Source organism: Hyalella azteca, unplaced genomic scaffold (assembly GCF_000764305.2).
Source record: "Hyalella azteca isolate HAZT.00-mixed unplaced genomic scaffold, Hazt_2.0.2 contig8314, whole genome shotgun sequence".
Lineage (NCBI taxonomy): Eukaryota > Metazoa > Arthropoda > Malacostraca > Amphipoda > Hyalellidae > Hyalella > Hyalella azteca.
The window spans coordinates 502,301-641,013 of record NW_025938411.1 but is presented as its reverse complement, the minus strand read 5'-3'; the positions used below and the strand labels follow the sequence as shown (position 1 = coordinate 641,013).

Genomic DNA, 138,713 nt, shown 5'->3' with positions numbered 1-138,713 from the left:
TATGATTTAGCTACATATTCATATTGTGAGCACCGACCTAGGATATTACAACGTCCAGTAACGCCAGTTGTCATAATCATTAGCATATCTGTAATCCTGTTCTTAATCTGGCCTCCCTACCTTGACCCAGTTAATTAGGAGAAGTTCAACTATGTTTCATTCTGTAATACGAAATAAAATTGCTAGACGTAAGCGCAGTCTGGTCTCTGATTTACACGCCTTAGCTGAACCACAGGGTGCTTGGTAGAAGCACACGTTTGGCACAAGTCACAGACCTTAAGGGACTCATACCGCGCTGCTAACATTCCCACGTCTTACAAGATCATTTACTTTATTTCAATGGGACTTACATTGAAATTTAATGTTGTACCGGTGAAGGATAGACGAATGTGAGGAAGATTCTTTTAAAAATTATGGAAGGTAAAATGAATATTTTTACTTGTCTGTTCCATTTCACTTAACCGCAACGTTTGAATCGCAACATTTTTGTAAGTTATTTCATCAGGAAAGTTACAAATCTAACTGAAATAACGAGTTTGCTATGCGCAACTTAATAGAAAAATATTTGTCTGCCTACTTTGATAAGATTACGATGATTGCTTTGGAAACAAGGTTACCCAGCACAAATTATCCCTAACAAAATTCGGGGTATGCTTCAGCTTTCGCCCCAGAGTTGCTATGCTCGCGTAAGAGTTATTCTGGGTCAGTTGGCCAACTGATCGCAATCAGCGTCTAGTCAGAACCTCCTTGCCGACTTTATGATCTGAGAGTAGGGCATGAGGTGGCGGAATAACTACCAGGCGCTTGTAGCTGTCTGATTCGGGGACCGGAATGTAGGCCGAAAAGCGGACATATACATGTATATAGAAAAAGCTGGTGGACTATATGCGCCCCGAGTCCTATAGGCGTTCCTCAATCCAGAGCCGCCGTCGGCTCTAAATTTTGTTAAGGATGTAGGGATTTTCCCAGAATATTCCGGATGATTAAGATCACTAAATGAAGAAAAATATCAGAGTAACCGACGTGTTGAATGTAGAAGTGCGCGAGCGGGTTGACGATCCTGAAGCAGTGAGCGAATTCGATGCAGACTTGCCTATGGGTTACCTGCGTAATTTGTGTGCGTATTACAGCGACTGCAGAGGTACGGATAATGTTCTAGTGTCACGTTTAGATTCTACTGTATATGTTGATACTGTATTTGCTGTCTCGTGTTTCTTAGGGTTGTATTAATATTATGTTTGTTGATATTTAATGCTTAATTTTATTTTGATATAGGTGTAAAGTTACTTATCTAATTAAATGTAAATTAGACTTTGTTCTTTGTAGGGAGTCACCGTAGAACAAGCCGATACCTACGCCTTGCCGCTCCTGTGCTCTGAGTAACATTATTCTAATATCCTTATTTTTGTGCGATTCTGGGTATGTCAACATTAATTAATATGATTGTTCCTTACAGCTAATTTTATTTGAACCTCGGCACGCAAGATCATTACACGTAACTAATGATATATATATTCTTATTTTCATGATAATATTTTTAAGCCTACATTTATAGCATATGGTTCCTGAGCTAAATTGAATAATGAGGTCCTTATGCTCACTTTGATAACTAGGTTTCAAGGTTAACTTTCATGGAAGGATTTCCTATTATCCCAAATGGATATTCTTTCCCTTTCTACAGCAGCAAAAAGTCTTTCATGCCCAGCTCGATCCGAGGGTTTGAGTATTAAAATGGAATGAGTTCTACATATGTTTTCCAAACTATGAGAGTTACGCTATGAGAGGGTTCCAAAATCTATGACTTGATTTTCCTATAAGCCAAAAGTTCACATTTGAAAATAATATGTAAGGTATAACTATTTTCCACTGACCTGAAATTTGACGCACAAACTTCCCGAGAGTGCTAGAGTGCTATGGCAAGCAAGACATATCACATTCATTGATAATACGAATTTTTTTTATTGAAACTGGTTAAGATGTAAACTTAAGATGAATTTACCATGAGAAAAAAGTCACAATTCATAAGTTTTATAAGCTTAAGTCTTTTATTTAATTCTCTCGTCGATAATATTTTCAGATTTATTCATATTCTGGCAAAGCCTCCCCTAACTGCAGAATTGTTAATCTAACAAATTATTTGCTCCTTGTTGTGCTGGTGGTATAAATAATATTGATTCGAAATAATACAATTGCATGTACAAGCCCCCACATGAGGCCAGCTACTAATTCTATACGATCACATTAGACCAGCGATCTTAGTCAGAAAATATCGCGTTTTATTCACACTAGAAATTCAAAAGTTAACGAAACATAGTGACCGTTTCCCGTAGAGTTTCCGCGAATTATCAAATCTTATCAAACGTGTAATTTACGGACACGAGGCGATCTTGTGGTGTTTCGTGACTACTTATTATATTATTTAATTTTATACAAATGAAAGACATTTATTTTGCTCTCAAAGTTCTGAAAAGGCAACATGAGCGACCATTTTAGCATTTATTAATAAAATGATCTCTTCAAATTACATTGTAAATAGGTTCAACTGATACTTAGGTGCAATCACCACCAAGAAGTTCGACTGCTTTATAAAAAAATGTCTTCAAAAATTAAAGAGGCTCAATTACAATCTAAATCTATTTTCTAAGGCCAACTGTTGATAGCAGGACGAGCACAACAATTGACTCGATTGATAATTTCTAGAGAACTGCTTCCTGGTGCAATGGAGTGAAATAATATAAAATATAACTCAGTACTCACTGCAGCAAGTGACAGAGAGCGCATTTTCTAGTCGTCAAAAACGTGAAGTCACGGACGGACAGACAGACGGACAGATGGATGGACATGACGAGCACAATAGGGCATTTTTTTCATAAATGAGAAAATGCGCTAAAAATGTGTACTGAATTTACTAAAAATTTTTATAGGTCACGGGGTGCTTGACGTTGTTGGAATTCCGTATATTATTATCTATTTCCGCCAATATTTTCTAATATACGTCTTTCAGGTTTCACAAGAAATTTGGAAGATTTACTGATTTTTTTAACGTGAAATCAGAATGGCAGTTTGAGAGTAGAGATGCTGTTCAAAAGTCAAAAACACCATTCGCATTCTCATGTTCAAAATTGCACTTTTAAGATTGTGCTAAGACCATCAATGTATTCTTTTATGTTTTCTGTTGTTGATTATTTTTTTTACAACACCAATGAGTTTTTAAGAATCCACCTCTTATTAGCATTCTGTCTCTGCATCCAAGTGAACTCAGGGCAGTTACCTTCTAAACGTTGGAGCGGAAGGTTGTGCGCTGCAGGCTCCAGTGTTTCATATGTCGGTACAAAAACGCAGCTCTCACCCACAGTGCCTTTGTCAGAGCCGGCAACTACGTAAACTGGCTTGTGATATAACTAGCTTTTATCTCTTGACATGCGTAAATCTTAATTATTCCTGGAAATTTATATCTGAAGAGGAAACAAAAAGTTTGGTGTAATGACAGGGTGCATTTCCTCAGCGTACGTTCCAGAGTGTTCTGTGGTGTGATGAGTGTGGTGTGATGAGTGTGGTGTGATGAGTGTGGTGTGATGAGTGTGGTGTGATGAGTGTGGTGTGATGAGTATGGTGTGATGAGTGTGGTGTGATGAGTGTGGTGTAATGAGTGTGGTGTGATGAGTGTGGTGTGATGAGTGTGGTGTGATGAGTGTGATGTGATGAGTGTGGTGTGATGAGTAAAAGAGTCGGATGCGGTAAGATGAGTGAGAGTATTCAGGTCATCTCATCCCCTGAATTTCCAGCACTTATCGCTATCATGTTTATTCAGCTTGTGAGGCAGATGCATCTAAGTTCATTGTTTCATCGTTCTCCTTGTTATTTTGGACGGTGGCTTCAGTTAATTAGGTTTACCTGGTTTGCTTTGTTATTTCGGGAACTAATATACGGTTTTTACTAAACTTACTCTGTAGTATTTCCCTATGGTTGATTCGTGCATCATTCTTTTCTGACTTCGTTATCCCAGTTTGTTGTTGCATTTTCGTTAGCGACAATTATAGCTTGTAGGCGCTACAAAACACTTAATGCTGATAAGGGGATGTTGAGGCTGAATTCCCTTCAAGACATACCATTACATCACAAATGTCACACATGAAATTACGAATTGAATCATAAGTTGCGGAACCAATTTCCTTCAGCAGTGGCCAGAATTCACGAACAAGTACATTCTGGCAACATGCTGGAGTCTAATATCAGATGAAACTTCTGGGCTATTTGGAAGCTATTTTCTTGAATATCAATGAAAATTAGACTTCTAGTCTTAAATACTAAAAGATTTTCTGATAGTACAAAGGCTTACATGTTGGGTGCGCAATTATTTGAATGAATGAATAAATGACGAAAATTTTCTCATTTTCGTTGGGATGTATATAATGTAATGATCGCAAAACACTCAAAATGTTTAAATATTAGCTATTATTCTCAGGACAAATAACACCAGAGATGATAAGGCGACAAGATCTTGTCATAAAGAGTGGACGAAAAGTTAAAAAAAAGTATCACTTGTCTTCTGCTTTTTACTTCTCTATTAAAAAACTGTGTGCGCATTTCATATCAATGGACGGTGCATGGATGTTCGATGTCCCGATCGACTAGAACGCACGTAGATTGCGCAGTGCGTGATGCGCGGTTGAGCAGGTCAAGCACGCCGGAGGGTCGACGGAGACAAATAAGGATCGATGAAGGTGCATCAGCCCTGTCTGAGACAGCGCTGTTGGACTGCTCATGTTTGCGGTCTGGAGAACAGCAGCGAGGGAGGGCCTAGCTTGTGATGTCGGGGGCATTGTGCGCGGCCATCCATCGTTGAAGAGTGTCTCGGCTTGCGTGGCCATCGTTGAAGAGTGTCTCGGCTTGCGCGGCCATCGTTGAAGAGTGTCTCGGCTTGCGTAGCCATCGTTGAAGAGTGTCTCGGCTTGCGTGGCCATCGTTGAAGAGTGTCTCGGCTTGCGCGGCCATCGTTGAAGAGTGTCTCGGCTTGCGTAGCCATCGTTGAAGAGTGTCTCGGCTTGCGTGGCCATCTTTGAAGAGTGTCTCGGCTTGCGTGGCCATCGCTGAAGTGTGTCTCGGCTTGCATGGTTTTCGTTGAAGTGTGTCTCGGCTTGCGCGGCCATCGTTGAAGAGTGTCTCGGCATGCGCGGCCATCGTTTAAGAGTATCTCGGCTTGCGTGACATCTTTAACGTGCGTCTCGGAAGTGGCAATCGACTTGGCTGTGTCCACTTCCCTGTATTCCCTCCCTCCCACCGACTTGCCTGTGTCACCCTGTACTCCCTCCCTCCCACCGACTTGACTGTGTCACTTCCCTGTGCTCTTCCTTCCCACCGACTTAGCTGAGTTCACTTCCCTGTACTCCCTCCCTCCCACCGACTTGGCTGTGTCCACTTCCCTGTACTCCCTCCCTCCCACCGACTTTCTTGACTGTGTCACTTCCCTGTACTCCTTCCCTCCCACCGACTTGACTGTGTCACTTCCCTGTACTCCTTCCCTCCCACCGACTTGACTGTGTCATTTCTCTGTACTCCTCCCTCCCTCCTGCAGACTTGCCTGCGGCCTAGAAACCAAGCAGAAAATAATTTAACATTTTCCACAGCATATCTGCATATCTCTTTTCCCCACTGCATATCTGATCCCTTTGCATCTGCTGAATGATGGTGGTCGGTTATGGAAGAAACTATTTGTCCGGATTTATTTTTCGTTCCGTTTATCGCAATGTTCCAAGACCATTTGTGGGATGAGGACGCCGCTTCTTTGCGGAAATAATTTCCTTCCGTTTTGCCTTTTGTTTGCTCTGCTGAATGTATGTATGTTGTTTGCAGGAATATTACCTGATTGATGGAGGAAACATTAATAATACAGAAAACAGCTCTCCATAATTTACAATTCCCATTCTTAAGCTTGTGCAGTGAGTACTTAAAGCAAATACAAGTGTTAACTTCAAGTTAATTTCTATTATAACCAAGCTTTACACGAAACTTGAAATTGAGAGCGTATCGTGAGAGACATAAATGACAGTCCTTAGATCTCTGTTGTGTGCACCTAAGCTTCTTACGAAAGACGCATTATTACTAATTTTCCATGCTGTAGCCACCCTTCATGAGTCACTATTTTTGTACCCGCAATTTTCATAGTCATTTTTGTGCTTTTTCAAATGGTTATTTCTTATATGCGTTCGGTTGAATTTGTACTAATTTTATCATAAAATTTTTAATTTCCGTTATTATCATCTACAGTTAGAGAAAAAGCCTTTTCACACACACCGTTCGAGCTTAGTCATTTCCACCAAATTCGTCGTGCAGCATATTGCACTTCACTAGTGGTGTAACTGTCGATTAACAGTCGTTATTGTAACAGTCGAAATTTGTGTTCGTGATGCTTGTGAACTGTTTGTTGATTATGTTACATGAAGTTTTAATAGCTAAGGCTATGCGCAAGTACTTTTAATTTGCGTTAATAATTTTTTGATTTTAGAACCTAACTCTGTTTCGATATTTTATTTCAGTACAAACCTTTCAATGGGAATTCATTCTTCCGTTGTTTATTTCATATTACTTATTCCTCATGATTTTCATCAGTGCCTCTGGTTTCAATAAAGTATGGATAATACAAAGCTCACTTCCCATGCTGGGTAAATGTTCGCTTGGTTTGGCCGGCGCGGATACCACCGCCTTACTTACACTGCGGTGTCATGCCAAGTGCGGGAACACTGAAAATATTCTTCAGAATATAACTTTTTCCGCATTAAATACTCATTTCTTGAGAAAATTCTTGGGAAAATCGTAATCTGTTGGTAAATTATTTATTATATGGGCATGATACTTGTTGCAACGTTTTTATTTTTCTGTTCACTGCACTTATACTTTCAATTTGGCGTTAAAAAATTACATTTACTGACTATTTATTTAAAATGTATTCCCATAAAAAATTTCTAAGAATATTATCATAGCCTTCGAACAATTATACCCCTATCATTAATTGCAATTGCATTTCTTATTGCATAATTACATAATTTTAATTTTAGAAATTATTACATAATTTCTTATTGCACTTTCCTTGAAATTTTCTAAAAATTTTCAACTTTATCTTTTTAATCTGCAGTTAATTACGAAATTACTAGAAGCGAGTGTAGTATACCAATAAGTTTCCGTCAAATGTAGTGCTTTCATGAACGTATCCTCCAGCGCTTTAATTTATTGTGGTTTCTTTGCTTTAAAATATTATCGTAGCTCATGGTCAGGTGATGTGATACTCGATAATCAGATTCAAAATATTCTTCCAAGTTTTGGTCGCTAGAAAAAAAATTTTGTTCTTTTACAAGTTTTCGTCGACATTATAACTTAGACGAAACTTTGTGTTTATTTCAAAAGAGAAGAAATGAATCTCCTAGAAAAGCACTCAGCATGAACTTTGTGCTTCAGAGATGTTATCAAAGTTATTGGACCAGAATTGAAGAAAATCGTGCGCTTAAGATAAGAAGCTTATCTCCAATAACTGCTCCTGAAACACAAAGAGATTGCTAAAAAGTTATTAGTGCACAGATTTTGCATGCTTCTAAGACTAGTCGCCCCGCCATGATACCTTACAGCGCCTGCATATGTTTCAAGCCTCGACACGTCCAGCGATGGAAGGTCCTCAGTCCGCCCTGCAAGGTGAGTACAGGCTTAATTAATTCTTGAGATATTTCCTTCCGGATCTGTTCGAGTTAAATTAAAATAATACAAATAAATAACTATATGTTTGTGTATGTCGTTAACGAGATAATCATCGCATTTATCATGTGTTGCTTTTGGTATTTCCAACATCCGCATTGGTGCACCAAATGAGACGAGGCTTATGGCACATGTTATTTGGGCTCTACAATTTATGACTAATAAAAAAACGGTTGAAGGCATGCGAAAAAATTTTCAGACGACTGAATGCGTCTTGCGCGCTTCCAAAAACATTTTAGGCCAGCGATCAAATTAGGAAGATTTTTGCTCGTCTCTTCTCGACTCAAGGTCGGTGCAAAATGTGATGACCAAGCATTCTTCTTTTATAGTCATTTTATTGTATAATTTAATGAACTTTTTGAACAATTGCTGGCAAAATGTTTGTCTGATTTCAAATTGCCGACCCGAAGAGTTTCTTTATGCCGCGTCAGATATGACAACAAAGGCAAGGCTGTCAGTTTTATTGTCATTTGTACACAGAAGAACAGTGCACCGTAGGAGACAAAGACTACTGATCGATCATGTGAGCGTAATGAAAGGCCTGGCCAGCGCTATCATGCCAATCAAACATGATTCTGCGTTTGCATTGAATAAAAAAGGACACTTTCAACGGCTATCACAAAATTCAGGTTATCATATAAACATTTCGTCCTTGATTTTCTTCTTCCGTAATTTTCTGACACTTTTTCAATTTTCAGCGAATTTTGTCTCAACGCATAACGATTATTTTAGTTAATGTCGCCAGAGTCAGATGACTTATTGAAATATACTTTCCGTCATCGTAATTTCTTTGTGATGTTATTTTAAAATGCTTTCATTGAACGCAAGTTCATTAATTGGTACTCTTGTCAGGCTTGGTCATTTGCTATGAGCGCACGCGTGCGAAGTCTGTACAGTGCATTATAGCGTGTTTACGACGTCTGTACAGTGCATTATAGCGTGCACATGCCGGCATGCAATCAACGCTATATACGTCGCTGCTGACGTTCACTTCAGCCGACCCCGGTTAATGCCTAAGCGGTGAATAGATGAACTCTGCCTCACTCTGACATGAAAAAAGATTTGCAGAAATAAAACGGGTAAAATGTTCTTCCGCATTGTTTATTCGATTGAGTGCATTCACAACCCTGGGTGTATGTTGTATCTGTGGTGGCGTGGATAGAAATAGGTACATTATGGCGGTAAGGTAACAATTTGTATGGTATGATGCATAAGAAAAAAAAACACTATTTCTGATTTTCATGCCTTTATTTTATTAATGATTGATTATTAATTAACAATAACTTTTTACCGTGGTTAGTTTTAACTTCTACTTAACAAATGATGCGGTGCACGTAAGTTCTGCATGAAAGTTTTACAAAATTTATACAGGTCTTTTTCACGCTGGCAGTCTCCTGACAAATTTATGACCTGCGCTGAAACGTTTTTTCATAGTTCTCATAGTTCGTTTCATAGTTCTTAAAGACCATACAACGTTGAATATGTTAATATCTGTGATTTTTTTCTATTTGAGTGTTCGATTTATATGAATACGCCATTTTTAAGGTATACAGTAAAATAGAAGGTATACAATAAATAGAGAAATATCCTGAGACGTTTGCCTTAGATGCACCCAATATTGCGCAAGTTTTTGAATTGATGAATCCAGACCAGATGTGTTATATTATTTTTCCTTAACCTATATAACCTATTATATTATTTTTCTTTGATCTAGAGGCTGGTCGATAGAAACGAGCGATCGATATCACTAAAGACGCACGGCCAGACGCCACGATGACGTCAGCATGTGTGGTCGATGCGACACGCGTGCTGCACGCAGCTGCATACTTATTAAACTCAACTCATTATTAAACTTATTCTGTTTTAAATAAACCTATTATAAATATAAATATATATAAATATAAACCTATATATCAATATAAATATAAACCTATTATAAATATAAATTAAACTGAGCACGAAATTTCGGATCAAAGAACCTACTCAAATATTTCTATTTCAATTCTGATTTCAATAATTTTGTAGAACGTAAATCAAGATATATTTTGGAATTAAATTGGTGAAACAATAGGATTGTCTAGAAAGTTTATAAATTGTAAAATATAAACCAACAAGCTGTTTTTGCTGAACTAACTAAATTTTATTTCAATTGTAAATTGAACACGTATAATATCACGCTGAATGCGTGCCAACTATAGAGTTCTACCAAATATCATTCCTAACGCATTATTTCTTTTTCATATATATAATGCAAGGGTTATTGATAGTAAAAGCTTGACAGAAATCTTTTACTAAAACAACTAAGTTTAAAAGTGCTTCCGTGTCCGTCTGCATTTGGCAAACATTTTAATTGGAAAGATCGGCGAGTTGAAAAAAACATGGTTGCAGGAAAAAAATATATTTTTACTTGAATTTTATGCATGACTACAAGTTTTTAGTACATTTTGATAACAAACCATCCAGGTAGACATGTCATCTGCATTTTTCCAAGTGCTACAATTCTCGATCAAGTTTAAATTTCGTTATTCGCGGATTTAGTTTGTTTTATAACAGGTGCTTGGAGACCAACGTTTATTTATGGTAAAATATCAAACATGAAAGCAACATAAACTTGATACTCTCAAATATAAAATTAAATCTAGCAATTTAGAATCGCTTGTGATTTAAATACGATGCACAGAAATTAAAAAATACGATACTTTTAATTTTTAGTCTAAATCAATTCATTTACGTGATATAATCTAACTTCGACTCATTTTGAGTCTAGATTATTGTCATCTGCATTAAATCAATTCATGGAGAAATATCAGGAGAGAGATGGCTTTGAATGATAGATTATAGTTCCGGCCAATGACCTGGGCTTTCACACCTGTGCAGTGAGTGCAATTATCATAACACTTGTCATGACACGTATCATGACACGAGACTCATAGTGAGACACATATTCTGAAACAAGACTCATAATAAGACTCCTATTAATACAGAAGACTCATACTAAGAGACACATATTAATGCACAAGACTTATAATGAGACACATATCATGACAAAAGACTCATAATATGACACATATTAATACACAAGACTTATAATAAGACACATATTACGACACAAGTCTACGAATTGTGACAAGTATTATTTCACAAGACTTGTATAAGGAAACATAATTCTGGAATGTCCGACATGACACGAGTTGTGTAAGGGAGCAAATATAATGAGTTTTTAACAAACATCCTAATTGCACTATTGACACGAAATTTTTCTGTTGGTAATACTTGGGAAATATAATAGCAGTATAATATGACCTTTGTAATTTCACGAGTTGCTCGAGCTTGCATTTGCGTGACTTAATGAACGTATGAACGCCACACAAATTCGAATTGAAATTATCAATAGAGATTTAAGGCTTGTTTTATCGTTTGTAATGATTCGAATTAATATTAAATGAGGTTTAAAAAAGTTGCCCAATGTAATGTTCAGAGAGCGCATGCACGATAAAATGGCTCTTCAAGTTAAATGATACATGGCATGTCAAAAGCGTTAAATTCATTAAAACCTTCAATGATCTGTTAATTGTAACTATGAAGCACATGTCAGGATCATCATTGTGTTTGTTCAGGGAATTTTTATGTATGCATTTTATGTTATGTAGCTTGAAGGATGTCGCGATATCGTGAAACTATAATCCTAAGAATCTAACCTCGAACTTTCATAGTATCCACAAACTAAATAACTCTGACGTCGAATTTTCAAAGCATGTTCAATAAGCCGCGTATAGAATTGATGCCTTTAATTAAGCCTGTTGATTTCTGGGAGTATTCATGTCCTAGTTGATTATGATATCCAGAGTTAATAGCGATGTAGATAATTCATCAGCCAATCACTGCAGTTGGCTTCTAAAATTCCACCCAATCACAGATGTTCACGAACAGCGACGATCATCGTTAACTCGTCCTGGAAAACTTTCGAAATATTAGAAAAGTTTCGAAATATTTTCGAAATGTTAGCCACTGACTTGTAACTTCCATATGAAGCCCTGAAAAAAGTTTTTTTTTGATAAAAATTCTATCAATGATGCGTATAATATAATTTTTGAATTAATTCTAGGAATAGATATGTATACATTAAGTTCGTATTTTGAATTAAGCTTTATTAATGACAGAGTGATGGCGTGAAACTTGAATAGAAAATGATGTCTGTGGCAAAGCAATTTATGAGAGTGCTGTTGCCAGGGCCTGACATGCAGTATGACAAATGATGGTGGCATCATACAGGCAAGTGGCAAGATGGACCAGCGTAGAGCAGGTCATTGCGGGTGGCTGTACTGATGATATTACTCGCAATATATTTTACTAGTTATTTCGGAAGTCTATTTACCGATCGTTTATCAGATTATTGGGTACAGAGGTTTTAATGCAGCATTTTTATCTGAAAATAATCACGAATTACAATTTTTATGAAGGATTTTAAGTTGTGTGCGTCTTGTTTCTATGCCGAGTTACTTATGCCAATTACTCGAAAAAGTTGATCTGCTGCCTAATTACTAGATATCTCTTATAATAAACATCACTTTTTGTAACAAGGGTATATCTGATTAATCATTTTTTATATTATTTTACATGTAATAGCAAAAAAACAGAACAAGCATTTATTAAAACTAAGTCAGTGAATTGAAATCACAGTTCCAGAAAACGTTATTAACTCATTAAGAAAACAATGCTTTGCTCTTCTTACGAAGTAAGAGTTGAATGCACGCCAGTGGTGACGTATGAATGTTTTTCTCTGATGAAGCAAAACAAGAGATTGGCCTCAATTACTCACGTGTGTTTGCTTACAATCAAGCTGATTTCAGCAAGAATGAACGAAGGAAATTACTTTTTGCAAAAAAAAAACCTAACTTACACGACGTCGTGCACACGGTGGGGAAAATCGGCATGAAGAAAATTAAATATCGACCCTTCCCACGTGTGGAGAAAAATTTCTAAGAATTTGCATGCTGCATTGTTTGGTGAAGGCGCATCTTGTAAAGTGGGATATTTTTAGGGGCCATTGAACTTTATCGCCGGCGTGCGCCTAAAGAAACGACGCCTACTATAATTTGGGGCATAGTTTTTTGGTCTTTTGAGGCACGAACGATTTATTATCGTAATAAAAGTGAAAGATTCTATATAAACGACCACACGTGTCCGTTCATGTTAAACATGAAGCCAGGACATGAATTTCCTAAATTTATTGAACAAACCTGAAAATTGTTTTTATTGCTGCATAATTTCAACATTTTTCTCCGCTATATTACCTTTAATTCATTAATTCATTGATGTCAAATGACTAAAAGTGAATAGAATGTAGAATTGGAATAGACACAAATTATTCGTAAAATTCAAAGTTAGTCAAAATTTGGAGCACGAAGTTGTTCAGTCATAAATTTAGTATTCATCTCAACGATGCAATTCATAATTTTGTCATAATATCTAGATAGAATAGAATAGAAGTGTCGGCACTGAAGAAATAGGCCCATGGCCTGTTGCCGATTCTTGAATTTTTCGTGACTTGATTCACAAGGAATCCGGATATTAAAATGAAACAGTGTATACCGGGACGCATCTTTCAGTGCTCCACACTGTTAGAAAAATTCCCGTTAACGGTATTATACCGGCGTTTCAGTGGCCGGTTGGCACGTGAAAAGAAACACCGTGTCGCCGTTATTATGCTAATTTAACACTAGAAATCCGTAAAACATCTGATAAAAACGGCGAAACAGTTTATTTTCACGGGGCGATCGGCCACTAGAATGCCAGTGTGACCGTTTTTTCACCGTTTTTTCTAACAGTGCATGACACATTTTATGGCAAGCAATGCATTGAAGAATGGAAAGTTTACGATGATGTCGCTACATGCCCGTCATGAGGCGCACCCGTCTTGGTGTTGTCTATGAACTGATGACTATTTCTTTGTTTTTATTGTTGATTTTAGTTTATACGTTACTTCAAATACGTTAGGTTCATGTTATGCCCTCTATGATCTTGTTTTAAAGTTGAGTAATGCATACTTAACGGAACTTTTTATGGTGATAAATGCTTGAAAATTTTTTCTATCCATTCTTATTTCCAATAAATACTCCTTTTTTGTACGCACGATATTTCCAGTGAACAAGCCGCTGAAGATACCAGACCTTTGTACTCCAGCTTTGGCTTGGATGCGCCTAACACTACAATCATCACGATTTAATTTATTTCTATCATTATTGATTGCTGAGTGATTCGAATGATTTTATTAATGAGACCAATGTTCTCAATAATGTCGGAGGAATCACTGGGTGGTAGAATCGACTGTAGGGTAACGGGGTAACACCGGGTTAAAGGGGTAACAGAGGGGCAAAAGAATGGCAAATGTAGAATAAAAAATGGGTTACGGGGTATCAGCGAGGCAACAGCTATGCATTAATAGGGCAACGGTGGGGCGAATGATGTCGATGAGATTGCGATGAGGAAGAGAATCGTCTCTATAAATGTGGATACGTCATCCCAGAAATTGCTCCGGGAGGTTAGTGACGTCATTGGACGGAGGTCGCGGGAATAACTTTTGCCTCTGGAGGTCATCTTACAGAACTGTGTATGATATTTGAAGTTTATTTTCCTGATTTTTAGCACATTTTCTCATTTATGGAAAAAATGCACTATTGTGCTCGCCATGTTCGTCTGTCTGTCCGTCCGTCCGTCAGTCCGTGACCTCAAGTTTTCGTCGACGAGAAAATGCGCTCTCTGTCACTCACTGCAGTGAGTACTGAGTTATATTTTTTAGAAATTAGAAATACATGTACCCACGGACCGGTAGGTAACAATTATCAACGAAAGCTCCTCAATAGTAAAAAATAGAGTCCTGAAGGTCCTGTGTGAAAGTAACCTGGAATTTTAAAGGTGTTCAGTGAGAAGAAATAGGGTTCAAACGGGCTCAGTGAGAAGAAAAAGGGTTCAAACGGGCTCAGTGAGAGGAAATAGGGCCTCGAATGGTCCCCATTGTAAGTAAATAGGGGGCCCAAATGGTCCTCAGTGAGAGCAGATAAGGCTCCGAAATGGACGAACGTGTGAGGGGCGTGTCGCAAGTCGCTTCTGGCTGGTCGATAACGCACACCTCCCCTCACTTCTTTCCCCTCACCAACCCTCACTTCCGTCACCCGCCCTTCTCACTTTCCTTTTGTCATACATATACGTCTTTGCAATTCTTCCATAACCTCCTCCCTGTTTCTCATTTATTTTCTCCATCTTATGCGTACACTTCTCGTCACTCTTCCCTCACTCCCTATTCCCGTACCCAGGCCTCCCCTCACTTACTCCTTATCATACGCACAACTCCAGCACTTCTCCAAACTCCCCTCCCCATGCGGCCGCCCTCACCAGGCGCTTCCTTGTAATGCTCTCTTTCTTACCGACCAACTCGTGTGATGTTGTACGTGGTATTCGAGTCTCATAGTGAGTCTCATAGCTTGCTTTTGATAAAAAAGATATTATACGATTTCGACTGTATGGATACATTAGATCACATTGATATTGTGATCGAATCCCAAGTAAACATTTTCGTTTGAATAATTTGAAAAGTTTTAAATATTAATTTTGGATTTGATGTAATAACTGATCGAATGAAAGTTAGTAAACTGATATGAAAAAACTAGCTAATTGAAAAATTATTGCCATGAAAAATAAGACTTTGCTAAAGAAATGAATTTGAAAAAAGAATGATAATATGGAATGGTATGCGGGATTGCCAAATTGATTGAGAACTGAGAATGGATTCTAATGAAATGATGGTTTTGAAGAAATCAATCGGCAGAAAAAACGGTTGTTGATTGAGAAACAAGTTTTTTGGAAAGTGGGTCGAAGCTGGATGAACTGACCAAATTTTCACAAAAATATGATATCCCCTACACATCATGTAATAAAATTCGTTACCGGATCTTACAGTTGGGCTTGAGACCAATATCACATGGCGTGAATGCTAGATAAAGTGATTTTACCAAAAATTTTACGGTACTGGGTCATGGATATATATTTAGGTTGCTTCTGTTCATTATTCTACGCGGGCTCTTACGATTTGTCTGGAAATGGTAAGAGCCCGCGGATGGTTGGGTGCCAGGATGGGAAGGCGGCAGAGGAACTGAGGGAGCATATGCAGCGACCATGCAAGACCGAACTCTCAGGAACACAGAAGCGTCATAGAAAGAAAGGAACGTACTCGTAATTTATATCCAAGCTAATCCCCGCGAATCAACAATAATTCTTGAAGTCAGAAGAGATTGCAATCTAACAGATTGAAGGAGCAACTGAGCAGACTAACATTTTCCGAATATGCATTGTTAATTAACACTTCTGCATGAACTTCAGCATCGTGTGCGTACATATTACGAATTAAATTTAAATATTTGGTATATCTTTGTAATAATTTCATGTAATATCACCTGATCTAGCCAAAACTGTTTTAACCTTGATGTTTTAGCAAAAATTAATATCGTTTCTAGCTCGCCGGAAGTGATGTTGACTTTATGAACGAGTCTGATCCTCGATGACTGCAGCTCCGACGATCTTTTCTCTATTCAAGCCCCTATTTTAGGATCGATTTGACCTTTCCTTTTACAATCCCTGCTGCTCTCGTCTATTTTGCCTGTTTTTCCAGGAAGATAATTTCTTCCGATCGATATCTGAAGAAGATCTAAATGAAACTCCGTACTTTTTATAGGTATATCAATATATTATTTTTATTTATTTATCACTTATGCAACTTTTGATTGATTCTGACCCAGAAAATTAGCTTTCGAGTTACATTTTCAGCACGTATATAAATTTGTTGTAATGGGTTAACAAGGACCATCTATTTTGACGGCTCTTGTATCGTAACCTCGAGTAATTACGACATAATTTCGGTTTAAATGTTTTCATTTTATTTATTTTATTTTATTCACGTTTGTTTTCCAAAACTTAATAAATTAATGAAGAATCATATCTCTCTTTTACTATGTTATTGAATAACAAAACAATAATCGATGCAGTTATTGTAGACTCTAAAATGATTCATATAATAATTTACAGCTGAGTTTAACAAACAATGTTCGTTGTCATCCGCGTATATTTGATGAGCTCAATTGAAGCAGCATCGAGGACCGAAGTGGATGACACGTGACATTTAGAGGAGCTATTCTTGGTCATTGGAAAGATTCTGCTAAACTTTCATTTTTAGCGAATTTTCTCATTTATGGAAAGAATGCACTATTGCGCTCGCCATGTTCGTCTGTCTGTCTATCTGTCTATCTGTCTGTCCGTCTGTCCGTCCGTCCGTGACCTCAAGTTTCCGTCGACGAGAAAATGAGCTCTCTGTCACTCACTGCAGTGAGTACTGAGTTATATTTTTTATAGCCTTGGGCTGAGATCTATTTTATTCTCTTGTGCATCATCATATTTATATTTCTGCACGATCGTGATGGAAGGTAAGAAATTGCGTGCACAACCGTCCATACATGAGGTGATAGTGTTGCTTTTTAACTTGGTTGTTAGTTGAAAATTAGAAAATTTCTGTATTTTTACATCATTCTCTTGATGAATCTAGTAATGATTCACGCACAATTATAAAAAACCAATAATTTGTTTTGATCTCATTCGTTCATAAGTAAATGGACATTTGCCAACTAAGCTTGCTTTATAACAATGGGAGGCAGAGCTTTGAAACTTATCTATTATAATTGATAACTATATATATTAATAGTAAAATAGTACTAAAAATATTGATACTATAGAAATGAACTAATATTATTAGTAATAATAGTTTATTTACTTCAATAACCTATAATTAGGCGAGAGAAACACGCCGTGTCGTCGGGTTCAGGCGTCCGTTAAACTAATGCTGGCCTCAACGCTGAAGCCAAACTAAAAGACAGTTTGCCCCCTGCCATCTTCCTTTCAGACCGAGTGCCATCAAAAGAACACTTCAACAAACTCTGATAAAATGAAAAGCTGGCCTTCAGCTTCGTTGGTGACCTTGTGCAGAGGCAGGCAAAGGCGAAATTGAGCGAGAAAAAAGGCTTGCAAAGGCTGGGAGTCCCTGACAAATAAAGAAAGTTCTGTGCCGATTAAATTTTTCCAGGCTATAATTAACTGATAGATCAGTATTCGTAAATTAAATGTAGTAATTACAAAATTACATACATTATGAATACAGGAGTTAGACACATAATGCTCGCGAACACGTTACTGGCAAAACTGTTCGAAACAAGCTTTTAATTATTGTCGATCTAACAATACCGTACACGCAATCGTTCTTTGTGAGCGAATATTTAATCAATATATAACTCAATCGAATGTTTAATCAATATAATCAATATATCAATATATTTTTTCTAAACTGTCATTTAAAAACGGTTAATCAGACTCTCTTCTATTATATTACTTTTATTGAGAAAAGCTTCGACAAATTAATTGAAGCTTTCTGACAAATATTTTAATATCAATCATTACCGTAGATTACAGTAAGTGTACTGTTTTTATCTCGTTTTTGAGCAATAAATGTGGATTTCGGATAGATGCGTATTTACCATTATTTAAGTTCTTGTTATTTATGTTAACAGCGCGAACTTAGCAGCTTATTTTACGCCACGATTTCTTGTTATCGCATCTTGTGATGTATCTGCTCTATATATCAAGTCAAGCTCGCTGAGGGGTACATTTTACATGATATAATAAAAATAATATTTAATGAGACATGCTTATTACACTTAATTCTGGAATTTGGATTAGAAAAAAACTTTAAATGTAGCAACGATAACGCATGCTATGATGTGAACGCTAAAATGGTAGCAAAAATTATTGAGTAAGTAACGTCGGTTCAAAGTTAATCATCCAGAAAAAAAGCTATCCTAATGCAATAGTAATCAACTATTTATCCTATGGATACATGTAGAAATCTATGTACTTGACGACTGGAGCAGTAAATAACATGCGTTTAAAAATTATTTTTTTAAAGACAAACCTTTTAAAGAATCCAGTATCTCCGATGTTTCACATGTACAGTGAATTTCTATTTTATTATCAAATAGTAAAAAACTAATTTTTAAATTTTACTTCTAAAGTTAAAAAAATTTAAATTTTGAAAAATTATTTATTCTGTCAATTGAATCATGCATCGCCGCCAACTTTACGCAAGTGTGCAAAATTTCAGAACAATTGGAAAGGTAGAAGTGTGTTAAATATCGATTTTAAGATATGTTGCAGACGAAATTATTTGTTCAAATTTTTTACACTAAAATTTTTTTTCTTTACTTTTTAAAATTATATATTCTTTCAATTGATTCATGCATTGTCTCCAACTTTATGCAAGTGTGCAAAATTTCAGATCGACTGGAAAGGTAGAAGTGTGTTAAATATCGAATATAGGGTTTGTAACAGACAGACAACAAGAAGTGAAGTTAATTAAAGAGAAGTGTTGTAATGAAAGGGGGCTGTTTCTGCGCGTATCCATGATACTTATCGAATCGTAATATTACATGGGAATTTTATACTTAAAGATGGAATCTCATGACTTTGAAAAATATGGGAATGAAATTAGAAATTAAAATGTGATTTTTAATTTGGTTAATGTGTAAATTTTACTCTAAAATGTTGAAGTTTCCTTGAAATTTCACAGTAAAGCTCAAGAGGCAGTTTCATCGTCAATGTGGGCATAAATGGACGTCTGCGACTGCAGAGCTTAAGCTTCAAAATTATAAATCGGGTTCATTTTGATAGGCTCCGGATGATCGTTTTAGGAATTATGGTGTTTCAAAATCCGGATTCTCGAATTTTGAGGATTATTGATACTGAGCGATGCCGATTTATTCTGATATAAGAGGATAGCCTCGTACATTTTATACTAATAGCAGGTTATCTCGGAGTTCTCTGTGGATAGATTATGACTGTAATTCGAGCACCCCTTCATCCTAAATCCAGTTTATAACTGAGAAACGTAAGTGAGTTATTTAGGAAAAGACTTCTTGCAAACTATTATTAGCCAGAACTCCTAGTGAATTCCTGTTTTGAAATGTTATGGTAACGTAAACTTTTAATTTTTTGCATGAAATAATTTACAAATGTTCATTTATTTTAAATTGAATGTTTGTATCAAAATTCATATCTACTTTAATTTTTATCCGAATTTCTCAAGATTCTGCTATTAAAAATTATTTAGTTTTTGCCAGGAAATCGCCTGAGGGTTTATAGACATGCAAATAAAATTCTGCACAAATGCCCTGCTATTATTGATTGATATCAACTACTTTTGTTGACACTTATAATTTTTATGAGAAAATTAGAATTCGCAAAACCGTCAATTGTTTGAGACGTTTAGAAATCAATAAAAAATTTAATTGAAATTATTTTCGAAGCGATCTTGTTACTGGTTTCATGACTCATTAGGTCATTCATCTTCTGGGACCTATTTTTTTTCATTCTGAACTCACTGCCAGACCCTCGCCAGAGCGAACAAAAATCTTGTCCCGCTGAAGATAAACTATGTTCCATGCATCAGAGACTTCTGTCCGATATATCGGTTATCCGGAAAACTATTTTTTCCTCTCCGATTACACTTTTGATTTCCGGGTTATCAGCCAAAATAAGCTTTAGCTTTCGTAAGCGTGAAATTATTTTTCCAAAATAAAATCTCATTGCCACGTTCTTGCTAAATGAACATTTTAAATTGTTCACATTGGAATGTCTACGATTATAAATTCATTGCTTTGAATTATTATTCCACAAGGCCTCACCTGTCGACATTCGGAAGTTTGATCTCTTTTTTATTCGCAAAAAATTCTTGCCAACCTTACTTCATGTTACCTCTACGTTCATTCTGGTCAATATTGATAGAGAACGCAGTATCATCATTATCGGTGATCGTTCAATCTATTTGTGCAATCCCATCAATTAAAACCATAGGCATATAAGGAATGATAGAAAACGAATTCAATTTTGAAGAATATAAGCAAGATATTATAGGCCATATTTCAACCAAAATCTTAGGCCAAGCAATGAAGAACACCAAGTTTTACCGCCGAAGTAGAAAAAAATTTATCTTCTAGGATCGCGTGTGCGTGTAGCTAACTAGGACACACTAGGGTCAAAATTGATTACACGACATTAATATAACATGATTACACACTTATTATATAATTCATGTGCAATTGGTGTCGATGATGGTCATTAATTACCCATTAACCATTCGTCTGCCACCAGTCCAGATGTCATTTGTTCAGTCCTGCCATATCTGGAGCAGCATCAGGTTCTTTCATGAAGTCCATAAACAATTATTTCTAGCCTATATAATTATTTAATTATGTATTTCCGAGTAACGACAGATGCCAAACGGTATCCAGCTCAAAATTTACAGTTTTGTTACGCCTTGACTGATGTGTTGGTCGAAATTCCCGATTGTATTTGCTGATCAGTGGCAAATTCAGGTGTATAATTTCGACTGAAATTAAAGCTTATGTTCCAAAGTGTAATCAATCAGCGGCTCGGTCTATAGTGACAACTGCAGACGCAAAGCCAATCACGACTTATTGAAAAGGTTCAATCCCATAACGAAGTGCCACTTCAAAGCACAGACTAGCACAAGAATTATTGATTAATACTGCCACGGAGGACCAAAATGGCAATAATCGAGACGGAGATGGAGATGACATTTTTATGTGTATCATGTTTCTTCTTCTGTTGATAACCAGCAGATCAAACATTATCTCTATTAGACGGTGATTATTTGTGTTAATTTAATTAATCTAGTTCTATCCTGCATAATGTGACCATAATCTTTCGTTTATGATATATAAATTTATGCTTGTTACAATATTATAAATTGTTTATTGTCAACCTCGTATGGTTGCGCCCGCAGGCAGAAGCTAATGAGCCAGCATTAATGTAGCTCAGTTTTCGCGCGACACAGAGAAGATTTAGTTATTGATCTTTCATAGTGAAATATCTGTAAACACGCCATTGGAGCAAACCATTTTCAGCTTATAGCATTGAAAACTCCACACAATTATGTTCTATGGGGTGAAATTGACTGTATTTTTAATGTGACGTGGCACGAAATATGAAGTAAAACATCCTAAACTTGGTGCACTCCCATTGGATGTTTTTAACTTGTTCTCAAGAACCAAGATTTCTGACGTTTCTGGAATCATTCGCTATAATATATATTTAATTCTTTAGAATCACTATGGTTCTGGTAGCCATTTTGGAGCTCAAACCGGTATCGTATACTCACTACTTACAGAATCATCGTAACGACGATCCTTCTACCCACAGCGCTTAGATTAGATTGACATGAGGTCATACTAACAAATTGAATGAAATCGAGTTTCAGCTCGAATTACTTCAACGCAATGAATATCCTAGAGTTATTTTCAAAAATTTACGCCATTTTTTGGAAACTTAGAATGGAATGCGAGAATCGATTTTTGGGAATTCAAGGGAATCTTGAAAAAGTGATAAAACGATGGACAAGTAGGCCTCCAGAGCTTCCTGAGCTGGACGCAACTGACCTCAATACAATCAAATGAAATAAAATAATAAAATTAATCAAATGAAAATAAATCAATCAAATTTGCGCTGTGTTGATTGAAATTACCTAATCATAAACTAAACATCATATTAACATTAAAAGATGAAAAAATAAGCAAAAAGTGCTGCAAGTTTTACTAATGATCTTCTGATTTTTTTTGCTGTCTCTTAGGTTATATTATACGATGTTAAATTTGTGGCCCATTAATGGAATCTATTTAGCTTTTTACGAAGGATGATCATTTAGTTTGGCCTGGATGACAATGTCCTTGTAATCTGCAAGCACATTTGAAAGAATTATAAACTGTACAAGCAATTCTAACTGAATTTTTACAACACTTCTCTTTAACTTCACTTCTTGTTTGTTTGTTTGTCTGTCTGCTACAAATATTGTAATCGAAATTTAATACACTGCTACTTATCCTATCGATCTGAAATTTTGCACTTGCGTAAAGTTGGAGACAATGCATCAATCAAATGACAATAAATAATTTTAGGAATAATTTTTTTTCCAATATTAAAAAAGTAAAAAAATAAAAAATAAAAAAATATATATACTTGTCCAATTGATCTGAAATTTTGCACACTTGTGTGAAGTCGGCGGCTATGCATGAATCAACTGACAGAATAAATAATTTTGAAAAAAATTATATATTAAAAGAAATTGAAAAATTATTTTTTTTATTATTCGAAAATAAAATGAGAAATCCATTGTACATCTTTAACATTAGAGACACTGGATTCTTTAAAAGTGTTGTCTTTAAAAACTAATTTTTAAATGTATATTATTTTATTCGCATTTCATATAAATATATGCAATGCGTCGTCTATCGAATGCACTTATTTGGCACAAAAAAGAAGCGAAGAAGTCATGACTCCCTGTTTGTTGGTGTGTTGCACGGCTGACGATTTGCAATGCATGGAATTTATTTTTTATTGCTGCAAAATATGCAGAAAAATAAAAGTATTTGATTTCAAGGCACAAGTAGTGAAGTAGGAATTAGCTAATAATAATAATAGTAATAAATATAACAAAAGAATAATGATAGTAATGATATTATTATTACTTATAACAATAATAATAATTTTGTGAATTGATCATTAATTAATTTACTCTAAGTATATCATGCATAAATTCTTTAACCAAAACAGAAGCACGTAGTCGTGTCAGTGCAGTTCCCCCGCAAAATCGTTTTCTTTCGTCACACTTCACGCATTTTCTGTTTGGAGCTCATCCTCACATAGAAAAATGTTCAACAGCAACATGGATGGCAAACTTAATCGACTCGTATGTATTAAAATTCTCAGGTGTACGTATTCTTTTCATTTTAATCATTAAAAAGCAACTTGAACTCAAGCAGCAGGATAAATGAACTTCGAAGTGAATGTAAAAACTTAAACCTTGAAGTCGCTAACAAAAAAGTATCAAGTGAATAGAATCAGACTTTCCATATAATATTTTCATTGCGTGCATTACAGCAATAACGCCGCCAACATTCACTACAGCACTGACCTGCATAACGTAATGATGTCCATCATGTCCCAAGCTAACGACTTACGTTGTCCAATGAACTTGGGACAGTTCGGAAAGAGCGCTATAGAAGCAAAGGCGAAACGACCAACTTACTACGCTTTTGGCGTACTTCAGAACTTCAGATATGAAGGTTACATGAATGGACGATTATGGTGCTGTTGCCAGGTTGTTGTATGATGTACAACACAAGCACTATTAAAGCGTATCAGTAGACTAATAAGAAAATTCTATGTCCTACTCAGTGCAACATTATGTAACGGGAACCCGAGTGTAACAAAATGAAGTGATGTACCGCCGGTAATGACGATGCAGAGATGTGGACTAGTTGTGCCTCTCTTGGTGGATGAGTTTTACCGCTGCATCGTCTTGACTTACTTATCTTGACTCATAACAAGCAGCCGAAGTTTTAAATTTGTAATAAAAATGTTTACCGAACACCAATACGTACCTCAGTGGATCAATGTGACTTTCAGAGTAAAAAAAAACAGTAACAAAGAATTTTAAAAAATGAGACATAGATACTCAACGAGAATTCAGATTCTTATCACAAATTGGGAGAAACGAGCAGGAGGAATATAAAATATGTTAAGTTCCACCCTGGGAAATTCAGCGGTTGGAGCTGAAGACTGGAATTTTTGAGGCGGGATGCCGGCAAAAGCGGACCCCAAAGAACGCGAACAAAGACGCCGGCGCTCAGGAATATGGCCCAGTTTTGGGGCCATTGATGACGTCATGACCCCGGGCCTAACGTTCCTCACGAACCCAACAACCTCTGTAGATTGTGCCGTAGATCTACTTGCAGGATGAGATGGACTGGGTAGATCGATGCAAACCACACACAAATATACCTCCAAGGAGCAACAGGGACAGTAAATGTTTGGCCTAGATTCTGGAGAGACCAGGGCGATGATTTTGGAGACAAGATACGGACAGAGCACAACATGCACATAACCGAACGTAGCTGCACAAATCTAAAACTGGCATGCAGCCGTTCGTTATTTATGGCTAAACTTAGTTGAAGAAATGAGACGATCAGTAACACGGGTTTCAAACATACACAGGAACCTGAATGCAAGGCCGATGTTTTTGCTGAGAAAACGCATGTAAACGCCACAATTTTTTTTCTTCCGCTTGGTCTGCTCGGTAATACTGAAATGCTATTGACATTTCTACTTCTTGTATTTCCTTTCTTAAAAGTAATCCCGTTCCCCGTGCACCATGAGCATTTCATGATCACTCACCTCTCTCAATTAATACTGTAAGTGCGCTGATCATGTGGCGCCATTTTACTCACGGTAAGAGCCCCTCCATACTAACCATCATGATGAATTTTTCAGACGTTGCTAATTGCAGCGATTCAGGTACGAGAAGCAACTCCGGGAGCTGCTACTGCTGCAGATTAATTAGTTGAACTTCCCTATGGATTTCTAAAAAACTATCGTGACCGCTATAGACTTTTCGTCGTTGTACTTCTCTCAATGGAACTGAGACCCCCAGTTTGTGGTGGTCTGTGTGGTATCACCACATGGATCCGCACTCCAGCTACCGGTCAACGCAGTCAGCCAACTCTGCTAACAGATCTGTATACAAAGTAGTTATGTCTCTATGTTGTAAAATAAAATCGAACTATGAAAATGCTATAAGTAAATATAATTAAAATTCACGCAAGAATTCCTGCAAAGTAACAATTATGACCCGGAAAAAAGAACAACTATGACAAGCGATGTGAACAAACACAATGTAAATAGAAAACACATACGAGAAAACAGAGCCATATCACGAGTATGGATTTATAACATGAATGACTGAAAATTGAATAGCGTAAAAATTTCCTAGAAAACTATGCTTCGATTTCTATAAAGCAAGGAATCGAATTAATGAAATGCCTTACAAATTAAGAATATTGATATCTAACGGAATTATCATTTATTGCAATATAGACAATTTTTGAGGTCATTTTAATACAAATATTTCCATAGTGTTTTAATATTTGTCTTAATATACTTCTATATAGCATTCTATAAAATCTCAGTTGGAATTCAATCTCGTCCTAAACTACTTTGAATAAGTTTTTCAATGAAAGCGTAAATTATGAAAAAAGTCATAAAAGTTTTAAACGGCTTTGGCGTAACAGTTTACTGTGAGTTGGAAGAATCATTTTTAGCGCATTTTCTCATTTGTGGAAAAAAAGTGCTATAATTGTGCTCATCATGTCCGTCCGTCCGTGACGGACGGACGGACGTGAGAAAATGCGCTTTCTGCCACTCACTGCAGTGAGTACTGATCTAATTTTTTTCTCTTTTGTCGATTAAGTTATTTTTGTATTGGCAGCTATGGTTGCGTACATGTTATTCTTGTATTACCGAAAAACTGAGGCCTACAGCTTCTCTGTTCGTTGTATAGTTGTTTATCTCTGCTGTCAATTGAAGAAACACTTCCTCTTTACTGATGAACGTTTATAAACATTTCCGCATAGGCCTGATTTACTAAGTACAGCTATCTTATTGACGTCGATACCGGTATATAAACTTTATGTTAAGATCATCCCAGTTATTATGGGGCTGAGTATCAGCAGCAACAAAACCGTATTAAAAATAATGAGCTTACAGTTATTATATTCTTTCGAGCGTCATGCTGCGGAATAGGATATTATAAAATGATGTGACTAAATAAATGGAAGTGGATTGAAATTTTGAGATTGTATTAAGTCAGGAGCGGTGGCTGCGAATTATTTATCGCCATTTCCTCATATTCTAAGTCAGATGTCCAACTCAGTAAAAAAATAACAGAATAAAAAACTATGAGGTAGCATTTAATGTTGATTCCACCGTCAATTAATAAGATCTTTTTATTGCAACGTTCAAAATGAAACGATGGATTTACGGATGTTGTCAAAATATTCATGTTTCTCCGAACAAGCTTCATTTCTTGACTTTGGATGATAGATGCATACCAAAAAATTACCATGAGACATTTTCGATATTATAGGTCAACTATGGAGAGATGATTGATCAATTGTTAAAGATAAAGCAAAACTTTGAGTAGTCGCACAATCATCAAAATAAACTCTTCATTCTAAGCAGCCATTTTTCATAACTCATACCTTTAGCTAATAAAATAATCTATCAAAGAAGTTAATAGCAAAACGAATTACAATCTGATAAACCAAATTAACTACTTAATTTTGAATGTCTGTGATCAACTCTCACGTCAGCATTTTCGAGACTGCAATCTGTTGCTGAAGCGTAAGCGTATATGTTGGTGTTGGGACATAGTCGTATTCAAAACATTACCCTGCAATACGAGTCATGTTCACATCATGACTCGTCGTCTGCAGGGTAGTTTTCAAAACACTGCACTGTAGTCTGCAGGGTTGTATTAAATTAATAAAAATGCTGAGCGGGATACCATAATAATCAGAAAGAATTATGATACTTTTGACAGCATATAAATTTAGTAAAAAGCATATTGCATTGCGAGCCAAAATATAACGTGATATGTTTGGCGTAAGAGCCTGCGCTTGTTTGTCTCTTTTTCTGCCTCTGGTGTGACTGGTATCTCGGCTCTGTTGGCTTCCCGTTTTACATCTCTTTCCTGAGGGCAAAGAAGTTTTTCTTTGGCGATATATTGAGCCCGTTTACTGGCAGTGCATTTGTCAACAACTGCTACGTCTCGCAAACAACTCCGCGTTACTCCCGTCAACTAAAATGTTTTTCTTTTCATGTTATTTTTTATAAAGTTGTTGGGGCTGTCCTACTAGCTCAAACTCTAGTGTCTGTTATTTTTTTGTTTGTAATTGTATTTGGTTATTGTTTTTCGCTTGATCCTTCATTGAATTATTGTGCTTGACTTTGTGCACGTTCAATTTATGTATTCCATTGTTAAATTCCGTCTTGCTCCGTCAATATCTCCTACTTCAATATAATTATTTATTGCTGGCCTGCTTTGGCGCTAAACATGTGGCTCAGCATAGAACTTTTAGCGGCGTAACTCTGCTACACCTGACACTGATGAGTAGAACATTGCTGCGTACTTTTCTATGTGTAATTAAGGCGAAAAATAAAATATTATTATTTCGTGTATTAAGTTCACCAAAAGTCAATAAATTAAAATATTTTCATGCAATCTCCGTTTTGTAATACGGGATTATATTACAATAATGTTTTATAATGAGCAACCTATTACTACGTACTATGAAAAATGCTCGGAAATTGGCCAGCGAAAAATATATACGAGCATTCTCTGAATTTCGATGATATAAATAAATACATAGCTGCATAAATATTTTATTTATAGCTGCAATGAATTAAATACAGAACGTCGCTCTTTTGCACGGTTACATGTGTCCTGCGATATTCATTAAAAGCGTCAACATGAACGATTGATATGCCTTCAATCATGTTTGTGCATAGAACATTTCCGCGGTGCAAATATATGTTGGTCAAATGTCTTGGGTCCATCGCTCTGCTGATGGCCAACTGGGAAGTTTCCAGCCTCTCAGAATGATTATATTTGAAGCATTCATGAAATTTTATTGAGATAGAATTTCCTAGAAATTCCTGAGTACTTTGAGCCATTATGTAAACATTGTCGTTCGCTGATTGTCGTTAGCGCGTTTCCACGGGGCGGCAGTGAATATCCTTCGGTGTAGACTTCTAAGAAGTAAATTAGTTTCCTTCACGTGAGATTTTACTGCTCTTCATACAAATCACCTCCCGGGCTGGGATGCCAAAGGTAACACATCAGTGTAGTAATTATAGGATGCAGCGTCGGCCCCGCTCTTTTTCATTGAAACTAAAGATGACGTCGTTCAGTTACTTAGGGAATCTAGTGCCGTACTTTCATATCAGTTCATCAAGAGGTGTTGCTTCTCGATTGCGAGCGACTGCGTGTAGATTGGTGTTTGCTAAAGGTGAGGGCAGTAACATTTATAACAATATATTCTATAACTAAAACTATACTTCCTGAAATATACCTTTCGATCTACCAACGTAATCTGAAGAATTGTCCGACTCACTGATAATTTAAAATTTAAATCAACGAATACTCTGGTCATTAATTGCACGCGTATAACATATATACGTATACATACTTGTGAGTAGCTAGATTGTATGAGAGTTGCACAACTTCAAGGCGTCACGATTGCGCTTGATAGCGTAGTATTTAATCAATTGTTCAATTGTCGGTCATTGATTATAATGAAATTTTGAGCGTGTTTTATGCTTACTGTACGCTCACTTATGCGAGCCGCGTTGAAGTAGGCACTGGTAAGTATCTAATTTTACTACGCATGGCAACGTGGCTGTTGCGCGACCACTCACTCTATGACATTCATTGCTATCAGCGATGATTAGTACTGCTGATTACTGCTATATCAGTACTGCTGGAGATTAGATGTTGTTGCTTACTAGGTGAATGTTTTCCAACCACTTAATGTAGTATGAGATTATATGTGTATTGCTTTGAATTACACGGTTGTTTCAAAATGATGTAAAGTGAGTGTTAGGCGGACATCGAACCACAACTCCCAAAATCGACACCGGCGGTCCCGCGGTCTCCTGAGAATCTAGGCCAGACGCCTGCCGCTGCAGCTGCTTAACAGAGGTAGATGACCGGGCCGGCTTTGTGTGTGGCTTGCATCGATCTACCCGACCAATCTACCCCTTTAAGCAGATCTACGGCACGATCTATAGGGGTTGCTGGGTACGCCAGTGACGTCAAGCCCTGGGCCATGACGTCATCAATGACCCCAAAACTGGGCCATATTCCTGAGCGCCGGCGTCTTTGTTCGCGTTCTTCGGGGTCCGCTTTTGCCGGCATCCCGCCACAAAAATTCCAGTCTTCAGCTCCCACTGCTGAATTTCCCAGGGTGGAAGTTAAGATTCTTTATATTCCTTCTTCTCGTCTGTCCAAATTTGTAGTATGAATCTGGATTCTCATCGAGCATTTTCATCTCGTTTTCTAAAATTTACGTGATTATTTTTCATGTTTTAGGAAGTTCGACTGGCACATGGATACTGAATTGGGACGTCGGCGCAAAATCGAAATGTAAAATCTGACAGAGATGTTGCTGCACTTCCTCCGCTGGGACGGAAAAATCTTAATCCATTTCTCGATCTATTATTTAGCATCCATCTATAATTCTTCTAACTCTTTTTCCTATTTTTTATTTACATATTAATTTTTTATTTGGAAAACTTTTGCTGCCAGAAAATTACCTATGGCTCTCAGAGGAATCTTTTCAATCGGCATAAAAAATGAACTCGCAAATCACGGAAAGTTGATGTTGAAGTTGAACACGCAGATTTTGCGTGGCCACTGTGTTGATGGGGTTTGAACAAGGTGAACACGCAGATTCTGCGTGGCCACTGCGTTGATGCGGTTTGAACAAGTTGAACACGCAGATTCTGCGTGGCCACTGTGTTGATGGGGTTTGAACACTGCGGGACTCTGAAAACATTGCGAGAGCTTCGCGTGGGCTCTGTGAGAACTCTGCGTGGGATTACCGGAAAAACCTGCGTGAAAAGCGAGTTGCAACGAATTGAAAATTGCGTAAGCCCTGCGTGACCGCAAATTGCGTAAGCCCTGATGTAATTAGAGCTCTGGATGAATCTCATATGTTAACCCTCTTATGATAACCCTTAAGGGCACCTAGAACCAAATATTGTGAATTTTTAGAGATCGAAATTATCGCACATGAGTGAAGAAAATATTTTAATTTACAGTCGTTGCCCTTATAATTGTCATTTTAATTGAAATATTGTGCCAAATTCAATAGAGTGTAATATAATCGATTAAAATAAAACTCCTGCATTTTATTTTATCTCTGGCATCATTTTGGTAATAGTTATTCTATATATGTATTATTCAATCCAGGGCTGCCAGTTGAAGACGTTAAATTAAAAATAAAGATTACCGCTGAACTTGCAACAACTGCGATCATTAATTACTGTAAGCGTCATCGTAGAGCGCGAGCTCCATAATTGTCTTAGGTATAGTATTCACATGTGTGATTATTATCAGTTCCAGTTTGATTCTGAATCGTGATTGCCCATTAAACTTGCACATATTGCATGTATTTTAGATGATGCTGCTTTGGTCTGGCTGAAGATACGCTAGTCGTTCACATTGAGTATTTTTTAACGTTCGGTCCTAGGTCACTCGGTATGATTCCGTGCTCCTAAGTCTGTAAAATTGGGCAGAAATAACCCATTTTTACAGTCCATTCGTTTTTTGGGTACAGTCTGGTTTTGGCCAGCAGCCAACTGTGCTAACCAGACTCAAAATAGAACGAAATAAAGTGAAAATGAACTGAATGTAGAGCCGTCATAGCGCCGGCATTTTGAAGGTTTTGCTTCGGAAACCTCAACCGCGTGTGGTTTTCAATATAATATTTGGTAGAGATCGTATTGAAACAAATGGTTAGGATGGAATAAAAGTGAATAGAGAGAAAAAATTAATCGTGCAAATATAGATAACATAAATTTTAGAATTATCATTTTATTCTACAGTATATTTTACTTGTATCATACATTCGTGTTGTACATATGATCAGCAGCAAATCAGTGAGATTTAATTAGCAATCATTACCATGGGCTGTCAATATGTCGTGCATCGTGACGGAGGTTCGGACGCAACTAAACTCGCTTGCTACTTCTGTCATAAGAGAGATTGACAACCATCAGATATTTAACGGGTAAAATCGGGAATTTCGAGAATGCCTCCCCAAGAGATAGAATGGCCAACATAAGGCAATTAAATTCTTGGTAAATATTTAAAATTTTAATTAATAACGCTTGCAAATAATTTTTTTTAGCTCGTTATTCAGTCCTTCACTGATAGTGCGGAGTTTTTCATTAAATGATTTGAACTTATGTTATATATTATCTTGTTAACTTATACTGACTTAGCTTGATGCATATCTGAACCTACTTATGAAATGATTCTTTCTTTATTCTCTCTCCCAAAACGTTTAAATTGCGACAGTTTGAAAAGAGGGAGTAATTCCTTGACTTTCATGCGTCAAGGAATCATGCTAATTATTATTTTAAATAAAATTGGATCTCACTGGTAAATTAGTTTCCAAGTTTATTAAATATTTTATTTTAATTCATTATTCGCTGCTTTGTTCCCTATTGTGTTATCACTTTAGATTATGCTTTACCCAATTGTGGTGTCGCTTGTGGTAGAGTATCTATGTATATATCTATGGTAGTAACAATCAATTTCCTATGTTTGAGTATCACATGAGTGGCACAGTTCATATTACACTAGTAGAAATCTGTGTAATAGTACAATGACTCTGTCATATTACACTAGTACAGCTCAGTTTTCTCGACCATATGACACTTGGGAATCGGCATCTTATGTCAAATGACGCTGAAAACTCAGCTCCTGTCAAATGACACTTATGACTTCGTTCTTTGGTAATATGACACTTGTGACTATTTCCTCAGCCATATAGCACTTTTCATTCCGTTTCTTTGGTCATATGATATTTTTTTTATTTGCAGCGTTATTCGAAATGATGGACCCAATTTAATAAATTTGTATTCATTTAAGTAAAAATTCAAAATGAATAGTTTATACAACAATGGAAAGAAAAAGATTCAAATTTTTACCTATTTAAGCGCGGAATTAGCATGTTAATTTATGTCCGAAATTTTTTGAATTAGTCACATCCTGAGCGTTGGGTAGTACGCATAGGAAATGAAGATCTGGCTCTACACTTAGGTAGATTTGCTTTCTCGTGTGTGGGACGAGTTTGGCTTCCCTTCAGATGTTTGTCGTGCAGCACATTAATATTATTGTACATTTATAGATATGCAAAAATTGAATCTTCATCTTTGAATTTTTGCAGAAATATTTATTTGAATTGAAATTTAAAGAAAAAACGATTCATTGAATTGGGTCCATAAATTGGAATGACCATGTAGTTTTTTTCCTGGTAGTGATTTAAATTTTGACTCGATATCCACATTTGTGAGTTCACTTGTAGTTTACAGTATTTGTGTCATTCGTGATGTTATTGGGATTGAAGTTGTGACATTTTGTGAGTAAGCACGTCAGGTCAAGCAGGGCTTGACATTTCTTTTTGTTTCGAGCAAGTTTCCTCCGTACGTGTCGCTTCTCAATTGGTACCTGCATCTTTCATGATGGGAATCCCATTCTTGAGCACGTTTCGCATTGACAGACGTTGAAAATAACTGAATTTAATCGGAAAATCCTGGATTTACATCCTGGATTCATCCCGCGCATTCACACGTCAATGCGCAGCTTTAAGACAATACACTAAGAGAAATGAGTAAGAATTTGTCCAAGTAGCGAGTCTTTTTTCGCCTCTGCGTGGGTCATCCTGACCCAATTTGGACCCGCAAAAAGAGCGTATCAGTTCTACGTCGTCTGAGCTCTGCTCGTTTTATGGGTTAGGAAGATTGTCACCATTTGGACGATGTATCTCATTCACTTATCTGAGTGTAAATGCATGGTCGTGGTGAGTCATGGTCATATTCGGGACATTTCGGAACTATTTTAGGGGCTGGACCACTACTCCCAACAAAATTTGCCTGCGAGCCGACTCTTAACCCTTCTACCGCCGTATGTGACTCTTCGGGAACATAACTTTCAACTTAAATTATACGTAAACTATTGAGTGTAGCAACCTGAGGACGTTTGTACGCAGCAGGGAACATTTTAAAGTTAAACTTTCAACTTAAATTATACGTAAACTATTGAGTGTAGCAACCTGATTACGTTTGTACGCAACAGAGAACATTTTAAAGTTGTCGTACGTGGCGGCAACCATCAGTGCAAGTCATTTTGCGCTCACTAGAATGTATCCTCTTTTGGAAAGTAGGCTTGTGACAATATTGCTCCTGTCACTCATGTCAGGTGGTAGAGGGTTAAATAGGTGCCGCCCACGACTCGGTCAGAACGTAAATCAGCTGCTCCATGTCTGTTAAGGCTCAGGACGTGAAGGGCAGCCTCCCGGCAGCTTGCAAGTTCGGTCTGACTTGGCTCGGCCAACCCGTTTTATACTCCCAGGCGATTATAAAGTTAGAAAGCGGATTCTGGCCATGCATGAGCTGATTTCGATCGGGTGAGCAAGCGGATATTCTATAACATAAGCAAGCGCTATAATTTAATCCGACTTTAAGGGCGACTGGTGGGCTGAAAAATAGCTGAAATTATTTCTGCATGAATTAGAAGTGAGTCAATAATCAGTCTCATTTAAGAAAATTTGTGCATCAAACGTAACGATCATTAAATAAATACAGCAGCGAACACTTTGCACCATCAATCATGGAGTAAGTTTTAAAAATGGATGCTGAATAGGTATTTGATTATAATAGACTCACAAGACTGGGTTATTTATTTTGAAGTCAACCTTGATGAAAGTCAGGAATCTATTTTGAATTGCATAAAAAATATAAAAGTTTATTAGCCTACGTGTTTGTTTACCAATTTTGGGATAGACACCATAGTGATAATGAACCATTTTCGAATCAATGAATGGTGATGGGTTATGAAATTGTGTGGTGATATTAATTCAAGCCCCCATAGCGCCACAACATTGCCGAACACCGATAAACAAATATTCACATATATTTAAAATCTGATATTTGTAATTGAGAATTGAAGCAGGATATGAAGTAGTGATGAAGTTAAAATATATTTACTACATTTAACTTTTGTTGCACCATGATTATTACAGCAGTTATAAATGAGCATCATTCTAAATGAGCATCATTCTTTTAGTGCATCAAAACATAAAAATTTGAAACAAATATGCACTGATTTGACACAGTTAGCCCTAAATATTCGGTGCAACATCGGCGCCTCGGCTGCGGCTGACAGTTGTCAGTGTGACGAAGCTGTTGGCAACCCACAGACTCCCATGGGCGCCTTGTCTCATATGTATGGCATTTAAAATTTCTAATATTGCCGGCAATATCAATGTATAATATTAATGTATGTTGCAAATCAATAAATAGAATTCAATTGCTGCGCAATTTAATCGCATAGGCAATTCATTCGGAATGTAAAAACACGCATTTGCTTCATATGATAGTTTTCGTCGAAAATTTCACTTATGACTAGTTTAAAATCTTTAACTTTGCGCTAAAATTACTTAAAATTCCTTTTATATTTTAATTTTTATCAGTGCATAGAATTTTACAATTCACTGCCGTCTGGAATGATCTTTTTCACATTCTTGCTTGCGAAGTTAATTTTTATCATCATCATCATCTGATATATCTGTCTAGATATTTAAATTGGATTTGAATAAATATGTTTTATGTTGTCCCGTGTCAGCCGCGGGGTTCAACTCGTAATTGTGATGTTGTTCCCGTGTCAGCCGCGGGATTCAACTCGTAATTGTGATGTTGTCCCGTGTCAGCCGCGGGGTTCAACTCGTAAATGTGATGTTGTTCCCGCGTCAGCCGCGGGGTTCAACTCGTAATTGTGATGTTGTTCCCGTGTCAACCGCGAGGACTTCAATTTTATGCACTTTAGGCTCGCAGTTTAGCTATTGTAGTTGTAATGTAAATAACCTCTTTTAATTTAGTGACAGAATTAAACTCATTCCCAAAAAGCACGTTAGAATCGATAATATATATTTTGTGCACCAATTATGAAATCGAATATTGTCAATTAACAGATTAGTCCAGCATTATTCGGTCTATACAAGCTATTATATTTGTTAATAATTCTGTTATTCCTAACCCTGTCTCACCGAAATTGTTAAATAATTTCGAAACGAAAGCATGTCAACTAAAAACGGACTTAATGCCTACATTTAGCTTGAAACCCCGTTAAAGTCACATTCTGAAAATTTCTAATGAATTAAGCTTAACTATTATAGAACAAGATTGGCACTTATCAAATCAAAAGTGAATGTTAAAGAAAAAAAGAATAAAAAGAGTGAATAACAATTTTTTCGGTCTTACCTTAATGCAATTTTCACCACTCAATTTTCACCATTTTTCACTTCATTTTACCACTTAAAGAAACAATATGCGTTTAAAAATTACTTTTTAAAGACAACACATCCAAACAGGCCATTGACTCTGATGTTACACAAGTACAATGAATTTCTAATTTTATTTGTGAATATTAAAACTTTGCCATTTTTTAATATATGAAACTTAATTTATCTTTTAAAACTATTTATTCTGTCAATTGATTCAAGCATTGTTTACGACATTACGCGGGAACGCAGCCGTGCACCACCAATTTCGTGCACCAATAAGCCCTGAATCGAACGCCTTGGATCTCACCGGACATCCACCAATCAGCCGTGAACCACTCGGCTTTGCCTTCCTCCGGCCTCGCATAGAACCTGCCGTGCACCACTAGGCCGCGGATCGAATCTGACTTCCGGGCATCGTTAAATTACGTAATTTTACGTTCACCGCATCTGAGGTTAGGTTTCAGATAGCAGTTCTGTTCCAAAATTTATCGTCCTTCGACAAGTGGCCGTTCGACCGAGGGCTGGTTCGACCCACGGCCTAGATACGGACGGCTTGATGTGTTAAGGGCTACGTCCCAGAAGGCAGGAATCATGATGGTCCATTACATCCAGGGCAGGGGTGGTCTTCGGCAGGCGACCCGAAGTGAAGTTAAAGAAAAGTGTTGTAAAAATTCAATCCAAAGGTATCGTGGATACGCGCTCTAACTGATCCTATATATTTGCGTAGCCAGACATTCAATTACACAAACAAATCTACAGACTTTCACTTAATTGTAATATATAATATCTTCATTTAATTCTATTTTTGATAACAATTCAAATTCTTGATAACATAAACTGTAACAATCTTGCTCGTGACATCTTGCATAACCTATATAACCTTTGCCTCCAAATTTCACTGTATTGGAGACATTTCAGCAAAAATGGCGGGACTTGCTGAAATATTCAGCTGTTGCATCATGAAGTGCAACTTGTATGTTGAACAGCTGGTGCAGCTACTGCAACAGCAGCAGCAACATCTGCATCAGGGACATCAGCACCAGCAAAGCAGGGTGTCATCGTCAGCAGCGGCAGCAATAGCACGGGTATCAGCAGCAGCAGCAGCAGCAGAGGTATCAGTAGCAGCAGGGGTATCAGCAGCAGCAACTGCAGCAACCGGGGTATCAGCAGCAGCACCGTTGGCGTTCTTAAAGTTGTGGGCCGAGGGTATCGGAGGTGAACGCTTGGCAGCGCTGACGCTCCGGCTACGCGTACCTGCCATCATCGAGCGTCATCATTATGATGACCGCCACTGCAATCTTGCTGTAACAAAATAAAAAATATTTCTCACGTATTCCTATAACTTGACTTCCGTGGTTGTAAGAAACACGAGCATCCATATTGTGAGGGCTCGAGGGCACGGCTGGTGTCAGGACGCCTGCAGATGTTGTTGCTCTTCGTCGTCTGTCTCATGTACGTCTGGCTGCTGCTCACTTGTCTGGCTTTTAGTTGCCCGTCAGCACTCGGCGAGGGAGGGTGACGGCCTCGCGGTGCTCGTAGTGCGCTCTGTCGTGCTCTTGTGCCTGAAGGGAATCTTTTTTCTCGTCAGTTGTGGCCTTCATCTCCAATGAAACTTGAACTTTATCATGTGTTTGGCTACTTTAAAGTCGACAAACGTGATGTGAATGTGATAAATTACTGATTTTATAGTTAATGTTTCACATAAACCTGCTTTCAAGTCGGTGTTGCCGACCAAAGGAGCGTTGAAAACCTTGAACGAGCGAGCAGCAGAGTCGGTGACCAAAGCTGCGTGGTCCAGTCGCCGCTAACTGCCTAAATTATAATAAATTCATATTGATGTGACGCACCAACATTGTCGTTTAGTTGTTAAACATTTCTTATATTTTTGATGCTTGATTCTGTTGAGTGTCTCAAAAATGAACGGTTCAGGCATAGTATTTTTTCTCTCGGCTTTTTTGTCTCGAAGAATTTTCCTAATTTATTAATTGACTTCCCCTCTTTAAATCTCAGGATTAATTCTAAGAATTTTCGCCGTCTTACTGTCTTTTTCGTTTATTTCAGCCGTATAGAAGAGTGGCTAACGAGAGCAGTAACACTTGTTCCAGTGAATAAATTATCAAGCATTCGTATATTTAGACCTCGAATGTAGAAGAAATTAATCCTGCTGTTCGAGATGCCGCTGAACAACATTTACCGATATTTTGTGTCGTGGGGACTGCAATTGTAGAAATAAAACAAAAATGAAGTACTCATGATTAAAGATGTTGTGGAAATCGATAAATTTGATGTATATAGCTGATCTTCAAAGTAGCGAATTTTGGATGACAGTCAATAAATTCACAATTTTTATTAGTTTCAATTTAGCTAAAGTACATAATAGTCGTATATTATCTTGTTTTCCAGAAAAAACAGTCGTTTGGTTTCCCCGTTTGTGTACCATGAAAAACCATTGATTTTTGATCCGTTTCAATTCATCATTAGAACAAACAATCTATCATGTATCTAGAGGGCGATATACAAGGTTACACCAGGATAGGTTATCAAGGTTATATACATAGCAGAGATGTGTTATACATAGTGATATACAAGGCAAAGATGCAATACTCAAAGTGATATACGGGGAAAAGATGTGATATAAGAGGTGATATACAAGGGGAGGATTTGATATACATGGTTATATATACAAGGCTAGATTTGACCGGCGGTAACCCTATATGAAGCCTATTAGTTGTCTATATGTAGGCAATATTATTAACGATACATAATCTATTACAGAGTCAGGCAACAAATGAACACCGGTATGCGCTCGAGATAACACACTAAAAAATTAAGAAGCTTTACGCCGTTGCTGAGCTGTGGTAATCCGCTATATTTGATCATTCTATACTATTGAATTGTCACTGTTGTAATAAATAGCGAACAAGAGAAATATTTATTTAAAGGCGGATCAGTTGAAATCCTTAGGTAAATAATAGCCGCATTTATCATTTTCTGAATTGCACAGAAACATTAATTATTTCTTGAATCTAAATTTTGAGGCCTTAAACTAATGCCTTAATTAAATTAAACTAAATCAAAACTTGCACAAAAATTCCAATTACCCAAATTGGTCGCTGCGTGTGCTTAGACGAGTTTTGATAGTGCATACAATTAATATACTCTGACGCTCAGTTTCATCTGCTCTATGTCGGGATTATTTTCTTACCATCATATACACGGGCAAAGCGCAGTTATGCTTTCTCTCTCTTTTTTCGAGCTATATAAGAATTATATTTTCACGTGTATATGGAGACGTGAGTCATCGTAGATTACATTTTTGTTGATTTTATCTAACGGAAAACGCTTCAACGGACCCAGATTTGTTGGGCACAGACTCCCTCACATTATTGGTAGTGATAGGAGCTTGGGAATTTCCCACGCTTATTCTCACAACCAATTAAGAAATAAATCAGAAATATTTGTAGCGAAATTCGCGTTGTTTTAATTAATTTATTTAATTTTGATTAATTTATTTATTTGTTGAACAGACATCGCTTGCTGGTTTGAGAATAATTCACAATAACGACAACCGCTTATTGGTGTGTAAAAATTATTGAAATATATAAATAATATATTTTGGTCAAAATTATAACGCGTTATTGATTGAATATAAACACAATCTTATCTTAATCATCTATGATTTATTCCAATGAATGAAGCTGTCATGATATTCGTTCGCTCTTATTCTTTTCAAGTCTACAAGTTTATTTCACCTGGCAAATATGAACAACAAGTAGGACGAACTGCCAGGATTAGAGTTTCGCCAGAACAATGCATGGCGTACAGAATACGCATGATTCTCTCATTGCGCGTAGCTGACGGAAACGATGTGACTTGACATGAAGTCATACATGCGTCATGTTGTTGTAGCATGAGATGGAGATTTGTATCATGATGTTGGAGCATGAGATGGAGATTTGTATCATGATGTTGGAGCATGAGATGGAGATTTGTATCATGCTGCTGGAGCATTAGATGGAGATTTGTATCATGATGTTGTAGCATGAGTTCGATTAATATTCATTACTCAGGAATGACGCACCCGTGCTGCTTATTATTCATGGTTCTGAATTACGCGCTTGATGAATCAGCGCTGCTTGATTACTGGATTTACATCGGCTCGAGCAAAACAATGAATTTCCAATTCGAATGAAGAATTCTGAGTCATTTTTCAAATTTCTATGTAGTTGTTTCGAATTGACTTCGCGCAAGCAACTAAAATTGAATTAGTTGCTGGCTAATCGGGGAATGGAAATCAAAATTGGAGGGAAACATTCCTTCCTTTGTTTTCCCATTTACCTGTTCCAGTAAAAGTCGAGGAACAAGTTGGGGAAAAATTGTCTCACGAACACGTCGAGGATTTATTATCCCTTAATGAGTTAGGAACCTCATCCCAAAACAATTAATTGGGGATATATTATCCATGAATGAGTTTTAGATAATTAGTCCTTGATTGAAATGGGGGATAATTTATCCCCGAATTAGTTAGAGATAATTAGTCCTCGATTGCAATGGGAGAAATTTATCTGAACTGCATGGCCGTGACTTTGACTCTCTGATTATTGAGCTCTTTTATAAAATAATTCCATATTAATTTATAATTATAGAATATGGTTTCTAAATGCATGTATGTAAACATAAAGAAATATATCGTCGTAGTTTCCTTTTCAACAATGGAAAACTGTAGAAATTTAAATAAAAATAGGGAAAAGCCTTCGGTTTCGGTAGTGATAATGAATTTTCGGCGGCGAAACTAAAAGTTATATTATGGTCATATTACCACGTAATTTATTATATTTAGGAAAATACAATCTTATCAAACGCATCCATCTTAACCTAATAGCAAGCGAAACGCTTAGACCCAAAAAAGTTATGCATATGTTAAAAAGAATAAATTTTGTGAATCGAGTTTTATATTCTGCTAAAAACAATTTAGTGTAATCTTCATAAACCAACGTTGCAGTTCGATTATCAGCGTTTCAATGTTTCAGTTGTATATCTAAGACGATTGCTATCGGTAAATGCAGGAGAAAAAACAGTCATTAGTACTCATGCAAACACAAATAGTATTTGAATCTTGGAAATACTCTGTTTCTATAAGTCTAAATTGAATGGTGCTCCTTTAATGATTTTTGAGCGTTTTTTGTTGATATGCTGTCGATTGGGGTTCGTGTATAAATTATATGAGATTATTTCCATGACCCCTGTTTATGAATGATATGCACATGTTTGTGAATGATACACACATGTTTGTGAATGATACACACATGTTTGTGATGTACCTGACCCATTTTGGCCTGACAAAAGGCGTGTCCGCTCTGCTCGTGCTCTGTGTAAGAGAGTGTCACTATCTGGACACTAGCTGCGACGCATAAATATTTTTCAGTGTGTGAGTTAATGTTTTTTCGATATTTGTATGCAGACGAAATAGTTTTGGCTAACAGATTCATGCTCACAATGCTGTAACACTTTCAAAACCCTTGTTAGCACATGACAGGGTTACGAGAGAGTGTAATTCGGACGTCTGTCGTGCGCCCTCCACATATAGTTGTTCGCGTGACTCCGGATTAATGTGGTGTCTGGTCTATTTTCGTACAAAATTGTTTTGATACTATGACGAAAATAAGACTTTTCTGTTTAATTTTTTTTTGTTCTCAAGTTTCCTTGTCATCTGTTTTCGCTTTTTTGCTCGAATTTTAATACTTTATTGGCGGGAGCAACAGAGGTGCAAAAATTATGATTTGTCGAAATTAATGAACATGTTGCTTAGAAATACTAAATCTTTAAATGACGTAACATTACAGTCAGTTTTTTAAAAACAATTCGATTATTCTGTATGCTATTTACTACTAGTTCTTATATTTTTTCTTTTTATTCATAGAAATATGCACTTAAGGTTCGCAGAATTATTACGGCGTTGTCGCGGTATTCACGTACACGAGTAGTGAATAATTTCATGATATTTTTTTAATATTTTTATTATAACTAAAAAGCTTTGTGCAAATCCACGATCTAATTAGATTTTATTTCAATTAAATAATTTTTAACCATATTTTTTTAACCAAAAGTGAGTTTTTGCTCAGTGAAAATAAGTAGAACACATTTGGATAAAAAACATCTTCTATATCAAAGTTTTGCACTGAAGAGCAGTATCGGTAATTATGACTGCTGAATATATAATAATATTCCAGAGGTATTTCGGCGAATTTTTTGACCCAGAAAGAAGCTTGGATTCTGACTTAAATCATTCTAAAGAATGTCAATAATTTTTTCACTAACGTATCTAATTTATTTTTGGTTTTTGTTATTAATCTCATGAATGTCAATAATTTTGTCTCTAATATTGAACTTATATTGAAAATTGAACTTAATACAGTAGATATCTAGTTTATTTATTGCTTTTTTTTTTGTTATTCCTATGAGAATACACCTCATTGAATATGGACCAAGTATAGTACATACATGTATGTATGGTGAGGGTACGGTACACCCATGAAGGTATATAATATACTAATATACAGTGGAGGAAAAAATTATCCTACACAAAGGAAAAACTTTGTGGAAAGAATATCTAAACTTTTACAAAAGTACAATTATCAAGTCATTATTGAATGATATTGCTGTTTTCATATGATATTTGTATTCCCCATGTAAATTTACAGAAGAATAATCTTTTTATGTTATTGTGTTGTATAAGACTGATTTAAATAAAGTTTTTCCTTTGTACAAGATATTTTTTGCACCCACTGTAGAAGTTATTTGACCTGCAACTACATATATATAAATAAATATATGTATATGGAGAGTTTCAGTTTAATTTTTGGCTAAGTTGCCACACGAGATTATCTACGATCAATTGCTTTTGGAATTTCGCTATGAATTTATTTGGTCCCTATAATTCGTGTTGAACTTCGGCTCAAACTTACCCAAACAATATCGCTGCGATCAGAATGAAAAACGATACTCGAAACAAATTCTAATGAAGGCTGAAGGCTATGATGAAACATTTTAGTTTTTGCTAGAATCCAAGAGGAGAAAATATCAGAATTATCGACGATAACACGGCGATGTTTACGTAAACAACGGCAGCGCAGTGTTAATTATAGTCTTATTTTTATGGTCGCAATTATTAAAGAGTTTGCATGCTGAATAAAATAAATCGTTGAGACCAACACCTGTGCCATTACAAGAGGTTAATTAATCAAAGGTCTGCAGTAGTGGCCATCAATCTAATTAACATTCCTGACTTCATTAAGTATTCTTGGTTCATTTGAATTTTATTGGCTTAAATAAATATTCGTGGTTCGAATGAAAATTATTGAGGCAAATAAATATTATAAGTTTGAACAGGTTCATCGTGACATGCTTTGTGTGAGGAGAAAATTTGATTGAAAACAAGTTAGACGATACATTAACAAATATACTTTAGTAAACATTAATATATAGGAAATTAGTACTAACTCATTCAATTATAAACATTTATATGCATATAATATATAAATTAATAATTAAAATATTTTGAAGGAGAATTGACTATACATTTAGAAGGTTTTACATAGAGTATATTTTACAAAGTGCGAATGCTGACTGCTATATACGTAAGGCAGCTATTATCTCGGTTACCACACATGGCCTCAAATTAAATGTCAAATTATAATTCATTTAAACTCTCAAGGTCTGCCAATTAATGTAGTCTGTATTCATGAATTAAAGGTTCATTCGTTTCGCCTTAGACGAACATCGCTCTAGTAGCGGCCTAACGAACTCTCATTGCCAGCTCCGCCTTCACCGCGAGGCGCCGACGCTATTTTTCACTCTCCAGTTCTAGGCATTCGTCTCCTGCTATTGACGGCGGCTTGCAGAAAGGCTTCATTTAATTACCATGTAATCATATTCACGCGGTCAAAGTATTACGTAATAAAGTTGATTAAACCGTGCATAATTAAGGACAATATAATATATTTCTGAAATATAATTAATTGGTATAATCATGTCATTCAAGCATGCTGTTCTCATGACTAAGTAATAGGATTCAGTTCAGTTGATCTTAGTGTAGTTTCAGAGGTAGAATTTGCATGAAGAGCATTCTTGAAAATTCTTGTTGATCATTTTGCCCATATGTCATCGCTAAAGGCTGGGGTATGTGCATTGGAACATAATCAAAATATGGATGACGAAAAGAACGATGGTCAAACAGACGTGCTACTTATTGTTATGAACTATCACGGTATGGAATAAATCTGAAGCTGAATATGTTGAGAAAACGCTGTAATTATTAAAAGACTGGGTAATGCTTTTTGGTGGACAGATCATATATGTACATTTGTACAGTCTTTGCGAGCAACAAAAGCACGCACGTAGAATTTTTTCAGCATTAGATGCGGCCCATTTGATTACTTTCAACCAAACAGCAGAGCTCATAAAGCAATTTCATCACTGGCATTCATCAGATTGTAGAGAGCTTGGGATGCCATAAAAAAACTCGAATACAGTTTTCACTGCCCTAAGACTTGTTTTCAGCAAGAGTGTTTTCAGCAAGAAATTGAGAGCACGAAGACTGTACCCAAGCTAAGACAGCACGTGGACGTAGCCGAACACGTAGTTCGTCGCGTCTGCAGAGCGCGACAGGTGCGTCGACCGAGGCTCTTCGGTCCGGCGGCTTTAAAGTTCTGCGTAACAACGGCGCAGGAGTGGGGGACGAACGGGATGCTGGTGGGGTAAAACGGCCGGTAGGGGACGAATGTATGCCGGTGGGGGGCGAATGGGATGCTAGTGGGGTAAAACGGCCGGTAGGGGATGAATGTATGCCGGTGGGGGGCGAATGGGATGCTGGTGGGGTAAAACGGCCGGTGGGGGACGAATGGATGCCGGTGAGGGACGAACGTGAGGCCGATGGAGATGAACTGGAAGCAGGGACGAACGGGATGCCAGGCGGGGGTAAAACGGAATACCGTTGTGGGGACAACTGCATGCTGGCGGGGCCGAACGGGATGTCGGTGGGGGAGGAACTGGAAACCGGTGGGAGTAAAACCGAAGAAGGGGGCGAGAAAAAGCTGTGGGTGAGGTGCGAGTGGAGGGGAAATTACAGGCGAGGGCAACGAAGAAGCTAAAATTTGATTTGTATCGAACTTCTGGGAGCAGAGATGAAAGATCGGACGATCCGCTACGCGCCCGCTGAGGAATTCAGCGAAAGATTTTGAATTGCGTTGCTGGAGGTCTGGTCGTATGGCCGTGAATTTGATCTTAAAATGCACAGCGAGAGATATTTTTGGTGTGCTGCACAGCACGAGGTCAGTTTTACGCCCTGCTAATTTAATTGAAAATAGAATTTATTCATTTAATCCTGTTAAAAAATGATCCCTGACCAAGTTGAATCTGCTAGAAGTTAAGTCAAATTTTTCTCATCACTTGGAGCCTTGTTGGCGAACAGGCGGAGATTGAATGGACATAAAGTTCTAGCCTTGACGTACGGGCATGTAATCTGTAGAGTAGAAGTGTACCGTTGACTTATCAGAACGCATCTCTATCAATTTATTTTTGGTTGGAATTTGTTCGTTGGTGATTTGTGAAGGGAATATAATCGATAAATTTTTTTTATCTCTAAAGAAATTCACAGAGTGATCACATCTGGCTGAGCATTTAGTGATTAAGCAGCCATTGGCGATTAGGTGAATACTAGCCGTAAAATTGCCCCACCAGATAGAGTTGAAGTTTGTAATTCGGTCAAAATAAGTTTTAATATCAAAAATATATTAGCAGAGATTATTAGGGTCTTAAAATGGACCATGGACGTCATTTTTTTAAATAAATAATCCAAACGCGATGTTGAAGCGTTTCAAAAATTGCGCAGGCGTTGATTCAGCCTTCGAGGATGCGAAGGAGTTTCAGTTTTATTTTTTACACCGGTTCAGCGACCAGGATGGCTAAATGAGCCCCATACATGTCGGGCCGTTGCTGATTGGTGATGACTTTTCCCTACAACTGGCGCGTCTTGTGGTGAAATGAGCGAGCGTATGTTGTCCATATGCGGTCTCGTGTTTAGTTGAACGCTTATCAGGGGATGAATCTTGCGAGTCGTGCATGCAGGGACTGCATTTTGCTCATCTGGTAAAAACTCGTTAACGTACAGAACCAAATAAAATAGAGAGCCTTGTGAGTCGTCCGCGCTGCAGTTTCTACAGATTCAGGGGCTAAATTTTTACCTTCATATTCGTTGTTTTCCTTGGTTCTGCACGGGTTTTAAATTCTCGTTACATTCTACAATTTCTAACTGTGCAGATTTTGTAAGTGGTCCTTAGAGTATGTGATTTTCCGAGCTTTACCTGGCAGCGTTTCGGAGGCTTTTTCTCCTGGCGCTGCTAACGTTTTATACCATATTAATACTTAAGATGGGTTACGGATACAGTGATGGTCAGTGTTGTGATGGTGATGCAGGTGACGGAGATTCAGTTGAGAATAGTGCTCGGACAGCCTTGCTATTTAGAAGTCAAGATGGAGAGATGACGCAAATGTTGATCAATAACTCTGATAATAATTTGCGAGGACGGAAAGTCACACTAGTCCGAAATACTTCTTCTGCTGACGGCAATATTTCCTTCGTCTGCCAAAGCGGCTTGTCCGGAAAAGAGCCTCCAACGCACGTTTGTCGACCTGTGAGTTTCACCTCAGTGCAAAGAGACGGGGACGATCCATTTAGGTTTATTGATGAAAGCGCGAGAACTTCCAGCGAAGATTTGCCTAGTAAACAGGGGCTCGCAGACAGCGATTTTTTTAAGAGTGGAACTCAGCGGACTCGAATGCCTTTGAGCAGCGGCGGTCCAACCTGTAAAGCCGGAGTTCCAGGCCGAAGTTGCGATGATGACGTAGAGATTGCGGTGAGTGTTGATGCTCAAGACGAAGGAGATCATCAAGTGAAGTGTGATGTGATTAGGAAACATTCTTCTGATACTGAAGGTGATAATGATGAAGGGGAATCGGGAACACGCAAAACCAGCGCAGGAATATCGTCGGAAGTTTCTGATAATGCCACGAACGCCGCTGAGGATGAGACGTTCTGCGGTGCTGGTAGAACTTATCTATGCCGTCTCGTCAGAACCGTCAGTCGCATCCTGTTCTGCTGGTCTAGCCGCTCCGGAAAGGTGAGTTATTAGACAATGATTACCTAGAGCTGAGTTGGCTATGTATCTTCCTCTACTTCATTTAACACATTTAATTATAAATTGCCGGATTGATAACCTATTGATAGCCAAATAATTTGGCTGACAATAGTATATGGTATCTATGTGCCGGGGATCGACATGAGCAAAAATTTTTTTAGAAAACATCAAAACGCTTTAATTAGACATAGGTTACTGGGGTCAGATTGTTGTTATTTTAGCAACAAATCATTCAGTTGCTACCCATATTACGTCAAAATTCACAATCATCCGCCGTAATAGCATCATTTAATCATTTATTTCAGTGATGAATGTTAGGCGCGCGAATCCTGATATGAGTTTTCCCAAAAAAAGGCGAAATGCGCTACAATTAAGGAAAATAAACAGAATTCGATTCGTGACTGCAACTTCAAATAATGCTCTCAAACACAAACTGATTCTCCAAACGCGGAATTCGAAAGTTACTATGCAAGTTGAAACGTCATGATTGAAACATCAACAATTATTGCTTCCAGCTTGAAGCTTAGTCCATAACTAGGAAATTATTGGCTTATCTAGCAATCATGCAGCTTAAAAGTGGTCGTACCACTCAAATGTTGTTAAGGAGCCTCACGTACTAGCCAGTCTTCAGTGTATGTAACATTCACTCACCTTAAAAAAAGATCGTACGACTGAATGTGGTTAATTTAGGACTCTCAGCGGTGCATCGAGTGGCGCTAATAGGAATGAATTACGATCCTGAATTGCGTTGTCCTGGGACAATAATAGTGATATTCAGGGGTCACTAGCGAGTTAGGGGATATTGAGTTCTTATGCAGAAGGCTGGTGAAATATAATTTCTTTTATTTCCATATAACTATGACTTCTAAGTTAAAAATATTCCTTCAACTTAAGTGAGGGACGAATGAATCAAGTTAATTTATAAGCCATACACTAACCTGTATTCAATTTGGGGTGCTATAGCAAAAAATTAATTTTGGACGATACGGATACGGATATTAACGCTAAAAAAATTTATAATAAAGAATCGTCTTTTGTGCATATTGTGCCCAACGATGAAGAAATATTTAGAAAAGTTTATTTCCCTCTAAATGCATTTTCTTAGTTGAACATAGGAATTATTTGCAAACTATCTACGTGTCTAACATGTCTATTGAAAATGAAATTGCATCTAATCTTCATATTTATAAAGAAGAAAAGTGCCAAGAAGTTTTTTCGCTGGTCTAAGGAAGGCTGGTGAAGCCTGTCAAGCTCTTGTTTGTTTGCTTCTAACTGGAACCTGCAGTTGTGACAGTTGCTAGACTGGCGTATCATAGCAACTAGATGCCCTAGTTAACATCCAACTCTAGTTAAGTCATAATAACTCATAGCAACTAGATGCCCTAGTTAACTGCCAACTCTAGTAAAGTCTTAATAACTCATAGCAACTAGATGCCCTATGTTAACTTGCAGCTCTAGTAAAGTCATAATAACTCATGGCAACTAGATGCCCTAGTTAACTACCAACTCTAGTAAAGTCATAATGACTCACAGCAACTAGATGCCATAGTTAACTCCTAACTCTAGTAAAGTCATAACAACTCATAGCAACTAGATGCCCTAGTTAACTACAAACTCTAGTGAAGTCGTCCCTGAAACAACCTGGATTGGTATAATTGTTCATAATTGTCCTATCAAACTCGGGACAGTTTTTGAATCAAGCTCGATTCATAATCATTCATACCATCGTGTTGATAAAATTCATTCGTGTTTCATTAATTGTTTTCAATTCGTGTTTCGTGATTCGTGAACGAGTATTCGTGATTTATTAATCGTGTTTAATTCGTGTTATTTATGTATATTCTAGTGCCAACGTAAGCAAATGCTAGTATATGAAGAACTGCGAGGGTCTCAACTGTGTTTTATAAATATTTGAAGACCCTATACTATGCAACACTGAAATACAGTGTCCGAACTCAGCTTTCTTAGTAAATAGAGACTTTAAAAATATAACTCAGTTCTCACTGCAGTGAGTGACAGAGAGCGCATTTTCTCATCGATGAAAACATGAGGTCACGGACGGACAGACAGACGGACGGACGGACAGACGGACATGGCAAGCACAATAGCGCCTTTTTTCCATAAATGAGAAAATGCGCTAAAAATGAACTGCAATCATTCGAACTCTGCTCCTTAAACAGATAAAAATACTGACCAATGAACTGCAATCGTCCAAACTCTGCTCTTTAATTAAACAGTTAAATTTCCTGACAAATGAATTGTAATCGTCCAAACTCTGCTCTTTACTTAAACAGTTAAAATTCCTGAAAAATGAACTGCAATCATCCGAACTCTGTTCTTTAATTAGACAGATAAAAATTCTGACAAGTGAACTGCAATCGTCCGAACTCTGCTCTTTAAAAGATAAAAATCTTGACAAATGAACTGCAAACATCCGAACTCTCTTCTTTAATTAAACAGATAAAAATTCTGACAAATGAACTGCAATCGTCCGAACTCTGTTCTTTAAAAGATAAAAATCTTGACAAATGAACTGCAGTCATCCGAACTCTGCTCTTTAATTACACTGAGCAAAATACTGACAAGTGAACTGCAGTCATCCGAACTCTGTTCTTTAATTAAAAAGATAAAAATCCTGACAAATGAACTGCAATCATCTGAACTCCGCTCTCAAAATAAACACAAACTCTAACCTATGCTACGCTGAGCTGCAGTTATCCGAACTCTGCAATACAGCGAACTAGTCTGCCGCGGCCGGTCGCCCCGACCAAGTACTCCACTCTTATCACGAAGTGTTTGCTTCTCAAACACACCGAGCCGTGCTCTCGAATCTCTGCTCAATCAGCAACCCAGTCACATTTTTGACGTAGGTTCGGGAGAGAAGAATCTGCATTGATTTCTACGCTTTTGATTTCAGCACGATAGATGTTTCGGGATCAAAAGATATATTAGGATTATTTGAATGACGGGAAGAATTTCTGGAGTTAGAAATAAGTCTTCTATGATTTTGACTCGAACGCGTTAGAAATTGATGGGATGTCTGAACCTCTTATTGGATGCAAAAAAATGCTATGCATTATCATAACTTTTTAATAAAAGATTTGGCACTACATTTTTCTCCATTTCTTATCTGGGAAGCTATATGGTATAGATTCAAATCGTGTGTTGCCTTTCGTTTGCAACCTGAACTGTGTTGCAAAATTTTAAATCTGTTATAAATCCTACGAACGAGTTTTTACAATTTCTGATTGCAATCTGTTGTTTGTACAGATTTTTAACTGTAAAACCAATGTGTTAAAATTCTGAGATAGTTCAAAGAACTTTTTTAGACACACTTATTTAATTTAGCAAAATTTTTCATTTACATGCATAATTTTTTACATTGCATTTGCTTTTGAACTCCTTATACGTACGTTAATTACGACTATATTTATTATGACTGGAAAAAATCTATTTATAAGCATCCTACAGCCGTGTTAATCTCTAATGAGGAGAGTATATATAATGAGTAGGGTAATGAGCTTAGCACCCAACATGAGATCTGCACCTGTCGCTGCAGCTGATGGTGAAACCAGATATTGCATTTTTCATCTCTCAAAATCAGTGCTCAGGTGCACAATTATTTAAGTTTCATTCTAGTTAATTGCGCTATAGTAGATGAGGCAATACCTACTGCTTGCATAGCCATTGAAAAGAAGCTATAGGTACTCATGATGATGCTACTCAACGTCTCCTGCATGGCCTCAATGTCGTTTAATAGTTACCGTGATAATATTGTTAAAATGGCTGCCAGAGCTGAATAATATTGCTGAATTGGTTGCCAGTGCAGAATAATATTGCTAAACTGGTTGTCAGTGCAGAATAATATTGCTAAACTGGTTGTCAGTGCAGAATAATATTGCTAAACTGGTTGCCACTGAAGAATAATATTGCTAAACTGGTTGCCAATGCAGGAGAATATTGCTAAACTGTTTGCCAATGCAGAAGAATATTGCTAAACTGTTTGCCAATGCAGAAGAATATTGCTAAACTGTTTGCCAATGCAGAAGAATATTGCTAAACAGTTGCCATATCTGAATATTATTGCTGAATTGGTTGAAAGAGCTGAATATTATTGCTGAATTTGTTGCCAGAGCTGAATAATATTGCTAAACTGGTTGCCAGAGCTGAATAATATTGCTGAATTTGTTGCCAGAGCTGAATAATATTGCTAAACTGGTTGCCAGAGCTGAATAATATTGCTGAATTTGTTGCCGGAGTTGTCAGGGCAATACCGTGCTCAAGGCACTCATTAATCAAGTCATGTGAGCGCGTAGTGGCAGCATATCTGGCAAGTATTCAGCCATGGTATATTTGACCTGACGTGTTCCTCGTTGACTTAATACTCAATCACGACTCTGCGCGCTAAACTTGAAGTCTTCACAGGTTTTTTTAATTCAAATACTGATATAAATTTAACTAATTATTATCTCTCAAAATATTTTCCTGTTTGGATAAACTTTTCTTGCGTATTTTTTTTCAATGAGCATCATTTTTGTTCAACCGACGCTATAGTTGACCATGTTTATACTTTTTCATTTGAATTTCTCTCTATTATTCTCATAGTATTTTATTTTCCATTTTTGACGCTATCCTATGTGATTGAAATTATTTCCATTTCCTTAACAATGAAATTAAATGATTGAACGTTTACCAGCCACTTTTTTGAACACGTTAGAGACGAATGGCGGTGGACATGACGAACATATAACAAGATTATATTTATAAGGAAACCTCGCAGTTTGACTGATGATTCATCAGTTATTATTTCTAGTTCAGGGACTACACCTTTTGTAATGTTTTGCAACCACTATTTCAAATTATATTTCAAGGTGTGAAGTTTAATTTGAAATTTCACTAAAATGAATGCTTTGGATATTTAAAAGATACCCTTAACGGAGTTTACATTATTTTTTTGTATAGAATGAACGGAGTTTGCAATGCCCTATTAATTAGAATTATCAGACTTTGCGTTGCATTTTTAAACAAAATATTGGGTACACATTACCGAATTAAATAAATTAACTGACTTCACATTGCTTTATTAACTGGAATTATTTTTCAAGTGCGTGGCTTAAGCTGGATGTGAGTGCGCCAAGTTATTTTTAATTCGTGTTTTTCGAGCATTAAGTTATTCATTTTCTCAATGATATTAATTTTCTTGCATCAATAAGTTTATCAATTTGACTTACTTTGAATTTACTTGCTTTCACTGGACTTCTTTATTTAACAGTTACATGATTTTTGCGCCCAAGAATTTCCAACTAAGATTTTTGTAGCATTTTAGTGTGTTAATTTCATTTGAGCTTTGCTTTCTCTTCTTAATTTATTTCTTGTGTTCAATTAAAAATCCCCATGGATCTAGGATTTGTTTCATGAAACGAGATTTAGATTTCTAATTTTGGCAGAAGCTTAGTCTCTAAAGCTCTTGAAACCTGTACCCTTTGAAGTCTTTGTTCTTCATTTGAAAAAAAAAAATTCAGCAGAATCATCTGTCTTTGTTCAAACATACAAGATCGTTTTAGAACGAATTTTTGCTGTATACATGACGTCAGCAAAGATCAGAATGCAGTTTGTATAGAAATTTATTATTTCATCCAACGATTAATTGGTGTCCAAATATACTCGGAGCGGAATTTTTTTCGAGTAAATCTTGCTTTGATGTCAAAAATATCTTTTAGAAGGCGTCCTAATTCACTACAAAATCTTTCAATTCTGTCAATGTAGGAATAATCGAAGTTATTTTTAACTGGCAAACGAAATCTATAAAAAAAACTTATGAGAATTCCATGATTTTGCGACCAACGATTCAATTCCATTCTTGTATCCAGTGTATGTGTTGATATTTTAAATGGAAAAGGAAATTCATGAGTCTGCATATATTTATCAATATAGTTTTCTAAAAGAGCTTCACTACTTCTAACGCTTTTAAATCATAAAATAATAAGGAATTGGGTGCCATTAGCTTACGAGACTTGCCTAAATATTTACTTAAAATTCTTCGCTTTACTTGAAAATTCGATCGAATGAACCAAATGCATATTAAATTAAAATTCCCTAATTCAGGTTATCGAAATTCAAATTCCTATGCCCACTTTTTTCAAAACTATTGTCATAAGTATGCATCTCGTGAATCTTATGCCTGCTTACAGCGTATAGCTTTCGTAACCTGAGCACCAACTAGTTTCTTCGAAACTGGAGATGAGGATGCATGTTTTTTTTGGGATGTTGTTTGGAGGATGGAGATGCGGGTGCCTGTTTCTGGATGTTTTTTGGAGGTTGGAGATGCTGGTGCATGTTTCTGGATGTTTGATGCGGGTGCATGTTTCTGGATGTTTTTGGAGGTTGGAGATGTGGATGCATGTTTTTTTGGATGTTGTTTGGAGGATGGAGATGCTGGTGCATGTTTCTGGGTGTTTTTTGGAGGTTGGAGATGCTGGTGCATGTTTCTGGATGTTTTTTGGAGGTTGGAGTTGCGGGTTTGGAGATGCTGGTGCATGTTTCTGGATGTTTTTTTGGAGGATGGAGATGCTGGTGCATGTTTCTGGATGTTTTTTTGGAGGATGGAGATGCTGGTGCATGTTTCTGGATGTTGTGGTCGCCCAGTAATGTTAAACGTGACGTTGCATATACACTAATGGCGATGCATCTAAGTCTTGCCATTTACATGCTAAGCGCGGTAACTTTATACATGATAGGATAGCATTGTTAAGGCGAGATTAACATGATTTAATATGGACGGTTCTTGATGCCCTTTGTTCGTTGGTGATTAATATTCAGTTTCTTAATTAAAGTCAGCTATAGAAGAACCGGTATTGCTATTATAAGTCTAGATTAATTTTTAAATATAATTATCTGGTTTCAGTTTAATTTAAGTCACGTTTATTCGATTGTGCATTAGTAATTAGATGGTGATTTTCTTTATCGAATTCCTGTCCATAATGTAAAGTGTTTTCATCAACCGGGGGCGAAAGTTTTAAAAAAATTTCTCTTATCGAGTTAATTAAATGGCCGAGTTAAGGCGATTTCTGTTATTAATGTAAATGTGAACTATTAATTGAACACAAACCATCAGGTCTAACAACACACATCACCTGGTCTAATAACACACATCACCTGGTCTAATAACACACATCACCAGGTCTAATAACACACATCACCTGGTCTAATAACACACATCACCAGGTCTAATAACACACATCACCAGGTCTAATAACACACATCACCAGTCATCGGGTGTATACGATGACGTCATGCAGCTGTAATGGTCACTACGAAGGTCACATCATGAGTCATTACAACGGTCGCTTCGAATGATTAGACTTTTAATTACGACAAGCGTACTGACTGCATTAATTAATTGCTTCAGTTGTATTGAGCCCGCGACTGTCGTCGTGATGAAAGATGTCTGCGTTTTGAACAATACATCGATCTTAATTTATGATAAATTATAATTATAATTAATAAATATAATTATAAAATTATGATAAATTTAAATTTTAAATAAATTAAATCATATTATAAGAAAAAATTAAAAATCAAATTAAAAAAATAATAATATATTTTAAGTGATCCAAATTATAATATAATAAATATTAATTAATGTATATATTTTGTTAATTCTTACATGTATATACGTACGTCGTTTGTCGGTACGTTAAGAACACTCAAAGAAATTAATAAGACTTGGCCAAATAACGATGCAAATTTTCGCTCATAAGTGTGTCATTCTGACCCGGTTTGGCCAGGCAACAAAGAGTTTCAGTGCTAGTTTCGTTACCTGATTGAGGCGTGGATAAAAAAGTCTCACTATTCGGACAACATGACTCATCAATTTTTATGAATGCATGATTGCATACTCTACAGGTGGTTCGTTATTCGTGTCAATATTAATTTCGTGAACCCTTGCTATTTATTAATATTAAAAGGGAAATATTTATTTCGTGAACCCTTGCTATTTATTAATATTAATAGGGACATATTTATTTCGTGAACCCTTGCTATTTATTAATATTAATTTGGGACATATTTATTTCGTGAACCCTTGCTATTTATTAATATTAAAAGGGAAATATTTATTTCGTGAACCCTTGCTATTTATTAATATTAATAGGGACGTACTTATTTCGTGAACCCTTAATTTTATTAATATTAATAGGGAAATATTTATTTCGTGAATCCTTGATATTTATTAATATTAATAGGGACGTATTTATTTCGTGAACCCTTAATTTTATTAATATTAATAGGGAAATATTTATTTCGTGAATCCTTGATATTTATTAATATTAATAGGGACATCTTTATTTCGTAAACCCTTGATATTTATTAATATTATTAGGGACATCTTTATTTCTTGAACCGTTGATATTTATTAATATTAATAGGGAAATATTTATTTCGTGAACCTTTAATTTTGGTTCACGAAATCTTAATAGGGAAATATATTTCGATTCGTGAAGCCTTAATAGGACACAGAAGGATCTATTTGCCCACTTCCTACGATGCTGTGTCTACCTAAACTTTTTTGTTCACTACAACAATGTTCATTTTATTTCCATTTACTGCGATGTTGTGTCTACCTTAATTTTTTATTTGGAACGGATGCTTTCAACAAAGGCCCTAGCATTCAAAATGTTTTCTTTGTTCTGTATATTATTAATAATATTGTTATGAATACATTTCAGCTAATGGCATATACAGTACTTTAGATGTACATTTTCCATCCTGTTTAGTTCACATCGTTAATTAGATCGCATGCAGGTGTTTACTGTATCTCATCAATGAGATTACACTATCAATAAGGTTTTCAGTTAGGCCTTCAATGAGGTCTTCAATGAGGTCTTCAATGAGGTCTTCAATGAGGTCTTCAATGAGGTCTTCAATGAGGTCTTCAATGAGGTCTTCAATGAGGTCTTCAACGAGGTCTTCAATGAGGTCTTCAGTGAGGTCTTCAATGAGGCCTTCAATGAGGTCTTCAACGAGGTCTTCAATGAGGTCTTCAGTGAGGTCTTCAGTGAGGTCTTCAATGAGGTCTTCAATGAAGTCTGCAGATGACTTCAACTTTATTTCTATTTCAATTAGATTTATTCAACACAATTAATGGTGGCGGGACTGGCAGTTACAACAGACCGGTCTTTAGATTACAAAGAGAAACGCTGATTTATTATTTTCATTCACACACTAAATATTGGTTGGTGTATACATTGCTCCATGGAGGATAGAGCGTCGGTTGGCTTCAATAGAAAGTAATTCTTCAGGCTTGTTTGTTTCATCTGCGTTATATCAATCAAGAAAATGAATAGGCCATATTGTCCAAATTGTGACTCACTTTCTTAACCACATCACGAACAGAGAACGCACTGATACGCCATTTTGTGAGCCAAGTTTGGTCAGGATGACACACACACAAGGACATAAAGTGCATCGCTATTTGGACGAAGTTTCATTCATTTCTTTGAGTGATAATTGTGCAAGTGTGTATCTCGATGCGTGTACGTGGTACCTCATGTACGCGTGTATCTCAATGCGTGTACGTGGTACCTCATGTACGCGTGTATCTCGATGCGTGTACTACAATAGTTAATAACATGTCACATCTCCCCTCGCTTTTAAAGAAACGTCTTGTGAGAGGCGTAAAAAGCAACTAAAAACACAGCGCTGTATTCAGGATACGTTGATTGAGCTGTTATACCAAATCAAAATAATAATCAATTGCCCATTATTAGTTCCTTGTAAATTCGATTTCTGGTCATTATTTTTTTGATATTCTGCCATGCATAGCTACGTAAGATTGAGAAGCTAATCCTGCTTGTTTTCCGATACGGAAACAGGCTCTTCATTTTAGTTTCAATTTAAATATGCCGCAGTATTATGAATAATTTATATAAATATTGAATGTCTTATGTAAAACTATAGTGATGTTGGGACAAGCCATGATGAGTGCAAGAGCTTGCAAAGCAACGGCAACGCGACCGGCGATACGCACGCTTGTTGTGGTTGTGCTCTATTTTGTTCAACACAACAGCAGTGACCAGCAGACTTGGCAAGTGAGAGGACGACGCAACTTTCTCTCTCATATTCCTTGCATTTTATGACAAACTTTATTTAAATTTCATATGACCGATCTAGGTCATTCATTTCTATTTATGGTTCACAGTTCACTAGCGCTATTTTGTGCCAAGATCTGCTATCTGTGTGTGTGTGTGGAGGATGTTTACTCGGAGTTCATACATGCAAAACAAGGCCGTCTTTGATGGTTTCTCTGGCGTGGAGAACGCAGGATACATGTATAAACATACGCGCCTTTCCCCAGCCTTATTCGCACAAGATCTAATCTCCGTTTACTTGCCGATCTTTGGCGCCTGCTAAAGTTTCCTATTTTGAACTCAGAGTATGAGGACTGATTGTATATAACTTTATATATATTGCATAATCTGATAGATATTGTATAATCTGTGCAGTGTGCACACTGCATTAACTGATGATGCAATGCATAATCTGTGCTCAAAAACTCCAATTCCGAAATGGCTCCTGTTGTTGTGGTTCACTAAATTTATTTATCACAATGATTCAATTAGTTTATATGAAAGTTTTTTTGTGGCTTCTTGATTTTCAGTGGCGACATTATTAAGATTTGAATTTCAAGATCAACTTCAACATTTAATTGTTATGAATTTTGATGAAAGCAGAAAAATTGAAACCATTGTGTGGAATTATTAATTTATATAAGTTTAACCGTTCGGTGGAGACACAATTGTTGTATCTGCTGCGCTTGCATGATAAGATTGAATCTAGTTTCATTGCCTAAGTTTCAACTGCACGTAAAATATGTAATTTCGGTCAGCCGTTGGTAATTAACTATTGTCTTATGTCTTCGAAATTACTCCTCAGGTCATGTTGAAAGCCATACAAGATAGCTAGAACTGAATTGGTTTTCAGTTCAAAATGTTTTTTTCTTTCTAGAAAACGTGTAAAATAAAAATTTGAGTGATTCCCAATAATTATAAATGCTACCAAATTATAAAACTCAATTAGTTTACTGGTAAAAAGTTACCTAAGACTTCTTACTTGTCTGTAAGTTCATCAAGTGAGAAGTGTTAACCAACCTCAGGATGACATCTTCATCAGCTGAAACGGTAAAAACTTGTCAGAAAATATACAACTTATATTTGCTCGTGATATCTTTCAGTGAATTGATGTTGCTAATAGCTGAATGATAAAGTTTACCTCTTTTTCCGATATAATGCTTACCTTTTATCGCAGGTAGGAATAACCTAACTATCAATTTTCCCCAAATTAAAGGGTACGCGGCGAGAAAATTGCCTTGAATGTTCAGAGTTTTCTCTCCACCAGTTTCAAGTGAATTTATTTGAAATTGTTATTTTCAGGAAAAAACTTCGTTGACTATCGTGCGATCTGGAATTGGTTGAATCCAGGCTACGGTTTACTGTCGGTTTGAACTGCCTGGCAGTAAAAGTTGCCTGAAATATCCGAAATGGGGTTTTAATTCCCAATCATGGATTGGAATTTAATATTCTTAAATTTAAATGCAATTTATTGCTGAAAGAAATGATTTTGTTATAACTTACAAAACGCTTCACTTACATATTTCGCAAAAAATATAGCCTACAATAGGCGTGAACTCTATTTAATAAATTATTTTATCCTTTTAAATTCAACAGATGAAAATTCACAATTATAGCCTCGTATTTTTTAAGAATTATTTAGCTCATTGGAATAAAGAGATCGTAAAAATTATCGACTGCAAATTTTAATAGCAAATAATTCATTAAAATTTGTTGATCTGCGTCTGTAAGGATCTACGATGCACGACTGTTTGTGATAATCCTTTGCTATTGGTACATTCAAGGCAATTCAAAGACAGCAGGCCTCATGACTCCCCCACTCCTCAACTTCCTTATAAGCTCCCCAAACCCCATTCATGCTTACTCAACTCCTCCATAACCCCAACTGCCTGTGTTCCGCAACTTACACCCAAATACTTTAGTATATCCATAGTATGTGTTTCGGACGTAGCAGTCCCAGTCGCAGTCAGATTCTTCAGTTTCGCAACACCGCAGCTTCAGTTGCTCCTTCTGTTCCTGATATTTATTGTCGTATTTACTGAATATTCACAAACTTCGGTATAATAATTTTGTCGGTAATTTTTAATAATATTTTTTGATGCTGATTAATTTAACCTCATACTTAAATGAGAAAATTAACGAGCTGCTTGTATTCCGACCAGGCCACATCTTATAAAAAGTAATTAATGGCAAAATTTGCGTTCAAATGAAATTGTCCTGCGATCAGAACATTGCAAACTCAAATTACAAGTAAAAAACTCAACTCAGCACATTTAAACATTGAATAAAAGTGTTTTCAAGTTGTTATTTTAATTGGATAATTGTTAGTCGGTTAGGCGGTTACTCAGGAAAAAATCCAACCTCCTTGGACCTACGAAAATCGTGTCGAACATTTGGGCTGAGAAATTTCACATCGTTTGAGTCATTGACCAATTTATGTATGGCAGGGGATATAATAATAAGAACATAATTACCTGCGCTATTATTTATGGCGGAATTTTCGACGGGATATGCTGTTGTCCTCAATACTTTTCAAGCGTTACACGCTCCAAGAATTTGTTGCTTGAGAATCGATATGAAAAATTTACTTAATTTTCTTGTATTCTGGAAATGAAGACCAATCATATAATTATAACGAAGACCGAAATTGTGGGTACAGAGAATATGAAGTCCGACCACCCAAAACATGGAAAAGATTCATATTCATTATTTTACAATTAGTTCAGTTTCCATAGTATATTAATTGTTCTGTTGCTTTAAGATTCATGAGTAAGTCCTCTTATTCCCACATACCTGTGGACGCTGAATATGGGTAATAAGATTCATTCAACGTTAGAATTTTCTACTCGCTATGTTTTATTTAAATATTATTATTGTTAACATTGATCTGTTTACTTCTTGTTGAAGACTTCGTGGGTATTTACAGAGGCCGACCGATGGCCGTTTATAGTACGGGTAATGTCAGGAGGTAAATTGCTGATTAATTGCCACGTAACGCTGGCGATGTTCGCTCTGGCTAAATATTCACTAGGCAATATAGAGAAAAAAGCCGATAAAAACATATATGCGGCAGTTTATGTCATGTCAACACGTGGATCAACTTGAAAATGTGACCAACTGCAACAGTTACTTCCATGCCCACATATGGTGCAACACGCGTCAATACGCAGCAACACGCGTCAATACGCAGCAACACGCGTCAATACGCAGCAACACGCGTCAATACGCAGCAACACGCGTCAATACGCAGCAACACGCGTCAATACACAGCAACACGCGTCAATACGCAGCAACACAACTCAACATATTTGTGTTTTTATGTAAGCTACATCATTGTTTTGATCTATTTACGGACATGCCAGTTTCTGGTTAGAGTAGTTTTATCGTTTTGAAATTGCGTTTCTAGTTGGTTACTCTAACATTAAAAGGATATCGTATAATTCTGAAAGAATTTGCTATTTGAAGTCGAGAACCAGTTCGTTGGTTTTCTGCGCACGATTATTATTTTGTTGGCATTTCTGCTGTCGATTTGAATATTATAAATGAAAATTACTCTTTTTTCCGCATCCGCGAGGCTGTTTCTCGTGAATCTTCAGACATTTTTAAACTAACTTATTATTTTATTTATCTCTCGGAGCTTCTAGTTTGGCCAGCTATTCAATGCTCTTCACATTCTTTCCGTTTTGTTCTAAGAACTGCCACGGAAAAACATGCGTCGGCTGCCTCTGTTGATGAGAGCTGTGCTCAACATTTCTGCGTATTCCCACATGATATTTTTGGACACTTGGCTTCCTTCGAATCATATTAAAGTTTCTGAAACGAACCTAATTTGCCATTCAAAAGAAACCCTGACCTATTCTTCAACAAGCAGATCAAGAAATTACTAAAATTGAGTTTGGCTTTATTTAAAACGCTGCGACTCATAATCGAGAGAATTTAATCAAGAGTTTTCAGTACATCATTATAGATGATTAGTACGGTTCAAGATTATTGTACCATTATAATATACATTTAGGTAAATTTGGAAAGAATTTGTAATTTTTTTATGAGTGGCTTTCATTTCTCATGTGTGAATGAAATGTTCTGAAGAAAAAATTGAAAGCTTCAATTTCAGGCAAAATAATTTTTTTTTACTTAGAGCCTTTTCTTCAATGGCTTGGTGATAACGTTTGAAAAATTATTGTTCCGATATATGCTGTTAGAAATTATATAACTTGTTCTTTTCATTGTGGATTTGAATTCAAATGATTAACAAGATTATAAACATGGCGCTGCACATCTTTTTCATCTTGACGAGATTTAATAATCTTTTATAATGTACAATTGTCATATAAGGACTGAACATCTGATATTTCTCATATATAGTTAGAAGTTAGTCCGCCGTTGCACAAGATCAATAAATCCTTACAATTTTAGGATCCTGCTTATACGAATTAATTTCATGTATGCTAATTGAAGAATGACATTGCTCTAATTTCTTCGTCATTAATATTAAATGATTTTGAAATTTGTATTAAATGTCATTTATATTAAATGAGTTTGAACCTAGAGTAGTTTGAAAATTCAACTTTAGCTTGCTATAATGAACTCTCTTCTAGTTTGGCAAAGTTTTTTAAGCATTAAAGAATAAATTTCAAGGTGCTGGTAATATCGTGATGCGATAAGTATGATGGATCCTCGTCTGAACATCCCATGCACATGTGGTGCGAGGCTTCACAATCAACGCGCACACAGGCACACAACTAACACACTCTCACACACAGGCACACAACTAACACACTCTCACACACAGGCACACAGCTAACACACTCACATAGACACGCGACTAACACACCCACACACAAAAGCACACAGCTAACACACTCACATAGACACACGACTAACACACTCACACACACAGGCACAGGCACACAACTAACACACTCACGCACACAGGCACACACACACACACACACTCTCACACGCACACACAGGCACACTTTAACCAATTTAAATGAGACCAGAGAGCCATAAATTTTTTTGCAGCAGTTAACTACCGACTATTTTACAGCTATGACGATTAATATCCTGTCACCGAGGATCAAGCTAAGATTTACAATTTAAGAATAGAGACGATGCAATGATTTTCTGGAGATTGGTGCAAGAATCAGTATGTGATTCTCATAATCAGAGATTTTCTTTAATAAAATCTGACATCAGGGTGTCCGTCAATAACATTGCAATAATTTGTCAAATGAATATTTCATATATTCGTATATGTGATTCTGACCCGCACAATTCTGCGAACCTTATCTACATTTTTAGCTATCGCTAGAACACCTGTCGAATCACCTGCATTAACGTCATTTACGTACGTCAGCTCCCCTGAAATTGCGTGTAAAAATTGAATGCAGGAGCCTGATTCTGCATCATCGATTGCTGAAACATTTGGTCAGCCAATCAGAAGAAGGAACAATTATAATCAGAGTACCTAGTAATTTGTGTTTGAATTGATTGAATTTTGATCCGGTGCCTCTAATGTAATTTGAAAAATGGTAAATTTTTATATTTTGTAACGTTTTTCTTCCAATAAGAAAGAAAAAACTGTCATTCAATCAAGTTTATTAAAATTTTACCAGATGATGATCAAGTTTCAAAAACAGAGACGAAATAAACTTGAGCCAGCTTGAGCCGATACTGGGTTTTATATTATATTGATTAAACGTAGGAAAAAATTACTTTGACATATTATCAATAATTTGAATCTCTTCGAATTGGAATGTATATCCACCTCTAAATGTATCCACATCTGAATGTATCCATATGGATAAAATTCAGATGGATACATGTAAAAAAACAAAAATGTATCCACATCTGAATAAAATTCAAGTAATTTTTGGAAGTTCAGTGAAATTTATCAAATTATATTCAGACGTAAAATTTCATCGATCGCAATGAGTCATTAGACACAAGTCGCTTCTGAGTGCAAGTTTACATAAGTCGAATAATTTATTGTGAGGCCTTAAATATCGATCTACGTGTGTTATTCGAAAGAAATCGTGATCGCGTTGTTTGAAGAAATTTATTGCAATTCAATGTATTAATACGTGTTTTAGATAAATTAATGAATATTCAATTCGCAAGCCCAAAGGTGAAATTTTTGAAAATCAATATGTTTTTTCACTATGTGAAAGTGAATATTGTGACAATGTACATAATAATGGACTTAAAGAAATGATTTATGGAAAATATTTTTGAAATTTAATTAATTGAGAAAAATGTTTTCGGCGTTGGGTGACTTTAAGATGGCAGTATATTTTCTATTTGATTTAGGTTTTCTTATTCATTTAAAATGATTGTAACGTCTTGAAAATGATTTAGTTCCAGCGGCATTTACACCCGCCTCTTTAGATGCGCGGAGTAAAGTAAGTCAAAACAAAACAAAATTCATATGAAAATTAATATGGCAGAGCTGATTAAAGTAATTTACTTATGATCGAATTAAAATTTATTGGGTTAAAAATTGTGTGATTAAAAGCGGTCTTCACTTCGTTCACAGTTAAAAGTTACTGTTCGTTTATGCCACTGAAATAACTTGATGCCAAAAACAATAATCTTGAGTTCTATGTCCTACTTATAAATAAAAGCGGCAAGAATATCACGAGCTACGTAAAAGCTGTGCGGTATTCTGGCTCAGGCTATTTCAATCTTCGATTTTAACAGCAAAGTAATCTCGATCAGATGCAAATGGCGCTGCTGCCAAATATGTGGCCGCGCAGCATCTTTTTCAACCGAATTCTCTCCTGCGAAGAGATGAGGTTAGTCAGTAATATGTTTAACTTTATGATACTTGTCAAGCAGCCCTCAGATGGCGAAGCATGTGCCAAGTGTCAGAATGGCAATTTCGGAGGAAAATTGTGATTCTTTTCATGAAAGTTTGCCAAGTTTTAGTAGAAAGAAAGTTTTTTTTAAAGGAAAATAACCCAACTTGTCATGAATGTTTGCTTATTTATTCGTCAGATTATGAAACGAGCACATAAAAATTAATTGAAGTTCTTTATACTACTGGAGCCAAGAGTTGAGTTCACGAGTAGTTTTCATGCACGAGTGAAAATGCAATGGCATGCATCAAGCAATATAACATAATTTTACGCACTAGTTCTGTGAAATTTCTTCTCATAACTCATGTAGTCAAAACTCCACTCAATGTTCGCCGGTATTCGAAAAATATTTGTATCTATCCAAAAATGAGAATCTTATATGGTGTATATTAACACTGAATTTGAAGTTCACATTTTGAGTGACGCTGTTGTCGTAGAGTTCCCAAAATCAAATGTGGCCGCACTTGAATGCCGACTGCTTGTTTTGTTATATTGCCCTTCTTATAAATATTACTAACATTATTGTTTATTAATAAGAATTACGGATGAATTCTTTCATCTAGAAAAAAACAGTACAACCAAAAAGATATCACGGCGTTAGCGTGACAATCACAAGCCATTGCAGTTTTGCGATTCGTTGTAAAAAATAGAATTTTTATATTGGAGTGCTAATAGATGTCTTCGCTAAAAGAAGTTTCATTTAATGGTGAAATTAGGTACCCCAAAGATTGTTTTGAATTGTATAAGTTTTCTGTATTGTTTCAAATTTATGATCTATGTTTGAAATCCTGTAATTTCTAAATATTGGGTAATTGTATTTCCCAGGTGCGTGCTGAGGCTCCGAAATATGGAAGCCAATTATAACTGAAATCGCGAGTGTGTTTAAAATCTATTCATTAAATTTTATAATATAATCCACGAATAAAAAAAGAGCAAGAAGACATCTTGCTCTTAATAGTGAAAAGATAAAATATGCATGTTTATATGAAAGATTTCTTTCAATTTAGTCTCACATTAGAAGTGCGAAGGGAATTCACCGCGGACTACTATACACGATTAGTAGCCTCGCAAATTCTACGAGAAACCTTACGTTTTCGCTCATCATCTTCTACCATTCGCATTTTGAAGTTAAAACAATATGAGGTCGAAAATTAATTCCTAAAGACAACACTTCCAAAGAAGCCATTGTCTTCGATGTTACACATGTACTATGAATTTCTAATTTTATTTGTAAATATTAAAGATTTTAATTTTTATTTTTTAATATAATTTTTTTCATATTTAAAATTACTTATTTCGTCAATTGATTCAGCATTTTCAAGCACTTTACGCAAATGTGCAAAATTTCAGATCGATTGGAAAATTAGAAGTGTGTTAAATAATATCAATTATAAGATTTGTAGCAGACAACAAGAAGTGAAGTTAAAGAAAAGTGATGTAAAATTGTGAGCATTCACCGTAGACTTTTGTGTACACTCTATCACCAGCTCCTACTTCACGACTGCGACTGTGAACCCACCGACCCCCATCGACTCTCATGCGCTCGATAGATTCAGCCTCTTAGGCGCTTCACTTAATTAAAACAACAACAATAATAAACTATATTAATGCCAGTGTAACAGCTTTGTAATTCTTCGAAAATTAATATCGAAATAATTCCATGTAATTCAGTTCAATAAGTTTCAATAATTAATTATTCAAGTTTTAATTTTTTACCGTGCAATCATGTATACCATCAACAGGGGCTTTATGAAACCTCGTGAGCATAAGAAAAAATTTTAAAATTTGAATATTATCGCTAGTAATTTCTTCATCAAAAATAAGACCCTATAAGGGTCTACGTTTCTAAAATTTTCACGCATTAAAATTCTAAGCGCTTGAATACATTAAGACAATACATCTCAACATAAGAATTTTGTTTCTTTAGATGCTTCTCAACAACTAAAAGATGCAGCTTCGCGTGCGGTAATCGCTTCCAATTTTGGGTAATTTTTACATCCGAGACACGCAAGTCATCACGGTAATTTGTTATTTCTTGATGCAACGTGGAAAGAATAATGAGTCCTCAAATAGTTGGTATCAAAATTATTATTATTATTATTTTTATTATTATTATCATTATTATTATTAAGATTATTATTATTAGACCGCTGGGCAATGGGATGCTATGAAGGTATGAAGAGCTCCGCAGAACTGTCTCCTTGTTACTGCCGGCCATGTGACCGTGTTACTGCCGGCCATGTGACCGTGTTACTGCCGGCCGTGTGGCCGTGTTACTGCCGGCCTTGTAACCGTGTTACTGCCGGCCTTGTGGCCGGGTTACTGCCGGCCTTGTGACCGTGTTACTGCCGGCAATGTGACCGTGTTACTGCCGGCCTCGTGACCGTGTTACTGCCGGCCGTGTGGCCGTGTTGCTGCCGGCCTTGTGACCGTGTTACTGCCGGCCTTGTGACCGTGTTACTGCCGGCCTTGTGGCCGTGTTACTGCCGGCAATGTGACCGCGTTACTGCCGGCCTTGTGGCCGTGTTACTACCGGCAATGTGACCCTGTTACTGCCGGCCTTGTGGCCGTGTTACTGCCGGCCATGTGACCGTGTTACTGCCGGCAATGTGACCGTGTTACTGCCAGCCTTGTGGCCGTGTTACTGCCGGCAATGTGACCCTGTTACTGCCGGCCATATGACCGTGTTACTGCCGGCCATGTGACCGTGTTACTGCCGGCAATGTGACCGTGTTACTGCCGGCCTTGTTGCCGTGTTACTGCCGGCAATGTGACCGTGTTACTGCCGGCCTTGTGGCCGTGTTACTGCCGGCCTTGTGGCCGTGTTACTGCCGGCCTTGTGGCCGTGTTACTGCCGGCCTTGTGGCCGTGTTACTGCCGGCCATGTGACCGTGTTACTGCCGGCCCTGTAATCGTGTTACTGCCGGCAATGTGATCGTGACCACACTGCTAGTAACCTTGGTTAAGCTCATGGTTTTAAGAACGCTTCTGTTAATAACTTTTTTCGCTGGAATATTTTATCATACTTTTTTTACTAAGATGCTATTGTATAATTAATAATCTTCTGCTTCTCACGTCAATCAAAACGACATGCACGTCGGTCATAAACTTGAGCTTTAAAAGCTGTCCGCGCCATGTATTTGGTTTGTTGACTTGTGAGCTGTTGACCACTTGTGGACGATGTAGTGGAAGCCTTGAGGCTGTTGCTAGGTGGACTGCTAAACAACTTGAAAAGTCTAATTTTTACGAGGCAAATGACGATAAACCAACGTTGAATTTAACTTAGATTTAATGTCAGATGTTCGGTGTGAGCTAACCTTAACACGATGTTGAATTTGAATATACGGGTGCCGAAGAGGCAAACATTGCTTATTTCTCTGTGTTCTTTATAACTATTTAATCAGTCTGGAATGTAGCTCCTAAGCTTTCCCATATGAGCTATTTTGAATTAAACTCAATTTTTTATTTAACTCCTCCAAGCAGGACTAATTTTTATTATATTCTAATAAATGAATTACTTGAATTCCAATTTGATATTGAATATAGTTATAGACAGTATTAAATTTCAATGTGTTCTGCTTGACAACAATAATATGATACGAAGTACGGAGTAAACCATATCAGCTGTGCGTTTAGCCTACGTACCGCTGAGTGCGGCTTTGTTTCGTTGTGCTGTGCAGGGTTGCTGTGCATTGCTTTTAGCTGCAACTGAATGCGACTGTACGAAGTTGCTTAGCTTGGAGCTTACAAGCCACTGACCGCGGCTACGTTTTGCACGGCTGTGCAGAAGTGCTGTGCATTGAGCCTGCGAACTATTGGGTACGGCTGTGTTTTGTACGGCTGTGCATTGAGCCTGCGAGCTATTGGGTACGGCTGTGTTTTGTACGGCTGTGCATTGAGCCTGCGAGCTATTGGGTACGGCTGTGTTTTGTACGGCTGTGCTGAAGTACAGCCAGCAAATGTAAGATGTAGAGTGCAGCAGCGTGACGCTGGGATCAACACGTCAGGCGTGTTATGACAAGCTCTCTCTCACGTCACCGCCTCTGCCACAATCTTTCTGCTCTGCCGCGGTCTCTGAGTCTCTGACACCTCGCGCTATCATAATACGGCGGATTAAAAATACATCACCATTTGCATAAAGAATTTTTACGTGTTTTTATTTCCATGTTTTATGTTGAAATAAAAAAGTAGGGAAAAATTCTTCATACGTGCTGAGAATTCCACCATATTTTTATTTCAACTGTAATATGTTGTGAAAAGAAATTTATTGTGTTTTTTTTAAATAAAAATATAGTAATATTCATAGTACATATTGAGATGTATGAAGAATTTTTCTATATTTTTATTTCGATAAAAAAATTCACTGGTTCAGTGAGCCTGAAATATATATATAATCATTTGTGCTTAAATGCGTTTTTTTCTTTGGTTTTGCGTTTAATTCTTTTATTGAAAGAACTTTGTTTAATGTGTGCTCAAATTACCTATTAATATTATTAGGATATATTCGCGGCAAAAACTGAAGATTAAAGGAAGGTAATCAATGAGCATCTCAATAACCGTGCATGATGGTAGCCCTAAGATTATGCAATTTTTTTCATTATGTAGACCAATGATTCATATTAAATTTATCTTCGCGTATTCATTACCTCGGGACTTCAAAATTTGCCTTAAATAAATTTACATCACTATACTATATATGCATTGCATTATATTTTCTCAGTTGGACTATCACTATCACTACGAGGAAGAATGTATCCGTGTAACGTTATATATGATCGAAAATATGCATGCCCTCGTTCAAGAGATTCTTATTAATTGTTTGAAATTAATTGTTCATTAATTGTCCGAAATACCCCCGATCTGTAAAAACCGAAACTCACATTAACGACCGTCATATAACTTACATAAAATTATATTTGCCCTGCGTGGACATGATGGTTAATGCTATGGATAATAGCTTGTGATCCCTTATTTTTGTTGGTTGCTTGTCAAGCCGCATAATTTATTCCCTTTAATCAGGCATCCATTTGCGCAGTATTTTTTGCAAATAAATTCGTTGATTAATTTCCTCAAGTCAAGAAATTTCATTTACCGGTTCAACAAGTTTCGATATTAATAATTTCATATTCTGGGTCTGGACTTTGGGTAACAAGACTATCAAAAAATCTAATATAGAATCATCACGGGAAACATTTTTTGTATCGTTTATTACCTAAAGACAGCCTGAACATCTTTCAAATCTCTTAACATAATATTCTTATACCCTGCAACCACACTTCACTGGCTCGTTTTAATAATTTCTTAAATATTACAATTTTATTATTTAAAGTTTGGTTTTGAAAAGCTTTTCATTTTTCATCTCATAAGTTTGTTATATTGATGCTGTTTCATAGATGCGTGAGAGAAGAGATGAATAGTGACTGTTTACTTTTACTACAAGAAATCTTTACAGCCGTACCATCGAGCTGTCAGACAATCATGACACTCAAGCCTGCAGGGCATACCACTTTAATCCTGTTTGTTTCCTCACCCGCATCATGGTGAGTTCTAACACTCATCATCGCGATATTATTCAACAATATTCGTACGAATATAATTTAGAAGTTACACAGATTAACTTAAGCTTTGAAAAGTGACTTAAAAGATTGTATCATTAGTGACATGAAATATGGTAAGGCTTCATAACAAAAAACGTTTCGTTTTTGTTAGACACATCTATTTATTTTTTGACTTTGTGGAATCTGTAATTTTTCAATTTTTTACTCATATCCAAAAATGAGATGTTTATTCGCACGTTGAAACTTATTATTGGGCTAAATTCCTGATTAATTGGGTGGCTACAAGTTTATTATACATAAAAATTGCAACCTCAATTCACGGAAAAGTTCATGTACCAACACAAGAATTTTTAATTTCAAAAAGCTATCTAACCACACAAAGAATTGATGCTGCAAATTGGAGAGAAGCCAACACTATTAATATGGTCGGAAAATCGATCATGGAAATGAACGCTCTAGATTTTATATGGGGTTTCTAATGTAACCCTAATACAAAGCTGGTCTTCTCACCTGCCAAGAAGCTTACATCGCCATAATTACTGCTTTTTATTAAGATATAATTGCTGCGATTTCTCGCTTATGGTTTTGAATATTGAAGGGCAGAGCACGAACATAAATTAAGATCTAAGAAGCTCCAATCATATGTCCATCAATAAAAAACAGTCGTCTCTGGCGAGGTAAATATTCTGCACTCAAATTCAAATATTTTGGTTCACTCACTCATGAATCAGCGTTCTGTAGCAATTCTATAAACATTATGACTCCGATTTCAAGGATACGATTTACGTTCAAGAAAGAGTAAGTGAGAGCGTAAGTGACCGGAATCATATCAACAGGTTCGCTTATCAGATTGAGAATAGGTCAGTATGATTCATCACCTTATCTTTTATGTCAAACATGCATATAAAATCATGTCATATTCCCGAGTAAATTCGCAATATTCTGAAATTCTGCACTTCACAGAGAAACTGTTCGCAGTTTCTTGATTGAAAAATTTATATCAGTTGACAGCTTTCAATTAAGTGACACTCTTCTAAGTGCTGGGCTAGTGATGACGATGAGCGTTTACGTTCCGAGAACATTAGAAATTAACTATAAAAGTAATAAATATTCACAGAGAAACTAATGACTAAATAAATAATCTTGTTAAAAATAAGAATCTTTTTACCACTGATATTCTGCCCTGCTACGCCTCAGTTCTCAAACAATGATTAATTACATTGAAACATACACTGAAAAATATAAGACAAATCCTTTTATTCGGAAGACTTTCGCGCTGTAAATTTAATTACACCGGCCTCTAAATCGCTCAGGAATACTGAAGATGACTCACATGAGTGTAAAGAAACGCCTTAAATTTTCGGGTGACGCGTCTGAAGCAGACACAAGCTTCAACGAACAATAAATTTTGTCTCAAAAAAATGTTGTGCCATGAATTTATTTCTGCCGCAATAATGAGAGTTCTGAGTGAGTTACGGCATTCTATGAACATCATTTCATTGGGGAGATTATGTGCTGCAGGTTATTCGTCTATAGTAAACTTATTTTTTTAATTGAGTGTTTTGTTTTGCACAATTTCAAAGTAAAAGTTACTTGTGATAGAAATTCAATTTTTCAAGGAGGTTGAGTATCATTCATTAAATCGTGTAGAAACCCGTTTGTTTTAACTTTTTATTGCACATATTCCAGCATAACGCAACGTATTTGCTTAACAATCGAAAGATTAAATATGAACTTTACAAATCAATTACGTGCTGAGCATTGAAAACTTCGCTCTGCAGGCCATTAATTCATTAACAAAAAATTCAGCTCACATTAGGACTCGCATCTTGAATACAAATGGGAATTCATTATGCAGTTTCTTGCGTAAACTCTTGCGAAAGACTCCAGTCGCTATATATCGAGTTCTATCAGACACTTTCACTCACCTAATAAGTGCATTATTCTTCTTTGACATTGATAGATAATGAAAGATTATTCGGTAAGTTCTGAAGAATTTGACGAAAAGTGGACCTGAAGGCCTTTCGTTTGATCTGTCTATCAGAGTTTGTCGATACCCCTCCGAGGACAAAGTTCGTCTAAAGTCTTTTGGTTACAGTGAAGCAATGTAGGACTCGTTGACCTCAACTCTTTTTTCATGAGAAGTCCTAACTATTTTTCTCAACTATTGCATGTCATTGAGTGCAATTTGTATATATGTGCTAACGCCCAGGCTAATTATAGCTAAAATTTCACAACTGCGAAGCTGGTTTATTATCGAACATTGAACTGTAACTCAAAACGAAGGTCGAGGCTGTCACGTAACAGCTGATAAGACTGACGGATGGAAACTCTTTGACGGACGTATGACAGCGGTGTCGTGGACAGATCCTTCTTTCATTTTATGCCAACATATTTTTTACGGCAAGAATGCAATTACACTTGAGCTCTAGAATGCTAACGAGTCGACACAAACCGAGGGCTCGAATGAATTATCAGTAATGCAAATATATATTTTTTAATTCAAGTCTTAGCCCGGATTACCAGAAAGTTTATTTCAAATTCACTAAGTGGTTTCGTGCGGACAGATTTATATAAAAATTTTAGCTTCCATTCGGTAATTTTGCGATCCTGCCGGCTTTGGACATATCATTTACTTGCAGAAGCGTTCGCATCTGAGCGGAATCGCCTGTTTACTGATGTCAAGCCATGCCACTGATAGCGAAATTCGGCTGCAATTGAAGAGAGAGATGTCAACTGATTGGAAACTCGATCCTTCGCTGGCTACATTGATGTGCTGAAATGGCAAGTTTTGTTTATGAAATATGATACAGCTATTCTAAAAGTAGCTGCAGGTGTTTATGCTTAATGACGCTTTTGACGATCTTCGGATTTGTGTACAGTAGAATATAGCAATATTCACTAATGATAAAATTATTCATCGAGATTTGGGCATGTGTATATATCTGCGCTGCTAAAAGTAGTTGCAGTATGATTGTTTACGGTGAGTTTTGATGACCAATAAATAAAATATGTTATAAAAGAATTTAATAATTTCAATGTGGCCGTACAGGATAACAGCAGGTGCGTCAGAGACGTAGCCGAAATTTATGTGGCTAGACTGTTCAACTAGTTAAAATAGTCTAGTTTATTGCGAGGAGTTTAATGCGCAAATAAACTTTATTTATTGCGGTTGTCCTAAATTCAGGCACAGAGTTGTAGAAACAGGATGTTTCGATAATGTTTACATGTTTCGATCGGTAACAAACATGAGCGAATGCTTAATCGATATAATTTATTGTTTGGCATAAATTCACAAAATTAATTGCTAATCTGTGTTTTTAAATCTCTACTTCGATTCCAGACATTTTAGAAGTGCTAAGGAAATTTATCAGTCTCTATTAGTTCAATTGATTTATTGATATGCGAAAACATCCAATTATTACATTCAATGCAATATTTTTGCGAATTGTAAAATATGTCAGTGAATTACAAGTTGCTTTCCAGATTCTCGCAAAACTTGAAAAGTTACTCACCAAGAAAAGAATTCTAGGAACTTGTCTCAAGAAACATCGTATCTTAATTAGTGATCAGGCATGTGCATCATCAAGATTCCATATCTGAAACTCTGAGTTAAGTGATACAGTTTTGTTAAGAATTTTTCATTGAAATTGAGCGTGGGAGACTTGATCATAGGACAGTAACCTAAACACTGCGTCATCGCAATAGAATGCAGATGCTAGGCGCGATGCAGTTCCCTCATTCTTGTATTTCTTGCAATACGAATAAAGGTTTTCAGAATCCGACAAATTATTGCAGAATAATTAAGCTTCGGCTCATTTGATCGCCAGAAAAGTCGTTTGCTGAAGGAAAACATTGGCTGTTGTTAATACAATGAATTTCCATTCATCGACTGCTAGAGTAAACTCTTTTATTTATTAGTAATCTATATAATTTCATCAGCTTTCATCGTTATTGGGTTTGGCGTATGCGGAAACAGTAAGAGGATTAACGCTCAGGAATCGCTTCCAAATGGTTTGGGGCACGCAATTTATTTTTATTGACACGGTGAAATGAAAGTTTTTCCATGCTGTCATGCCGTATCACTGATGGCCAAATTTGGCAATGATCAAGCGAGAGGGAAGATGTCAACTGATTAGATTGACTTTTTATTCATGAAAGCAGATATATAATATTATGGAACGAGCTGCAGATATTTGCGTTTGACGGTGACATCAAACACAAACATCTGCAAGCATTACCAACAGTCCGAAACACACATTAGAATAATGTCATGTTAAGTTTATTATATCTTAATTCTTTATTCTTAAATTAACATTTAATGAATTTGACTTCCTGCGCAGTTTGTGCCCAAATAAAAACTATTTCGCAAATTTGAGTTTTTCTCGTGGAAAATTCTCGAGTACTTCGCTATTATAGGTTACTCTTCGCCGAGTTACTTTGAGTAACCACTACGCTTTTGATGATTTAGAACATAATAAATATACTAAACGACATACATATTGTTCCTTTTAACTGAATATATATTAATATAACTTCTTCAAATGATATAATTACAAGTTTCAATGCTTTACTGGTACAGTATCACCTATATACGATTACTTGATGTAGTAAGTTATTGAAAATTTTGTGATTTATGGAACGCGTAATTGATCGTTAAATTAACTTCTGATAAAATTTTTGCTCTGATAAATTTAGAAGACGATGAATATTCTAGACATATTAATTAGTCAACAGCGTTGAGACTATCGTTTCTAAATCCGCATTAAATTATCAATTTATTTTAGCCTAGAAATGAGCTTCAAAATGTCTGCCTCAATTTTATAAATTTTAATTAATTCTATTGTTTAATGAATTTTAATGTAATTTGGAGTATTATTTTATAACAATATTTTAAGATAATTAATTTCCCACTTTTATTTCCTTCTCTCATCATTCTGCAGGCTTTCTAGATTAATGGGCATGCGTCGAAGTTGTTATCCCTCTGATAATTGAGTTATTTCTTCAACACCACTTCTAAAATGCACAATCATGTCCATTTAGTTGCTTTAATATCAGTTATTGAATTTCAAACTTCATCGGACTGTGAAAGAGTCTAAAGTATAATGACCTGCGAATGTATGTTGTGTGTGGATGCCTCATTTGGTCGATGCGTTCATTCCAAGCGAATTCTCCGTTAATTTCCGTCTTGGTCGAAAAACAATCATCTCTCCATTAATCATAAGTGCTCAGCAATACTCGATCTAGAATACCTGTCTGCTTACAAATGATGATCCTCGTACCCGAGTTTATTCGCACGAGTGCAGGTTATGCTGATGCAGTTCTTAGTTACAAATATTTTAATTATTTCGAAGATTTCCTTACCGGAGGGCATCGCACTCGTGCTTATACGGATGAAGTTATAACCTCGATTTTAATTCTCTTCACGTGCGAATGTTGACACCAGTAAGCCCTTTTAAAACTATTGAATTAAAACTATTGATTAAAACTATTGAAAACCTTCATGCAAGCATTTATGTTACAGAGAACGCATGTAATGATAAAAAAGCGACGTGAGAAAATGCTTTCACGATAAAAGTTTGGTATTTATAGCTTTCATTAGTTTAGTACAAATTGCATGAGAAATATTATTGTTCAATTAGCTTAAAATAGATGAAACCCAATTATTTTGTCATAAAATCAAATTAATTATCAGAAATGACTCGTAAAATTGACAATTTTTGCCTGATAGCCAACATTATTTTGCAAGCGCAGCAGCTTCAATTTTTTACACTCGTCATTCAAATTCCTGTTACATAACCGCATTCTATCAACACCACATTCCCTGAGAAACTTGAGAGCTTGTTTCTTTTTTTAAATCACTTACGAAAAATTTATGACTACCACCATGGCACGTGTAGGCAAAATACACTCTAATTTTCCCATAATTATTTCAGAGGACTAATCACTCAGGTGAAACATAATTAGTTCAAGCATTGTTCTTCTGCTTAACTTGTGTACGTGTTTGGTTCATCGTTCATCTGCTGAAGAATGGAAAACTACGTGTGGGAGGATATACCTGCTGAGCGCGGTTCATTTGCAAACAATACGCACGCTCGCTCTGCCTACCCAGCCTAGCACATTTGCGGCTACGAGTCGTTGAACTCTGGGACGTGTTCCATAATGGATATTAGAAACTTTTCCTGCTAATGGTAACTTTGTGACGAGGGATGCATGTTACAGGGAACACTTATTATGACTTTTATTTCACCTCATTTATTCACGCATAATGCACATGAACAATCTTCATATGCAATTTTTACCACGTTTCACCCTCAATGCAAAGTTGTATCTAAGGAAAGTCTATATTTTACGTTCCAGTTTGAATTGGAAATGAAGCGATCTTATATTTTTAACACGTTTTTCTTAGCTTAGCTTCGCGTTTGTTTGTTTGTTTGTTTGTTTGTTTGTTGTTAACATTGACAACAAAAATTAGCCCACTTCTGATTGCTCTCGATTCAACCTGCGGTGATCAACTGGGCTATTCATCGCATTAATCGCATCGTATTGAACTGCGATTCAACCTGCGGTGATCAACTGGGCGATTTATCGCATTAATCGCATCGCATCGAACAACGATTCAACCTGCGGTGATCAACTGGGTGATTCATCGCATTAAGCGCATCGTGTTTAAATGCAATTGCAACTGTTCAACTGAGGGATTCATTGCATTATTAATAGCATCGTATTAAACATCGATTCAACGTGCACTGATCAACTGGGCTATTCATTGGATTCCGTCCATTCCGCAGATGCGTCTGTGGTGTCAGGATTCGTCGATCCGACCGTTGAAGGTTTATTCGTTAGCGGAATCTATTTTAAATTTTACAAACAATTTATAGTCATCAATAATATGGCAAATTAATTAAAAATGCAGTGAAAATTTTTCAGTTAGAAGTTGAGGCCGAACTGTTCCCCATTCAAGAAAACGTGAAATTATTTTGATATGAAGTTCTGCATGGAATTTTTAGTACGACACGAGACGTTTGCTGCCAATTGAAAATTCACCCACTATTAACTTCATAATCATGTTAGAGAGCAAACTTATTGAAATAATCAATTAATGTGTAAAGTTGCAATTCTGTACGACTTACATTGTGAATATTATGATACATAGTTGATGGTTTGGGACGTTAAACATGCCATTTCGGGTAGCATAATAATTTGGGGATCGATTGTATGACCGAGGAAATAGTTTAGATGAAGATCATTAGATTTTTCAATTGTTGATCTTCCTGTCAATATTTTTGAACAATCACACAGTCTGCTGAAGGTATGATCGCTCATATTATCGGCTAAGTGTTCGATATAGGAAAATATGAAGACAATTGGAAGGGAATCATATTTTAACTTTGAGCAGAATGATAGATGATTTGTAGCTCTATGGTTGAGCTACGGTTGATGGAAAATGTCGGATACAATAGCACATCAAAATAGATTTGGTAAGCTGAGGATGGAAGAAGAAGTTGAATTATCAAATAAAGAAACTATGACGTCACACAAATTCATCCATTAGTTTTCTAATGAAAAATATGCCCGCCAATCAAATAGAATTGACACCCAAAACGATTATCGAATCGCAACACATTATATTCTAGGTACTGCGATGCTGTGAGAACAAATATTTGAAGTATTGCAATGTCGGAAGAAAAGAATATACTCGGTGCATTACGATGTCGTAGGAACAAATATTTGAAGTATTCCGATGTCGTAATACTTGCGATGATTAATGCGAGGTACTAAAATGACCAATGCGAGGTCATTAGTACAAATGTGCGAGGTATGACAATGGCGTAGAAGTAAATTCTCCAGAGGCTGCGATAATGTGGCAACAAATTCTGGGATATAGAAAAAATAAGCACTCGAGCTATTGCAACTCAATAACTTGCTCCTCTAATTTAAGGCACTATTTTAAACCCGCCTAAAACCCGCCACTCGAGTTTCTGCAACTTAATGACCTGCTCCTCTAATTTAAGGCACTATTTTAAACCCGCCTAAAACCCGCCACTCGAGTTTCTGCAGCTTAATGACCTGCTCCTGTAATTTAAGGCACTATTTTAAACCCGCCTAAAACCCGCCACTCGAGTTTCTGCAGCTTAATGACCTGCTCCTGTAATTTAAGGCACTATTTTAAACCCGCCTAAAACCCGCCACTCGAGTTTCTGCAACTTAATGACCTGCTCCTGTAATTTAAGGCACTATTTTAAACCCGCCTAAAACCCGCCACTCGAGTTTCTGCAGCTTAATGACCTGCTCCTGTAATTTAAGGCACTATTTTAAACCCGCCAGAAACCCGCCACTCAAGTTTCTGCTACTTAATAACCTGCTCCTGTAATTTTAAACCCGCCAGAAATGCAACAAGGATAAAAAGTTATTGTAATGACCAACGATGGCGCGAGTGTACACTCATAATAATTATTTGCTCATATTGTCCTAATATTGACACTTTTTCTGCACTTGGTGCCAAAACGCCGCCCTCACAGGGTCAGCATGACTTACATGAGGCAAAGAATGCATGACTAGTTGGACCAAGTCTCACGCATTTGTCTCAGTGTAGCCGCTGTTAGCTGTCGGTTGCTACGTGGCGTCCGCGCATGCGTATCTGCGCAGGTCTTCTTTTCGCTCAACAGAGGGCTGCCTGAACGCGCTTCGTAGAAGTAAAAGTAATAATAATAAATAAAAATACAAATGAAGATATAAATTAAAAAAGAAAATAAGAAATGACATAAAAATAACTTATAATAAATAAAAAATAATAATAATGAAAAAATAATAATAATGAAAAAATAAATAAAAAAGGTATTCAAACGGATTTTTATTATTATATAGTTATCACTGTCAGAGAATTTATTATTTGAGGAAGGAATTATTGATGAATGTGTTTCCCATCCTTTATAGCGTAATATATACTGTCATTAGCAGCACACGAGATCCGCAGGATTAGGATTAAATTCCATTTAGTGACTTATTTGTAGGGTTAAATTGTAATTGAACGAAAAGACTCTGAATAAAGCTATGTATTAATCACAGGAACGTTTTTGATTTGATTCCATTAGTCTGGAATATTATAATGAACACGGTTTAATAAGATTTTTAACTTTCAATATTGCAAATTGTTTTAAAATTACATCGCTGAAAATTTAGATTCATGTACACACATTGAACGATGTAGCGACGATATGACTTCACTGGATGATTACCTCTTTCAACTTCATTACTCTCTAATTTGCAAAAGTTTTTCAGAATAATGATTGCAATTACCAAGAATAATGTTTCTTGGAACGGCAAAATATGCTTTTAAATTATGGGAAAAGAATGATCGGTTTCTGTTTCTCGAAAATCCACTGAAATAGCATGCTCCCACCGCGTGTTTGGTAGGTTTCAAGAATATCTGATACTTGCTAGTTATTTTCCTTCTTCTGAGGAAAATTCAAGATGTCTGAGAACGCTCGTATTGCAGTACAGAGTCTGGTAACTTTTTATTGTGCTTCATGTATAGTTGCTGGGCATATTTGATAGTAATTCATATGTGCAGACACGTATAAAGCCATTACAAAAATAGCCACTTGGGTCTCATGACTGAAGCACGTTTCAGAGTTTAGATCAACAGTAATTAAATTAATTCTTCGTGTGCTGCTTAATGAACTATGTGACTGTACTGTAGAATGCGGATACGGGTAACTTATATAGATTGGCAATCCGGGAATAATCGTTGGGCGCAAACAGATGCTTATTTAGCTATATGTGTTTGTAGGATATTATTGTTCAAAATATGAAGTAATTTTCACAAAAAACTGGGTTTATTTTGGCACAATATCGACTTGAGGAGAGTATTTGTCTTGACTTTCACTCAGTTTCACTCACTAAGTCAGGACAAATGCTCTCTTTGTCGTCGGGTCGTTCGTTCCGGTGGTTCAGGGTAAACGTGGCACAGATGCTACATTGTTTTTGAATGATATTATTTGATTACCTAAACAATCGTAGAAGGTTATTTTTGATGTAGTTTTTGGTCTAAATGCGTTTTGTGTCCATATGTAGGATCGATAATAATTATTTAATGAGATTGAAAAGTACCCACAGACAGAAAACAATATACATATGTTAAAATCTCAGCGCTATGATAATCATTTATGATTCAGAATGATTTAGAACTTGAATAAAGTTATTCTTCAATAACATGACATGTTTCACTTCTGTAACACATAACATATATCACAAATATCAAAAGTTTAACGAACTTCGTAATTTTTGAGAAGCGATCCTCAACTCAGTCTGTTCTTATAATGGGTAATTGAAAAGGACCGAGAATAAAGATAACAACTAAATGAATAATTAAAAATTCTGGATGTGATTAAAAGTTTTGAGAACATGAAAACAACAACAGTTATACCAGGTGGCAATTATAGCTAATACCGAACAAGATTTTTAAAACTGCAGTTAAATTTCAAGGGTATTTTGATATAAAAATATTACGATTAAAGTCAAAACTGTTATATAAATCTTCAATTTATATTGAAGATTTATACTAAAATATAAATCTTCAATTCTAAAATGAATAAAAGCGTATATAAAAAAAATGCGATAGTTACAAGATAACAAACTATCACTTGATGGATATTGAGTCCTGAATGCAGAAATGGCTTCATGAGCTAGCATATAAATATGCAATTTCATGCATGAACTGAAAAACTTGCTGATGGAAAAATGTGAAAAATTTGCTTCAAGTATTTAAAAAATGGATGCTGTGCGTCTATTTTTCTAGCAGAGATTTCAAACCTCTTGAAGCACTTCGAATTGGTTCGAGAATTGCCGTCGCACTGCTTGAATTTAATGGAGGTTTTGTTGGATAATTAATGTCTCAATAAGTCCGTGACACCGTGAGAATTTATAACCTAATCCAAGTTTAGATCATCAACGCTCATCTCTTCGTCTTGAAAATTCTCGCAGCCCCAATTAAATTCATTGTTCCACTTAGCAGAAATGTGGCGCATGGAAGCAGAACTTACGCAGAAGAAGTCTTGCTCTATATAAGTAAAATTTAGTGGAATTCTGGTGCATCTGTGAGCTTATTTACATTGAAAAATTCTTACTGTGTTTTACGATTTATTATTAGCCTGGTGCATAATTGCACGTATTTAGATAGACGAGTATATTACACGATTAAATACTTCTGTGACAACTTGTACGAATTTTAGTAATGAATTATTATTTAGATAAATATTTTTCTTATTCGCTCGCATGAGAGTCACGATGTCTGTAGGCTAAGTGGCCGCGAAGAGGTGCTCTCAGGCAACTGTTCGGGATGGTGTGTGTTGCGTCGCAGCATTCCAGCGTGACACTGCATTCTGTTACCTCATCACACCAGAGTGCGTCACTCTCCCTGATTTCTCTGCGTCACGCTATCTCATTATCTTCCATGACTTTCCACATGGTTTTGCTTTATGAATCTCACCTTGTAATTAAGTTTTCAGTCTCTATTCATGTTTTTAACGCTGTTTTGCACTGCGAGTTTAAAAACATAATGTTTTTTAACATAGAGTAGGTCTTTACCATGTTTAGGGAGATGGTATTGCTCATGCTTTGGGCCAGGGGGGTGCTATTGCATGTTCATGCTCTCGCTGAAAATGTCCAATAATTATTCGACCCGGATCTCTTACTGTTTGAAGCATTGGAAGATATAAATGACCAGTTATTTGTTACAGGAAAATTATCATAAATAATTTTGTCAATTGCTTTTCAGCGCATATTTTCATTAATGGACAAAGGCGCTATCGTGCTCGTCATATCCGTCTGTCTGTCCGTCTGTCCGTGACTGCACGTTTTCGTCGACGAGAAAATGCGCTTTCTGTCACTCACTGCAGTGAGAACTGAGTTATTTTTTTCTTAATATTAGAGCGATAAATTGAATAGAGAATGAACATATTCTCGTTTACAAGCTTAAATTTTACATCTCAGCAAAGTTTCCATTGAAATTTCCTCATTTTGTTTCGTAAACATCCACGCCTGCTGCACTCATTTCCTCTTAAAATTTCCGTGCAAATTGCTTCCAATTTGCACGTCGCAAACAAAATATTTGATTTCCGCGTGCACCTCTTCCCATTCAGACGTCACGAGCCTCGGTAACTCGAGGTCGCGCGCCTACTTCTTGAAAATCATGGACTGATATTCGACGGCCAACATTTGGCCAAGAAAATTATGAACTGATATTCGGTGGACAAACTTTGGCCCGGAAAATTTTTGGACTAATATTCAGCGGTAGACCTTTGGCCCGGATGAATTATGGACTGATATTCGGCGGCCAACCTTTAGCCCAGAAAGTTATGGACTGATATTCGGTGGACAAACTTTTGCCCGGAAGAATTATGGATTGATATTCAGCGGACCAGCTTTGGCTGATAAATTCCACCTAAAAGATGATGCGGAATTATCACATGAATACTTCCAAACCCTTGCGCAATTTTTGGCAAAATTTCTCCGTTGAAACACACAAAAAATCTACGCACATTTTTCATCGGTATATATAGAAATACAGCAGAATCAGTGATCTCCAGCGGTCCACCAATGTCATGCCCCGGGGTTGCTAAGCGGCCATTCAATAACTGACCATAATTGTGACCATGAACATTTGACACTGTGTTGCTACGTCACGATTGCATGGTGACGTCATCGCTGAACGAGCGTTCGTCACTGACATTTTTCATGGTCAAGGTTGTATTCGTAACGCTTCTCTGGAAGCGCGGCTTACATTTTGCTTTTCTGTATAATTTGTTTTTGTTTTTCTGCTACGTGTACGTTTTTCGCCAGTGAGGATTCTGAATTATATTTCAACAGTGAGAGTTAACATTCATCCTAATGAAGTATTGCTAATTATATTCGGAACGGAAACAAAATCGAACTGAATCACTTTATTGACATGAAAGCACCGAAAAAAGAATAAGTTGCACGCGTAAATTTTATACTCAGTCGCAAGATTTAACAAGAAATAACTTTACAAAATTGAAAATGGAAAGAAACAGAGAAATTCTTACCCGGTTAAATGTGTGTGACCTACGGACAACAAAAACAACAACTGAAAATTTGGAACGAGACATTCTAGAACAGTTTAGCTCGTGTTAGAAGTATTGCGACATCGTCCAGATCGAGTAAAGAGAAGAATAAATCTGTCATTCTTGTCAAGTCTCGTCAATAAAAGTCAATCACGGAAATTGCTGTTATTCGACGTTGGTCCGGAGGCGCCGTTAATCGCTGAATAACTAAGCATTACACAAATAAAATGTTAGATGGCAGGTGTAATATCTATTTATTACCCTATGAACGAGTAAAAAGTAGGTATTAAGCATTAAAATGTTAGATATTTTAGAGTATGCAACTGGCAGGCTTTCAAGAATTTCTTAAAGGGGAGATCCATCAATTGTCAGAAGAAATAAATTGTCCCTTTTGGAAGAGCTTCACGTAAATTGTATTTATTGAATGTAAACTAATTTTGAGTACAATTTCGCAAAGGGATTGTTATTGACAATCGAGGGGCAAGGAATGACATCAGAAAAAAATGTTTTTACATTCGGGACTTCAACAGAACTGGTGTGGCCTGAATAATGCAGCAATAAAATTGGGTATAGCTTCGTAAGGTATGATCAAGCATTCAAATCAAATAGCCATTAATTGAAACTCCGTTAAAATTAAGCAATCACTTCGTACGCAGTACAGTGCTTGAAGACGATGTAGTTTTTCTTCCTGATGTTATTGCAATTACAGTTATAATTGCATCAATACTCAATGGAAATGTACAGTTACTGAACATTGCACAAGAAGACAATTTTATTTATAAAGTAGTTAACAATGAGTTTCTCAACAGAATTATCGAGTGTGGAACTTTCGCTGAAACAACGGCGAATCTTGCTTGTTTAAAACGTCCCTTAGCGTGCCGCTCAGTATTTCTTCCATATTTATGTGGGCCTCGACCAACCATTTACATTTATCTAAAAAAGTAATACGGTATAATTCAGTACACTTTATGAAAAATTATCAAATGGGTTTTATTTTTAAGCGGTATGGATTTTCCGTTTGATTGCGTGTATAAGTTCGTATTTTTCATGAACATATTTTTAAATTATCAACTTGCTTCAAGTTACTCTACGGATTTTCAAATATATTTGCAGCATTTTTTTCACTTTACCGTTATTTGGAAATATTTTCCACTATAATACCTATCTGTAAATGTGTGTTCAAAACTAATTCTTATTCCAAATAGTACGTTACACAGATCACAGAACTCCACATAGTTTTCTTCAACATTGTGTTATTTTTTTAAACTTTAAACATTAAAAAATATAGATCAATAGCAAAGGTCAATTCCACAACTTTAAATTTAGCTTCATTCCACCATTCACCGCTTAAGTTATCAGTCTCTCGAAGAATCATGCCGCAGATTATTTCCTTGAATAGTTCTTATCATTAGGCTGAACATCTGATAAGATAAGGCACCTCCTAAGACTCATGAGCTGAGAAGTAAATTTGCATCTTATAACTGTGGTTATTTACTGTAAATCCACCAACACTCCTGTAAATCAATCAACAATCCTGTAAATCAATCAACACTCATGTAAGTCAATCAACACTCCCGTAAATCAATCAACACTCCTATATGTTAATCAACACTTCTGTAAGTCAGTCAACACTCCTGTAAATCAATCAACACTGCTGTAAGTCAGTCAACACTCCTGTAAATCAATCAACACTTCTGTAAGTCAGTCAACACTCCTGTAAATCAATCAACACTTCTGTAAATCAATCAACACTCCTGTAAATCAATCAACACTCCTGTAAATCAATCAACACTCCTGTAAATCAATCAACACTCCTGTAAATCAATCAAGCTGAGCCTATGTTATTGTAGGATTTTTGCCAGTCTCCGTAATATAAGAACAAGATTGTTGGTTAGCAATCTTTCATCAGATTTTTGCAAGTACATTCATCATGTAAATAAAATTACATAGAGCCTAAAATGAAATCAAAATATCAAGACATGTAAGTCTTACAAATGGATGCACCGCACTTGCAGAGATTCATTTATCAATGGAAAATAAGTATTAGTTTTATATGATGCTATCACACGCTACGTGCAGGGACTATAGTGGCATTAAATGATGATCGCAGATCTATGTCCATTATCAGTGTTATTGATTTACGACATTTCGATATAAGATGGTGCATTTTTTTAGTGCGTCTGGTCCATTGGACCGTTATCTTTCAGAGTCTTCCTAACACGATAAACAATTGTTTATCGTGAGCATTTGTTGTTTTTTCTTTTTGTTTTGTTGAATGACCGTACTTTGCTCCAGGCCTCTGTGGTCACTTAAGTCATTCAAATTGGCTAAGCTTTTAATTTAGCTTTTTCTTACATTTAAGCAAATTATAAGTATCCTATAATTATAAGAGCAAATTGCTTACTCAAATATAAAAAGAACGTTTTGACTGAACCTTGGCTGACATCATGAAAAATTATTGTCGTGTCGGTGGCGGCAGATCGTCGGTGAAATATATGCAAATTTTACGAAATGTTTGCCAGTTTTTATTGGCTAATAGTCGATAATATGTTAGTAACGTAACTGCAACAACTAACACGTAAAATAAGTGAATTGTTTTAGAAACGTTTCAGTTAGTGTGCATTGTTATTCTCATAATTATTCAGATTGCGGTATTAAATTCTTCAATGCAGCTGTCGTGTAGATTCAATTCACTTAAGCTATCTTTTTTTGGGCAGCTTCAACATTTGATGCTTTTACTTCTGTCGGATTTATGTAGATATTTTAGATATTTATTTTATTTTATATGCGGTTTATGCAATTATTGACTCTAAGAAAGACATTGATTGAGCTAATTTTTTATAGATGACCGACTATTGAACTTTTCACTCCAACCATTTTACAGAATTTGCGGTACATTAGTACAGTCAGGGGCATACAAACTAAATTTAGTTAAAATCACGTTGTCTAAGTAATTGTGCTGTGCGCATAAAAGTTACTTATTTCGTTGATAGTTCCGGCTACAAATTTCTTCTCATCGAGTACCGGGAACGCAAAGAAGAATTTTTTCTGATGCTGCTCCGGAAATAATTCTTTTTCACAATAATAAATTCGTCGTCTCCTGTGAGGCTGGTAGATAAATATGCTTCGTCACGTAGCTAGCTTATACTTTACGTCATTTTCCTGTTAAGCATTAAAGTTAATCAATCCGATTCTTCTATTTATTTACTCTGACTCACCATTAGTTATAGAGAAGGAAATATATGAAAGGGATTCATGGTTCGCCGGTAAGAATAACTGATCAAATATACTGACGTGGGAGAACCGTACGTAGTCATGACCAAGGCGCGAACGCTCCCTATAGCTGTACGTGATCCCGATCAGGTTCACAGGTTCATTGTCTCGGAAGCCGTTGAAGTCATGAAAATTTCCAGGATATCAAAGGAATTTTTGCTCGTTAAAACTGATCCTGTTTTCATATCTCCAGCACTCATGGCTGTCAGATAGAAATCGAATAATTTCGTTAGAGCAGTTCGAAATCTTTCAAATAGCTGCAACATCAGTTTTGTTAAGTTCGCTAAAACACGAAACATAAGTTATGTGTAGTTAACTATATAATGCTACTACTGTATGGTATATTTCTATACCACACGAAACACATGTGATCTGTATTTAATCGTATATACTGCTACTAGTGAATAGTATTGTTCTATCATGCACCACGCATTCGTATTTGTAGTTATAGATAATAAATTTAATGGCGCTATTTCTCCTCCCCGATTGAATTGAGTTAAATTCAGCCTAGTGTTTATTATAATATGTGGTTTGTGCCGCCAATTTTAAACCTGTATTGGGAACTCGTTTTGAGATAGCTTGATCTCATCCAAGGACACTTCGTTAGTTAAGGACCAACAACTTATGTTTATTATAAAATCTGCCCAGTTACATGCAGCGGCTGCTCAAGATATTTATGCATTATTTGGCTCAATCATTTAATCTTCGATTCAATGCACGCACGAACTATTAATTTTAATCTAAGAGTGGCATTGGAATGGTTATATTTCAACGGCTGAATCCGGACCGCGCAATTCTCGCGCCTTCATTGAGCATTTAGTGGCAAAAAAATAAATTTTAGACTAAAATTCTCTTGTTCTATTCAATATAATTATACAACTAATACAAAGTCATGCAGTTTTAAAACGTATTTTTTCGGCTGGATCCGCTGCGCATAAAACCACTTTGTATGCATGAAGAAGTTTACAGTTTTTAGTAATGCAATATTATGACTTATTAATATTCATAGTAACTGCAGATTTGGCATCCAACAAACGGATATAAGAATAAAAAATTGAATTAAATTGATTATTACTAAATTATTAATTTCTATAATTTTTTTTATTGAGATTCCTTCATGAAAACTTATTAATTTACGTAGTTCGCAGTTGGGATGCGCGTATGCTAAACACTTTTATGTGACGGAGTACGCGACATGACGCATTCCACATGCTTGTCGTGGCTGAGGCAACATATGTTGTGGCTGCTGCCGTGGCTTAGCCAACATATGTTGTGGCTGCTGCCGTGGCTTAGCCAACATATGTTGTGGCGGCTGCCGTGGCTGAGGCAACATATGTTGTGGCGATTGCCGTGGCTGAGGCAACATATGTTGTGGCGGCTGCCGTGGCTGAGGCGACATATGTTGTGGCGGCTGCCGTGGCTGAGGCAACATATGTTGTGGAGGCTGCCGTGGCTGAGGCAACATATGTTGTGGCGGCTGCCGTGGCTGAGGCAACATATGTTGTGGCTGCTGCCGTGGCTGAGGCAACATATGTTGTTGCAACATATGTTGTGGCTGCTGCCGTGGCTGAGGCAACATATGTTTTGGCGGCTGCCGTGGCTGCTGCCGTGGCTGAGGCAACATATGTTGTGGCGGCACACATGGCGGGTGCCACATATGTTGTGGCGGCACACATGGCGGGTGCCACATTGCCACAGGTAAGCCACTCCAAGGTGAGCTCGCACGCTGAGCCGAGAAGCTCTTCAGTCGCTCGCTGGACGTCGTGGTGTGTAGTTGTGTCGCTCAGCTCCTCTTGAGTTATTCAGTGCTTATAGCTTGTTGGAAATTGTTAGCATTTGATTGTGAGTTTTCCTCGACTAGGCAATGGGAGTCATCACTTATACAGTAAGTGTTACGATATATCAGCTACATATACATTATTTTCCTGGCGTTGGCAAAAAGTGACATGAGAATGTAAGTTTTCTTTTGTTCTACTTGATTTGACTTGCGGTCGCTCGAGAAAACGGTGCTCGATGTTTAATTTTTCTGATTCTGACTGCAGTGCCACAAAGTTCATTCCCAAATCAAGGTTAAATTCTAATAATATTTGGTAATTTTTTTCATTAGTAGTTAGTTAATTGCTGTAATTTCATCACACATACATAATAACTTAATTTCTCCAGAAATTTTGTTGAAACAGATATTTGAGGCTCAGTAATTCATATATGATTTTATATTAAGGAAATCTACTCACATTGAATGGTTAATAACACGAGGAATTCATCTGTGAAAATGAATGATTGTATATACATATCAACCGATAATATTATATACGCTAATCAGGAAATTGTAATATAAGAAGATAATGAACGGATTGTGTCTAATAACAGAAATGACGAATAACGATTGTAACTTAAATAAAAAATGATATTATTTACTAAGCTCCTTTATAGGGACTAACCAATCTTCACTCCTTGAAAGCATTACTAATCTTACCATTATGTAAGGAGCAGCAATCATCTATTGCTAGGTACGTGGGTATTGGGTAGTATATATACATAGTAGCAAGCGTGGTGATGAGTAGTAAACCTTACAAAAGGAAGGAGTATCAATAATTCTTCCGACTTGAAAGTAGAAGCAATCTAAACACATTGTAGATAACAGCAATGTAAATAACTTGTATTGGTGCCTTCAAAACTCCGTTCAACCCTCGGTTATTTCAACATTCCGTTCACTCGGTAGTTATTTAAACATTCTCTTCACCCAGCAGATATTTCAACATTCCGTTCACCCAGCAGTTATTCCAATATTCCGTTCACCCAGCAGTTATTTCAATATTCCGTTCACCCAGCAGTTATTTCAATATTTGGGTTTAAACTTTGTAAGCGGGGCGATGCTGTCGACAGTTATTGTAAAATTTTATAATAATATAACAGATGAACAATTCTAACGCGCAGACATACTGTGATAGCCAATTAGTTTTTGGAAAATTTATTTTACGCTTGTTGTTTTAATTAACGGTTCGATTGGCTGTAGCGCCACAAGAGATCGATATTTAATGAGACTGTTCTAGAGGATCATTAACTTTGTCAATAAATATAGACCAACAACTGAAGCGTGTGTGAATTATAATTCGTGTTAAAATTATTCCGTTTGAATCGTTCTAACTGGTATCGTAAACCCGTTTGTGTCAAGGGCACCGTGAATTTCAGTCGTGTTGATTCAAGGCTTTTGATCTCTTGGTGTCACTCATGCGAGGGACGCTTAGGACCGTTGATCTTACATCGTTACGAATTAATCGTAAGGTTCATTGTAGCATTGCACCGTGGGCTTTGTTCTCGGTCTCCCATTACCTGGGCCTATTTAGTTCCAATGGACCTTGTTGTGTCTGCAAATAGAGGGGCTGTTGAACTGCACCTCTCTACACAGAGAACTGTAAAAATGTCCAACTCTGCATGGAAAGATATCCGTGAAAGTGTCCAACTCTAGACAGAAGCCTGTAAAACTTTACAGTCAGACTCTGGATAGGGGACTGTAAAACTTTTTAGCGTATTGACGTATATCTGCGACATCCCAAACTGGGGTTTGTATCTGAGTACAAATGTTTCTGCGTACACTTTCCGGGAATTTTTTCCAATTCAGAGTGGAATGATGCGAGACTGAAGCTCAGCATCATTTCTCATCCTGAATTTTAGCAGCGTTGACCTGTAATTTTTATTATATAGCAATTAAATTTGAAGGAAATTAAATTTATGGGTAAATTTGATGATAGAACGAAATAAAGTCAGAAAAAGAATAGAATATCTACAACTTTTGTCTTCAGTTCTTTGTCTGGAATATATACAAAATTATAGTAATCATTTTATGGTGTGACATATGGGCGGCCACGTGCAATGGGCACATGACGCCCATACAGAATATGTGCAGGTGTTATGTGTATAGTGGCACTGTTAAATATGTATATATCAGCAGTACACAAGTGCACAAGTGTTATTTGGAACTAACATCTGAATACTATAATAACGGAAAGCTATTCGATTTAAAAATTTGGTTTGGAACTCTGATGTTATGATAGATTGATGTAGCTACATTTGAATTCAAAAGATTGTTTTCGGAAACAACATCACCGTGAAATATCATGCGTCTTTTGTGTTTTGTTTTAAGTAATCTTCAAAATTTGTTGCCTTGATTACTGCAATAAAAAATAATCAAGTCTCTAATTGATAATTTTAATTCAAATTCTTAAATTTTCTCTTCAGTGTTGATTTGAATCCCCATCACATCTTTTTTTAGTGGTTTTTACCCACCGTTATTAAATGAGAAATATCGTTCGAAAATTTTAGTGACGAAGAATTTGATTGATGGTGTAAGATCATCAATTTTGTTTCCTGGATGAATGAGACGTTTATAAGCAGCAATTACAGTTGATGACTCCAAGGTTCATTTTTTCAGTCTCTAAATTTTGACGTTGATTTCATATTGTTAAAAATTTGAAAATTATCTTGATTGCAGGGCTGCAGAGTTGTCAGCTGCGGGAGCAGCAACAGCAGCAGCAGAAGCAGCAGCAGTCGCGCATATGCTGCAGAGCAGCAGGCTGCAGCACCTGCAGCAAATGTAGCTGTGCAGCAGCAGTCTGGTCTCTACATCACAATTACCCGTGAGATGAATTACATTCACATGTAATTAACCGTAACCACTACGATTAAACTGGAGCTGTTATATGAGAGTACAGTACAAACTGGAGCTGTTATATGAGAGTACAGTACAAACTGGAGCTGTTATATGAGAGTACAGTACAAACTGGAGCTGTTATATGAGAGTAAAGTACAAACTGGAGCTGTTATATGAGAGTACAGTACAAACTGGAGCTGTTATATGAGAGTACAGTACAAACTGGACCTGTTATAAGAGAGTACAGTACAAACTGTTGTTTATAAAGAAATAATAAACCGGCATTTGCTCGAGAAAGTTTGAATAATCTTGCACTGATGTAAGATCCTTCGTTATGTTCATGGACATTTGATTAACACCGATTCGTATTTGTTCCTTTAAATGCTTAAGAATTATTACAGTAAAAATCTATGCAATAGTCAATTGTTGACTGAATTTGTTTGTAGTTTCATTAGCAAAAAAATGCACATGTTATATTATATAATATGGGAGCAAGACTATACATTGCACAGGTGCTCAGTGGCGATTGAATTACATTTCCATATCCTGAAATTATGCATTTACACTGCTTCACAGTTCATGAAACTGAAAAAATACTCGTGGCAGATACCGATTATCAAATTAAAGTGGTTTTCTCTCACATATATAAATTATCGGTTTCCATAAGGAATGTAAGGGGAATAGAATGTGAACTTAGAATATTCTATTCAGGGTCTCTCCAGAAAGTTTTTGTTACGTTGCATCATTAAGAGCGTGTCTTGTTTTCTAGTGAATATCAAGCCGATTGATTTATGTTTATGGAATGAAATGACAAATTCATGTATGAATGACACAAATGTTTAAATACAGTGAAAAAGTCAGCCCACAAAGGCCGTTAATTAAGATTTAAACAAATTTGCCTGGCTTTATTTGCAAAGTTTTAGGTTTTCACATGTGAGATGCGTGATGACCTGTCACTGTTCCGACTCATTTATTTCCATCAACAATATTAATATAGACTTGAATTTGTGTTAGAATTTCGGGCTATTTTTCCTCGTTATTCAGACCCAATTGAACTGAAGACACCTGACAGTCCTGGGTTCTGGACATGTTGATGTTTATTGTTTATTCGGATGAGAGAACCAACTCTTTTAAAAATATTTGCCAAAAGCGAGATGCGTTGTTTACCTTTTCGTCAAAGAAATTGCGAATATTGATTAAAGATTGATTAGCTTTTTAATCGTTACTCTTTTCGTATAACTGACCATTGCAAAGAATTTATATTGTAAATCATTTATCAATAGGGATACTTTGAAAAATTTACAAATTTATCATATAAAAAAATTAATTCCAAATGGATTTATTATAATTTTATAAAATTATTTTTTTCATTACGTGCTGTACTGACAGTGTTAATATCAATTTTTTTTCGGTTCTGTCAACATGCAACATGAATTATCATAAGCTGTTAATCAACAAATTGTAAAATTCTTATGGATTCCTTCGGCGTTTATCGTATTATCACAATTGGATAAAAACTTTAATAATTTATCTGAAAATTTTCACGCATCTGCGTAATCATTTCCTTTGAGTTTTAAATTTGCTGATAAAATTGGGATTAGTATTTTTCTATAGATCAATTATCTCCAGAGAGATTAAATTTAATGTAGAAAAGTAAGTAAACTAAAGAAATATATAAATTACAGTCAAATCAAAATAACAAATAATGTTAAATAATAATTTAGTTAACCATTAGTCCACGTCAATGTCCCTTTCCTACGGCCAGCTGAAGCGCCCTCGCCGCTGACGGTTGACTGCTTCTCATCGACGGTCTCGCTGGACGCTGATGCCTCGGAGCGCCTCCTGCCGCAGCCTGCGCGCGCCGCTGCCCGAGCGGCCGCGGCGGACGCCGGCGTCGGGACGGCGATCGTGCACAGGAAGTTCCTCACCCTCCACAGACGCAAGAAACGCAAGCCTGCCGCCCCCATGGCCCCCCATAAGGCCCTCCTTGATGATCTCTATCCTGGGCCCACGCAAGTGAGTTTATAGCTACGCATGAGTTGGCCGCAAGTGAGTTCATAGCTACGCATGAGTTGGCCCACGCAATTACGTATTTCTCGCCCACGCTTCGGGGTCGAAAAGTGTCCAAGTTAGCGGACGGTCCAATACATGAATAGTTTTAGCTCTTCGCTCATATTATCAACAACGGGCAATTTTACTGTGCATACTATAGGCAACGATCCGCGAGTGTTATTTTCGAATAAAAACAAAAGGTTTACTGCAACTTGACATTAGAAAGATTTATTACAGACTGATTTTTCGCTGTAGTGAATCCATTTTATGTTGCTACTGAATTAAATTAGGTCCTTTTAAAATTAAGAGTACAGTTTGGTGGTCTGTCTTTATATGTCTTTATATTGAGTAGCTGATAGTGACAGTTGCCACACACCTGTCACTGTTGTTTGACCTCTGAGTCATAAGCATGTGTCTACTTCTCCCTGATGAACGACTGCTAGCTTGTGAACAGCTATAGGCTTTTCTAGAGTCGCGCAAACCATTGATCTAAATCTGGCCGTATTTATTTCCTTAGAAGGCTATGAATTTTCATTGGTAAATTGTTTAACTATGGGAATTAATAACACTTGTATCAAATTAGGCTTCGAATTTTTATGACTCAATAGCAGAATTCTACAGACATACTGGAAATACAGTTTATTTTTTTCCAGCAAGTTTAATTATTATTTCAGCATGAAAATTGCAATTAATGCAATTATCTTAGTTGTAAATTATAGCATTGCATACTATTTTCCGGATTTTCCTCAGAATGTGCTGGAGCGTGTGGGCGACTGGAACTTTAACGCGTTCGCCCTGGACAGCGTCACGGGAGGGCGACCTGTGTCGGTGTTGTGTGTGTATCTCCTGCATCGCTACAACCTCATCCACAGCTTCCATATGGACACCGTCACGGTCTGGAAGTGCTTTAGTGAGTAACAACCCAACAGGAATCTGACGTAAAATTAACCTTGATTAACTTTTTAAATGTTGATTGAATGTTTTTACGACCCACCAGGCAACTGACATTAAATCATTTTTGATTAACTGATTAAATGTTGAAAATATGTCAATTAATCGTTGTTACAACACATTCAGCATCTGATTTATCGTTTACTGTTCGATCGTTGAATTTACGTTGATTGAACGTGGTTTTGAAATTGCTTTCTTGGCATTCGTGACGTGGCATTCGTCACTTTCTTTGACATATATTAAATTAACATGCTTAAGAATACATGTAAATTGATAAATTACATGTAATAAAATAAGAGACATTAACTGCAACTAATTTCTTCATCGAGAATAATTCCGCTATTTTTAGTGAACGATCAGCGAAAAATTATTTTTTTTTTCATATACTAGCAACAATGTTTGAATTTTGCAGGTCTTATAGAAGAAGGCTACCATACAACCAACCCATACCACAACGCCCTCCATGCCGCCGACGTTACTCAGGCTATGCACTGCTACCTGCAAGAGGAAGTGGTAGGTTTTTAACACAATCTAACGGTTCTGTGGTAGGCTGGTAGTGGCAGCATAAACCATAGTTAAGTTGTATAGCAATATTGGGTTTGACATCATTATATAAATGATGTTAAATTTACTGGAACCAATAAGCTAGATAATTTCTATACCATTAGTAAATACAACTTGACTTGTATTTACTAATGGTATAGACCGTGACCTGAATAATCTTTGGACATTTTGATAATAAAATTGCTTGGGTATTTGAAAAAATTATAAATGTGTTATAAATCATATCTAATTTTCCGATAATTTCTCAGTTATACCATGTCATGCGTGGTATAATCTCAATGATTATACATATACGTTACTTTATATATAATTATATTAATGTTCGCTTCAGATTCGGCAGCACATGACGCCACTGGAGACCCTAGCCGCTCTGCTGGCCGCGGTGTGTCATGACCTCGACCATCCCGGCGTGAACCAACCTTTCCTTATAGCCACTGACAATCACCTGGCTGCTCTATACAAGGTAATTACTACAATTACCTGGCTTCTCTATACAAGGTCATTACTACAATTACCTGGCCGCTCTATACAAGGTAATTACCATAGACAATCACCTGGCTGCTCTGTACAAGGTAATTACTACAATTACCTAGCTGCTCTATACAAGGTAATTACTGCAGACAATCACCTGGCTGCTCTATACAAGGTAATTACTACAGACAATTACCTGGCTGCTCTATACAAGGTAATTACTACAGACAATTACCTGGCTTCTCTTATACAAGGTAATTACTGCAGACAATCACCTGGCTGCTCTATACAAGGTAATTACTACGGACAATCACCTGGCTGCTCTATACAAGGTAATTACCATAGACAATCACCTGGCTGCTCTATACAAGGTAATTACTACGGACAATCACCTGGCTGCTCTATACAAGGTAATTGACAATCACCTGGCTGCTCTATACAAGGTAATTACCATAGACAATCACCTGGCTGCTCTATACAAGGTAATTACTACAGACAATCATCTGGCTGCTTCATACAATGCAAACTAAAAATAATGAAGTGTGATTTCGCAGCATTAATGTTATTGTAAGTTATTACCTCATATAGGGACTGGATAATGTATAAATGCAAATTAAATGGAAAAATAAAACATTTTAAGGTACAAGAAAAAAAATATTAAAAATGAATTCGCTAGAAGGAGATTTTTGAAAATCCTTCCCTCGAATTAAGTTCCCGAGGATAATATTCTGTGTTCTGTCAATGAACTAACGCCATTTTAACCTGAGCCCTTTGAAGAACATCTTCCTTACCATTAATAAAAGCTCTAACTTAGTGAACATTTTTTCTCGAATAACTCTTACAACGAATATCTTACAAGTTAAACAACTTAGATGATACCTGCAAATCCTGAGCGTGCTGAAAAACAACACATCCATTTATTGATGCTTTAACTTTGTGACTCCTTTACTCGTGCATCTCATTATCATAATATATTACATTTTAAGCAACAGATTTGACACCAACAGAACCTGAGCACGCTCAATAACAGCATATTCATTTATTTCCAATAATCACAGCTCTTGCAACTTAAGTAATATCCATCTCTTGAATATACTAGACAATATCCGACAAATAAAGCTTGTAAAGTTGCGCCATCAGAACCTGAGCGTGCTGATGAACAATATAGCCACTTGTTAATGCTCTATATTTGGGCTATATAATGCTTTCTCTATATATAAAATCGTTCACCCTATTAAATTATTTTGTTAATATCTGACAATTTAATCAATTGAGTTGACACCACCAGCGTGCTGAAGAACAACATATCCATCTGTATGCTCAAACTTTGGGAAAATCCTTCATTCGCTTAAATTATTTTGTTAATATCTACAATAAAACAAGAGACTTGACACCACCAGAACCTGAGCGTGCTGGAGAACCACCAATCCATTTGTTAATGCTCTGACTTTGGGAAAATACATCACCCTATCAAATTATTTTCTTAATATCCTACAATATAAGCAATTGAGTTGACACAACCAGAACCTGAGCACCCTGATGAACAACTTATCCATTTGTATGCTCAAACTTTAGGAAAATCCATCCCCCCATTAAATTATTTAATTAATATCCTACATTTTAAGCAAGCGAGTTAACACCACCAGAACCTGAGCGTGCTGGAGAACCACCACTGGCGCTGCGCCATGGGGTGTCTGTGGGAGTCCGGGTTGCTGGACGGCTGGGCGCTGGAGGATGTCGACCAGCTGCAGGATCAGATCCGCTCCCTCATCCTGGCCACCGACATCACCCGGCAACAGGAGTTCCTCACCCGCTTCAAGGTTGTTATCTATAATAATTATTGGTATATGTATCTGATGCATGATATATTGTATAGGTTATTGTTGGATCGGATGTATGATATGTAAATGTATCTGATGCTTGATATATTGTATAGATTGCGGTTATTATGTCACATGATTCTATTACGATAATTAGTGGTTGCACCTATCGTGTCCGTTTAGTGTGTTTATGAAGTTTCCAAGGAACATTTAATCATATTAGAACCTTTTTAGAACGTTTATTTGTAGATATTTCTTTTATAGAATACTAATAATGTTTATTTATTCAAATTAATTCATAAATATAATACTGATGATCATGTATGGCATGCAGAAATACCAGGAAGGAGGCGGACTCGACATGACACAGCCCGAGGATCGCCACTTCTCCCTGCAGATCGCCCTCAAGTGCGCCGACATCTGTAACCCATGCCGCCCCTGGGAGGTCTCGCAGAAGTGGTCCCAAAAGGTTCGATTATTCACGTCTAATGAATAAAATAATTCTGAACTTTTGGGTGGAATTGGATGATTTTTTTCTGAAGATTTTCCTGAAGATTTTCTGAAGATTGAGAAGCCTGAAGATCTAATATTCCACCGACGAAAGTATCAGCTTTTCAAAAATAAATTAGTAACTATATTCGTGCTGGATACTCTACACTACATCATGTTTTGGTTTGCATACTTAAATTTTTACATTAAAATATCAAGTATAATGAAGTTCATTTTTGCAACACTCCTATTTAACTTCACTTCTTGTTGTTCATCTGTCTGCTACAAATCTTATATTCGATATTTAGCACACTTCTACCTGTTCAATCGATCTGAAATTTTGCACACTTGCGTAAAGTCGTGGACAATGCATGAATCAATTGACAGAATCACCAAACAAATAATATATAAAAAAAATTGTTTTAAATAAAATAATAAATTCATTGTACGTGTGTAACATCGGAGGCACCAGCCTATTTAGAAGTGTGGTCTTTAAAAAGTACTTTTGAATGCATATTATTTATAGATTTGCGACGAATTTTACCGTCAAGGAGACTATGAACGACAACTGAACCTCCCCGTGACTGCTCTCTGCGACCGTTACGCCACTTCCATTGCCAAAATTCAGACAGGTTCGTCAATCCATGCTCTTTGTATGAGCTTTTTGGTTCATTTAGTACAAAAATTCGTATTCAGCAAAACTTGGGCTGTCGGATAATTCTTTTTGGTAACGCCGTTGTTAGAGTTTGGCTAGAGGCTACGGAACATTCAAACATGAAAAATTGTAGCAATTATCATTCATTATACTTTAAACATTTTGTGTTTTTGTCATCCTCAAATCAATTTAATATACTCCAGGAATATTAGATTGATTAATTTGTGCATTTCTGTGCAGGGTTCATCGAGTACGTTGTAAGTCCGTTGTTCGGCGCATGGCATGAATGGCTTGGGACGCCTCTCTCCTCTGCCATGCTGCATAACCTGCAGTCAAACCTGCATGAGTGGAAACAAAGACTGGCAGAAGATCCTCTTCCTAAAAGTCCAAAACCTCTTCTCCTGAACGCCCCTCCATTGTTAACTGATTCCGAGGAAAAATCCAATGTGTCGATTAAAGAGGTAGTTAGCAGCTGTAGTAGCAGCAGTAGCGGAGATAATCCCAGCGAACCTGTGGGGGATCTTTTCAGCCAGTCTGCGTTCTGTGGCCAACAGACTGTGGTCGGTAGACGTCACTCGCTTCCGTTGAATGTGCCGAGTATGTTGCCTCGAACTGTGATGAGGCGGGAGAGTTTGTCCAGTGACGGTAAACATCCCTTCTTGTTGGAGACCGTACACATGGAAGATATGGCTTTATCAACATTATCTCAAGCTGATAACGAAAATGCCGACGCTGATATGGTGTCTATTGTGACACGACTCTCTGACACTTCTGACATATCTCCATCCAAGACGCGTGTGATGACAGGATCTTGTCATCCCAAATCAGGACGACGTCGACTATCACTTCCACAACTGTCAGCACATCAGTACCGAACAAAGCCCCCTTTGGTATCTCTGCAACCTCTACCAGCCACGCCATCGGTTGAGGAACTTCGTGTTCCAAGCATCACTCCAGCCACGGTTGATGGTTCAACTGGTGGTGAAGGTCAAGGGCATTCAAATCAAAGTAACTCTGAGTCTTCCAATGCAAGCAAAGTGTCGGCCGAGTGTGGAAGTGGAGGTGGCGTTGCTAAAATGAATCCAAGTGCAGTGAATTTTCAAACGAATATGCCAGACGATGTGTTCAGGACAATTGAAAGTTCAAAGTGTTCAATAGGGGATTCTTTCCCCGCCAATGATGCTAAACTTACTTCAACTCATAGTATTTCAATGCGTACAAATATTGATAATTCAGGGAACGATTTCGTTTCCCAGCTACCTGACATCTTTAGTTCTAGTAGTAACCATCATTACCCTGCTAGATTTTTGCGCCGTGCTTCTCTAGACAGCAACACGTGCACTAACATTAATCTCAATGAGAACCTGAACCTGCAATATCATCGTAATGACAACCAGAATGCAGGTCTTAGTTTTCATTCCTCTGGCACTCAAGTCCCTCACGAGGGCAAATGGCCCCGACGAGGGAGCCTGGCGGGGGACAAGGAGAACAGAGCGCCCAGTCGCGGCCGGGCGGCCCTGCTGGCACGTACGCGCTACTGGCGCTCCCTCAACCACGACGACGGCACCGACGCAGTGTCCCGGTCGCTGCTCTCTAAAGATATTATGCAGCAGGTTATATATTGTTATTATTAAATTCCGTCACCAATATTCTTTATTACTACAACGTTCGTTCGAAACCTGTATCAGTATGGTCTTTGTACCAGTCAAATGATGAGATTTTGCGTACAAACTAAAGTGCTACTGCTGGCACTGCTTTTCGATTACTATAAGGCAGTATTTAAGTGTGTATCCGCTATGAGGTTCAATAATATATTGTGTTATACATCCACCCGAGCAGCGCTGGGCTAACCTGATTGTTCATCATAAATTTTAGTGGGCCAAACCCAAATTTGCATTAATTTTGGATTTACTTATGCAATCATAGAATTCTTGACTCCTTTGAACATTAAAATAAAGCCAATATAAATGATAAATTAAAAATTTCCTAGCGTACTGCCGGGCACATTATACCTGAAGCTGAATGAGTAGGCGTATAAATGTCACTTGTATTAACTGTTAAGGTTCCTCAGGTAATCCCCCACTGCCCGCGGCAGACGCGGACACACTCACTATCCCTAAAGCTGAATGTCCCTCATACATATAAAAGGTGTACTGCTATCTCAGGTAAGCCAGTCACCCGCTGCCCTCGGTCGGCGAGGGTCGGCACCCGTCCTGCAGCTCGACTCCCTAATGAACCGCACCGGCTACACGGCGGGTGACCTTAAATCAGACTTGTCACCCGATCGCAACTCGAGCGTCCTCACAGCACGACGGGCGTCCGCACCCGCTCAGCAACTGCTCATTGGTGAGTGCCATGAACAATTTTATTGATATTGTTGTTATTGTAGTCTATATTAACCAGAGATATGAACATAGATATGAATTAGTGGTTTAAAAATGTTGTCCCTGGAATCTCACGGTCGAGATTTTAATTTTCGCTATTGAATCGAACTAAATCCGTCTCTAAATTGTACCTGCTAAAAAAATATTCTATTGGTGGGTGTTTTCAGGGGATGCTTGGTGTATTTTCAATGGTTTATATACACATGTTGCATAATACTTCGCGTTGCGCGTATAAGACACGCCTTCTTCTGAACTCTTGTTTATGTACGAAGTAAAAATAATTTCTATCTGGGAAAGATGGGTAATTTAGTGTGCCCGTATTTGTTGTGAATGTTCCCTTCAATTTCCAACTTTCGCTCCTTTTTCTATAAACCTTGAAACATTCCTGTATTCCTGTCAGTCCCTCGTCATTCGTTGGTGTGTAGTCCAGAGTGTGTTGATGATTTCTGTATATGTGACATAAATTCATTTTATTCTCTTCGAATGCATGTTTTTCTTATTCTTAATTCACAAAAAAATCTCTCTAATTCGACTTGATTGATTTGCTTCTAATGGTAGCAAATCATCACACGCCCAAGGATTTAATGCAAATGATTCGCAAGTCTTCGTCTTTCTACTTATCTTCAAAATATTACTTATGATGAATATGTTATTTTTATGAAGATATTTGTTCCCAGCACGTTTAGCGCATGGAACAAATAATTAGGGCGATTAAAAATAAATTATTTCCAACTGATATGTCTTTTTCGGGCATTTTTTTAATATCTGCTATTTGAATTCCGGATCTGCATTGGAGGATTCTAGAAATTACGATGGAGCTTTCCTAAACGTTTCTTACAAAGATGTGCTGCAGTTTGACGTTTTCTTAGTTAATATTATCGCCCTCAAAATTTGTATTCCCAAATCACTTTAAAAATCAATTGAATTAATAACGCAAGCAAACTCCCAAAATCGTTTCACAATAATTTTTCACATGATATTTTTCAGAATATTGTCCATATTACCGCATATATTCTATGAACATTCAATTAATACTTGAAAGAAAATTTCACCGATTCTTTCTTCGGTAATATGATCGACGAATAACAATAAAATTGTTTCAATTATGTATAAGCCATAACATATTAGTTGATAGTTACCTTGTTGTTGCCGTTTGCTTGCGGCTCAGGCTTGAGGTCGAGGAAACACTTCAGCGAATCCACTAACGTGCCTGGCGATCAAGAGGTGTCGTGGCAAGGATGTCAACTAAATGCAAACCTCAATGAAATAGACTCTTTTCCACCTTCTATCATGAGCGATAATGCTTATTACACCAGTCGTGCTCCTGGAAATCTCGGTGCTAGAAGAAAAGCCTTCTCGGAGAAAAGGATTCTCGGGAACTCCAAGAGTTTCGACCTAGTGTCGTCTCGCCCAAAACTCCGAAGCGTACCACCTTTCATGCGGCGAACGAGCTCCGCCGGAAGGTCCTTTTCGTGCACGCTACTTAGATATTCATTGAATAACCAAGCATCTGAGCACATGTCATCTCATGGTGCATCTGCAGCGTATGAAGTCATCAACGAGTCGGACATTCTGACGACATCGAAGATGGACGAAGAAGCTCAAGTTGAGGGCAGTGAGAATGGCAGAGAATTTCTGAAAACGGAGGTGACGACCGTAGAAAAAAGCGTTCGTCCTCCGTTGTGTCGCACCAATTCCCTGCCAATCTTCGGTTGCTGCTCGACTCCAATAGAAGAGGCAAGAGGTGGGCTTGCCTTGCTCGCTAGCTTGCTCTTGTATTCGTTGCTATACTGCGCCACGTCTTCATGTCTAATGCTATTTTTAATGAATATAATCACAGGCCAGAATTTTACCAGTTTGATGTGCGCTCGTGTTGGTGCAATTCGTCCTTGTCGTTGTGTGCTTTAGAAAATTCTGGCACTTCTGCACCGTCTTACGCATCTCTCCCATTGACGTTGCCAGTAAAAATACGTTTGCAACGACTGCTTGTACATAATTGTGGCTGGACTGCTTCAAGCCAAAATATTATTATTTGTTTTCTAATATGCTGTACTGTGGCAAATAAAAATCTCATTTAAAACGCTTTATAAGTCCTCTGAATTGTATGATTGGTATCATTGTCCAGACTTCAGATTTTCAACGAAGAAATCGTTGATGATGATAAGTTGAAGTAGAATTACTTGAATTACCATGTATCGATTTTTATAGCTGAAGAGGCAAAAAAATTAGAAGAGGTTCTTTGGATTTAAAACGAGTTAGGGCTCTGATATGTGATTGAAAATTACCAATAATTCAATAAGCTTTGATGTCTGCTTCTTGAATGACGATATGCTTAATGCTCTGTTCAAACGTTCAACTTCCTTGAACAAACAGTATTGTAGGTATTTTACGAGGGGATCGTATGTTTTGACATCGTTCTAATGACTTAACTGTACATAGCCACAGCTTTCACCTTATCTAAAAATCTGTTTAAAACCATTTATGAAACTGTACTCTCTCTAATTTAGCGTTGAGTTTTGGCTTTAAAGTTCTCAAAAAGTTGGGGATTTCATTTGCGTCTAGCATATAATGTTAAAATACCGAAAAATGATTGATTGATGTACTCATGATTACGTAAGTAATATTTTAGCGTGAGATTAATCTTGAGCCATTTACAGCTTTAGTTTATGTTCCATACATATTGCCATCGGAAATTCTTTGGGAGTAGAGATCTAGATTGAGATGGAAATCCATCGATGAGTATCAATGATGCGTCTTTCTAGAATTTCGTCTCCTTCTTCCTTCTATTAGCATGGCTAATTTTTAAGAAACAAATACTTTCAAAATTTTATTTATATCATTTGGGGTCTAGTAAATTCTACTACTGTCTGCGTTCGTTTCTCCGATTGCATTTTAAGTTAGTAGAATGCGAAACATGCACTGGCATTGACAGCTATGTACATACATAATATCCAAATCCCTTCATATATGTCAACTAATATTCAATGTAACTATTGAATGGCATGTACCAAGCATGTAATATACTCTTCCAACACAACTATGCATGTAAATGTCGTGTTCTCATGTTTTCACGCAAAAGTGTACTTGTGTACATCTTAGGATCTATCTTCATAATTTTGCCTAGGAACCGTACATGATTCTTTAAAAATCATTCCCATTTTTTCTCTGCAGTTGTTGAATATTTCGTATTGCTTGCAGTCACACATGCTAAATTACATTTATTTTAATTGTGTATGTTCTATTTTTTCACTTGTTAGTTTTTCTTTCTCCACATATTTCATTCAAATCGATATTCGTTTAAATTTTGATTTTTGTTATCCGAGTTATATTAATTTTTCTAGCATGAATTGAGCCTGCAAATTAGTAGAGTCATTTTGTTCGCTTCTGTATCTCACTGCAGAATTTAATTGCACTTGGCGCACTTAACCAATTATCCCAAGGTCAAGAAAAAAAATTTTGCGAGTTCAAAGAAAATTGAACTTTTTTTAGCTTCATGAATCGATTTCAAAATAAAATTTCATTCACACTGAGCAGGGTGAATATCAAGAATGAACCGCTCGAATACTAACTGAAATATAGTCGAGTAAGTCCGATTAGATGACTCTTATTTTTAATTCGCAAAATCAGATTTAAGTATTTATTTCGAATTTGCGAAATTGAATTTATTTATTTATTTCGAATTTACGAAAAAATTACCTGAAAAAAACGCGCTACTCCGTTTACCCGTGAAATATTTCGGAAAATGATACATGTGTATAAATACATACAAGACATAATTATTATTAGGAAAACAATGTTATTTATGTTACACTTCTTCTTTAAACAAGGTCCAGCATTTAAATTTGCGAACAATAAGCTTATACTTGTTATGCCCGCATACACTAATAAATTCTGTAATAATATGTATCATAATCTGTCTCAGCAAAGAAATCGGACCTAAATGCTGCACCAATTATTTCAGAAATCCATCAAGATACAACATTGAAACAATCAAGATACAACATTGAAACCATTAAGATACAACATTGAAACCATCAAAATACAACATTGAAATCATTAAGAGATACAACATTGAAACCATTAAGATACAACATTGAAGCCATTAAGAAACCACATTGAAACCATTAAGAAACCACATTGAAACGTTCTTTATTTTGCAGGCATCGTGGACCACCTGACAGCCGTGGCTCGAGAAAGCTCTTCGCTGAGCCACAGCACCGCGCCCGGCAGCGTACAGGTCCCCCCGAGCCACCCCAGCGAACTACCTCCCTCCGTCGCGTCCAGGCTCGGACTGGACACTAAGTGAGTCAAGTCTCTGGAGCTATCGGTTTCCTGAGAGTCCTGGACCTGTCGATTTCCCTTGGAATGGATTCGAATTAATTTGTTGACTAAAAATTTTTTTAATTGTCTTGATTTCAAATCATTATTCCATTTTGTTTCAAGATCTTGAAATAAAAGATCATAAAAGTTATAAATATTTAAATATTAAATAAGTTTCGCCCAAATGTGATCCAGAGTGAACCTCAGTGATCGAGTTCATTAAGTTTAAATTGTTTTCGGCATTAATACAGTATTACTGTCTTACACTATTACAGTAATACAATCAAAGATCTCTAAATAATTCAAAGAGAACCTCAGTGATCGAGTTCATTAAGTTTTTATTGTTTTCTTCAGTAATAGAAGCTGCCAAAGCCAAGCGGCAGCGTTGAGGGGAGGCATGGGTGGAGGGGGGTCGGGGCAGCCATGCTACGACCCGATGCGCCCCCGCGACGCCAAAGACGTCGACTTCTCTGACAACTTCGGCGCCGCGGCAGCCGATGTCCTGACCAACATGTATCGGTGAGGAATATAAAATATCAAAAGTTTTTAGCGCATTTTCTCATTTAGGGAAAAAAACTACGGTATTGTGCTCGCCATGTCCGTCTGCCCGTCCGTCTGTCTGTCCATCTGTCTGTTCGTCTGTCTGTCCGTCCGTGACCTAAAGTTTTCGTCGACGAAAAAATGCGCTCCGTCACTCACTGCAGTGAGTACTGAGTTGTATTTTATTTATTTATTTCATTTGCTACCTGTTTTTTATTCATTCGTATCACTTAATTTGTACAATATAAGAAAAGAAATTAAGCCTACTCAAATTGGTGATGGAAATTAGATTTTATCTTTTTTAAAACATGTATTTCATTTTTTAGGATTCAAATTAATTCATACCTGAAGAAATAACTTGGTTGACGTGCATCTTTGAGGATTTTTTCAGATAATATAAACCTTTTTGTCAATTCGTTCTTATTTGTTAAAATGTTTTATCGAAAAAAGATAGACTTGCCTGAGGCATTTTACTGAGATGATTTTTGGCATTTAGTTCATACATTCAACATTCGAGAAGCAGGAGTGTTGTGTTGTTGATAGAATTATCATTCAGGAGTGTATTCATACGTACATTCATTGGCAAGTTTCCGGCATTCGGGAGAAATTTTATCTTCCACCAGATCAATGGAACGAATACATATATAACATCTAATTATCGGATTATATACTCTTTTTAACTATACTCTATATCTAAATATACTTTATCTAACTATACTCTGTCTAAATATACTCTATCTAACTATACTCTTTCAAAATATACTCTATCTAACTGTACCCTATCTAAATATACTCTATCTAACTAAACTCTATCTAAATATACACTATCTAACTATACTCTATCAAAATATACTCTATCTAACTATTGCTATACCCTATCTAAATATACTTTATCTAACTATAATCTATTTAACTATACTCTATCTTACTATACTCTATCTTACTATACTCTATCTAGTTATAAATCAAAACGAATACATTGCAGGGGTTCAGAAAAGAAAAATTGCGTGAGCGAGTTTAGCTCGTGGGTGAAGTTCAAAATTTTCCTGCAGGTTTCGACACGAGTGTGGGGTGAGTCAGGAGTCGAGTGACGACATGGGTGACTGGTACTCATCGTCGGGGGACGATGGCACCCCCAGTACCCCAGGGTACCCCTTCCCCAACCCTGCTCGCCCATTCCCCCACCATTATCATCACCACCATCTCTCTGTCAGACGCGGCTCTCTCCCTTGCAACTTTTCATTCTCAGGTAATTTATATTTTTATGTGTGGTGCACTATGGGATTTCGCGTTCCTAGGGGGATTTTTCCTGAGCGCCCCACCGCTGAGCTCGCGGTGTCTGACTGCAGGTCTCAGTTGTGGGGATAAGTTATTATGTAGGTGGGATACCTTACATTGAGTTATTATGTAAGTAGGGTACCTTGCATTAAGTTATTATGTAGGCAGGATTCCTTACAGAAAGTTATTATGTAGGCAGGATTCCTTACATCAAGTTATTATGTAGGTAGGATACCTTACATTAACTTATTATGTAGGTAGGATAATAACATTAAGTTATTATGTAGGCAGGATACCTTACATTAAGTTATTATGTAGGTAGTATTCCTTACATTTCCCTTCTCGGACTCTCTCGTGCGGGCGGCCGACGTCCCGTGTAAGCGACCTCTTGTTCGCGTGTCTTCGTTTCTGTTGCTTTTCACCTGTCCCTCCTTGTCACTTCGTCGCTTTGAGATGCTAACGCTGTTTCTTTCGAGCCAGCTTCAGCGGACTGGACAATTGAGACCTTCCGCCCCTTGTGGGTGATGACCTATTTCTGGTTTGAGAAACTTTATAGATAACTGATAAATACACCTCTTTGGTGATGTTCATCTTGACTTTCGGTGCGATATAGCTAAACAACTGAAGCGATAGTAAACATTTGACAACTAAACTTAACTATATTATGTGGTGCATTTCTTGGAAAATATCGCAATTTGTGTGAAAAAAAATTATCATGTGTCTTTAGTTAATGGATGACACGAAAATAGTTTTTTTTTGCATAGTTTTGTTCGTTCCTTTCTTCAGCCAACTTGAAACTATTCCATTTGTGTACATGCGACTGATAACATCGCAAATCCATTGATTGGCGCTAATGATACGATAAATAAATTTTGTACATTCAAAATCAGCTCGCTATTCCGATACTGTAAACAGCACTGTAAATAATAACATCACATCTGAACACTACAATTACATTACAATGCTCAATGCCTGTTTATTTTTACAACTTATGACAATTTTTTTTGTTATTCCTGATACGAATGCGTAGACTCGTCAACAAGCTGCTAACTAAACTACTTAAACCTTCTCAAAAATGCACCTGAAATAACTAGAATGTAAATTATTCATTCCGACCACTATACTCCCCGTATAAAAGCTCCCTATAAAAAAGATATGAACTCGCACATTCAACAAATTTATGTATGGAAAAAGATGCAATATAGGAACACTTCGCGGAATTATTTTTCGCCTTTACTTATTGCAATGATTCAAACCTGATTATTAAAAATTCGAATTTGATTTGATCACTCTGCTCCAAGCGTCGCACTATTTATTTTTGAGGCTTGCTTGGTCCTGACTTACTAGAATAAATTAAAAGGCCAGTTTAGTTGCATTACAAATCGTAATTCTGTCATTGTTACATCGAAGACATCAGACGCAAAGTCAGGCACTCAAGATTCTGGGAATATTTCACTAAAATAGTTTTTAACACGATTGAGATTTCGATTTGAAGTTTCGCCGCACCATGTCTATTTTCATCGCTGATTAACATGCGCTAATTAACACATAAATTCAAATTCAGATCACACACAAGAAATAAAAGAACAGTAGAAGATAATCGAACGGAAAGATAACTTTATAACTACGAAAATGAACAAGAAAACTGTAGGACGCTATATTTGGCATTTATTTATCGTTTTTCGTATCTTAATATTTTCCCTGTAAACTTTTACTTTTAAATCGTACTTTTGAACACTTTCAAGTATTATCCCGAGCTTAATTTATTCGATCTAATATTGTTTCATTCTTTACAGGTGACTTAAGACTCCTGGAAACGTCCTAGCATATAACTCAGAAGTCCTACATCAGGAGTCGTTGGAGCAGACTTGTGATCGTCTCGTAAGGAGTGAAGGATTCCTCTTGGCTTTCGGTGCTAAACTCGGTATCTTCTTATGTTTCTATGGCCATTTTTATATTGAAAATAATTGTTTTGAGTACGCCTTAAAACGAACAGATTGCATGGGATTTTAAGAGATATATGAAAATACTGAGCATTATTTGAATTGAACATAAAAAAAGAGAACAATATAATTCTGCTTTGTTTTTCAAGGCTTACTGAATGCGCCTGTTCGTGTTATCGCCAGCATTCTAATCGATTTTAATACCGAAAAATAGGCCTCCGAATTTTTTGTTAATTCTTTTAAATAGATAAACCCTGTCGTTCATAAATAGATGGCAGTACGAAATTTCGAAAGAAGATTGAGTTGTGAACAATTCTTCCTATTCTCTCTCTTGCAATTACCTTTTCTAGGACGCGCATATACGTGTGTAATATTGTACTAAACTGTGTCAGATTTATTTAGGTTTATTTCTTTCGTGCCAAGAAAAACGTCCGCCCTGTCTATCGTAGATGTGCCAACGGTCTTTTGAGTGGCCTACCAGCGTACCATAATAAATATTAGTTGTGAAAATTCGTGCTGAATTCTTTACGGTTACAAAGTTAATTCTGTTATAGGTTATGAACGCACGGTTTATCCGAACGCATTGTGCAAAAATGCACGTTTTCACTGCCATTTATGGTATTTTGCTCGGACAGCTTGTATTCAAGTACGCAAAATTTGAAGGAAGTGGAATCATCTACATTAGAAGTGGAATCAAAATATTTTTCTTTCCATTCGTTCCTCAAGAAAAAAAGTAATTTCTCGGGATATTAAGTCTTGAGTTGTTGCGTTGGTTAATGCTTGTGCTCCGTAGGCATTAGTTTCACTGTCCTAGGTAGGTCTCTCAATCTATAAATATGCAATTTTCGCCAATGTTTATCTTAGGGTTGCTGATGATAAAGTAAATGTTTTTACGTGTAGACATGCGTGTGTGTTACGCGTAGTATTACAGATGAATACACACATCTTATGATACATCGATGTGATGTCGCTCTCTTTCTCTCTTGATCTCTCTTTCTTCCTCATTACTAAGGTCTTTATGATTTCCTTAGAATATAATAATTGTTTCATATGAAGGAGCTCAGCACTAAGAATTGCTAACACGGAGGCAATAGCGCATGGAGACTGCAGCGCACAATAAACATGGAGATGAATTTAGTGATAACTTTGCTGATGCGTGATTTTGACATGTTTTCTCATACAAGCTAGAGTCGAGAGTGTATGTGAGGTGGGCTAACGACTACGTTGTTTTTAACAGTTTCGTCACTGTGCGGTGGTTAGATTGCTTGTAGACGCCTCTTACCAGGTTGTTAAGTGTGTATCCGGCAAGAAATCGAATAAAAATTTCAGGATTGATCCTTTCGAAAAGTTTATAATCTATGGACGAATAGCAAGCATTTTACCTAATCTTAATATGAGAGAATAGTTGCCTTGGCTAGGTCTGAATAACTGGCAATCGCCATTGGAGCAACTGGTTTATGGGTAGTATCATTAAAATTAGTTTTATTTTCAGTAATATATCTTATGTATTATTTGTTTCATGAAAACCTTAAACTTTCAATTAAGTTTCTATGATGAATTATGTCCGCTTGCACGCTGGCATGTCTCAGTTTTGCTCATGCGAACGGAACACTGCTAGAAAAATTACCATCGGGTTGTAGGTAATTTACCATCCCCATTAATTCTTTGGTATTCATCATCAATTCATGGTAATCATCAATTACCATCAATTCTATCACTACAAAAGCGTGCATAAATATGTAATGGTTTGGAATTTTCAAATTCAGACTTTTTAATATTATAATCCGGCGATATATTGATCAGCGTTTGGAGTTGTCATAGATTATTGCAGAGAATAGGAAAGGACTGTGAGTAGTTGTATACGTTTTTGTTAAAATCCAGTATTTTTTCACCAAAAGTTATGCATTGAAAGCTCCTATGATGACGCTCCTACTGGATATTTTACTTATTTTTTTAAACAGAACAATAGGTGCCAAACTGTTTGGTCTTATTCCTTAAATTTTCGGTTATTGTGTCCATAAATTGTCGCCTACTATCCTATGACGATCTGAGTGGGTGTAATCTGTGTGAGCTCAATGTGAATGTTTGTAAAATCGTTGTTAATCCATAGATGCTAGAATAAATGTTGGTAATTTAGGGTCAACGGCTTGGTCAATCATAATTGATTTAAGATCCATATTAACCGATGGTGGGTTAATTTGGAATCGACTTTAAAGTCGTTCTTGGTTATATGATCAATTTTGGCTGATATTTAGAATCAACGTTGACTTTGTTGCTGCTCAAGCGATAAACCTAGTGCGGCGAAGAGGAATTAGTTTGCAGAATGGCGTAATTCTGTTACATGTGCTTTGTTGCAGTAGTTATGTAAGTGTTGCGTATTCATATGTCGTGTCTGGTAAATGAATATCATTTTAGACGACTTGTGTAGCGGATACATGAAATTTCTTGATGATATTTTGATCATCATTGAGACATGGTACGTTTTACTGCGGAAAGTTTCGAAGGGGAATTAGATGAAATTATTTACAATCGCCAGCATTTTAGTTATTCACTGGATTCATACGCAATTTCTCCTATGGCCTTTTGAATTTAGTATTCAGTTTCTGGGAGCAAAAATGTTGATGTTCATAATGAATTACCTTCACAGCTGTAGAATTAAATATTTTATTTAAACAAAAGAAAATTACAAACAATTTGGGTTGCATAGCAGCGCATGAGTGATAAAAATTTTTCTTATTTGCTTTAAAGATATTATCTCTGATTTTTTCGTTCAAAGTAATCTTTATGCCTTAAATGGGCGTAACAATTTGCGGGCAAATTTCGCTAACGAAATTTTAAATCTCTGTCAGTGCGCGCACAGATCGTTCGTGAATGAATCCTATTGTTGTTATAATGGGAGTGCTGGAAACAAAGCTCACTATTCTCTGTAGTCTCATGAACGTATGTTGCCTGCGAATCGTGTATCACTATGCGCGAAGCTCAATTATGAACATCGCGAAACGAACAACTCTTTACGAATTCATAAAACATTTTTCATGACTGACATGTATTAAACACGATATTTGCTTCTAGTTAAATTTCTATTTCATTTATATGACTTCAAAACGTATTCTCGGAACATCAATGAGGCGTGGAAATTATTTTTTTCCGGAATTATGTGTTATTAATGTTCGTATGTGTATCGTAGGTAATTGTGAAGGTTACTATAATTTGATTTTAAAGTTAAAGATTGGATGGATGTCGTCAAAGACTGAGTGGCAATTGGAATGTGGATGCTAAATGGCAATTAAAATGTAAATTTGGCTATTGGCATGTTTTGTTTGCATCTTTTCTCTGAACGTATGAAGTTTGTTCAACTGTGCTTGGCTGAAATTTGTTGAGGTCATTAGTTCGTTGGCGCCATTAATCTGTTCCTGAAAAGCAACAAAAGTTTGAGAAATGAAACTCTTCCTCTGAATGGGAGTTTATGGCTAGATTTTCATACGTGGCTCATATCTCTCAGCTTTGTACATTATCGTGCTTGAAGCAATGGAGCAGAATTTAACTTTATTTTGTTTTATTCGTTGATAATGAAGTTTTTATTTCAGCGTTGATATGCATGGCTGCTGGCAGTCATTTTATACCCGATAAATATGTAACGTTTTATTGTAATTTTAACGGTGCACTCATGTGAACTCGGTTTTATTTGGCTTGAAATGATCTTGTGAATTTGTTAACATGAAGAGGAGAAATTGTTCCGGAATAATTTGGGTCACATGCTGTCATTCTTAGATTTTGAGTGAAGTTAACCATAAATATTCAGAAAATTGGCAAACTGTACTAAGTTTGATTTAGTTGTTTACTGGTAACCACGACAATTTTAATGTGCTTCTCTTGCATCTAGAAATAAAACGGTTTGAGAAACGTAGATATTAGGTTCATTTCAGTTAAATCTATCAAAATACGAATATACCTCATACATTTGGAATAAAACCGCTACAATTTACTTGCTAATGATATATTTCGAAGGGTGACAAGTTTGTTTCGGAACAGTTTCCTCGCTACCTCGAGATACACATAGCCACATGCGTACGTTTTTTATTACATAGGACCTGAATGCTGCATTTGCGACGACACTGCTCTTGTATTGCTCATGCAATTTAGGGTAAAGATGTTAATCGTTGATGATTGTGTAATATGTTGAGATCATCTTACGTTGATGTTTTCTTAACCAAACTAAACTTCGGCACCAAAAAATTATTCATTCAAAAAATGTCCGTCTGAAAATTTCCGTGAAAGACTTCTCTTTGGCATCGATTAGAAGTTTTTAGATCAATTTTATTCACCATCTTTCAAGCAGAGAAACTGAACGTAAAATGTTAGTTTTATTCCGTACCGGAATATTCTGTACCAGAGATCTTCAGATCATTGGAACAATGAAACTTGATGAATTTATGGTGTAACCTTTATAACATCGAGAAAGTGGAAATAAATTAATTAAATAACATATAGTAGATAATAATAATGATAATAATATTAATAATAATAATAATATGCACTCTGAAGAATAAGATGCATGATTGAGATGATTTCTACCACGGCAGATTTTGTTGAAGTTGGAAGCATTGTAGCGATGAGCCATACTATTTCTCTACTTGTTTTACAGTAAAACCAGAAATTTTTGTTAGTCTATTTCTTCTTTATTATACGAACAATAATATTAATAATACAGTTGAGCTCAATTATGGCAACTCTCTTCTTCACTTACAAATACTTCACCGTATAATTTCTACGTCGTTTCTGCTCCACTACCCTCTGTTCCACTACCCTCTGCTCCACTACCCTGTGCTCCCCTACCCTCTGCTCCCCTACCCTCTGCTCCACTACCCTCTGTTCCACTACCCTGTGCTCCAATACCCTCTGCTCCACTACCCTCTGCTCCACTACCCTCTGTTCCACTACCCTGTGCTCCAATACCCTATGCTCCACTACCCTCTGCTTCACCACCCTGTGCTCCCCTACCCTCTGCTCCACTACCCTCTGCTCCAGTACCCTCTGCTTCACTACCCTCTGCTCCACTACCCTCTGTTCCACTACCCTCTGCTCCAATACCCTCTGCTCCCCTACCCTCTGTTCCACTACCCTCTGTTCTAATACCTTCTGCTCTACTAACCTCTGCTCCAGTACCCTCTGCTCCACTACCCTCTGTTCCACTACCCTCTGCTCCAGCACCCTTTGCTCCCCTAAACTCTGCTCCACTACCCTCTGCTCCAGTACCTTCTGCTCCACTACCCTCTGCTCCAGTACCTTCTGCTCCACTACCCTCTGCTCCAGTACCTTCTGCTCCAGTACCTTCTGCTCCAGTACCCTCTGCTCCAGTACCCTCTGCTCCACTACCCTCTGCTCCAGTACCTTCTGCTCCAGTACCCTCTGCTCCAGTACCTTCTGCTCCACTACCCTCTGCCCCAGTACCCTCTGCTCCACCACCCTCTGCTCCACTACCCTCTGCTCCACTACCCTCTGCTCCACCACCCTCTGCTCCACTACCCTCTGCACCACTACCCTCTGCACCACCGTCATCCCTCATCGGCCCTCCACCTCCACTACGCCTCTTCATCGTCTCTAGATCTCGAGTTCTTGAGCGATGTAGGATAGTCGTTCGTTGAGGCCGCCATCGCGCATGTCAGGCTCGTGGTTAAGGATGGCGGTTGCCTCCTGCAGAACCTCAGCTGCCTCCTTCATGTAGTCCTGCATCATACGTGTCAAAAATTATAGTTATGAGTTCGTAACTCCGTCAGCCAATCACTGTCAGCGTCTTAAGCTAAACCCGCCAATCACAAACGAGAAATCGGCCGCTACGTGTACATATAAGCGAGTTATGGTAGCACGGTAGGTCATCATTGAAAAAGATAAGTGCCTCACGACATTCGTATATTACTATGCCGACAGATGCTGTAAGGACCTTAATATATAAATAACCATAGGGTAAACTTTTTTATTTTATTTGGAAAGGATTGTGACAAACAATTATCATTACCTTGAAATGAAATGAGAATCTTTAGGTTACTATGTACATTACCCGTCGTAGTGTCATCGTAAGCTGTTATCCGGTATTATGTTAAATGATTAATTGAAGTGGAAGATTTCGGCAGCATTATTTCGACAGTTATACTTGACAACATTTTAATGATATATACCTTAGCGCCTTCAGTAGTGATAATGTCGTTCGAAAGAAGATGTTTTGCCAGAGCCACGATGCCGGCCTGAAGCTCAAACAACAGCGACCCTCTGAGCAGCGACAGTCCAGGGTCCAGCACAGCGCTCAGATCCAGCAGACTGCGGCTCCAGTTCACTTTGTTCTCCAGCTGAGTACGACTCATGTCTGCAGTTCGATCAATGAATTCATATATTTAGTACCCAATTAATTCATTCAGTTAGAGTGTGTTATAATTTTTTCTGTATGCACGCAAAAAATGGTGGCCGGGTATTGGTTTGAAAATAAAGGGAATTAAGAAGTCATTGTGAGAAATTTGCCCTCCTATTTAACACAGTCAAAATCATGCATTGTTGAATTCGCAATAAATTTTCGCAACAGTTCTATAGGTATCATTCGCTAGCCGCGCGCCATAAATATTAAACATCAACCGTAGACGTGAAGTAATGGTTGCAATTTATCTTGTTCAAAGCAGCTATTAAGGCGAATTAAGTACGAAAAATTATTGAATGTAATTAATGAGAACTGCCGTGGCCAGAAGGGTGCCGTGTGTTGAAGATTTCGTATGATATATGCCTCTTAGTTTATCTCGTGTTCTAGACTCCCAAAAATTTCTCTCACCACTTGAGAGCTATTTAAAATAATAACATATCCAATCACAGAAAAATTTCATGGAGAACTAGTCCAGTGAATCACGCTATGAAAAATTTATATAAAACGAGATTCATAAACTCACGTGTACAATTATTGACGCTTAATCCCATGTCTCTTCAGCAGCACTGACCTCTGAATCTGCAGTTCGGCGAATTACCGTAGAGTTTAACAAGTCCGTACTTTGCTTCGACGAAAAACCGGTGTTGGGAATGCAAGGTTTTCTTGTATTTTTCCAGGAAATTTTCTAGAGCCCGTGGGGAGCTTTTGTCCAATTCTCTAAGCTCTTTGTACAGCACAGCGTCTCCCCATCGCACCTGCTCGAAAGCTTGCATTCAATGCTAAGCAGTCTCAGTAAATATAAACCGATTTACGATGGACATGTCACGTGTTCACAAAGAATGGATGATAGCTATTGCAAAATTCTAAAAAAATATTCTGAAAGACGACGTTTAATAATTCATTGGCTAGTAAAATAATGATACTTCTTGGTGAGAAAATACGATACTAGTTCTTGATAATACGCGTAATTTTAGCACATGTTTTTGTTACCACTTGTGCTGGAAGGGACTGGAGGTGTACAATCAAGCATGAATGGTCATGAGCCAGTTTATGAGTTCAAAAATACAAATAAATTAAACGACAAGTACTTCATAAATCCTAAATCTTCTTACAATGATTAGAGGGTATTGTATTCATTCTAATTTTGTGCAGCTGTGCGAAAGAAAGAAGAGAACCAAGCTCTTGAACTTGCAATTAAGTTTAAAGGAAAATCTTTACGTAATTAATCTCAAATGCATAAAATTTTCAAAACAGTAAAGCAGCATGTAAAAAGTAAAATCAAGTTAATTAGAGCAATGCAAAATTATAAGCTTACCACACGAGTTTAAGTATCTATTTTTTAACACCTTTAAAGGCAAGAGAATGACTTATGTTAATAATTTCATATTAATTTTTTCAATAGGCCGAAGAATATTTTTCGTTGATGTTGATACATGTAATAAAGATGCCCACCTGTTTGGCGGAGATCACATGGGGGCACTTGGAGCAGCTCCACGGCGCGTCCAGGTCGAGCGGGTTCCTGGACACGACTGAGGAGCCACACTCGTCGCACAGCAGCGTGCTGAAGTGAGTGCCGAGCTCGGTCGCGTCGCAGCAGCGCGGGCACTCGCACAGGAAGAACTTCAGCATCTGCAATGTTATAATTATGTTGTAATTTTAGCATCATGGATGGAGTATTGTTTTGAAAATTGATATAGCATCTGCGGTGTTATAATTATATTGTAATTTTAGCATCATGGATGGAGTATTGTGTTGAAAATTGATATAGCATCTGCGATGTTATAANTACACATCTAGATGTGTATAAGAGACAGTTATAGCACCATTGATGGAGTATATTGAGTTGGAAATTTATGTAGCATATGCGATGTTATAATTATATTGTAATTATAGCACCATTGATGGAGTATATTGAGTTGGAAATTGATGTAGCATCTGCGATGGTAGATCGGTAGAGTAAAACATCATGGATAGAAGTATTAGGATAGAAACTAAAAAAACTGCGCTGCAACAACATTTCGTCTCGCTTCGAATTACCGACATGTGGAACAGCCTCCCTGCATGGTTACATCGTTGACGCTACGAGTATAACCGCGTTTAAGAACAGACTAGATAAAGCTATGGAAAAATTTATGTTCAGACTTGAAAAATTAATGCCTAGCATCATATCGAACCCGGTGGAAGTCTAGTAGCTATTTCAAACTATCGTCATTCTTAGAAAAATCCGGTCAAAGGACATACTTTTAGATCTTCTGTGGACAAGTCACTAAAAGTACAAGAATCGGCATCAGGCCTACTCTCCAGCGCCGACATCACTATGTTATGCTATGTTATGTTCGTTATTAGAAGCTGGTATGGCAGAATTCTATTGTAATTTCAGCATCATGAATAGAAGTATTGCAATGGAGACTGCGGCATCTTGGATAGAATCATATTGCAATCTTAATATCATGGACAAAAGTTTTGCATTGGAGTTTATGAATGCAGGTAAGTTTTGCGATGGGGAAACGATGAACAGTTGGTACGCAGATCCGCGGTAGGCTAATTTCCTAACTTATAAAGGAATAGCACCATAAATGGCGAAATTATTTAACCTCATGTACGTCAAATTGATCATAATAAAACACAATAATCACTTTCAAGCTCGTAGGCAAGAGGAAACTTTGGACATAAAATTTACGGTAGTTTGTTTGAGTTAACCTCATCAGCACGGAAAATTTCAGTTTTTAGGATTCCGAATCAATTCTGAGCAGTCAACTATAAACGGTGAGTAATTCACATGTTTGGCAGTAACGTAATACACCGACAATCTCCGGGATTACCGATAAACAGTATTTTTTCTTCACATTAAACTAGAAAGATATTATCTATCAATTGATGATAAAAAGGCTAATAGTTGGATTGACCTTTAAGACGATAACGGTTTTGTTGTAATGCCCATAATGTGACCACCCCACACAATTCTGACCTTAAGATGCTGACGCCGAGCCATGGTGTTCCAGAGCACCTGGGAGTAGTTAACGGTGATGGGGGTGCCCTTTGTTATCGGTTGCGTCGCTATGAACACCCCGGTAAGGTCATCCTCGAAAACGTGTTTGGTGTTGGCAACGCACGAGTGTGCCATCTTTGACGCGGTGTGGTAGAGACCTCGCACTCTGGAACCGTTGTGCTTCACCTCGAACGAGTTCGTCATGAGGATACCACACACTCTCAAGATGGTTGCTTCGTCGGCTTCTTCGTAATGCACGACTTTCCTGGGCCAAATAGTTGGTAACACAATCGTATGTTAAAGCGTAATGTTGGAGGATTGGCTATCGAGTTTAATATACTAGAAGCAATATTTTTTCCAGCTTTTTTTCTGTAGTTTATTATTTTTTTTAAACGTTGATTTCGATTGATTATATACATATTTCATAGTTGAAAAATGTTACCTGTAAAATCAACTTTCATACGTGATTTAAAAAAAGAATTATTCCCTTACTTTTCCCGTAAGACATCACGGCAAATTCATTAACTCTTGGATATAAGTATTGCAGGGACTTTCAACAACGATATTTTTAGTGGCATATTATCTTATTAGTGACATACTATCTTATAATATTAGGTCTTTTCTCACATTAGGAAGTCGACGACGTTGGTCATGAAGTAGCGATAGAGATCCCCGCGCTTAATTTCAGCGAAGTGGTCCTGCATGTCAGAAATAAGTTGCCAGGTTTTGTGGTCAAACTTTTGGGTGAGCAACACCCGGAGGACCGTGACGTGAGACAGCGCTGACTGCGAGGCTCCGTTGAACTCAGGTGGTACTTCAACCCGACTCAGCACTTCACATTCATCCTCAATAAGGGTCAGAGAAATTATTTTTGTTTTACTACCTATTTTACTGATTATTATATTGATTTACAAACTATCATAATATAGTCCTAATAACTTTTTATGATAAATAAAGAACGATCTTGAGGTAGGATTCAGAATTTAAACTTAAACAGTCGAAACACAACAGCAAAGAATGTAAACCATTGGGAACAATAAATATAAACTAAATTAGTGGTATTACTTCACAAGATATTAACAGACCTTGTGATACTTGGCAGTCTGGCACTGAGGGCCACATAACGGGTAGTGGCATCTGATGCAGCGGTAATCTCTTGCGGCGCGGTGGCAGCCCAGGCAGACGATGGCAGAAGACTTCTCTTTTGGCCCCACCAACAGCGGACTTTCCTTGAGCAAAACCTCCCCTGCTTTGATGTCTCTGGTTGCGATCAGTAGCCTGTAAACAAAACACTATAGTTGAGGTCATATGAATGGAACATTAGTTCTTTTTTAGCGCATTTTCTCATTTATGGAAAAAAGGGCGCTATTGTGCTCGTCATGTCCGTCCGTCTGTCCATCCGTCCGTCTGTCTGTCCGTCCGTCCGTCCGTACGTCCTTCCGTTTGTTGGTGAATTCACGTTGCCGAGTATCCATGATACTCAGCAACTAGAAAATTCGCTCTTGTCACTCACTGCAGTGAGTAACAGACATATATTTTTTTTGCACCTGCGATCCTAATTAATATTCCTTCCACTTTAGACATATTGATCTGCAAATTCAGTAGCTTATCTTTATGGCCATTGAATTCGTTAGAACATTTTTGTATTTCTTGGTCTCTTATTCTTGGTCTCTAAGAATAAGAGACTGTCACTGGATCCGGCGTGTTCTACTATCTCCTGTCAAATATTTCAAACTTGTAGGCTACGAGCCACTGTTACGCAATAAGAGTTGGACGCTAACCGCGGCACAGGATCTCATTAATAATTGATAATGCACTGAATCTCAATAATGATGAATAATCTTGTGGCATTTGCCATATTTCATGTAGCGGCATGTGGTGTGGCTCATGAAACAGCATCGAACCATGCGCCAAATATACCGTTGTCCATGTTCAGTTATATACCAACCACCGAGATCTGATTTCTTGACGAGTGACACTGTATAGCCTCGGGAAAACTGTTCTCAAGTTGGCAAAACTGAGCATACAAGATTTCAAAGCACGTCCGAATCTAAGTATTTTTAGTTCTGCTATTTGTCAGAAAATGTAGTATGAATTTTAAGTATTATTTTTTTTTCGGCAGGAAGCCAAACAGCCTTCAGGGATCACGGTTGACTGAATTCAAAATATTCTCTGTATAAACCAGTTGAGGAGCTCGCTTGTGCCGCAACTGAGCTTCTGTGGTGGCCAGAACCCGTTTTATTGAACATTGCTTCCGGCGCAAGATTTTGTCGGCATCCAGGGCTGCTAATTTGATATCAAATTAGAGAAAATACTCAATGATAAAATCGCACAACCTCAGGCCTTTAATACGCGCTTGATTATTAACGATTTGAGCTACATTAAACTGCTTCATTTTCACCGATGGATTTTGTATAGAAGTTACGAGACATTTTATTCGAAGATTCTTTGATAATTTGACTTATATTTTTGCAGCGTTGGCTCGTAACTTGGATCGCAACAGATATTTTTAGAGAGGAAAATCCAGTCAATTGATCGCTTCTAAGGGATAGTGGTAACTATACCTGCAACAAAATTGTAAAGAAAATTCAAAACGGACAATATCTTATGGTTTCATATTATACATTTTAAAGACTTTTAAATTTTTTGTAAAATTTCAGGTATTGAATTTTGAAGAAGTTTTATTTATTGAAAACCTTCCATCTCTCACAGAGTGGCGAATCGTGTACAGTTGCACTAATGCAGGTGTAATTTAACGCGATATTTATTAATAATAACTACTATTCAGTATTAAAAGTTATTATCAAAAACCGTTATTCTTTGATACTCTGAAGTATTTCATTATGTTCAAGTTACCTTCCATATTTAGGATGGACTTGAATGGAGAAACATCTGCAGTTGTTTTTATGTTCCTTCCATCCTCTTTTCTGGCATTCCTTGGAACAGTAGAACACAGCTTTGCATGAGGAACAGAACTGTTTGGCCGCCTTGCGGCAAACTTCGCAACTATTTTTACCCTCTGGCATTTTTAAGGAAAAACTGCCTGCAAAGGATATATTGACAAAATCTGAAGATTGACGTTTTTGTAAAGACCATCCATGAACAATCAGTATTTATCTATCTCAGCAAAACTTGGAGATGGAAATAGTGTTCGATATGTCAATAACTTCGAATAATTCGATAGTGAACTAACTATTGACGGACGGAATACGAAAATGATAGAATATTCGAGATTTGACACCATTAGAAGTAATGAAATAATCTGCTAGGAAAACTTTTTCTTTGAATAACCAATTTGAAGCGAGTCTAACATAGCTTCAAGTTTTTTTCAACTAAATTCAAACTGTAATAAAGTTTTTCGATCATGAACACTGCGGAACTCGTCAATTAATTTGAATTTGACATTCAATTAATTAAAAAATTGATTGGGCAGTGAAAGCCACTTAGCAGCTCAATATGCCACTGCGACACACACCTCAGCCGTGCCCATGGTGTACCCATATACCTGAGTTAAACTAAGACTGGGCTGACGTTTAACAGCTAAGACTGAGTGACAGCTGATGCTCAATGGCTTTCAGAAATAACATACTAATTACCTAAACATATTTTACATTTCAGAAGTATTCTTGAAGTATTTCCTAAACATTTAGAAACATTTGGGCGTTAGTGGCTAGCGAATTTGTCTGATGAATAAATAGTTAGTTATGGTTAAAAAGCTATGAATAAAAATCTATAACGACTGACAAATGTGAAAGAATTTCCAATTGTTGACATCTTCACCTAAATATAACATAATTTTCAATTACCATTAACAAAATGGATGCCCAGAAAGTAGTTTATTTTGTTATCGGGATTCATAAATTTTGATTGAAATTTTGTTATGACTGAAATGAAAACAAGTTTTCCTATTTTCAACTTTTCGGTCGAAGCACATGCTAACGGCTGCTTCGTTATTTAGCTTTCGGTGTATTATTTATTCAACTAAGTTCATATATTATAAATTTAGTCTAGTTTAGTTAGTTTACTCTATATGTATATATATATATATATCAAGTTTAACTCATGCAAACTGAAGCTGTTTCCCAAAGATTTGAACGTGAAAGGGCTTGGTCAAACACTAAAAATTTAATTTCTGCGTTGTGGGTACCTGCCGTTATGATTGTCGAATTTTTTTACCTAGTAACAGATTTTTTAAAAAGGATCCAGCCACTTTGTTGTTCTGCTTGTGATTTCTTTTTGATCTTGTTGGAGTTTATCATTTATTTGAGTTGGAATTATGCTCTGAAAGTGACATTGCTAAAAAGTTGATGTATGCATTGTCAGGATAAATTGCAGTGGACGAAAATATGCAGGTTCTCATGCAAAACATTTATATTTCAGTTACTTTTTGTTCATTATCGAAATAAATAATTAAATAATAGAATTAAATAATCCTCTAGCAAAATAAATAATAATAATAACATCTATCGAAATAAATAATTGCATCGAGAATATTCGTATCAAATCGTTGCAGACTCGTTGATATTCAAGAATCAAAAATGAATATTCTCCAGCAGGAATAATTTCTACCAAATTAATGTGTAAACATTGTTATATTAATAATACAATTCTGCTCTCTGTTACATTCTGTGCCTGAGTAGTGTACAATTGATTTGGATCGTGGATCAGATCACAAGCTTGGGGATTTACATTGATTGGAAGTGATTAACTTACTGATGATTGGCATTGGAGAGGATAGGCTGGTGGAAAAGTTTATTGAATTTGATATTTAAATAAATGCATTAGAGATTTGTTTATTTTGTCATCACAAAGTTCTTTGTTCTTTATTTGTTCTGTAGTCATTAAGAATTAATGTATTATTTTTATATTATAAGCAAAAGGAAGTTTGTTCGAATGCAATTTATAAGACCGTACATGATAATGTATTCGTCAACAATTATTTTCTAAAAAATAATTTTTTAAACATTATTTTCTATAAAAAGATTTCATTTAATCTCGAGTGAAAATTCAAATTGATTCTTGAATATATGTGAGTCCTCTCACACGGAAAAAGTTTGATAAATTGATTTGTTATTATCAACAAATAGTTAACATGTTTTATGCGGATTTTTATAGCACAGCTATTCCTATAGAGTTGGTTTTAATTTCCATATAAATTTGACGATCGCCGTCAAAATTTTTGGAAATTGATCACCGTCAAATTTATACGGAATTTTTTCTATATAAATTTGCTTAATTTGACGATCACCGTTCAATAGACTAGGGATTTATAAATGCAGAAAAACCTCAAACAAATGTTTCACTGTGCGACAATATAATGACAACATTAATCGTGTGTATAGTTCCACCATCATGCATTATTTAGGGACTGAGTCTTGGAATGATTATTTTATCTAATAAACTTGTCACTATAAAGTCAACTTAACCGCAAAATCTGCCTTAATTCGGCCAATCGAAAACCCTACATGTCCATTGATGCCAAAATTTGTAGGAAAATTAGGCAAATTGTTGATGTACTTGTTTTTCAATTGAATGTTTCCATTTCTTCTTATAATTTATTATCATTAAAAAGAACTGGATTTTTTAGCACCATCCTTTTCACAATTTCGAAAAGGCCGGCAGCGCTGCATAACTATCTATCCCTACAGAATTAACATGATAAATACAACAGTATCCCTGGTCAATCCACAGACTAAAGGCTGCAGTCTAAAACAGTGATCACCCAGTTACTTCTCACCAAAAGTTCTGGCCAACTTCTGCTTTCATTTGAAAACAGATTTTATTTATGCAGAAAACATCACAATTCTAGAACGTGCGCAGCTTTTTCATGTATTTTTTATGCAGTAATTTTTTAGCACAAAATCAGACCGAGCACTGATTTAATTATAGAACAGTTTTTATCCAGTCGCTCCTAACCACAATTTTACTCCGTTCTTTAGCAGCAATTTAGAAGAATTCTTATCGTCTCAGAATGACCAGGCAAATAACTACTTTGTCTTTAATTTTTCATACGATTAGTTTTTTATTGTATCACTTTAAATTTCAACTTCAGACGAAGAGTCTTAATTCGATAGCTTAGTAATATTCGGACGAGTATTCAATTTAAACCGTTTAAATGCAGACACACTTCAATTCCGGATAATTAGTTTTTATTTGGTAATTGTGTACCCCAGTTTCAGTCCGAAAACTGGGAGTTGTTCAAATAGGAGTGGTTCTTTTTCTTCTCCCCATACCACAATTTTTGACAACGAGTCTGAGTAAAGACACTCAGGGACCACAATTAAAGACGACGAGTCATTATATAGACACTTCGTCACACAATTTAAGATATCGAGTCTCAATTTCGTCACTTCATACCGCAACCTCCAAGAAGGCACTGCCATGACGTGACTGCTTGAACCAACAACACGTGAATGTTCTCAGCTTGGCCCGTTGCCCAGGTACTCGGAGGCACTGAACGGGTGGCAGGGCACATTCGGGTATTTCAATTGTGTGTTTGCTTTGTTGTTTGTTTCTAGAATGTTCTATGGTATTTTTTTCCGGTAAATTTTCACTATTCATTCCAATTTCACAAATTCTGAGGAATCTATTAGATATTTTCTATCTTATATACTCAAATCGGAATAAAAAAAAAGTTATTTTTGCCGGGACAGAATGCGTCACTAAAAGTTATTCATATATAGGGATTATCATTGAGTTCATCACCTGACATTATTACGGGAATTCGAAACGTGTATTGACAATGCCATCTGAAGGGCAGATGATCGACCATGAGCATCCAAAGTTCGTGATATCGAAGTTCATTACTCGTCTAAAGTTTTAGTGCATCCATTTACAAAGTCTCTACAAAGTTTCCAATGTTATTGTATTATGAGGATGACAGATAAATCCAATCGTCAAACCTAGAATTATTCTATTCGTCAACGTTGCAGCTTCATATATTTATTTATATTCATTCTCAATTGGATCCAATAATTTCAGTCATTCCGTATTTAAAGATACGAAGGTAAACCAAATTAGTTTGATTTAATTAAGATTGAAAATTAATAAAATTATTGACTTGGTGCTTACAAAGCGGAACAAAGTTTGTTTTATCGAGTTAATTTCGAAAACCAATTACTTGAAATAATTGGTTGGTAATTCTTTGATAATCATAACGCGTAGAATTGATACGTGCTACTATAAAGTAACGGTACTGAGCTCCCTTCTCGTACAGTGGATTTAGTGAACATTATTTATGTACATTAATTGAAGGTGGCAAGATCAATTTTAGTACTATATTGGTACTAGTTACGAGAGGAATATAAACACGAATTTATATGATAATGTTAAGAGATATTCCTGCATCCATCTGAGTTTGTTTCAAGGCCATTTGCCAGAGTTGACTATATGACTTCCAAATCAAGCAGATGGCTTGTAAGATCGTAATGAGATTTTATGGTCCATCATAACAGCGAGTAACCCTTTGACTTTGATGATGTTGAAATTTGAAGATATGCAGATACGAGAGTATCAATTTGTGTTAGTCACATTCGTGCGCACCAGCATCTAGTTAGCATAATAGTAGCATAGTTCAAATTAAGCGTGGTGTGAAGTTGGGATTGAACTTTATTATCCGATCTATAAGAGCGTCAAGTGCACTCCACCGAGCTGACAGCCTACAGCGTCCTTCGGAGAATATAGTCAAACAAATTGCAGTATAGGGGCTCCAAAACTAGACATAAATAGCCATGGTTGAATTATGCATTAATTCAACCATCTAATAGTCTTTCCTGGGTAACTTGTCCATGCATTATTGAGACGCAAATATGAGGTCGAATATCTCTGCTACTTCCATTTTTTCATTTATATATGCATATATTTTCGACGATCGGTCAATAATCGGACAAAATTTGTAAAATTACTGGACAGGGGTTAAAAAGCCGGAGATTATTTCGTTCGGTTATATACTCTGTGACTAGTTTTACTTAAAAACCAGACGTAAAAATAAATGAACTACATTACCGGGCATTCTAAAAAAACGAAAGCCTCCTTAGGTTAGGGTTAGAGTTCGAGTTAGATGTGTACAAAACACTTCTTTACGTTGCTAGACACCTTTCTACGGGAGTTAGGTCAAGCCAGGTCAAGTTCTTTTCACAATTTTTTTTACAATTTTACAAAGGTCATTGGGTGAATAATTCTTTATTTATAACTTTTATTCATCCCTACGGTCATCGGTTTAATGTTTGGAGTAACTGAGTTTGGTTTGTTGTGTGTGTGTGACCATCGTGTAAAATCCTTGATCTGCCCAAAGCTCGGCCAGTCGCTACCCTCGAGCTTGTACTCTTTGTAATATGATATCCTAGCCATACATATTTTTTGTTACTGGTCGACGCTTATAAATAAATAGCTGGGTAAGTATGGAAAAATCCATATCGCCATCTCATTTGCGAGTGGAGTAAAGTCTATCCTAATTAGTGAAGAAACGCATAGGGAAAAGCCGAGCCTGTTCGAAGCCTCTCGGTTCTCAATCAGGGCCTTAAGCTCAACGAAGAGCATACCAGTCGTACGCACATAAAGGGTCATTATTTGGACAATATGATTCTGTAATTTTTTTTAGTGGACTGCAGCTTGATTTACCAAGTTACTACGAAGCTTTCTTTTGGATAGTCGCTGGTATCGGCAAGGTAGTTGTTTCACTCGTGTCACTTTAGTGATATCTATTTTAGGGTCTCTTTGTTTTATTGTGTTCTGAGCGCAACAATGAAAAGGGGAACAAATAATGATCTGGGTTTGATGTATGTAGTGCCTCGATGATCGTGTTAGAAACCTCTGAATAAAGAGGTGATCATTAACAAATTTTCGCTAGAAGTTTACATTTTAACCACAATGAAACAAATTTAATTCTCATGTTTATGCGGGTATAATTGTTAATAATATTCTAAGAACAAGAAAAAAAATTTTGAAATTCAATCTGTGTTTCCCCATCAGTATAATTTTTCTTTATGCACAAACACTTATGTTTTTATAATTAATTGCAAATGTGCGCTAAGAGCTCTCAATATCACTTATCAGTAATTCTGGCGCATGAAGAAAATATTGAGTCCGTAATTGCTCATCAACAGAAAACCTAATCAACGAGCAAAATATTGCGGCGTAATCTTGTAAGCCGAGGTTCAATACTTCAGTAAGTAGCGCTAATTAATTGACTGTGTAATTACTACGATTAATGAGTAGCGTTCTAGCATTTAGGTGCGCCTGCCGGCGACAGTGACGTTAATCCGAAAATTTCTAGGATTGTTTAATAGCTCGGGAGATTTTTTGTCTCCCAGTAATGGTTATTACGACTGTTTTTCCTGCCAAATGGACTATTACTGTTTTATGTTTTGTGCCTTTACGACTGTTTTTCCTATCAATCAGTTTTCCAGTTGAAAAGTTCCAACCCAGGTGCTTCTTCATCTTCGTCCCGTGAAGAATTTTTTTTGTCTTTCACGAAAATTTATTTCATGAATAGCAATGATGACAAATTACTTTTGCAGTTGCATGAGTATCTTGGCATTTTAAGTTCTTAATCTTAAATAAAAGTTTGGATTATTCAGTTGTTACAATTTTCTTGAATAAAGAAGGAATCAGGAAAAAACCTCTCATAAGTAATGATTTAAAGTACCACCAATAGCTAATTTGGCTAAAATAAATTGTTATCAGTTTTTGGAACTCCACATGTACAGGTTTGGTTGTCAAATATTCCGTGAGTATAAACCATAACTCTCTATATTGTTTGAACAATCTCACTTTTTGTGATGATTAGTTTGAGGGTACTGACGATCTTGCTATTCCAGGTTGAAGATAATGAGAGAAAGTGCGTGATCTGCCAGGCCATACTTTCAAAACTCGCTAAGTGAACGTGAGTACTTACCCTCTATTTTCTTGTCTATAATTGGTGGATTTTGCTTGAAAGGCCGTCAATGATTGGCTGATGAACTTACGATCTCTCAACTGCTTTTTGAAAGTACAGGCCCAGCTGTTGTATTGTACGAAAGCTTAGAACACGGGTCACAAATCCAATTTGGTGTTTTTGAAAGCTTTACTAAAATTTAAAATTTGTTTGTTGGAATGGCACGAAAAATTCCCATTTGAGACCAACGATTAAGAAACAGCGATGAATTCTGCGCCATTGACTTCGAGGAATTTATATCCTACGTTGGAAACGGTGCACCTGAAGAAGTGAATGAATTTTTTTTGCACTATTTCGTTTTGAGCTTTCGTCGATTTGCACTTTCAACGTCCAAATAACGGAATTAAATGCATTGCGCTTTGGTTGGTTTAAAGTGAAAAACAGAATTATTGGCTGCGTTTTATTTTAATACGCAAGGAACAGTGGATGCTTGGAATTGCGTTGTATTTTACGATGAAGTGAACAGCGAATGACTGATGTGCTGTATTTTACGGTCAAGGGAACAGTGAATGACTGACTGCGCTGTATTTTACGGTGAAGGAAACAGTGAATTACTTACTGCACTGTATTTTACGGTGAAGGGAACAGTGAATGACTGACTGCGCTGTATTTTACGGTGAAGGCAACAGTGAATTACTTACTGCGCTGTATTTTACTGTGAATGATCGGAGCATTTTATTGTACGGTAAAGGGAATAGTCGAAGATTAGGGAACAGTCTTATTTTAATGAAAAGGGAAAAGTGAAAGATTGAGCGCTTTGAATTTTAATGATAACGAAAAGCATTTTGAATAATCTTGCAATATGTTAATGGTTCCTTATTAACTTTGCATGGACCACTTGATAGTATTCAAACTACGATCGAAACTTCGGACCTTCATCAACAGCTTCCTGAATTTACGTACTTATGCGTTTTAAATGACGTATAATCGCACCACTTCAAGATACGGGTTAAAAGTTCTAATCGTGAATGATGAAAATGAAATGATAGACGTGTATAATCGTTATGTATGTACAATACTGTCTCCTGTATATGTGTAATCTGGCATCGAAAAAGCTTTCTTTCTTGAATGATTGCGTCTTAAGCAAGTTTCGTACCACATACGTGGCAGTGGAGTGCGAAGAAAAAATATAGCCATCTTATTGATTTTAAATAAGGAAAACTCATTCAGAAACTAATAATGATTTCTAACTGAATGTTAATAAATTACGGCAATCATATTAGAATAGATGACGATATAATTAGCATCAACAACGTCACCAAAACACAGCCCTCGAACAATTACATGGAACACACAACCATAAATCTTTTCTTCAGGAGTGGCTTCTATGCCAGCCCGACGGATAGCATCCACTTTCCGACAGCAATAAACTCTTCCTGACACCTGCAGTAGAGTTCGCCTTCAGGAGTATCTTCAGCTTCATGTTTCAAAGTGTCCATAGATCTTCTCAATAATGCTCGAGCGAGCTGCATTTTCTTCTTTAGCTGCTGCGTGCCGAGCTTAGCCAAGCCGAAGTTGCGCTTGGCGTACTGCAAAACTGTCTTGTGGAGCTCATAAAATGCCAGGCCGAATTGCGGCACCGAATGCGCCATTGAAGGGTCCAAAAGCGAGCAAACTTTGAGAAACTCTTGGCAGAGTTTCTCCTTTTTAGCGATTTCTTTCCAGTAAGCATCGTCTTTGCTGTCTTCGCTTTCTTGGGTTCTGCCATAGAGTTGCAACAAAGAGTGTTTTACGGCATGTAGATGATAATGGTTTGTATGAACTTTGCTCAGCCATTTATCTAGAAGGGATTCTAGGCCCACGACCGTGGGATTTATAAGCTCTTGGGTTGCTTCTGAGCCCAGCCGCAGGTTTGTTTCTAGAAGCTCTTCGCTGCTCACCTGCTCGCAAATTAGGGCCTCAAATTATATTATGTAACGTTCATGTGTGATTTAAATTAACTTAATCTATGAAATGAAATGGCTGCAAAATAGTTTACGTTCTCTTTATTCTAAGACTGTCGGATGAAACATATTAGGATTTTTGCATTAAAATTAGAAGAGAATTTTCCGACGAGACTTCCTTGAATTAATTTTTCATAGGTAAATAGCATCAAAACAATGAATGGTTATTTTCTGTAAAAATATTTATTGAATAATATTAAATGTTAATATTTATATAATCAAAACGAATGGCTATATTGTGGAAAATTGTGTTATTTGGTGATGATGTATAATGAGACATGAGAATATTGAGTTAAGGCATACTTTTTTATTCTTTTCCTTTCCTCAAATTGGACTTGCTTATGCAACTTTTTAGAAAAATAATTTTTTTCCATTCAGGTGACAGGATCGAATTAATGAATTTCGGGCAATTCACACATAAATATTGTTATGATTACCTGTGACTAACTACATATATACCGATGTGAAGATTGAAAAGTATTCTATATGAATTTTCCTGAAATTATTTACATCGTCATTTTTGCAGAAAAGTTTACCTGGTAGTCACATATTGCACATGCCCACGGAGCTGACGACACGAGGGGCTTAGTGGGCAGAACGGGCTCAGATTTGGGGCATTTCGGGCATATGAGGGCACTGAAGTAGGACCCTAGTTCCGTGGGGTCAGAGCAGCGGCGACAGGCGCACGAGAAGAACTTGGTCTGCAGGAGATGGTCGCGTCGAGCCTTCGTCCCCCACAGAATGTCCGAGAACATGAGCGTTATGGGGGCCTCTGCGCTGATGGCTTCTGTTGCCGTCACCACTAAATGCTCCCCCTGTAATCAAGTGGAAAGAAACATAACCTTCTCGAAATATAACCTTTGGCTGCCTTCATCACTAAATGCTCCCCTTGTAATTAGGTGTAAAGAAACATAACCTTTTGGAAACATAACCTGTGGCTGCCTTCATCACTAAATGCTCCCCCTGTAGTCAGGTGTAAAGAAACATAACCTTTTGTAAACATAACTTTCTGATGCCGTCACCACTAAATGCTCCCCCTGTAATCAAGAGGAAAGGAACTTAACCTTCTGGAAACATAACCCTTGGCCGCCGTCACCGCTACATGCTCCCCTTGTAATCAGGTGGAAAGAAACATAACCTTCTAGAAACATTATCTTCTGTAGCTGTCACCACAAATGCTCTTCCTGTAATCAAGTGGAAAGGAACATGAGAAGACATGGTTGCAACGAGAGAGTAATGATTGAAAAGTCTAGTGTGGAAAAAGATCTCGGAGTTTATGTCGACAAGTTCTAAGAATGTTGAAACGCAAGCTAACACATCCAACAAACTTCTTGGACTAATATACGAGTTCCTCTTATACGAGTTCCTAGATGCAGAAGCGATGAAGCAGTTGTTTGTTGCTGTCGTGCGCTCAAATCTAGAGTTTGGAAACGTTGTGTGGTCACCGAGATTTGAAAAGGACAGAAATTTAATAGAGAATATTCATAGACGTGCAACAAGGATAATTCCAGGCTTGACGGGCAAGTCCTATGAATAAAGATTGAAGATTATGAAGCTTCAAAGCCTCAGTTATCGACGTCTGCGTGGGGACCTCATTGAAGTATACAAGTATACTCATGTTTTATACAAGGTCCCCGAAGGATTACTAGAATTTGAAACAAGAACCAACACCAAGGGCCACGGCTATAAACCAAGCCGTGGCCCTATATCTATACCTATATAACTTCTCCATGCACGCGAAAAATTTCTTCTCGCTTCGAATCACCGACATGTGGAACAGCCTCCCCGACGACATCGTTGGCGCTCCAAGTATGAACGCGTTCAAGAACAGACTAGATAATGCTATGGAAAAATATATGTTCAGATTTGAAATGCCTAGCACCATATCGAACCCGGTGGAAGTCTAGTAGCTACTTCAAACTATCGTCAGTCATGAAAAGATCCGGTCAAATGACACAAATTTTAGATCTTCTGTGAGCGAGGCACGAAAAGGAAAAGAATCGGCGACAGGCCATATCAGGCCTATACTTCAGCGCCGAGATCACTATGTTATGTTATGTTATACCCTTTTGGAAACATACCCTTCGGGTGCCATTAACAATAAATGCTCTCCTTGTAATCCAGTGTAAAGAAACATAACCTTCTGGAAACATAATCTTCCTCTGCCATCACCACTAAATGCTCTCCTTGTAATCGAGTGGAAAGAAACATGACCTTCTAGATGCGATAAATGACGTGATGGTAACACCGACGGAAGAATAATTAGAAATGTTTCTCTTTCTACACTTGACCACTTAAATTTGGCAAAAAATTGCAAAATAGTGCACAAAATATCTGCATATGTTTTTACGGCACACACATTTTGATGATCACTCTGCAGACACTCATTTGGAAGCTCCGCAAAAATTAAAAATGTAAGATTATTTTACAAGAAAAATTTAATTGAGCCAGCTTTCATTGAGTTTTTTGGTTTGCTATGAAAATTGGCTATCAGATGTTAATTAACCACTATAAAATTCAATATGTTTATTGTACAACAAATGCCAGATAAAAAGAAAGTGAACCAACTCAAATGATTTGAATTTTTTCAACGATTTCACTGAAAAAGTGCAACGATTTCGGTAAGCCTCGATTCTCGTGGAAACTACGCAATACATTTCATATAGAGAGGAAATTATAATATGCATTTAAAAATTACTTTTTAAAGACAACACTCCTAAAGAATCCAGTGTCACCAATGTTACACATGTACAATGAATTTCTAATTTTATTATCAAATATATAAAAAAATATTTTATTTTTATTTTATTTACGATATTAAACTTTTTTTTTTCATTTTCCAAAATTATTCATTGAGTCAATTGATACAAGTTTGTCACCGACTTTACGCAAGTGTGCAAAATTTCAGATCGATTGGACAGGTAGAAGTGTGTCAAATATCGATTATAAGTAATGTAGCTGACAAATTTTTTTTTCGATTTTTTAATATGAATTTTTTTCAAATTTTTAAAATTATTTATTCTTTCAATTGATTAATGCATTGTCTCCAACTTTACGCAAGTGTGCAAAATTTAAGATCGATTGGAGAGGTAGAAGTGTGTAAAATATCGATTATAAGATTTGTAGCAGACAGACAAACAAGAAGTGAAGTTAAAGAGAAGTGTTGTAAAATACGCAAACTGAATTGAGAATAATTTACACCTATACCTTAGAATGCGGAATTAGACTTGTTAAGTGTTATAGTTTTACCTCGAGTCTTGCTCTGGTGTTTGGAACGCACGAGTGTCCCAGGAGGGAAGCCATGGGGTACAAGCCTTCCACTTCCCCGTACTTGGACCTGCTTGGTACTGAGTGCACTTGAAGCACGTTCAGGATCTAGCAAAATAATATCATGATTAAAAAATTAAAATCTTTCGAACACGAAAACTCAAATGAACGGTGGATCATAATAGTGCTGTGGGCTCACTCAAAAAGAAATTAAACTTTAACTGAATTACATGATTATTGAGTACACTTTTCACACTATTATATAAAAACATCTAATTCCTTATAATTTCACAATTTTTACAATGGAAAAATTAAATACAATTAAGCACGGAATAGATTATTTATTTGTCTGAAAGCTGGCACCAGACTTTTTACGCAGGGTTAAATTGGACAACAATATTTACGGTTGTAAATATTACTCGGATGGCTGGATGGAAGTCGTGCATTAGTCGTGAGTCGTTAGAATCACGGTCTGGATACTGGCGTCAGTCATAACACGACGGTTCGAAGACAGTCGTACGGTCGACTCACGGTATGGATGCTAGTGGCAGTCATATCACGAAGGTGCAATGAATGTCGTGCGTTAGACTCACGGCATGGATACTGGCGTCAGTAATATCACGAAGGTGCAATGGATGTCGTGCGTTAGACTCACGGTATGGATACTAGCGTCAGTATAATATCACGAGGGTGCATGGATGTCGTGCGTTAGACTCACTGTATGGATGTTGGCGTCACTCATGTTTCGCAGGAAGGGATTCAAGTCTATCCTGAATACATTTCTGAGAGGCTCAATAATGTTCTGCTGATGATCGAGGTACGGGAGGCTGGCTGGTGCGACGAGCGTATGGCGTGCACCGTAGCGTTCCATCAGCGTCTGCCATCTCGTCTTCTCGCGTGCAACTGCAACGACACTTCTGCAAATTGCAATTTTAAACAATCATTAAGCATTTTTTCATCAACTTTAATCCTGCATTCAAATAACAGGAGCATTTCTTTGAATTATTTAGAATTTATTTTTACTGTGGGCAAAAGGGAAAAATTTACCCTGCTAAATTTTTGACGAAGTGATTTTAATGAAAACGCTTTTGATAAATGTAGAATAATATCCTAAGAAATAGAAGATTAAAAATCTAACATGAAATCATTAAACAAATATGGGAAAAGTAAATTTTTAAAGAGTTTTTGCATAGATTAGAAGAAGCATTCAATTATAAATACATTTAAAAATGAAAAAAGTCAGATAAATGTCAAACAAAGCAAGCGTGCGAAGTGAGCAAACTGCTTGCCAACGGAAAGAAAGAAGCGAACGGGTACGCAAAAAAAGAAGACGGTCTGATATAATTGCTAAATATTCCAGTTTCATCTTACCGAGGAAAGGCCAGACTAAATGATAAAATTCATCACAGACAACCATCATTTTTAATTTTTTAGGAAAACCTGAGTTTCAAGCTTCACAAAATGAGCTTGATAACTTTTTCCAAATATTTTAATCAGAAACAAAACAAATATATTAATATTCTTGGTTCCTCATTCTCATAATTTTGGTTTCAGCTTATAACAAATGCCATTTAATTGATATAACAATATCCATTATATTAGTTAATCCTTGAAATAGCATTTGTTTACTATCTGCACCTGTTGCTATATGTCAATGAGATACGAATAATATAGACGACGATTTATTTATACCCAGACAAATAGATAAATTTCGTAGTGTATACCATAAACTTTAATATTATGTTTTATCTCATTAGTGCATTCTTGAAGTGCACCTGAGAGCGGTGATTATCTTGCAGTGTTCATCGTAGCCAGCGCTGGTGAGTGCCTGTCGCCCTGTTACGCCCGCTGCTCGGCTCACTTGACACTCGGCCGCGTGGTGGACGCTTGAGGTGCAGTCTTGGCCACACATCTCCCAGCCACACTTCCCGCACCTGAAAACAATAGAAAATTAAAACTTATTTACTCATAATGTGATATCTAATGTTTAATTAAGTCTTTGAATTGCCAGAAATTGAGACAAAAGTCTTGTTTATTTACTAAAAACTAGGTGCACTCATAGGTTACTTTTTATTAGGTACTATTAAAAAATCACGAATTTAAAAAAAGCGTTTAAGTTTCTACGTAGGCAGACTTGATGCATTCCATTAATATAAAATCTTAAAAGTTCATGGAACATCAGATACCTCCAGCTCAAGGCTTCCCTCTAATAAATTGCCAGCGAATATATCTTTACATTAATCGACTGTCACTAATGTCAAATCTTCTATGAATATATCATATATAGTTGGCAGTTATTCCTCACTCAATTCAGAACCATTGTAACGTTGCAGAAATAAAACTGGTTGAGATTTTCTATGTTCCGATATGAAGGAACTCAAATTCAGTTTCTTCTGCAACAACATCCGGTTCTGTTATGAAAGGCCAAGCGTAAATTTAATATTTTGATCACAGGCAAGATGAAACTAATATTATATGGTACCTACATCATTAGTTCGGTTATATCGTGAACATGAATGCTAATAAATTACTTGACAATTTTCTTTACTTTGGTGCTTTCGATAAACTAAAATAAAAGTTAATAAAATTTCTACATGATATAAAGCCGATTTGGGCAACAACTCAATAATGAATTAACATATTTAATGTCAGGTAATATGAAGGTAAGTTCTAAATCATTTAAAGCCCCACAAGTAACTGCCATCCGATTTGGTCAACAGTTCAGAGACAAACTTAATATTTTAATACCAGGCAAACTTAATCATATTTCTAATAAGTTTAAAACGACACCTGTAACTGCCGTCAACCCTCCTGTAGCAGCCGAGACACAGCATGTCGCTGCAGGGTCTCGGCCCCAGCACAAAGGGCCTCTCCCTGAGCACCTCTTCTTCCGCCTCGATGCTTCGAGTGGCCACCAAAACACGCCCAAACCCTTCAATTTTTCCGACCTGTTAAAGCCAAAACGAACGCTGCCTAAGAACAAGCGATACAATCATAAACGGAAACTAAAAGATCCATGATATTGGTCGCAAATTTTACGAAAGAACTTCTTTAAAGTTCTATGGGATATTCAAGGCTTTCAAGGCATCACTAACTCGAGTATTCCAAGTTTAACATTAAATACTTTAATCTATGTTATTAACTGAATCAGTGTGTTATGCCATTCAGTATGAATTGAGAAATGATATTGACTGCAAAATTTACGAACGAACTACTTTAAAGTGTTATATGGGATATCCAAGACTTTAAAGTCATCACTAACTCTAGTATTTCATGTTTAACATTAAATATCTTAATAAATGCTATTAACTGAATCAATGTGTTGTGTCATTCAATATTAAATAATAAATGATGTTGATTATGACAAACATTGCCTCAAACTCTGAATTTGATCTACGGATATAAATTAAAAGAGAACATGATCTACGGATATAAATTAAAAGAGAACATGATCTACGGATATAAATTAAAAGAGAACATGATCTACGGATATAAATTAAAAGAGAACATGAGAGCTTGTAGATCTCGTATCATTGTAGCAGAATTTTATTACAAATGAATTGAAACAACGAGTTACTAATTCGTGCACAAATATTATTACCTTCAGTTCTTGTAAGATTGAACCTAGAAAAATATGATGAGATTTTTTTAGAAATCTTGCTTGTACCTCTTCGTTTTGAATAAGTTCAAATTCCAAATTACAATGATTCTTGATGGTTAAAAATAGGTTTTCAGCTTATACGATTACTCGTCGATATTCGTGCGGATTCGAGCAAAGCATCCATAAAAATTGAGACGTTTTGTTTCGTTCTTAAAATTGCATGATTTTTTATTGATTTTAATAGAGAAAACTGTTGCTAAATGATTGACAATTAGGGTACAGCGTCCTAGTAAATAATTAGGGATTTATAACAAAATGGCAACCCTTTGACGATTTCATAGCGCCTATGCGTATTACTGCTTATTTTTTGTGTAACGACTCCAGCAGAATCAGTAAATGTTTAGGGTCATGGAATTTATGCATGTGATTTGTATAATAATTTCCCAGCACGTGCTGAATTGAAGGTCAACGCGTGCACTTGAGTCGGCTTACTTTGTAGGGACGACAAGCGTCTTTGTGGGCACTCCAATTATTGCGCTGACAATCGCGACTGCAATAAAAAACTTTGCGGCAACCCGTGCATTTTGTCGAGGCATTTTTGCTGCACACTGCACATGATCCGATTTCATCTTTAAGGTTTTCTGAATTGCTGGTATCCGTCGGTGAGCGATTTTCCGCTCTTTTGGTGAATGCTAGCAAAGCTTCTGTGATGCCGGTGGGTGAAGTGTCTAGCGACTCAGCCCGGCTCTTGTGTGTCGATTCAGCTTTGTTACGGAGAAGGTTTTTTATTTCTGAAAGACCTTGCTCATTACTCAGAGGCTTGTCCGAAGCAAGCGGTGATTTTTCAACTTTGTCGTCCATTTTGATCTGCCGCAAAATCGTACCGAGCTTTTCTTTCAGTTCGTTATCCTTCTTTGAGGATCCGGCTACTTTTTTCCTTTCGGACGCAGCCTTCGTTATTGCGGTCACAAGATCTGAGAAGGTAATTGGCACTTCCGGGTTTTTGAACTTCTCGGAAACATGCTTCAAAACATCCTTCTCAACATCGCTTGCTTTAGATTCGGGAGCCGGAGCCGGAGGGCTCTCACTAGTTCCACTTTGAATGGTAAGTTTAGAGTCAATTTGTTTCTTTCCCGGCTGCCGCGGCGCCGCTATTTTCGCTGCTGTAGGAGTCCTGCTTTTGACGGAAACCGGAGGCGAAACTTCGACGTCGCAGGCTCCGGCATTTGAAGGAGGCGGTTTGTTGGGTCCTTTCTTCTTGCCTCGTCGTCCCATTGCCTGACAAGCAATATCATTCCATTTAGTAATACAGTAATAATACAAATAATATTATTATTAGTTATTTTAGTTTCATATACCGCATATATGTGACGTATAGATTTAGTAGGGTATGTTCAGAAGGGAAAAGGTCGACTGTTTAAAATTGACAATTAATTTATATTTTATGCATTGACGTTTAAAAAATGGGTGACACATCGCTGTAAAACTCGAACACGATCAGACGTATTTTAGACTGTTAATGCAACAATCAAGCACTATGCCAGTTAAGAACTGGAACGAGAAAATATATCCATCCTATACCATCCAAGTAATGAGATGATTTAGAAGATTGGAGATGATTGTTCGTAGGTATTATCTGTTTTCGAGAGCTGAATGAAAGCTAGCAAAATATTTTCATATGAAAAACTGTGACAACAAAAACACGATTATTTCCTCCACGAAATGTATTCACAAATAAAAAAAGCGTCCTGATAATGTTGCCCATTTTGAGATCCGTAATAAAAATAAACACAAAATTTACACATTTAGGTCACTTGAGTTGCGCAGGCCAGGTTGCCATTTTATTTGCGTACAAAATTCAAGTGCCAAGCAGCTGCGAGAACCTCTCCATGCATCTCGCATGTGACAGAAAATATTCGATGAACGTCTTGTCTAAATTTAACATGAAAGGCATTGCTTATGAGAAGAAAAAACAATAATATGCGTTTAAAAATTAATTTTTAAAGACAACACTTCCAAAGAATCCAGTGTCTCCAATCTCACAAATGTACAACGAATTTCTCATTTAATTTTCAAATTAAAAATTTAGTTTTTCAATTTTTTTTAATATATAAATTTTTTAATATATAATTTTTTCAAAATTATTTATTCTGTTAATTGATTCATGCATTGCCTCTGACTTCACACAAGTGTGCAAAATTTCAGATCAATCAGANAGCAGGCAGTGTTTGTGTGACCACCATAGTCATCATTAACAGCAGGCAGTGTTTGTGTGACCACCATAGTCATCATTAACAGCAGGCAGTGTTTGTGTGACCACCATAGTCATCATTAACAGCAGGCAGTGTTTGTGTGACCACCATAGTCATCATTAACAGCAGGCAGTGTTTGTGTGACCACCATAGTCATCATTAACAGCAGGCAGTGTTTGTGTGACCCCCATAGTCATCATTAACAGCAGGCAGTGTTTGTGTGACCACCACCGTCATCATTAAGAGCAGGCAGTGTTTGTATGACCACCATAGTCATTATCACCAC

At 36.8% G+C, this 138,713-nt stretch overlaps 4 protein-coding genes across 5 annotated transcripts; 1 reads left to right on the top strand and 3 right to left on the bottom strand.

Annotated features, from left to right (window-relative positions):
- The first annotated feature begins 46,146 nt into the window (after window positions 1-46,146).
- On the top strand, window positions 46,147-112,228 carry LOC108678015. Of its 2 annotated transcripts, XM_018166345.2 has the most exons (16): window positions 46,147-46,996; window positions 90,410-90,554; window positions 92,334-92,584; window positions 93,371-93,530; window positions 93,984-94,084; window positions 94,467-94,598; window positions 96,253-96,426; window positions 96,761-96,895; window positions 97,442-97,547; window positions 97,811-99,183; window positions 99,736-99,916; window positions 101,123-101,698; window positions 104,115-104,256; window positions 104,629-104,793; window positions 105,867-106,063; window positions 107,889-112,228. In XM_018166345.2, exons 1-16 carry the CDS (start codon window positions 46,247-46,249, stop codon window positions 107,915-107,917), a joined length of 4,617 nt encoding a protein of 1,538 aa, XP_018021834.1. In that variant the 5' UTR covers window positions 46,147-46,246; the 3' UTR covers window positions 107,918-112,228. The 2 variants fall into 2 exon arrangements, with proteins under 2 accessions (XP_018021834.1, XP_047737518.1); XM_047881562.1 differs by lacking the exon at window positions 101,123-101,698.
- Window positions 112,017-113,618, bottom strand: LOC108678022 (dynein heavy chain-like protein PF11_0240). The gene is made up of 2 exons (XM_047881563.1): window positions 113,571-113,618; window positions 112,017-113,525 (listed from the first exon to the last, which is right to left on the bottom strand). Exons 1-2 carry the CDS (start codon window positions 113,592-113,594, stop codon window positions 112,779-112,781), a joined length of 771 nt encoding a protein of 256 aa, XP_047737519.1. The 5' UTR covers window positions 113,595-113,618; the 3' UTR covers window positions 112,017-112,778.
- An 18-nt stretch (window positions 113,619-113,636) lies between these two features.
- LOC108678021 (SET domain-containing protein SmydA-8) lies at window positions 113,637-120,734 on the bottom strand. The gene is made up of 8 exons (XM_018166350.2): window positions 120,287-120,734; window positions 118,516-118,708; window positions 118,058-118,275; window positions 117,410-117,695; window positions 115,894-116,070; window positions 115,013-115,196; window positions 114,212-114,396; window positions 113,637-113,762 (listed from the first exon to the last, which is right to left on the bottom strand). Exons 1-8 carry the CDS (start codon window positions 120,454-120,456, stop codon window positions 113,637-113,639), a joined length of 1,539 nt encoding a protein of 512 aa, XP_018021839.1. The 5' UTR covers window positions 120,457-120,734.
- A 6,771-nt stretch (window positions 120,735-127,505) lies between these two features.
- LOC108678019 lies at window positions 127,506-138,141 on the bottom strand. Its single transcript, XM_018166349.2, has 8 exons — window positions 137,977-138,141; window positions 136,668-137,453; window positions 135,365-135,522; window positions 134,350-134,508; window positions 133,293-133,491; window positions 132,557-132,682; window positions 129,844-130,122; window positions 127,506-129,244 (listed from the first exon to the last, which is right to left on the bottom strand). The coding sequence occupies exons 2-8, from the start codon at window positions 137,448-137,450 to the stop codon at window positions 128,690-128,692; spliced, it is 2,259 nt and encodes a 752-aa protein (XP_018021838.1). The 5' UTR covers window positions 137,451-137,453; window positions 137,977-138,141; the 3' UTR covers window positions 127,506-128,689.
- Between the last annotated feature and the right edge of the window lie 572 nt (window positions 138,142-138,713).

Bases quoted from the DNA above. Each gene is read 5' to 3' on its own strand.
- LOC108678015 (XM_018166345.2), top strand. From the start codon at position 46,247: ATGGGTTACGGATACAGTGATGGTCAGTGTTGTGATGGTGATGCAGGT. The intron at 99,184-99,735 runs GTTATATATTGT...CTGCTATCTCAG, and splicing joins CTAAAGATATTATGCAGCAG to GTAAGCCAGTCACCCGCTGC. The intron at 104,257-104,628 runs GTGAGTCAAGTC...TGTTTTCTTCAG, and splicing joins AGGCTCGGACTGGACACTAA to TAATAGAAGCTGCCAAAGCC.
- LOC108678022 (XM_047881563.1), bottom strand. From the start codon at position 113,594: ATGACGGTGGTGCAGAGGGTAGTG. The intron at 113,526-113,570 runs GTGCAGAGGGTA...CAGAGGGTAGTG, and splicing joins CGGTGGTGCAGAGGGTAGTG to GAGCAGAGGGTAGTGGAGCA.
- LOC108678019 (XM_018166349.2), bottom strand. From the start codon at position 137,450: ATGGGACGACGAGGCAAGAAGAAAGGACCCAACAAACCGCCTCCTTCA. The intron at 133,492-134,349 runs GTGCACTTCAAG...TGCAATTTGCAG, and splicing joins AAGATAATCACCGCTCTCAG to AAGTGTCGTTGCAGTTGCAC. The intron at 129,245-129,843 runs GTAAACTTTTCT...ATTTGCGAGCAG, and splicing joins GTGCAATATGTGACTACCAG to GTGAGCAGCGAAGAGCTTCT.
- LOC108678021 (XM_018166350.2), bottom strand. From the start codon at position 120,456: ATGCCAGAGGGTAAAAATAGTTGCGAAGTTTGCCGCAAGGCGGCCAAA. The intron at 117,696-118,057 runs GTGAGAAAAGAC...TATTTGGCCCAG, and splicing joins AACGTCGTCGACTTCCTAAT to GAAAGTCGTGCATTACGAAG. The intron at 114,397-115,012 runs GTCAGTGCTGCT...ATCGAACTGCAG, and splicing joins GCCGAACTGCAGATTCAGAG to ACATGAGTCGTACTCAGCTG.